We start from the raw sequence: 141,338 nt of genomic DNA, 5'->3' as shown, positions 1-141,338 counted from the left end.
GCTTGTCTTTTGTGTGCTCTAATGCTGCTTTATTTGGGATTTCCTAATGTGCAAGATACTTTGACATTTATCTTCTTTTGGTTTAGTTTGAAGTAGGTTAATGTGTTTAACCAAATAATTCTGCAGGTTTTCTCTTTGAGATAGCATAGCTATGTATAAAACTGAGCCTGATTGCTTAGAAAGTAGAAAAATAATCTTATAAAATCTTTGAGCTTTAAAATAGTGTCTGCTTTAACACTTGTGATGTTAGACAATTGAATTACACTGAGCCTTGCATATTCTGTATTGTCCCTTTCAAAATATTTGCCTAAGTTATTATTAACCATGCTATTATTAACGGATTTTCATAAGCTAATGAAGTAGATATTGAGGGGGAGTATGAGGATAACACCTGACAAATAGATTTCTACAGTTGCTAAACTGCCAAGTCACCTTCCAGCTGAAAGAGTTATTTGCTGCTATTTAGTATCTCTTTGCAGAGCAAAAATTGAGCACAGCATAATCTAAATTTACTGTTACTATTTAAATTTTGGACTCCTGTTACTGCCAGATTTAACCCTTTAACTTCCTGAGCTGTATTGTTAGTTCTGCTCCTGCAGAGCAGTTAGATTTCAACATCCCCTTTGAGCCCACAGGTCTTAATGCTCTTTTCTTGCATGCAAGAAGGATCCTTGCTGGGTTCAGACAGATAAATGTCCTTCACTGCATTACAGAAAATTACAGAAATATTTAGACAGAATATTACAGAATAATACAGAAATATTGCAGAAATAACTACTTGGGGTAGTTTTTGTAAGTTCCAGTGGAGTGTGATACTTTCTGTGAGCTCTCACGGGCAGCCCAGTGATCTCAGAAATTCTGCAATGAATTCAGCACCTCACTGAATCGGACTTAGTGATCATGCAATCATGTAATTCATTGTCATAAAAGACTTTACAAGTGACTTTCAATCAGATCTGCCTGCCCGTCCAACTAACTGCATGGTCTCATGATCACTAAAGCTGATTCAAGGGGAAAAAAAGCAACAGGGGGATAACAGGAAGCTGAAAAGAGTGGAAACTCTTATCAGAGATTCATAGTTAGGTCAAGTTAAGATTATTCTGAAGCTTCTCGTTTTTTCCCCACTTTTAAAATTAAGATAGTCATACATATCTACATAAGAAAGGTCTTAAATGAAACAGAAGTTTTATGAAGTATTTTATCTAACTTATGAAATTATGATTTAATAATCAAGTACTAATTCCTTCTTCAAACATAGATGTTTCCTTGCCAAGTATCTCCTGCATCTTTGTTGTGGAGGTGGTGTGAGTTGTAATTAACATTTTAAATCCTTTTAAGTACTTTGTAGTGTCTATTAATGAGAAATTCTGATGTTTGATACTGACTTCAATTTTTCAAGATACAAAATAGATTCTAACATATTACAATGTATGATCTTCTCCTCACAGCAAACTGTTATCACGAATTTAAACAACACTGACTTCCATGGCAGTGGCTACACGAGGTAATTACACAGATTTTCTTCTTACTTTGCTTCTTGCAGGGTGAACTTAGTTACAGTAGAGAGACACTCTCAAGAGATTGCAGAGTTCTGCTGACTTCATAATTTATTGACACACTTAAAGCAGTTTAAAACAGGCTTCTCACAGTTCTGCTCTGAATTATTTCCAGTTGAACTACATATCTGGTTTGCATGTTTTCTTTGTGGGGTGAAAAACCACTGTCATCACATTCTCAACATTTTACCTTAGGAGGCAGAGAAGGTGGAATTTTAAAAATAAATAAAACTGCTAACTCAGGCCTTGGTTGTTTGCTTTTGTACACTGTGTTTGTGTAGGACAGGTGGTGTGGATCACCTCTCAGGAAATACAACTCAGGTGTGAAAGGAGCAGTCAGAAAGACAAGCAAAGCCACAAAAAACCATTCTCGTTGCACTGGCAGAGTCAAACTTGTCAGGCATGATCAGGGACCTTTTGCATTCCAAATTAATCTGTCCTGTAGGAAAACCTCATTGCTCCTTTGAAGGGTTTACTGTCTTAATTTAAACTAAAAATGCCACTGGCACAAAATATGTCTGTAAAATTTCTGTGGTGTATCTGGCAGAAGATGAAAACCTCACTAACAGATAAACGAGGTTCTAGAACATTCTCCTCTAGACTTAGAGGGTACAAAATCCACTAAGTGCTGTTCAGGCAGTTTGACAAATGCATGCTGTAAATTCCAAGATTTCATTGCCTGCAGTAGTTTGGGACTCTACTCAGCAATCCAGGGAATATTGTTCACTCCTGTATTCCCACGTGGAGTGCCATGGGTGAAGGGAACAGAAAAAAGTAGGGAAATAAACGATTGAAGTTTTGCTGTTAACTTATGTATGTACTTAACTGGATATTTTGAAATCCACTGATCACTCTTAAATCATATTTTGGCCTATATTTTATTTTAGGTATTTAATACTCTTTGTTTTTAATTTTTGTAGCATGTCCATTATTTATGGAGTATTGTCTGCATCAAATCTTATATCACCTTCACTGGTTGCAATAGTGGGACCTCAGTTCTCCATGGTTATTAGTGGTGTGTTTTATAGGTAAGTATTAATTTTGAGGTTTTTCCTGCTTCCTTGGAAATATTTCTGTAATTTTTTCACATCTAAGGCTCCTATGCCATACATGAAATTGTACTGGCTAAGCAAAGCCTCTCACAGAGATACTCCAGGTGGTTAACTGCAGAGTACTTCAGCCTGCTGGAAACAGCACATTTTTTTCCACATAATTTCCAGACTTTGCTGACTGTGGAATTGAGGTTATAGTCTCAGATTAATGACAATATAAAAAAAATTCTATGTGCTTAGAAGGGTAAAAAGATTTTTCACATGCAACCTGTTTTTTAACATTCCTTAGGAGAGAATAGCTGATTTAGAAGCACCTAAGTGCTTTAATCTGATTGTTAAAGAGCATTGTTCACTTTAGGTCAGTATTCAATGAACTGATCTCTTCTGTTCCAGCCTGTACATTGCAGTCTTTATCCAGCCAGCTACCTGGGCTTTCTACACTGCCTCTGTGCTTATTGGCATTGCAGCTGCTGGTAAGCATTGTTCTTACTCTGCTGACTATTTTTTATGAGATTTGAATACACCTTTAAAATATTTTTATTTCCTGAGCAATATATTCTGTCTGTTTCAGTCCTCTGGACAGCCCAGGGAAATTGCTTGACTGAAAATTCTGATGAAAACACCATTGGAAGGAACAGTGGAATATTTTGGGCACTCCTACAGTTCAGGTAAAGTTTATTTGTTAATTCGTTTTTTTTTTGGTTGTGTACACATTCTGCCTTTTACACATTTTGCAGTGAAAATGACTCCCCTGGGACCTTGCAGTCAGTGGGAAGGAGAGGTGGAAGCAATATTTTTATTGGTGCTGTGCATTACAAAACAGAAAATGAAAGAAAGCTGAGTATTGCAATCTCAGCTGCTAAAAAGATATATTTCTGTTAGGGGACCATTTGAGGGATGTAACAGCAATTTTGGTTGTGGAGGGCTGTTCTAATTTGTGTCCTTTATTGAGGGAAAAGCTGGTTCTCACTGCCAAGGTGAAGATACTAAAGTTTGACCTGGCAGTCAGAAGCCAGAAAAGAAACCTTGTTTTTGATGGCTTTCTGATATTAAACTTTGAGTGCTGCTCAACTAAAAAAATCAACAAAAATCTCAGCATCAAGAAGGGCAGTGAGAACAAGGCAGGGAATGCTGTGTTGTGGCCATTAAGTGTTTTGTGCGGAGATAGTTAATGCCTCTCATGGGAGTGTAATACAATTAGGATATAGAGAAAAAAATGAAGTTATACAAGAAGATAGAGCTGGTGGCTTGAGGAGAGACTGAAAAGGCTGGGACTCGTTCCTGTGGAGGAACAGCAGCTGAGGATGATTATACCAAAATGTGGGCAGCAGGGGGCTGAGTGTGGAACTATTGCTCACCAAATGCTGCTGTGCTGAACTGGGGTCACTGGGTGAGAGTAGGGAGGGACTGGTTTGAGACAGATAAAGTGCTTTTTACAGTGGGTGATTAAACTTCTGGAGCTTGCAGCCTTGGGAGTGTGTAGAGTTGGATGCTGTGAGCAGGATTGAAAAGGAATCAAACAAATTCAAGGGAGGTAGGTGCACAAATGGTTCCTGAAGAGAGATCCTTTTACCACCTCTAATGCAGCAGTTCTGAATATTCTCCCAGAATATATATCTAGGGGATAACCAGGGGAATGAATTGCAGAAATGCTTAGGGTGCTGAGCCTGCATTGCTCATTCTGCTGTGGGGATCCAGGGCTGGGAGAGCATCAGCCTGAACCAGCATGCATTTGTCAAAGTTTGTGTTTCTAAAGTTTTCAGTTCCAGAATTAACCCCTCAGTATGTTATCAGAGTAGCAAATTCCACAAACCCACCTGATTGTGGGTTTTACAGTGAGTAAAATACATGGGTTAACAAGAGGAAAATTGGCTTTAAAACTGTTTAAAAACATTTATTCAGAATGTCTGTATTTTGGGAAATGGTAGGTAGGGACACAGAATTTCCTTGAGCTGAACAATCCTTCAGACAAAACACATGACCCTGCAGAGGAAGTATTACAAAATCACCTCCAGAAATATGTCAGCTTTCTAACCTACATGCTTCCAAAATTAGAAGCAGCTTAGATGCAGATTTCTTCATTTTTGCCACCACCTTGTGTCTTGATTGATAAAAATGAATAGCCAGCATTTTGGGGCAGAGTCCTCAGATTTGTTTTTATATAGAAGCAGTTGACATGGAGAGTGACTCATGTCTTTATTTCTTTCACAATTGCACAGCTTGGGGATTTTTTTGTTGTTGTATAAAATAGTACTACTGTGGTGCTACTACCCTAATATTTTCATAGCATGTATTGTTGACCTTTATTCTTTTTGTTTTCAGCTTGATTTTTGGAAATCTGTACATATACTTGGCTTGGCAAGGAAAAACTCACATATCAGGTGGGTACTGCTTGTTTATGTGGCCAACCTTTAAATACAGTGCCATGAATTAATAGATGAAATAATGAACTCCAAAGGGGCAGGAAGCTTATACAAAAGCAGAGTTGTTTTTTTCCTTCCAGTTAATTGTAGGTAGTCTCTTCTTGGAGATTTTCCACAATAGCTGCTCTGGGATTTTCCCTGTGCAGACACATTTGTGCCAAAATACACCTGGGAAAGGTGTTCTGGCTGTATGTGTAATATTGTACACACTATTGCAAAGTAAGCTCCTGATGTGTTCTTTAAATCAAATTGAAGATTGATAAAGCTATAAAATAAAGGAAAATAAAGGAAAACCGTCTCAGTTTTTACTTCATGTCTGCATTAATTGTGCTGGCACAAAGCACTGTTGGGGGCAGAGGCTGAGATGAGGCAGCACTGCTGGGAGACTGCAGAAAGAACTCTCTTCCTTTCTTGGCATAGTTTATGAGATGAACTTCCTGATGGGATTGTAATTAATGCTGTATTTTTTCCATTTGATGTTGTGCTTGACTGGCAAAGAGCAGGAACTGAGTAACAGTAGATTTTATTCATGTTCTTGAGCTAGACAGTGTTGAGATTCTGGTTTTAAACCAAAGATTTGTGTCAACTGTTTAGGCCAAGCAAAGTAGGGGGGTGGAAATTCACTAAGAAAAGTGGTGAAAATAGATTTTCATAACCAAAAATGAGTGCTGCTGGGAAGGCAGTGCTCTGCAAACAGATAAGTTTGATTTTCCTGTTCCATAATTAGTGATAATTTTCCTTATTTAGTCCTTATGTTGAATATCTACTAGAATGGTCAATTCTTTTAACCTTTAACAGATGATTTAATTCTGCTCTGGTCAATCAGAAATAAGATGTTGACTTTTAAATGATAATTATCAGGTTTCAGAAAGAACAGAGAGAACAGTTCACTTCTTGTTTCTATTAGCTCCATCTTTTCAGGTTCTCCACAAATACAGGTTTGGTGATGACACACTGGCTAAATTTAAAGGTCATTTTCTGCATTCTCTCACCTGTAATACAAAGGTTTAAATGTTATTGGAAATACTGGAGACCCTTTGAACCTGGGGGGGGGTCTCAAATTCTGTGCATTCCAAACTTCACTGCTCTGCTAACCACAGAACAGAGCAATTAACTATGAGGCAGTTCTGCTGTTACATTTCCCTCCATCTTAAATATCTTGAGATTCCTCTTTATCAGAAAATTTTATATCAAACCCTAACAGCATTTAAAAATCAAATAGCATTTAAAAATCAAATCTTATTTTACTACCTATATAAAAATAGCAGAATCATTTCAAGCTGTGAAGCAACCCTTCTCTTTTTGGATATGTGATCATACCAAGTTATTTTTAGGACAACTTTGCAAGGGGGAAGTAAATACAAGCATAGGTAATATCTTCAGGGTCATGCATTAGTTCAGTCACAACTGTTTGCTGTTACTGGCTTTTTTCCCTCCTTAATACTGGTAATTGGGGGTGGCTTTAGTATTAGATGTGACTGTGCTGCAGTAACAAACTTTTTAGCAGAGTTGCCTCCTCCAGCTGCTGTGACAGTTACTGAGGTTTTGGTGGTTTTAATGCTTACAGTTTATGATGTCATGGTTCTGATGCTGGTCAAGAGATTCTCTTAGAAATCTGAAGGGGTTTGGGGCAGTTTATGTCCAGTCTGAATTATATAAGTCTTCAAAAATGTACTTTCTTCTGCTAATAATTTATGCGCTTCCTTTAATTGGCTGCTCCTTGGTCATTGCCTTTGCATGGCAGAGAATGCGAGGGACCTCTTTAATTTGCTGATATTTTATTAGCACCATAAAACTGAGACAGGAGTTTGCCAGCAGCTCCATGTGGAAGGTAAGCTAGAAAATTAGTGTGTGTTAAACACTGTAGCATGTGTGTGTTAGTTGTTGGAAGGTAGCTGGATTGGTTTGGATCTCTGCTGCACATCTGCTCATGGCTCTTGTTTGTTTTTCCACAGAGAGTGATCGCAGAACTGTCTTCATTGCTCTGACTGTTATCAGTCTTGTGGGCACAGTTCTGTTCTTTCTGATTAGGAAACAAGAGGACACAAAAGCTCCAGGGGATGATGATTCCACTAATGAAATCCTGGGGGAGAGCTCGTAAGTGTTGATGGCAGTAAATGTTGTCACAGCTCCTGGTTTGTGCTCCTGCTCCGCAGAGGAACGCTGTGCATTCACTTCCCCTCTGTGCTGGGAACAGGAATCTTATCAGCAATCTGGTGGATTCACGGATTTAACAGAAAAGTGTCTGTGTTTTAACAATGAGAATATATGAGAAATAATGTTCTTGATATGGCATATTCTCAAGGGTGAAGTTCAGTACTGCACATGAAGTTTTTCCTTTGATGAGCAAGTGCCCTGCAAAAGATAACCTTCACCTCTTCTCCAGTGATTATTATTTATCTTGCCCTCATCAGCCCATTTGAAAGGCTGGAATAAACAGAAAATACTCCTTTTTTATAGATTGTTTTACAAACTAGAACATGTTTTTTCTTATCTTCTCTAAATATATATTCCATCCTGATAAATACATTAGAAATGCACAGTTACACAGATTCAGTGCAGTTTTGCCTGAGGCATCAGCTTAAATATTTTTGCTTTATTTAAAGAACAATGAAAATGTTAGAAAAACATCAGTGAGCATGCCTGTGGAAAAAATGTTGAAAGCTAAAAATGTTCAAAAGAAAGATTCTATTAAGCAAGCATTCACTAGTGCAGGCAGCAAATAGATTTTGTGGTTACTTTAGATCTCAGAAACTTTTAAAAATACATTGACATATTCCAGTAGAAAATGTACAGAAAGTTTGAAAAACGAAGGTGCCTTCCAGCACAGCAATAAAGTGATTATTCTCTTCCATTTTGACCAAATAATTTGTTTACCCAGGTCTGCACGAAACAAAATGATGAGAGCAGTGGCTGCCTTCAGTAAGTACAATTTCACATAAGAGTTGCTTCAGCAGAACCTGGCATCTCTCTGTGTTTGTGCTGATGATGTGATCATGTACAAACCACTTCAATCACATACCTGAGTGGTCCAGGAGAGATTTGGAGTGTTCCTCCTTTGATGTGATTTCAGATCCAAACTGCTTTACAACAGTGTCCTTGTACAGATGAGCACAAAAGGAGCAGGTTACTCCTTGGGAGAGGCAATGAGACTGAAAAATAAATATGAACAAACATATGAAGATAAAAAGAAGTCAAATAGGTTGTTTGATTTTGTCACCAGTTAACAATTTAGAACTGAAGCATCTGCAGTTCCCTTTGAAGCTTGATATGTTCTGCCTGAGACTGTTAAGTTTGTTGTGAGGATGTGGAGATCTTCACTGCAAATCTATTTATCCTTTCAGGAGACAGTTGCCATGAACTGAGAGTACAAAAGTACAGAGAGCAGAAAATTGTGTGATAATTGAAAACTGTGTGTCTCCTCTTTAAGATTTCCCCCGCTGCATTTCTTACAAAATACAATTTTTGGATGGCACATTTCTTCTAGGTGGGAGATTGGGGTTGGTTTATTTGACACTCTGCTGTAATAAACAGTAAAGAAAACTTTAATACACAGTTTGTATAATAACCAATTTTTGCTTTAAGCAAAGAGCAAAAGTAACTGTAGATTATCTTAGTAGTATCCTCAGAAGTTTTATTAATTTTCTTTATTATTTCCTTACAGAGAAATCTATTACTCTGAGCTTCACCAAAGAGATGCTGCTTCTCAGTGTTACCACAGCCTACACAGGTATGAAGCCAGCAGAGTTTCACCATGGAGCACTGGCAGGCATTGTTTGGAATTTTAACCCCAGACTGGAATTTTAATCCATATCTCTGAACACATTATTTGGATATTTTAATTAATTTTGGGTTACTCATCATGTTTCTGTGTCCTGGGAAGGAGGAGGGGTGCATCCAAACCTGCAGGTGCTGGTTCAGTAAAGTTCTGGGTTCCAAAGTGAGAGGCAAAATTTACAGAGCTGGCTTTTATGGGATTTGATATTGCACTATCAGTAGTTTGGAGGTTGTTTAATGCAGCTGTATTGCATTTGAATTAAAGGATTGTTTGTACATCATCCCTTCATTAAGCCATGGGAGATTCCCAATGCTCTTCATTTTAGTCTTGGTTCTGTTGGGAACCAGTTTAGTAATTTCCAGCTGTTTTTATCAATAGGATTTGCTGTGGCAAGAGGTCTCACTCTTTTTAGCAACTTTTACTTAAATTTGGTCTGCCATCCTTGGACCAATGTATGAGTTATAAAATAAAAATGTATTTTTGCCATATAAGTGATTCTTCCACCAAAAAACCCTATAAAATCCTTGAGGGTTTTTTGGGGGGCATTTCTTGCTCCTTAATTGGCTTCAGATACAGTTTTTTTCATGCTCAAAATAGGTTTTTTTATAAAATAGATGTACTTTCAGAACCTAAGCTCTGAGTAACCATTAGGAAAAATTATTGTGAAAAGAAAAATGTAGATGTGAACAAAATATCAACATTACAGTTTACAGCAGCTCCCGGTAGAGAAACAGGAGGAGTAACTCTGGAGTTGGGTTGCTCCAGCCACTAATCTGAGTTACAAATTACTTCACAGCATCTCCAGTGTTGTGTTAACCTAGATTAATTCACATGAATTCCTCTGGGGATGGGAATGTGGAGCAAGATAACAAGGGAAGGTTTTGCCTGAATATCCTGAAATTTGGGTTTACAGGTGGTGTGAAAATAAATCAGTCCAGACTGGGGAAAAAAATATCTGCTGCCATCTTCTGGATCTGGGTTGGTGTTGCTACTTTCTGTAGGAAAACAGAAAATTCCCTAAGGCCCACAAGGGTTTTTTATTCCAAAATTACTGGGTTTAAGATGCTCCAAGTGCCCCCCTGTTATTGAAGCCATGCAGTTCACTCAGGCAGGGCAGGGTGAGCTGTACCAGCATTTGGCTGTAGCCAAAAAGCAAAGGATATAAATGAGAAAGTTATTTTAAGCTGTTTTTCTTTGTTTAGGAGTAACATTTTGTGTTGTTTTAAATACACTTTTTTATTGAGCTGGTATTGTTATATTAATGGTTGCTCATGGTAATGTTAGCTGGGTCAGTGGTGTCACCTTTCCTTACACTAATGGCAATAGAAAGGAAGAAAGAGGATTTAAAACAAATAGCAGTTGTTCTTTCTCAGCTTAAATTCATTATATATGTATAAAAAAGTTCATTTTAGGATTCTTAGCTCCTTATTGGTATTTGAGGCTGCAGGAACTTTTAGGAATGCCATAACTTGAAGGGGGTGGGAATCCTTAAATGAAATTGTGCCTTATTTCTTCAGTTACTTTGTGTTATTTCACATAGCATTTTGTATTTGATAAAATTACAGAGTTTTTGTAGAAGTAGAAATATAAACTGTAGGTTTATATTTGTTTAATATAACCAAATATAAGCATATATAGAGGTTTATTATAAGCAAATATAAACCTATATTTTATATATTGTTGAATATAAACATTTTAGGTGTTGGGTCAAGAGCAGCAGCACTGAACCTGAGTGCCTGTGACACCAATTAGTGTCACTTTCCTAATGTGGTTTTTAGGAACTGGTGTAGAAGAATATAATAATTACATCGTTTAAAATTCCCTCATTGCTTTTATTACCCACATCTAATTTAAAGATATGATTTGAAATATTCCTGAGGGCAAAACAGCCTTTAGACATAAAGATTTTTTCATGACTTTTATGAGGGTGCATCTATCACTTCTGTTTGGTTTCCTTCCAAGGTTTGGTGTTAACATTCTTTTCTGGAGTGTATGGAACCTGCATTGGTGCTGTGAATAGGTTTGGCAGTGAAGAGAAAAGCCTGATTGGTCTCTCTGGTATTTTTATTGGTGTTGGAGAAATCTTGGGTGAGTCTAAACTTGCTACTTAGGCTGATGCAGTTATTCGAAATGTTTTGGGGTTTTTTTTGTGTTTTACTCAATAGTGTGTTTGGAGCTTCCAGCAATAATTATGTGAGCACAAAATGAAACAGTAGCAATATAATTGGCACTGTGGTTCCTCAGTGCACTGTGAATTATACCTTACACTCTGTAAAGTAGATGTAGACCAATTCTAATATCCTGCATTTCTCTGTGGAGGAATAGACAGACTTCAAATGTGAGAAACACTGGGCTGCAGTGTTATTAGGGAATTGAAACCATTTTGCTATTTTAAATAGTATTATGTTTGCATTTTTATTGCTCCTTGAGTGATATAATTTTAAAATTTTTGAATAAATGCTTACACTAAGGATTTCTTTCTTTAAAAAGTTTGCTTGTGTTAAATGAGATGTGGTATTTGAATAAATCTGGCTACAGGTAATATTCATTAAGTAAATATTTCTTTTTTTCTGTAGACTCAAGCACTGAGGTGTTTAGCAAAAAACCACAGTTCATTAGCAGCTCAGATCCATTGAGTTGCATGTTTTTCAATTAAGAGCTGAGCACAGGCTGTCTATTTTCACTTAGTGATGTTGCAATACTGAGCTGCTGGTTAAATACTTGCCAAAAGGTGAAATACGTTCATCAGCACCCATCTGATCAATCTGCTGCCCCCATTTCCCTGGCAAACTCCTTGGGGCTGTTTGCATGTCAGTCAATCTTTGTTATCCAGTGTGGGAACATTTATAATTTAAATTGTCAGTATTTAAATCTCCACTTCTGATTGAATTCTCTCCTCTTTTCTGCTCCTGCAGGGGGAGGAATCTTTGGCTTGCTGAGCAAGAAGAGTCGCTCTGGCAGGAACCCAGTGGTGATGCTGGGCATCCTTGTCCACTTCATAGCCTTTTATTTAATTTTTTTCAACATGCCAAATGATGCCCCCATTGCTCCTATGGAAGGAACAGATCAAGTTGCTTATATGATTCCAAGGTATGTGGGATTTTTTTTTGCCTTTGGCTGCTGTAACTCAGGATGTGCATAAAACAGCTTGTTTCTCTACAGAAAATTTCTTGTTTTTTTTTTTCTGTGTAGTGACTAACTCCCTGGAAAAAGCTTTCAGGAATTCTGTTTTTGTTAAAGGTAGATATTCCACCAGTGTGCACCCAATTTAGGAACTTGAATGGCATAAGAATAAAAAGCCTGAGGATGAATAATAGCAGTTGTGTCACTTGACAACTGATGTTTCTGACATGTAGCACAATAGCAAGACCAGCATCTATTGTAGTGGGTGTTAAGAATTCAGTTTATTTTAAAACAGTCTTGGGCTCAGTTTTCCATCAGGGAGCACCAGCTTTGCCCTGTTGCACTGGTTTTTAAAGTCTTCCAGTGCTTATTGTCAAATTCCACTTGGTGTGACTGCAGCCTGTCCCTTACAGCACTCAGTGCTTGGGGGAAGAATATAGAGAGCTTTCTTATCTCATCATGACAACTTTCTTTTGGGCTGTATTTTTACCAATTTCTGTGAAAATCCTGTACTGTCAGTTTTGCAGACCCAGCTGCTAACTTGCAATTCTAAGCATTTGTGCCTGTGCAGGTGACTGGTCTTAGCTGGAGTATTTTTCTGCCAAATGAATTGGTATTTCTCTGACATTCCTGCAGATTTTTGAACTCACCATGTGCCTCAGCTTTTAATCACTGCTGTGTGGGTTTTGTGGCTCCAAGCACTGAAACCTTATTTTAGTGGTTCTAATTCAGTGCAGAATTGACTGCAGGTAACAGTAACAGAAGTCTTGGCATTCAAGAAATTAAAGCTGATGAAATTACTCCTTTTGCCAAGTCAGGCATTCCCAGCTCTTTTCTAGGGAAATTAAAAGTGTGATAACTTTCTTCCATTCCCACTTTCCAAATGAGCCTGCCAGAAACACTTTATAGATGTGTGAGCTGTTTGAAGGAATGGCTTTTAAATTGGAATTGCTTTCTCCTGCAGCAAAGAGGTGGCCATGCTCTGCAGCTTCCTGCTGGGGCTGGGGGACAGCTGCTTCAACACCCAGCTCCTCAGCATTTTGGGATTCCTGTATTCAGAGGACAGTGCTCCTGCCTTTGCCATCTTTAAGTTTGTTCAGGTATTGCCTAAAACAGCTTTTTGGAAGTAGGATTATTGGGTTGTTACTGAAATACTGGGTTGGGCTTTTTAATCAGCTGAGAAAAATGTTTCTGCAAATTATTTCATGCTGAATTTTGGTGAAAAATAGGTTTGTGAAGCTGGAAACAGTTTCTTAAAGCTTTGTCTCTGTTGTTTCTAGACAAAGTGATAAGAAATACCAGAGATTTTGGTAGTGGTTTTACCATTTGAAATACCAGCTTGCAATGCTACAAACACTTTGGTGAGCATTTTCTACAGCTGAATGCTGTTTAAATAACAAGTAAAAACTAAATCTGTTGTGGGACATGCTGAGACATATGTTGAGGTATAATGAAGCCTTAAGATTCTCTGTCTATACAAGAGCATTCTGAGAGCTTCATATTAAACTGTCTCTATGTCACTTTGATAATCCTCCTGTAGCAGCACCAGCCTGGAAATCTCCACTGATAATCTTTTTCCCTTTGTTTTTCCTCTCAGTCCATCTGTGCTGCAGTTGCCTATTTCTACAGCAACTATTTCCTGCTGCAGTGGCAGCTCCTGATCATGGTGCTGGTGGGATTCTTTGGAACAATCACCTTCTTCACTGTGGAGTGGGGAGCAGCAGCAGCCCTGGCTGCCCGTGGCTCTGACTACAGCAGCATCTGATCCCTGTGCCAGGAGGAACAGCACATGGGGTTTGGGAAGTGTCAAAAAGGTGAAAAGTTGCCGCAGAGGTTGAGCTGGAGGAAGCTGCTACTTCAGTCCAACTGAATGTGAAACAGGAGGGGAAAAAATGCCACATTTGAAAGGCTTTTATTCCTTGCTTTGGCCATCTGAGCGTGGTATTGTGTTGTTAAAAATCTGGTATTGGGAATGGAAGGAAATGTAGGGACCCATGTATTGAACAATTCTCTTCTGAGATGTCCCTTTCAGAATGTAATTGCCTAATTTCACTCTACCATGCACTACAGAATTAGTTTGGGGTTTTGTCCCTTAAATTATTTTTCCTATATTCTAGTTCTGCAGACATTTGAATTCCTGTATTGAATGAGTGATATTTTTATAAGGTAGATTATATTGCAGATCCTGTGTGCAGAGCTGAGAAATCAATTTGGCATTGAATTTTTCAACAATTAGATGTGAGGAAGTATTTCTATGGGAAATGTTGCCTTATTCTGTATCCCTCAGCTCCTTGTTTCCCAGCCATTTGTTTATTAATCTATTTCATGTGCTTAAGTTGTCAGGTCTGTGGGTTTTTTTTTTGTTTGGTTGGGTTTTTTTCTGTTGTGGGCTTTTTTGGGTTTGGTGTTTTTAATGTTTTTTTGGTCAGGAAGTCAATCAGGTTATAGTGTGACATGATAGATTTTTATAAAAATTTGAAGAAATCACCCTTGGCCATCTTAAGGCTGGGATATCAAGGTGAAATATTGATGGTGGAAAACAGCTTCTGGCTCAGCATCTCAGAATTGAGCTGTGTTGGGAAAGGTGCTGAACCTTCCTCAGGGTATTGCTTTATGAAGGACCATAATCCATGGAGAACCATAATCCAGAGCTTCCCTCCCAGAATCCCAAATAATTCTTTTGAGTTCAGTAGAATTTTCATCAGTGATGGAAATCTGTGATGGGAGCACTAAGACAACTTTAAAAAATAGAAATAGTCTCAGAATGTGAACTGTCAGAACAATATTGCAGTGTTTATTCTACTGCATAACCTGAAACACTTGTCCTAAGTTGTTTTATTCAGTCTGTTTTGGGAAAATTGAAGTGTAATTGAAGTGTAATCTTACTTCACCAAATAGGAAAGCAAGGTTACGGGCACAGTAACTGAATTTTAATCCAGAACTGTTATAGATGATGTAACAGGCAGTGACTGCAGCTCTCCCTGACTTCATCTGCCTACATAAAACTCTGCTGTACTTGCAGTTGTGCTTGTCTGGTGGGCAGAGAGCAGGCATGGAACACTCAGAAGGTGTTTTTAGACACTCCATGGAGTTATTTTTAGAAAAGTACAATTCACCAACCTTCTTTTATGCCCAGTCAGAATGTTAATGCCTTGTCTTTAAAGACAAATTTGAAAAAACTGTTTTACATGTCAGTAGCTCCCACGTGTTGTAACTGTGTAGGAGCTCCCAAGGTTAACCCTGGGGAGGGAGGGTGGCATCTCCTGTGACATTTGCTGTCACTTCTGCTCTCCAGGAGCAGTGTCACAAGTGGAGCACAGCCAAACAGCCGAGGGGCATCTTTTTACAGGGATAGAGAAAGGGATTTTTAAATTCACAGCAGGTTTTTGCTGTGAGATTAGCAAGGTGTAAATGGGGGGATTAGAGGGCACCTGAACATCCAGCAAGCTGAGAAATCTGGGAGGACAAGCAGCAGAGAGAGGTTTGTGTGCATTCCCAGGAGATTTAATGAATGATGTAAAAGAGAATGAGGCAGAACATGGATTTGAGTGAGGGGTTACCAGAGCCATTCCAATCTGTCAGGCAGCCTGAAAAAGCATTCAGTGCTCAATCAATATGTGATTAATGGGACCAGCAGCACTGCAAAGCCTCTCTCTCTCCCACTCCTGTTATCCTGCAATTTGCAGCATATGATTTTTATATACTGAGCACTACAAATGTGTGGATTAAAGGGTGCTGCCACTGATTAAAATTCTCTTGTTGCTACACATTTGCGATTTTCTCCAGAGTACCAAAAGGGATAAAGAGCTTTTTTTTTCCCAAATAGGGAATTACTGATTTTTTTTTTCCCTCCAAACCCTGTTCTCCCCATCACCTTAATGACAGCAAAAAGACTTGAAAGTTCACAAGGAGCAGTTTGGGGAAAAAAATGATTTTTGGATCTTGTGGTGATGAGTAACTTTTAAGTGCTTTTTAAACAATGTCATTTAATTGTAAGTAGGTTATGGCTCTCATGAGGTTGCTTTTTAAATTGACCCCTTTTAATTATGAACTTCTGTGATGTTCATTTGCCATATAAGAATTATATGAACTATTTTATTAGAAATTTAAAGTGCTAAGTTTATGTAGTTTCAAAAAGCATTTTGAAACCAACTCAGAGGGATACTAATGAACAAGGACTTGTGGGTTTTCAGTACCTCTGTGAATCTGATGCTTTGCTTTTTTACTTTTTTTCTTTTTCTCTGTTCTGGTCTGACTCAGTATCAGATAATCTTAGAAAGCTGCTCAGAACTATTTATAGGGTCATTAAAGGGAAATATTATTGCTCTGTGACAAGATGTACAAGAAATCATGGCACTCTCCAAGCTGCATCATGGATAGCTATTCTTTTTTACAATTAACTATAAAAGTATTGCTTTGACATTTGATCTGAAGAGAGAGGCCTCAGTTGTTCAGGCTGCTGATGACATATGATTGCTTTTTACTTATTTATATTTCTTTAATGTGCCAAGAGGTGAAAGATCCTCTCCAATGTATACAGCTGTTCATTTGGTTGAAATTTTTGGTGTAGCAATATAAAGAACAGTAACACTGACATCCATTTATGATTCCATCTCTTAATCTGTTAATCAGCATTTACCAGGCATGAGGCTGCAGCCCCTTCATTTCACCTCAGTGGCCTTTGAACAATTTCATGTTAATCTGAATTGGGAGCTCACTATTAAATAAAGAGGGATTTGAAAAGAAGGATTTTGCTTTATCTGTGAGTTTGTTTTATATTATAGATTTCATCTTTATAAACAAAATTATACATGAAGTTGCTTTGGTTTATTAAAAAATCCTCTTTCATTTTTTCCCCTCAATCTTTTAGGGTGTTACTAAGGTGTAATATCTTGATTTAATATCACATCCTCATGTTTTTCAAACAAATGCTAAACAGGAAATGAAAACTGCTTTTCTTGACAACTGAGTGCCAAATAAACTGCTATAAATTAGCCTTCAATGAATCTCATATAAACATACCTGTATTTTGTCTTGCCAGTTGGTTTTCATTTTGGTACATGGATGCGTGGACTGAGAATTTCCAGAACTGTGGACTTTCTTCCTAATTAATGATGTGGTTTTACTTTGTGTAATTTAATTACTTTTGTGTAAATTTAATTAGATACAATCCACGTTAGCAAGTTGAGATAAATAAGAGAACCATTTATAAACTAATTTTTAAAAAATTATTCAAATCTATAATTTTGTGCAGGTACTGCCAAACTCTTAAGGGGTATAAAAAAATTCCAAACAACCAGAACCCTCAAAAATCCTTGACCAAGGTCCCTATCTTAGCAGAAACCCTTCTGTGGTACAGCTATAAGAAACAAGAAACCTTGTGCTGGTGAGTTCTTTGAATGTTTGTGACCATTTTCAAATATACTGGAGAGACAACTTCCTGGTGGGGTTTGCTGTGATTTATGGAAAAATAATTCAAGCGTACAAGGCCCTAAGTTCAGGACCACTGAGTTAATAGAAGTTCCTCTGGACCTTCTTGGAATTCCACAAGTTTACTGCAGCTGATGAATGTGGTTCCCTGGACTCCAGCCTAAGTGCCAGCAATTAATGCACAGAGGGGTGTGTGAGCAGAGCACGAAATTCTGTATTTCAGGGCACACATGAATTGTTTGCTGGCAGTATAAATAGGAAATGCGATGTTCAACATCGTGCCAGGAGCCACAACACCCACCTTGGACCCAGACTGTGCAGGAGTGTTAGTCAAGGCATGACCTTACAATCACAACCATTAATTTTCCTGGTGAAATGTGTTTGAAGGCTTTATCCACACCTCTGTTTTCCTTGGAGACCCACAAATGTTAATTAAATGGCAGCAGCAGTTAATACCATGTTTTCCTTGATCCCTGTCTAACATGCAGGTAGAAATAATAAAAGATGGGATGATTTAGAGATGGAGCTGAACTGGGAAGTTTGCTGCTTTACAAGCACCTTGCCCTTCTGATATGACCATGCTGGTTCAAAAACAAGATTGAGACTCATGATTATCATGGATAAATTCAGAATGGTGCCTTGATAAATTTATTTTCAGACGTTCAGTTAGCACCACAAAGAAGCACCAATAAGAGTGGGGAAAACTTCCTTAAAATGCAATAAAGAGCAAATCTGGAAGTGAGAATTAGTCTCAGTGGGCGCATGAAGGGGGTGCTTTGTTCAATTCAGTTTTTGTGCATCAGAAATTGAGATTTCTATGTAGTTCATACTGCCTCTGTTAAGTTGGTTATCTCAGCTGCTGAGTCTTCCTCCAAGCTCTCCTTTCTCTTTTATTTACATTTTGACACTGTGCAGAAGTCTAAATGATGGCAACTTTTTTACCTTTAAAAGGTGTCCTTAGGCTGATAATTGGTGATAATTGGGAGCAGGCTCACACAATGATTATCCCTAATGGAACTCTGATTTCCAGTGAGTGTACCGACTCTTCCTTTCATGGTCACAGGCACGCAAATAAAAGCGAATTACAGACATTGTTTTTGTTAATGGGCTCGTTAAGTTGTCGGGATCGCTCTTGTCACTGTTTCAGGAGAGAGACTCAGTCTGAAGGATGGCTCTTGGAAGGGCTTTGTAAGAGCCAGCTCAGGGAAGTGAAGTGGTTGGTTGAGGGCTAAGGAGCCCTTTGGAAATGCTTCATTCTGGTCTGGGCACACATGTGAAGTGTCTCAGGGAAACCAGGGGCTGCTTCACCTTGGCCTGTTCCCTTGTCCTGACTGAGAGCCCATCCTAAGGAAACCCATGCTGTTCTTGAGAAGTGTCTAAATGTTGGTTTGGGGCTATTTTTTTGTCTGTTTCCTCTCCCAGTATCCTCTCCCACGATTTCAGTTCCTTTCCTTTTAACTCGAGTGGTCTGGTCTGAAAGACTCCAGAGAATCAATCATGGAGTGCTTGTGTCCTCTTTATCTAAATTTAAATGTGGCTGTTGAGGGCTTTGTTCAGGCTCAAAGTCAGGATTCAGTGCAGACTCCATCCTGCAATGAGGCGAATGGAGGGAGCAGCAGGGAGCAGCTCTGCTACCTTGTGGTGTTGGTGAGGTCCCCAGGACGAGGGAGAGATGAGAATTTGACTCCATGTTCTCAGAAGGCTGATATGATATGATATGATATGATATGATATGATATGATATTAATTATAATATAATAAATTGTATTATATTATATATATTATATATTATATTATATATTATATAATATATATTATATTACATTACTTTATATTATATTTTATATATAATATAATATAATATAATATAATATAATATAATATAATATAATATAATATAATATAATATAATATAATATAATATAATATAATATAATATAATATAATATAATATAGTATATTATTATATTATATTATATTACATTATATATTACATTATATTATATTTTATTATATTATATTATAGTATATATTATAGGAAATGATATACTAAAACTATACTAAAGAAAGAGAAAAGGATACATCACAGGGCTAGAAAAGAATGAATAATAAAAACCCGCGACTGACTCAGGGAGTCCGACACAGCTGGCTGTGATTGGCCATTAATTAAAAACAATTCACATGTTTGGATAAACAATCTCCAGACCACATTCCAGAGGAGCAAAACTTGGAGAAACTGAGACTTCTCATCTTCCCAGGAGAAGAAATCCTGGCAAAGGGATTTTTCAGAAAATACCGCGGTGGCAGCTGCCTCTCATGTGGCTGGGTAATACGTGAAATAATTCAATTGCAGAGGTGAAGATGCTCAGGGTAACAAGGAGGAGGCCAGGACAGCTGAATTCTGCCTGCTGCAGTTTTCCCTCGAGATTTAGTAATTTGCAGATGGGCCAAAATCCACCGTGGTTTCACCAGTGTGATCTTTGGATGGCCTTGGCATTCTGATTTCTGAGGGGAAGGATCTGTATTCAATACCTGACTATGCAATCCTTTATGTGAACAAATAGAAAAGAACCTTGCAGGTTAACTTTTGCTGTGCACAGCCCTTTGAGTCTTGGATAAAAGGAGATTCAGGAGTTTGCACTTCAAAGTTAATCATGAAGGGAGGAAAAAATAGAAGGTTTGTGCCTTAAATGAAAAAAAAAAATTAGTCATTCTGTCACATGAAAAGGAAATTGCTATTTAAGGTCACTTAGTGAAATTAGCTTCAATTAAGCATCCTTTCTAAATACAGTGCTTGTTGTCAGAGCCACTCATCTTGTGGTAATGCCTGACCTGCTGAGTTTATGATTATTAATCTGTGTAAAAAAAAGCAACCCTAAACCCCCTAAAACCAAACAGGTTATTATCTGTGTAATCAGCTGTTGAAAGGAGCTTGCCACCATACATCACTATTTGTTTTGTGCTCACAAAATTGTGACTGACAGAGCATTGGTTTCACAGCTCCAGAGCTGAGTGATGGTGCTGAGGAGGTGTTTCCTCAGCTGGAAATAACTCTGAGCTGAGTTTTTGGGCTGAAATCAGAGGATTGGAGAGAATCAGAAGCTGCTGGAGTGTCCCTGCTCTGTTCCCAGCGTGTGCCTGATGGAGGAAAGCACAGCAGGGAGTGCTCATCCTTTCCCTCACTGCAATTTCTCCAAATGCTCATTTAAAATTTGCAGGCCAAACTTCTTAAACTGCCTTTCTTCCCATTATACCTATTCCTGTAAAATATCTGTAAAAAAATCCGTCACTGTGCTTAGCCTGACACAGGGCAAACCCAACACATTCAGCTGCTGCTCCCATCTCAGTGCTTTCTCTGTGTGTAGGTGACCCAGCCTTGGAATTGGCTGCTCCTTTTCCCTGCAGGGCTGGGATTCAACAGGCACCTGTGCTGTAATTGGAAGTTTTGGAGAAAATAGGACATGAGTGAGCCTGAAAGATGAGTGTTCCAGTGCTTGCATTCATCTGCCACCCTTACCCTGCTGCAAGTGAAAGAGACCAGCGATCACAGGCACATCTTGATGGCATTTATGAGTAATTATAATAATTATACTTGACAAGAGCCTAATTCTGCTGATTCTCAGATGTGTCAGTGAGACACGAAGCGCTGCCCTTGGCAGGGACAGGGACAGGGCTGAGCACCCGTGGGTGTTCAGTGGGATCAGCTGGGACTGTCCCTGCCCACAGTCCCAGTTCCACAGACACAGGTGTCTTGGTTTGAACAGACAGGTGTCTGCTAAGGAAGGCAGGAGCCTCCCTTGAAATGGAAAATGTAAACCCCCTACCTATAAATTATTATAATTTTGAAATTAAGGGGCTCTCAGGCAAAAATATGGGAATTGGAATAACAGTTCTTTACTAGGAAAATCAAAAATTACAAAGGCAATAGTACAAAAAAGAAAACAAAGAGAGTCAGAGCAGGAGCTGCCCCCCTGTGTGTCAGGGGGTGGCACAGCCCCATCCCATGGGGGCTCAGCCCTCCTGCAGTGCCAGCTGTGCTGCTGCTGGAGCAGGGATCCTGCACAAGGGGGGAGTTTTCCTCTGCAGCTCCAGGGCTGCTGCAGATGGGCCTGGGCTCCCTCTGGCAATGCAGGGCAGCAGAAAGCTGCTCCTCTGGCAATGCAGGGGGCAAAGGCTGCTGTGCTGCTCCAGGCTCAGATTGGATCCAGGTAGGAATGCTTGGCTCCTCCCCTGGGCGCAGCATCTCCCCATGGGATGATGGAATTGGATCAGCCATGCAGGGACACTCACTGGCCATGGACAGAAGATAATTAATAATTAATGGCCCATTAAACAAAGAGATCTCCTGGAGGGAGGGTTGGTTGTGGGAGAGATAAAGAAAACTGCCCAATGAACAGAAGAAAACAGCCCCACCTCCAACACATGGCAAATAGAATACACACATATCTTACAACCCAGGACAACCAGAAGGAAAATGACTGCAAGGGAAGGAGAGGGCATTATGCATGCTGGGCTTTACTTCATGCAGAAAGCAATTGGATTTTAAGTTTGCTAGCTGGTAGAAATGTTTATGATGTTGTGCAGCAAACAAATAAACCACCGGTGGTGGAAATTGCGAGGGGAGGATGGCTTAAAATGCTTCAAGGCTGAAAAGTTCATGTTCAAGACTTCTTTTTTTCCTGGATAAAACAGCTTCCTGCTGAGGCTCATCCTGGTGTGTTTGTATTGCTGTTGGTGAAGGTGCTTGTTTGGGAACCCTGTGCCCTTGCTGGGGGTGGCACTGCCTCAGGTGTTGGGCAGCTCCACCTGCCTTGGCAGCCAGGAGTGCTTGGGGAACCCAGTGGGTCTGCTGAGGATGGAACTCCAGGCTCATGGATGCATTCCTGGGACTGGAACAAGGCCATGGACAACCAGACATTTTTTTTACCCACTCTGAGCTTTTTCTTTCACCAGGCAGGGGAGATTTTGCTTGGCATTGGTGACTGGGCTGGTGGAAGGGCTCTGAGGGCATAAACTGGGCAGTTTTACACACCCCAGTCTGAAGTGTGGGGGAAAAAAATATATGCATGGTTTTTCTTGGCTTTCCAACAGCAGCTCACCCCCACTGTGGGTGTGGATTCACTGCAGGATCAAAGCCAAAGATTTCAGTTTGTGAGAGAGCCCAAGGCTGCAGCAACATGTGGTCAGGAGAGGTTGGTAACAAGGCAGGTGAGAAGCAGAGGGGAGTGCTAAAATATGTAGGAGGAAAACAGGAGGATTATTTTTCATATTCAGGCCACCAGGAGTTCTGAAATGATGATGTGTTGATAGGTAGCAACACTGAGGGACCAGCAAAGCTTGGGTTCTGCCTGTCTGTGAGGATGAACCTTTGAGCTGGCCCTGTGCAGAGCACAGAAAGAGCTCTCTGTGTCTTCACTGCCTTTTGAACTCACAGCATGTCGTGGTGTGGCTTGGTTTCCCTCTGTGGGAACATGTGTCACTTCATTTGGAGGGGAAAGAAAGGTCGCGTTGCTCCATTAAAAATTAAACTTCTTTTCAGCTGGTGGTGAAGCAGTAAGGTGACAGGTGCTCAGGCTGTGGAATAAAGGACTGGGAATGCCCTGGGTAGTTTTAAACAGCTGAAAGTGCAGTTTGATGGTCAATATTTTCCTGAAGGGCTACATTTAGCAAGAATGATAATGTTCCCGACTCATTGACTGAAACTCTCAAATGGGCTTGTTTTGTTTCTGGTGGAATTAAAGGCTTAAGATATTGATAATACTTAGATGTGGAAACTGGTCAATATTTTCTACTGGTAAGTACTGCTGGAGAATATTTGATTTGTTTTTCCTCTATTAATGTATTCCTTCCCGCCCAAAAAACAACTTCATGCAGGAAATAAATATTGCAGAAGAGGAGGAGAGGCAGTGGTTGTGCCTAGGGCAATGAGCAGCCTCAGAGGAGGAGCTGGCGCTAGCAGCTGGCTGCTCCCAGCTAATCCAGTTTGTAAATCCCCAGTCCTGGGAGCTGCCTGGAGCTGTGAACAGCCTGGGGCTCTCCATCCCAACCCCAGAGCAGGTCCAGCTGTGCCTGTGGCTGCAGAGGGTGCTCTCTGCTCGTGTGGAGCTGTTCCCAGCCTCTGCCACCCTCCAGGGAGCCTCCCCAAGGTGCCCTTTGGATCTCGTTCCCACTGGCTCCCAATTAAATCCAGCTCAGGTCAGCTCTTGACAAGCAGCCTCCCTTGTAACTCGGGGAGGTTACCAGCCAGCAGATTCTTGAAATGCATCTTAAAAAGAGAAAGGTTTGGGCTGGGAGCCAAGGTGATTTTCGGTCTTTCTTTATACTTTTTTCCTGTCTCCTGCTTCCTTCTCTCCAGCAAGTCTTTTGGCAGAGCTGTGGCTCAGCTGGGAGGTTGTGGGGACCAAGAGCACGATGTTAATTAGCTGTTGTACCTTCCAGCTTGTAAAACCCTGATAGAGACCCAGCTGTCATAATTAATGACCACAGAAATAGCAGAAGGGCTCTCAGACCTTGTGCTGAGGGATGTGAGCCAATTCCTCAGTACTGGAAACCAGGAAGAGGCTTGAGTGAGGGCAGGTTGTCCTGGGTGTGTGCAAAGGGTGTCCTGCATCCTCCTGAAGTGCCCAGAATGGGATTTTTAATGGGATACAGCTGCTCCCAAACATGAGCTGCTCTGGTGGAGTTTCTGAAGTTACCTCTGTGTCAATAATTATAATTGTTTTCCATTAATGAGTTGTTTGGTGTGGCACAGTGCAGATGGAAGATGGGTTTAGTTTATAATTGAGTTCTCTGTAGTGTGTTTGGTACAGAGCAAAAGGAAAGGAATGAAGTGATGTTGTTTGCTTTGAGGCTCCAAGTGTGAACAGTCCTGTTCTGCTGTGACAGGACACAGAGCAGGTGTCACTGTTGTATTTTCTGGAAAAATCCCTTTGCCCAGGATTCTTCTCTTGGGAAGCTGAGAAGCCTCAGAGAAAAAGGAAAACAATATTATCTCATTTGCTTCTCCTGTGTTTTGCTGCTTTGGAATGTGGTTTGGAGATTGTTTACCCACAGGTGATTGCTTCATTGGTTGAATGTGAATTGTTTTTGCTTAATGACCAATCACAGCCAGCTGTGTCTGGGCTCTGGAGAGAGTCACGAGTTTTTCATTATTATCTTTTAGCCTCTGTCTGTATCCTTTCTCTATTTTTTAGTACAGTTTTAGTGTAGCATTCTTTAATATAATATAGATCATAAAATAATAAATTAGCCTTCTAAGAACATGGAGTCAGATTCATCATCTCCTTCTTATGACGGAGGTCTCTGAAAATACCACAGGCAGGAATTGCTGCTGGGCTGGGAGAGGAGCAAATGCAGCTGCAGCAGCAGCAGCCACGTGTGTGCAGGTAACTCCTTGTTCCACTAAGGCCAGCAGGAGCTGCTGTCCCTGTCTGAATGGTTGTGGAGTCTGCAGGTCCTGGATTTGGGGTCAGCTCGGGTGGGACACCAAGGGAGGAGCTGGAAGAGCTGTGGGGCTGACCTGCTTTCTGCTGGATTTTGGAGCAAATCCTCCTAGCTGTGAGGATGTGTTTGGAGAGGGGAAGTGTAAGAAGAACACAGAAAGGATGGGGAGATGTTGTGGCTTTGGGGAGGAGTTCATGGCCAGCTGGAAGGGGATCAGTGTGCACAGTACTGCTCTGACTGGGCATTTGAGGATGTCTTAGGTTAGAAATGCAAGATGTGCTGGGGGTGTGTGTTCTATCACCATCTGTCAGAGCTGGGGCAGTTCTCTGCTGTCCATGGGGCAGTTTTTTCTTTATCTCTCCCACAGCCAACCCTCCCTCCAGGAGATCTCTGCTGTCCATGGCCAGTGAGTGTCCCTGCAGGGCTGATCCAATTCCAGCATCCCATGGGGAGATGCTGCGCCCAGGGGAGGAGCCAAGCATTCCTACCTGGATCCAATCTGAGCCTGGAGCAGCACAGCAGCCTTTGCCCCCTGCATTGCCAGAGGAGCAGCTTTCTGCTGCCCTGCATTGCCAGAGGGAGCCCAGGCCCATCTGCAGCAGCCCTGGAGCTGCAGAGGAAAACTCCCCCCTTGTGCAGGATCCCTGCTCCAGCAGCAGCACAGCTGGCACTGCAGGAGGGCTGAGCCCCCATGGGATGGGGCTGGGCCACCCCCTGACACACAGGGGGGCAGCTCCTGCTCTGACTCTGGCAGTGGTTTGTTTTCTTTTTTGTACTATTGCATTTGTAATTTTTAATTTTCCTAGTACAGAACTGTTATTCCAATTCCCATGTCTTTGCCTGAGAGCCCCTTAATTTCAAAATTATAATAATTTATAGGTAGGGGGTTTACATTTTCCATTTTAAGGGAGGCTTCTGCGTTCCTTAGCAGACACCTGTCTGTTCAAACCAAGACAGAAGCCTCTTCTCACTGGCTACTCCTGGCAGTTAAACCCAAGGAATTGTGTTCCACCCAAGCCAGACCCCAGGCTGGCTGGCTGAGCACAGCACTGGTGTCATCCCAGCAAGGCTGGCTTTAGCAGCACTTGCTGGCAGAGTTCATTCCCCTCTTGGGCACACACAGCTCCTGAAGCAGCATTTGGTTCTCCCTTATCTACAGGAAAGACAATTCCAGCCTCTGTAATTAATGGCTCTGTCCTGCCAGGGTCTGGGGTGAAGCATCAGCACAGGGAATTGGCTGGGCTGAGTGGTGCCTGTGCCTGGGTCTGGGCTGCAGAGGCAGCCCTCAGCCAGCTGAGATGAATTGTGGCTGAGTTGCTGAGTTCATTTTTCATCCTTGGGTCTGACAGGGACACAGAAGAGCTCCTGTGCAGCCTGGTGTAACTCCTCCATCTGCAGCCTCATTTGTTGCAGATATCCCATGAGCTGCTGGAGATCCAGGGCTTGGTGGGCTCTGCCCCTGTGCTGGGTTTTTGCAATGGCATTCGGGGACCAGACAGTCCAACACCTCTCCCCAGGGAGATCAGGGTACAGGACAAGGGGTTAATTCTCATGGAGCTGCTAAAAGGCAGCACAACTGCTCTGATCTGACCTGGCACTCTGTGAATCTCTCAGAATATGGGTTCTGAGGCGCTGTCAGGCACCACACATGGTGTGCTCCGTATCCTTTCTCTCAGAAAAAGTTCATTTATTTCACTTGTAGTGAAGCATAACCATGCACCAGGAGGTTCCTGTTCCTGTACCCCTGTGCTCACCTGTTCTTCTCTCTCTCCTTTATTTTCCTTGCTTCTTGTTTGCCTCCTCCTTCAGTTTATCTCTCCTTCTCTCACCCTTCCTTCCCTGGTAGCTCCTGCTTGGCAGGGAGCTGTGGTCACCTCTGTCCCAAAGGTCCAGCAGTGTCACCTTGGGCTGTGTCCCTGGGTGAATCAGTCTGGTGAGCTGAGCTTTGGATTTCTAACCCTGGCTCCTCTCCTGGCCTTAGGACAGGTTTTGGCTTCCTCACCTGCATGGTGGGACTGCTGCTAAAACAGCCCATGTCTGGGGAGGGCAGTGTGAGGTGGATCAGTGCTTGGAGGATCAGATTCAGGGGAAAATAGGTAAAAATGGTGTGAAAATGCATATTATATGGCTCTATGCAGATATTTACCATATGTATTTTGATGTATTGATTAATAGTGCTGTATTAACATTTTAATAATATGATAATTGTAGTCTTGTAATTAAAAGGTAACTTTTGTAGTTAAAATAAGAACTATGTTAGTGGGATATTTTTAAGAAGGGAATGAGGCACTTGCACCAAATAGCAGCCCCGGGACACCTAAATCTTTCAGAGATAAAGAATTTATTGCTCTCTTATCAGAAGAAACGAACTTCTTCCCGCCTCAAAGGCGCTGTCAGGATTCAGAGGAAGAAGTTGATGATGACCACACAGAATCCTGTGTTTGAATGGAATTTATGCATCATGTATGAAGTGTATGAATATGCAACAGGTTGTTGCTTTTAAGGGTTAATCCTGTGTTAACGTGGGTCCTTTTTTAGGCTTCTGCTGCCCAGAAAAGGTACCCAGAGTCCGTAACTCTTTGTCTTTATTGTCTCATATTGTCCTAATTCAAATTGTCCAAATTATTATTACTCTAATTGTATCACTATTTTTATAACCATTTTATCACTATTAAACTTTTAAAATTTTAAAAACAAGTGATTGGCGTTTTTCACAAACGGGTTATTCAGACTTGCTGGCCAGCATCCTGTTCTTCAGTTTCAGCACCTTCCCTGGGCTGGGAGTGATCCCTGCAGGAACAGCCCAGCCTCAGGCTGCAGATGGGTGCACTGGGGACCAGGTAGGGCTTCCAGATGTGACCCCTGGCTCCAGGCAGCCCAGATAATCTGCCTTGCACGCAGGAGGGGACTGTGTGTCCGTGCCCTGAAGCACAGCTGGGAGCAGGTGATGCTGCTGGAAGCTCTCAGTGATTTTTGGAGGCTGTAGGTGAGTGGGGAGCATCCAGCTCCTCTCCAGCAGCTGAGCCAAAGGCTGGCCTGCCAGTCAGACCCAGCTGCAGCACCTCCCTGGGGGGGTTAACCCAGTCTGTCCCCTCACACAGACACCTTTGGAGCTCCTGTTGGAGAAGAGCTGGGAGCCTGAGCCTGTTGCCAACAGCAGCCAGGAGGAGTTTGGCCCTGGGGAAATGTGGGGGTGTTCACAGGGGTCTGAGGATGAGGGAAGAGATGAGAATCTCACTCCGTGTTTCAGAAGGCTGATTTATTATTTTATGATATATATTATATTAAAACTATACTAAAAGAATAGAAGAAAGGATTTCATCAGAAGGCCAGCTAAGAATAGAAAAAGAAGGAATGATAACACAAGCTTCTGTCTCGGACAGAGAGTCCGAGCCAGCCAGACTGTGATTGGCCATTAATTAGAAACAACCACATGAGACCAATCACAGATGCACCTGTTGCATTCCACAGCAGCAGATAACCATTGTTTACATTTAGTTCCTGAGGCCTCTCAGCTTCTCAGGAGAAAAAAGTCCTAAGGAAAGGATTTTTGAGAAAATGTGTCTGTGACAGGGAAAGGCTGTGGCAGTGCTGGGGACAAGCTGCACCTCCCCAGGTTCTTTTTCCTGCCTTTTAAGGCACTGATATTTGCTGTTGTTGGCACATAAGGGCTTTTTGGAGGCTGCTGGGTGTCTGAGGAAGGACAGCAGCATTTTCCCATTGCTGTGGTGAAAGAGCAGCTGGGAGGGAAGGAGCAGAGCTGCTGGAGGGGGAAGGATGCTGAGTGCTCTCACATGGGGTGGCTTTCAGCCTGTGCACATGAGAGGGGAAGTGCATTTTGCAGGAGCAGCTTTTCCTGGCACTGCACTTGGTAATAAATCTCTTGTAACGCCTCCCTGCAGAGCCCCTCGAGGAACTGGCTAACCAGGAGAAAGTGGAGATCCAAGAAAAGCCTCCTAATCCATTATCAGCAAATGCAATCAGCCTCTCCATCTGCAATCCCAGGCCCCTGCAGCCCCACAGCTGGGAGCCAGCCCCTGCTGCCTCCTGCACAGATGTTTGGTCACTGATGCCTTCTCTGCCTCTCTCTGTGTCCAGCCTGGTGTCACCTCAGATCAGTGCCTGGTGCTCAGAGCCTGTGCCTGCCCTCGGGAGGAGCCAGGTGAAGCTGACAGGCTGAGGCAAGCACACCTTGGCTGGAAAAGAAGTGTACCAGTTAGAGGTTTGCACAAATGAGGCAGGACTGCCTGGGTACATTCCTTGAGCTTGAGAGGAACAGTGGATTTGTCTTTCTGAACAAGCTGTGGGTCTGCTGGTGGATAAAACCAGCACTGGGACATAAAACAAACAATGGGAAAGGATTCCACTGATTGATGAATGGAAAAAGATATTTGCTTTTACAAATAAACTTTGGATTTGCTGATAAATGAAATTAGGCATTGAAAGATGAAAGAAACAGTGGGGAAGAAAAACCCCTAAATTCTGTAAGAATTAAAAATGAAAAGGGAGGGTTGTACATTAGAGGGGAATCTCTGGTATCAGGCATTTCAGGAAGTCTGTACCTCTCAAATACCTCAGCCAATGGGGAAAGAGAAAAGGGAAATGTGGGAAATTTGGGTAAAAAGGAGGCTGCATCCTCCTTTTGAGAGATCCCAGGGGAATGCCAAGGATGGCAAACACCACCTGTGTCCCCTCAGGGGACGGGTTCACTCCATGCACAGCAGTGGGGCTCAGGGGGCTGGGCCACCTTTGTCCCCGAGCTGGTGGCCCTGGTTTGCCCTGGTGGCAGTGCTGGGGAGCAGAGGGTGGTGGGATGGAGATCTGCCAGCAGAGCACCACGAGGACACATTTCAGTCTGTGCCAACCAAGCCATGCTTTGTCCACCAGCCCCATATTAACATTTGGGCACCTGCTAGCATTTCCTACTTTTCCTCTTTTTTCCTGTGTCCTTTGAAATATTCATTATCCAGGATAAAAATCTGTCCCAGGTAATTTCAGGATTCAACTGCACGAAAATGAGAAAAGGAGCCAAAGTAACAGCAGGTAAAGAATGGTTTAATTTAGTAACTAATTTTCTATAAAGTAATTATTTCTTTAAAAACCTGGGATTTGCTCAAAGTATCCCAATTACTTTTTTCATTATGGCTACAGAATTAAGTGCTTGTTTAATTAGTAAACATTTGGCATGCCTTTAAATAGGTTTTTAATTACATTAAAGGGACACTGTCAAGGTGTCTTTCATAATTTTTAATAGACCTGGATTTCTTTTTTCCCCTCGCAGTTGGATGCAACTCCTTGGGTTTCATTGGCTGTTCCAGACAAAACCTGGAGAAGCCATTTCCCTGGAAAAGATTAAAAAGAGAGGCTCATTTGTGGGTTTGGAGCTGAGCTGTGGTCTCCCCACCTCCTGTTTTTTTAACTTGATGCCAGCAGGGCTTGTAGCCTCCTTTGCAGTCCTGAGGGTGACCCTGTGCTGAGCACCCAGAGCTAAACCAGCAGCTTTTCCCCCAAAATCTCCCTGTGCTGCTCCTGGTGCAGCAGATGCCTGTTCTGCAACCTCACAGCTGCTCCCAGGAGTAGGTCTGCTAATAAATCCCCAGTGCTCTGACTGAGCTTGATGTGAGCTCCTGGAGGAATCTGGGCTCTGGGTGAGCCCCCAGGCTCCTGCTTGCCTTTGGATCCACAGCCTGCTCCTTCCCTGGGCTGGGAGGTGCTGCTGGCAGAGCCCAACCCTGAAGGAGCTGTTGTAAATTCACAGTGAGCCCTGTGGCAGGGAGGAAGGGTGAATCTGACTCCATGTTCTCAGAAGGCTTTTTATTTTATTATTTAATCTATTATTTTATTAATTTATTGTTCATTAATTATTATTTATTAATTATTAATTATTTTTATTAATATTGTTTATTGTTTAATTTATTATTTTATTATACTATGTTATATTAAAGAATACTATACTAAAGAATACAGAAAGGATACTTACTGAATGCTAAAAAGATAATAATGAAAACTCGTGACTCTCTCCAGAGTCCTGACACAGCTTGGCCCTGATTGGCCAATGAGTGAAAACAACTCACACCAGAATCCAATGGAACAATCTCCTGTGGGTAAACAATCTCCAAACACATTCCACATGAGCAAAACACAGGAGAAGCGAATGAGATAAGAATTGTTTTCCTTTTCTCTGAGGCCTCTCTCGCTGCCTTTCAGCTTCCCAGGAGAAAAGCCCTGGGGGAAGGAATCATAGAATGAGAATTTGAATAGAATGTGAATTTGAATCATAGAATGTGAATGCCCCAGTGGAGCTGCTGGTGCTGCTCGTGCCCTGCCCAGTGTGGGGCAGCTGGATGTGCCCATGGTCAGTGTGAGATGGGTCAGGCTCAGAGCAGCCCCCCCCAGTATGGCAGGGGACATTTGTCTGTGTCACCCCTCTCTGCTCACAGGAGCTGGGGCCCCTGGTGCATTTTTGGGGAAGGTTCATTAGTTGAGATGGATGGGGGTTGCTGCAGGCAGAGGCAGCTGGGACTGAGCAAAGGCTCCCTGGCTGTGCCCAAAGGGAGAGCAAACAGAACCAATGTGGGGTGTGTGACACAGGGGCCGCCTGGGGACACGTGCCAGTCCTTCCTGTCCCCTCTGAGCCTGTCCCTGCTCTGCTTCCCTGTGTTTTACAGGCTGAACAAGCAGACTGAAGTGCCTCTGGCTGAATTTCTGCCTGCATTTCAGACATCCTCGCTCTCCTCTGAGGAGCAGGAGCTGCAGGGAATGAAAATATCCAGTGTCTTTGCTTTAGGATCACTGACTTTCTGCTCTGCTGGCTCCTGGCAGGCTTCCCTGAGGCCACATCCCCCTCCAGCACTCTCTGAGCACCTCTTCTTGGTTTCCTCAAATTTTCCCCTTACTCCCTACTCTGTTCTCCTCCTCCTTGTCCACCTCCTGCTCCTTCTTCCTCCTGCTCTCCACAAAGTCCTTTGCTTTTCCTGCAGTGACTGTCAGCCTCCCATGTGGCCTTGAATGCAGGCACTGATCCCTCCTGACTACCAAAGCAGATGGAGATGTGTGTCAGAAACCAGAACATCCCTCTGGCTGTCCTGATCAGCCAAGAGCCCTGCCAGGGGGCTCAGACACCCTGGCACAGAGCCCAGAATGCCTGTGGTTTTGATTGTGACCCGTGGAGCAAATTACCAACCTTAGATGAAGATCTGCAGGCCATGAAAGTGTAAGTAGCATGATAGTGAATTTATCACAAGGTGAAAAAGTAGATTTGGAGGTTTTAGAATGGGGGTTCAGGGGGCAAGATGGAGGGAACTGGGCATGTCCAGCCTTTCTCCTTCTTCTTCTTGGCCTCCATCTTCTGCTGTGATGTTGGCACTTTTGGATTGGTTTAGAGTAGAAGCTCACTGTCTGACATAGGTGATAGGTATTGGGAAGTAATTGTAAACATTGTACACGTAGTTTTTAGTATAAAGACATAACACTGCCCCGGGGAGGTGTGGGAATGGCTCCTGTCCCTCCACAGCCTGGAGGATCCCTGGGAAGGAAAGGTCCTGCCTGACACACCTGGAGCTGGGCAGCAGAGGAGCCACAGCCTCTCATCCATCCCCTTTCCTGGAAGGAATTGCTGCACAGCTTGTCCACCCACCTTTCCCAAAGGGAAGTGATGCCCTTTCCTGCTTCCAGTTTCCAGGGAGACAGCTGCTGGGGAGGCACTGGGAGTGCTGCAGCTGGCAGGGATGCCCAGCCCACCATCAGGCAGTGGCAGCCCAGGAGGCCCCTCTGCCCCAGGCTGTCCCACCCATTAGGGGACAGAGGGACCCTGGGAGCAGCTCCAGCCCATTTGTCCTGCTCAGCATCACTGAGAGGCTTCCAGGATGGTGCTGTGGGTGCTGACTCTTCCCCAAGTCCCTCCCTGGGACCACAGAGCCTCTTTGCTTTGGGGAATCAGGGCTGGGGAGGGCTGTGAGGAGTGGGGTCATGGGGGAGCCCTGCTGCTGTGCCAGTGTCCCCTGTCCCCAGGAGGTGCTGGGGGTGCATGCTGGGGTGGAGGGGCACAGCCCAGCCCTGGGAATGTGGCTGCCCTGATCAGCTCCGTGCCCTGTCCCCAGTGCCACAGGGAGCTGAGGTCCCTGAGCTGTAATTTCCACTCCAGCTCCAGCACCCCTCACTGATGGAGATTTCTGGGAGGGAGCAAATGGTTGTGAACGTCCAAGGCCTTGCAAGACTTCCATAAAATATGAATGCATGACAGCATCTGCATAAATTATTCAAGATAATCAGGATGGAGGATATTTCCCTGGCAATTGCATGGAGGCTCCTGGAGCTTGATTGTCCCACCCGTGGGGTGTGTGCCAAGCCCCCCTAAGGCAGAAAGGGAAAGTCCTGAGCATCCCAGGCCTCCCTGCTCCTCCCCTCCCTCTCCTCACATTGCCAACTGCTCTCCCTCATGCCTCCTGTGCTTTCCCCCAGCTCCCAGTGCTATTAACACCTCTAATTAGAGGTGCTTATTGATGTACTGCTGTTTATCTAAGTGCAGCTGATCAAGGCAGAGGAGCTGTGGAGCCGAAGTGAATCACAGCCTGCACAGCCAGCACAGCCAACACAGCCTTCCTGGGGCTGGGGAGAGAAAAATCCAGACAGGAACAGGGGTGTGGTGCCACCCTGCTTGGCTGGGCCTGCTCCCTCTGCAAGTTACTCCAGGGAATGCTGGCATTTTCCCACAGGAGCATCCCTCAGGAGAAGGGTGTCCCTTGTGTCCCTGCCTGCAGTCAGTGCTGTGCCATGCAGACTGCCCTGTGCCCGGAAAACCCCACTGGAACTGGGGGTTCTCCAAGGAGGAGGCGTTTTCTTCTTCCTGAGGAGTCAACCAGAGCAGATCCTGGGTGGGTGGGTGGATGGATGGATGGATGGATGGATGGATGGATGGATGGATGGATGGATGGATGGATGTGATGGATGGATGGATGGATGGATGGATGGATGGATGGATGGATGGATGGATGGATGGATGGATGGATGGATGATGGGTGGGGGATGGATGGATGGATGGATGGATGATGGGTGGGGGATGGATGGATGGATGGATGGATGGATGGATGGATGGGTGGATGGATGGATGGATGGATGGATGGATGGATGGATGGATGGATGGATGGATGGATGGATGGATGGATGATGGGTGGGGGATGGATGATGGATGGATGGATGATGGATGGATGGATGGATGGATGATGGGTGGATGGATGATGGATGGATGATGGGTGGATGGATGGATGGATGGATGATGGGTGGATGGATGGATGGATGGATGGATGGATGGATGGATGGATGGATGGATGGATGGATGGATGATGGGTGGATGGATGATGGATGGATGATGGGTGGATGGATGGATGGATGGATGGATGGGGGATGGATGGATGGATGGATGGATGAGGGATGGATGGGTGGATGGATGGATGGATGGATGGATGGATGGATGGATGATGGGTGGGGGATGGATGGATGGATGGATGGATGGATGGATGGATGGATGATGGATGGATGGATGATGGATGGATGGATGGATGGATGGATGGATGGATGGATGGATGGATGGATTGATGATGGGTGGGGGATGGATGGATGGATGGATGGATGGATGGATGGATGATGGATGGATGGATGATGGATGGATGGATGGATGGATGGATGGATGGATGGATGGATGGATGGATTGATGATGGGTGGGGGATGGATGGATGGATGGATGGATGATGGATGGATGGATGGGTGGATGGATGGATGGATGGATGGATGGATGATGGATGGATGGATGGATGGATGGATGGATGGATGATGGATGGATGGATGGATGGATGGATGGATGGATGGATGGATGGATTGATGATGGGTGGGGGATGGATGGATGGATGGATGGATGATGGATGGATGGATGGGTGGATGGATGGATGGATGGATGGATGGATGGATGGGTGGATGGATGGATGGATGGATGGATGATGGATGGATGGATGGATGGATGGATGGATGGATGGATGGATGGATGAGGGATGGATGGGTGGATGGATCATTTATGGATGGGTGGATGGATGGGTGGATGGATCATTTACGGATGGATGTTCACCACAGGACACTCACGAACACACGCACCATGTGGGTTTGAGCATTGAGGCAGGATCCAAACCCCCAGAACCAGCTGGACACAGGGTCTCACCCCACACTGGAGTGCTGGGGGGCACAATCCTGCTCTCTCCTCCCAGGGCAGGGACTTGGGGGGGCTGTGTGTGTGCACCCCACAAACCCACCCCTAGGTGAGAGCAATTCCTGGTGCTGAGGCAGCGCTCCAGGCACCAGCTGCTCCTGCTGTGAGCAGAGAGAGGAAGGATTAGCACAGCTCTGTGAAAACACACCCCTGCACTGTGCCAGGGGCTGTGCAGTGACCTGTGTGTGCTGAGCCAGCTTTCCTGACTCCCTCGCTTGGTTTGAACTCGGCATCTCCTCCTGGGCACTGACAGAGGGTGGTGGCACTGGGCTGCAGGAGGCAGATTTGGCTGTTCCTAAGGCATGGCAGCCCCCTGGCACCTCTAACAGCCATCCCAGGGACAAGAGGAGAGGCTGATGTGCGCCAGGAGTGCTTCCCTTCCCCCTTGCCATCAGGGCTTATTAATTCCTCACTCGGTGAAGTCTCTATTAATAATGGCTGCAGGATCTGGCTGGGAAGCTGCGTAATGAGATCCTCTGCTGGCTGTTCCTGGGCTGCTGTGATTGTGTTTGGAGGACAAAATTCTATGTGGATTAATTAAAATGAAAAACAAAAGGGGAAAGGAAAAAAAAAAAAGAAGCAGGGTTGTTTGAATTATTTACTAGTTTCCAGGAGACAAAGCAGTAATTGCAAGTGTCTTATTGCAGGTGTTTGGAGAAGGGATGCTCCCACCTCTGGGTAAGGAGCAAAGTCTGGTTATTTACTGGTGTGGAGGAGACTTATCAATCCTCTTTAAGCCCAAGCGCAGCTCCAACTGCTCCTCAGTTTGCTGATTCTGATTTTCTCCTCTTCCTTTTGGAAATCCAGAAGACAGAGGCTCTGAGAGAGCTCTGATGTGGGTAAATGTGGGAACAAGCTCTGCCAGCAGTGTGCTCTTCCCTCCTGAGCTAGGAAATGGAGAGGGAAAACCTCAAACCATCCTTCCCTGAGGAACTGCCTGGCCTCTGTTGGCTTTTCCCCCTGCCAGGGCCCCTCTGGGTCACAGAGATGCCACCGTGTGCTCCTTGTGGTGCCCCTTTCTGGATGCCTGTTGTGCCAGGGGGATGCTGAAGGAGTGGAGCCACCCCATTTTGGGGCCAAATGCCCTTTGGGAATGAGGTCTTGTCCCTGATGGACACATCTGGGCTAGATCCAAGCCCAGGGAGAAGCCACCACGTGCTGTGTCCCAGCTGTGCCACGGCACTGGGGTGGCTTTGGCCGTGCCCTGGGAAGGAGGGCTGGTACAGAACCAGCTGTTCAAATCTTCAAACCTTCACAGAGCCTCTCAGCTGATGGATCAGCAGCATTTTAGGGAATTGCTCTGCGCTTTTACTGCTCTTTTACTCAAGTGCTGCTCCCCTTGATTGCCTCCGTCCGTCTCTTTTCAACCCAGGGCCTCGGGAGCCGCCTAATTGATTTCAAAGGGATCAGGACTTGCTGGAAATTGAGTTTTGCATTCCTCCCTGCCTCTGTGACAGAGCACCTGGCAGCTCCAGCCTCGGCTCCTGCTGCAGTTCACCTTCACTGCCTTGTCTGCAGGAGAAGAAATATAGAAAAGAAAGAAAAATGAAGCAAAGAGGTACAAAAAATTCCATTTAGCAATATAGGGCGTGATCAATATTCCTTTGTCTCCATATTCAAATTGTGATCCTGCTGAGCAGAAACAAGTGGAGCTGCCTTGCTGGAGAGGAGAAGTTAATCTTTAAAGCCAATAAAGATTTAGGGCAGTGTAATTGCTTTAAGATTTGATGCTTAAGACTATTCAAACTTTAAGTTTTTAACCAAAGGACCTGGATCCTTGGCAATGGAGATGAGATGAGGAAGGAACCCATGGTGCTGCTGTGTGGCCTGGGATGGGGACCCTCAGGAGGGGACAGCTGGATGCTGCCTGTCCCCAAAAGCACCAGCAGTGAGTGGAGAAGGTGAAGAGGAATGGGATGGGAAGAGGAGACGCTCTGTAGGAGAAGGGGACCAACCCTAATAGGGGATCCAAAGCACAGCACACATTCCCTCCCCTGCTGGATGGAGGGCAGAATTAAACTCCAATCTTTTCCACTGTTGTGATTTTACAGTGTTGTTACAGGAAGGGAGCACAGAAGGGATGAGGTAGATCATTATGTGCTTATATTATCAGCAGTGAAGCAAAATCTCTTAATTCCTAATTCCACCATTGTCTGACACATTTCTTTGTGAGTTTCCTATTCATCCATATTTTTCCCCTTGGTCTCCACTAATAGAAATTGCTTTGTTGTTCAACTCAATTTCACTCTTGACTGGATTGAAATATGCTTATTTCCTTTCTAAAATAATAATAATAGTAATAATAAAAACCTAAAATTATTTCCACTCATTGTATGTGAAAAGCGAACATTTTTCTTCATGAAGTCTCTCAGGTTTGAATGTCTGAGGGTTTCAGAGGTTTATTTTCTAACAGCCTAATTGCATGATCTCAGCCCATAGCTGGGGGCTTTCCATTTGTTTCACCATGAATTTGAATAACTCAGGACAGTTTAGGATTTCCTGGATTAATTTTGAAGTCTTGTGGCAGAGAGGGGGCTGCAAAATGAGACTTCTCCCACTCCCAGCCTCCTGACACAGCAACAGAGCTGTGAATGCTGTGCAGCAGCCTCGACCCTCCTGCAGTAATTAAAAGGCTGGAGGCTTCTTCTCACCCCTGACTTGATTTTCTTTAATTACAGCTGAAGCTTCATGTATCTTGTCCCTCTTAATTTGGCTGAACTTTCCTCCTGCTCCAGCACCCACTGCTCACTGCAGGGACTCAGCTCTGGCACCTTGAAGGGTTGTGAGTGCCCTGCTGGGCTCATTTGGGGCTGTTGAAGTGAGCCCTGGGTGGCTGGGGAAATCCTTGTGGATACAGAAGCCTCTTGGGGGGGTTACAGCTCTCTCTTCTCCCCTTCTTCAGCCCTGTGTGAAGCATTTTCCACCTTGAGCTCCACCACGTCTCCACGCTGTGCAGGGTGATGCCCTCACGTTGGTGGGCTTGTTCCCCAGGGGAAAAAATCCATCCCATGGGATGGCTGGGGGAGCTCCTGGACCCTGCTGGGCTTGTTTCCCAGGGGATAAAATCCATCCTCATCCTGTGGAGTGGCTGGGAGAGCTCCTGGACTCTCCCAGGCTTGTTCTGCAGGGGACAAAATCCATCCTCATCCCATGGGATGGCTGGGGAAGCTCCTGGACTCTCCCAGGCTTGTTCTGCAGGGGATAATTCATTCTTAATCCCATGGGATGGCTGGGGGAGTTCCAGGACTCTCCTGGATTTGTTCTGCAGGGGACAAAATCCACCCTCATCCCGTGGGGTGGCTGGGGGAGCTCCTGGACTCTCCGGGCAGGCAGCACTTGCTGCAGGAGCTCAGGATAACGTGCTAACAAGCCTGGGAGGCTCCTCCAGAGGGTTTTTCTTGTCCTTTCGATGCTAATCCAATGGCTGAGCAATGTATTGTCCTCCTGGGACCGCAGCGGGCTGGGAAATGCGCTCAGCTGAGTGTGACAGAGAGGCAGAGGGGGGAGACAAACCTGAGCTGGCAGCTCTGAGGATCTGCCTGGCAAAGGGGCACATCCAGCCCTCGGGGCTGACTGTCCCTGCTCCCCTCCCCGGTTCTCGGGGGTGTTTAGCCTCAAATAACCCCACCCGAAGGGAGGAAGGATGCTCTGTCCTCTTCAGGAGCAATGGTTCAGCATTTCCCACCCTGCTTTACTGCTCTCCTTTACTCTAGGCTGTCCCTCCTCCTCTCCCCTGGGCTCTGTCCCTTTGTCGCCTCCTCCCTGCCTGGATGGAGCCGGGCAGAGCTGCCCAGTGAGGGAATTGTGCTCCCCAGCGGAATCAGGAGCTGCCCCTTAATGCGATCCCACCGCACCTCCCTTCTCTGCTGCTCACATCTTCCTCTCTCTTTAATTTTTAATCGCTGCTCGTGTTTCCTCGGAGCGTCTCCCTTTGCAGCCGGGGAGCCAGGAGCCCTTTGTGACCGATAAAGCCGCTTCAGGTTTTCCTTTCACCTTTTGTGTTTGCTTCTCCGTGAAGCCGGGGTCGTTGCCGGGTTTAATTAACATAGTGAGAAAAATGCATGAGTTTATTTAAGCAGGAGGAGAAAGGGAAATTCAGCTTCCCCGCTGCTCTCAGAACACATAATCCTATTGGGAGCTGAGGAGTGATCCCTACATCGATTATTCTCCTCTGCTGAATTAGCGAATTAGCAGCTAATGGAAGTGAAGCATTCACAGTGCTGACAGGCTGGAGGAGCAGGAGCTGCCCAAATTCCCCTGCCAGGCAGCGCTGACAGCCCTGAGCTGTCGGGAGCTGCAGAATCTCGTGTTTTACACCTGTGAAAAATGCATGTATTTTATGATTGGCTTTTTGCAAATATGAAAATGAATATTATATGCGTTGTGTTAGAAAGTGATGCTGTATTAATTCTCTTAAGTACTGTGTTAAATATAGTTTTAGGTTATAAAGAATGTTAAAATAGAAACGATGCTATGTAGGATACTTTTTTAAAGAAGGGATTCACACTGAGATAGCAGCCCCAGGACACCTAAATCTTTCAGAGAAAAAGAATTTATTGCCCTCTTATCAGAAGAAAAAACTTCTGAACTTCCTTCTGCCTCGAAGGGGCTGTTAGGATTCAGAGGAAGAAGTTGACACTGACCAGACAGAATCCTGTGTTTGAATGGAATTTATGCATCATGTATGAGATGTATGAATATGCAACAGGCTGTTGTTTTTAAGGGTTAATCCTTTGTTAATGAGTGTCCTTTTTCGGGCTTGTGCTGCCCAGAAAAAGGTACCCGGACATCTGTAACTCTTTGTATTTATTGTCTCATATTGTCCTAATTCAATTTGTCCAAATGGTTATTACTCTAATTGTATTACTATTTTTATAACCATTTTATTACTATTAAACTTTTAAAATTTTAAAAACAAGTGATTGGTGTTTTTCACACACCTGACCTGGCTCTGCTCCTCCAGCAGTACCTGAGCACAGGATGGGTCCTGGGCTGTGCCACCAGCGCTGAGGCTGCAGCATCCCTGGGGATCCCGGGGCTGGGATGCTCCTCCTGCTCCCCACTGATGCTGAGAGCCCATCTTGGGGAAGATGAAACAGGAAAGCCTTATCAATATGATTGTCTGGCAAAAGATTTTGAGAATATAGAAACTATACGCGAGATTGAAATGGAAGCAAGCTTTGAGATACCTCAGTTACTGAACAACTGGAAAACAAGAACTGGTGTGGCCAGCTGAAGGTGATTCCCTGTTGATGGAACAACACCCTCTGCTTGCAGACAGCTCCAAGGGTCAGAGCAGACCCTACAGCTTGGCAGAAGGGGCCCAAAGAGGAGTTTTTAGGGTTTAAAATGTAACACAGTATGGTAATGTAATGATTCTTATAGGCTGTATGTAAATGCTGTAGGATTTGTATCTTGTACTAGATTGGTTAGTGAGAATTAGAATAGTCAACACAGAAGAAGATTTATTGTATTGGAATGGGAACCTCGCTCTCTTACCCCTTCATGCTCTTACCCTCTCATCCTCTCTCCCCCTCTCTTCTCTCAGCCTGCTCTGAGCTGTGGCTGGCAGCTCCCAGCAGGGCCCTGCACCCAGGCCCTTTGCAATAAACCCCAAGTTCCAGACCTGGCTGCAGAGATCTCTGTCTCTGTCCGTCCCCACCATCCCACCCCCCGATGCTCCTGCACCCATGCTGAGTGCTGGGGGCTGCAGCACTCCTGGGATCCAGGGGCTGGAATGCTCCTCCTGCTCCCCTCTGGATGCTCCCATGGGCTGGGGGCTGCAGGCAGCCTCAGCCCTGCTGGATCTGCCCCCAGGGATGCCTTCAGGCAGTGCAGAAGTGCTGAACATCACCAACATCACCCCTGGGCTCCCAGCTGCTGTCCCAGGGCAGGAGGGGACAGAGATCGGTGCCTGGCGGTGCAGCCCTCTGGGACCTCAGCCATGCAGCTCCAGGGAACAGAGAACAACAAGGAACAGAGAACAACCCCAGAAAACAGCTCCAGGATCAGATGACAGCCCCAGGGACATGAAAACATTGAGAACAGCTTCAGGGATCAGAGAACAACCTCAGTGAACAGCTGAGAAACCAGAGAACAGCTCCAGGGAGCACCAGGGAACAGAGAACATCTCCAAGGAATAGAGAGCAACTCCAGAGAACAGCTCCAGGGACCAGAGAACATCCCTGGGGATATGAAAACATGGAGAACAGCTCCAGGGATCAGAGAACAGCCCCAGTGACAGCTCCAGGGAACAGAGAACATCTCCAGAAAACAGCCCCAGGGAGCAGAGAACAGCCCCAGGGAACAGCTCTGGGGACCAGAGAACATCCCCAGGGACAAGAAAACATGGTGAACAGCTCCAGTGATGAAAAAACAGATCAAGAGACCAGGGAACAGCTCTAGAGAACAGCTCCAGGGACCTAAGAGCAATTCCAGGGGTCAGAGAACAGCTCCGGTGATGAAAGAACAGATCAAGAGACCAGAGAACAGCTCTGGGGACCTGAGAACATCCCCAGGGACAAGAAAACATTGACAACAGCTCCAGGGACCAGAGAACAACTCCAGGGAGTAGAGAACAGATTCAGAGACCAGAGAACATCCCCAGGGACGAGAATACATTGAGAACAGCTCCAGGGACCAAAGAGCAGCTCCAGGGGTCAGAGAGCAGCCCTGTGAACTGGAGAACTGCCCCACAGAATGGCTCTGGGGAACAGAGAGCAGCCCCGTGGAGCAGAGGACAGGTTCTGGGACCCTCATGGTTGGTGAATCTCCCCAGGGCAGTGTCAGGTGCCCTCTCTCTGCTGCCTGCTAGCTGAGCAGTGTTCCTGCATTTCAGGTGTTGAGGGAAATGTTGCATCTTCTGCAGGCTGCAGTCACAGGGACTTTAGGCTGCTGGATGGATCCTGAGCACCCACATTTCCTGCTCTGGCAGCAGCAAGGCCACCCATGCCCGGGGGTTTTTCTGGCTCCTCTTGGTCCCTTTCAGCAGTCTCAGGGAGCTCCTGAGCATCCCATGTGTGAGGATGCAAAGGTGGCTTCAGGACACTGCCACCCCCTCCCTGCTCTTTGCCCAGTGCTCTGAGGAGCAAATTCAGGGTTTTTTTTTGCTGCTCCGGGCTGGTGATGCTCAGTGGCACAGGAGATCCCCCGGAGCCTCTCTGCCCTGTTGAGCAGAGCTGGGCAGAGGCGTGAATGCAGCCATTGAGGCTGAGCCAGCGGTGGAGCCGAGTTGTTTGTGTCAATAACAGAGCTCCCTGTCCCCAGCAGGGTCGCCTGGGGGGACACAGAGGATTACGGTGACTAAGTGATCCTAATGCCCAAAGCACTTGGGCACGGCAGCTCCTGCAATCAAATTATCTCTCTTATCTCAAGGGCAAGGCTGTGTGCGGGGAGAACTTAAGGAAGTGCCTTGTCACAGCACATTACAGCTCCGCTGCCTGCTGTCATTGTCCCCCTCTGGGATCGCCGTTTGTCCATGAACACCCAGCAGCTTGGGGCTGGAGAGGATGAACCACGGGCAGATCCAGCCCCAGGCTTTGGGAAGCACTGAGGAGAGTCTGGGCTGGAGTGGGGAGGCTCTGGAGGGTCCTGGGCTGCTTTTGGACCCCCAGCACATGGGCACTGCTCAGCAAAAGCCCGGATAAATCCGTCACTGTGGCTTGTGTGGAGGTGCCCCAGCTCCAGAGCAACTCCAGAGAACAGCTCCAGGGAACAGAGAGCAACTCCAGGGGGCAGAGAACATCCCCAGGGATGGCCCCTTCTCCCCTCAGTGTCACTCAGCATCACTGAGCAGTGATGTGTGTGCGTCTGTGACCTTTGCAATAATGTATTTTAAGCTTTATTTCTGGTGGGTTACAGCCCTCCTGCATTCATAACCCCTTTCCTGCAGCTGTGGCGACCCAAACCATGACATTCTGTGCAGCCTTGGCTGCTGAGGGAGCTTTGAGGGGCTGCACGGTTACCAAGGATCAGCTGAAGATCCCCAAGGTCTTTTGCTGGGCGTCCTAGGGTGACTTTATGATGCTTGTATCCCCAGTTGTCTGTTCTGTTTGTGCTGGATATTCAATTTTGCACCTTTAAGATTGATTCTGAGAGCAAAGGGGGTGAGAAGAAGTGTGGAGTTTGTTAACAAAGCTAATAACAAAGAGTGGTTCAACAATTTTTGTTAAGCACAGTTATTTTTTAATAACAGAGTTAATAACAAAGTGTGCTTTTCAGAAGCTGCACTTGCTCCTCCACATTCCTTCTCCCGGACTGTGTTGTCTGCAGCATGGACAGACAGCAGGACAGAGCTCTCCTCTGCTTTTAGTTATTTTTTAGCTGGCTGAGGCAGAGAAGTTCCCTGGACTGTGGCTTTTCTTTTTCTTGGAACTGATCATGCCTGCTCTGGACTGAACACCCAGAAAAACACCAGGAGCTCACACCTGTGGCCCTCTGGGGCCTGGATGTGGCATTTCCAGTGCCAGAGGGACTGATGGAGACTGAGCAAGCAGAGCCACAGCCCACCACAAGGACTTTCTGAGTTTGCCATCTACTCAGAACAGCGAGAGGCTCCATTGTTTAATATTATTCATTTTCCATGTCTGTGAATACTCTGCTTGTTAAATAAACAATTTTAATTGCTAAATAAACAGTTTCCCCCACTTTTTTCAAAGGAGGTTTATGTCTCCCAAACCAGTAGAGGGGAGGGGCCACTTGAATTTGCTTTCTACAGGGACCCCATTTGGAGGTTTCCTCCCAAATCTGCCCTAAACCAGAGCACTGGGGCAGTGGTGCAGGTGAGCCCCATCTTGCAGAGGATGCTCTGGTGCTGGATCTGGAGCTTTGGCCCTGCCCCAGTTACAGGCAGGACCCTGTACCAGGGATGCTCCCTCTGGTTGGGCAGGGGCTCTAACTGGTGCCAAACTGGTTTCTTTTGGGCCAGCTGGCTGCTGAGTTGGTTCTCTCCATTCCCTGCTGCTGCTGAATTCAGGACAACAAACAAATGTGTGTGTGTGTGTGTGTGTGTGTGTGTGTGTGTGCAGTATAACTTCAGCACATTGATTTTTGGGGCTATTGCTTCTCAGCTGCCGAAGAAGATAATTCAGTGCTTTATTACCATCCTTGGATTGTAGATTTATCCCTCTAAACAGACAGCGAGCTGGTAGTTAATTAAGCTTTTGTTTCAAGCAGCAGCACAGGGAAAGGATTGGCTGCTGCAGAGCTTCTCCTTGGGGATGAGGGCCCTGGAGGTGGGGAATGCCACATTCCCATCCCTGGGGGGATGGATCCTGCATGGCTGATTCTGGTAGGAACTGGGAGCTGCAGAAGTAACTCTGGCTGTTGCTCCCTTCTGATCCCAGCACCCTGCCAGGATGTGCATGGAGACTGACAAGAGCAGATTTCTATTTCTATTTTATTTATATTTTATTTTAATTATTTTATTTTATATTTATTTTCAAAATAATTTTATTTTATATTATATTTTATTTTTTATTTGAATTATTTTATTTTATTCTTTTTTATTTTAATGATTTTATTTTTATTTTATTTATTTTATTTTTTATTTTAATTATTTTATTTTATTTTATTTTTTAATTATTTGATTTGATTTTATTTTTATTTTTATTATTTTTAATTTTTTTACTATTTTATTTTATATTTTAATTATTTGATTTTTAATTTTAATGATTTGATTTGATTTTAAAAATTATTTTAATTTTAAAAATTCTATTATTTTATTTTATTTTATTTTATTTTATTTTATTTTATTTTATTTTATTTTATTTTATTTTATTTTATTTTATTTTATTTTCCTGGTCAGTGCTGCAGGAAGCACCTGGAGGAAGCCAAGGTGGCTGAGCTGCCTTCTGCCTGCCCAAGAAACATCCAAACCCTTTGGGGGTGTTTTCCAGTCCCGGATCAGCTCTGAAAGGAGGAATGGGAGAACACCACCTCCTCCCTGGTCCCTTCTCCCCTCAGTGTCCCTCACCCCTAATCCTTAAATAATTAATGTGTGGTGCTTCACCACACCCCAGACTTTTCCTGCTGGGAAACTGCTGCCACTGGGAAGAGCTGGATTGGCACAATCCAGAGCTGTGGGATGTACAGAAGGACTTTGGGGTTATCCTTATGGACGTCAGAGGGTCCCACCCCACAGAATTCCCCCCTCACTGAGCCCTGGTCCCCTCTGCTCTGCACTCCTGGCTGGGATGTTCCCTGTCCCTCCCAGGCTCTCGGGAAGGCACAGCTGGATCCTGGCACACACCAGGCACTGCCCAGGTTGCCCCACCACCCACTCCATGCAGTGTTTATGTGCACTAGGGAGGTTTCCAGCCCCATGGAGCTGAGCTGATCTTGGAAAGAAGTTTTGGAATGAAGGGCTCTGCCTCCTGCTGCCGGCTGGAGCCGGGCTCTGGAGGGCAGCAGCAGATTTTGAGGTGGTTAGCTCAGATGAGCACCAAGAACTCCTGTCAGGAGCTGGAATGGAGTGAGCAGGCAGGAAATCCTGGGTAGCAGGATCCCCACAGCACCTTCACCAGGCTGCTGCTCCCTCCTTGCCCACTGGCCAGGTGAGGAACACCAGGTGGCTTCTCCAGAGAAGCCCAGGTGCTGCCAGCTGCACCCAAAAGAGCAAATGAGCACCCAGCTGGTGTTTGGGGGCTGCCTGGTTGTGTCCATGAGGTCCCCACATAAGGGTGGGCTCCAGGGAACGGTGTCCTTGCCAAGGTGACCTGAGGGCTTGGCTTGGCAGTGCTGCCTGCTGCTGCTGAGCCACACGTGCTGCAAATCCTCAGCCTGTGCATCCATCCTCTGCATCCTGCTGGGATCCCACCCAGACCTGCTGTGGCAATGGCTCCTTCCCTGGCACCTGCCCACAAAAGTGTGGATGAACACAAAAATCCTCCTGCATTTAAGAAGTCCTGGATAATATGGTTTTGCCTCTCATTTCTGGTTGGAAAAAAGTGCTGCTTTATGAGGAAAAATTCTGGTTTGGGGTAAATTTCCAGCTGCTGTCCCTGAGCTCACTCATGGCTGGTGCTGTTGCAGCTTTATGCTCCCTGGAGCTTTGCTGACCCTGGTTTCCACTGGGGAGAAGGAAGCAGTGTGAGCATCTGGGGTGCCTATGGAAATGCAGCACCACAGCAGCATTTCCTCCTCCTCAGCCCCACGGGAAAACCCTGGGATTTTCACAACCAGGGTTGGTTTGTAGAGGAGTGGGTGGCTGGTGCTGGAATTCAGCACCTGAGGTGCAGATCACTAAGCCAGGCCAGGCAGGTGGGGCTGCAGGGAGGTTTCTCTCTCTGGAGGAAATTGGGATGGAGAAAGGCTGAGGAAGACCATGGGAGGAGAGCATCCCACCGTGGGGAAGGCAAAGGGACAGCTGTCCCCAGTGTCACCCTGTGCTTTATGGTACCCGTGGTGGTGTTCAGGGCAAAGAGGGACAGCCATGGGGCCAGCGTGGCATGAGGGGCCCTGTTGGCCCCACAGCCCCCCAGCCCATGGCCTGGCCCTGTCCTGTAGCTTGGTCAAGGGGGGACAGCATTGTCCTTCCAGCCATTCTGTGTTCACCTCAGGGTGCTGCATCCCTTCCCTCATCCCCCATCCCGGCTAGGGTTGGAAATGGGGCTCTGTGCACACTTGGCTCCTTTAAGCCCCAACTTTTGTGAGGTTTTTGTGCTTGTCACCTTCCACAGGAGAGGTGGAAACACCTCTGCTGAGCTCAGCACTGCTTCTCCTGCCTCAGCTCTTTGTCCTCCCAAGGACACTGCCCTGGTCCCCTTGGCAGCAGCCAGGAGCACCCGGGGACTTTGGGGAGCCACGTTGTGGCTGTGACTGTGCCCTCCAGAGACAGAGAACAGTGATGGGGCTGCAGAGCTGCAGCCTGGTGCTGTCAGAGACTCAGACCCGCCTTTCCCCACAAGGGAGGTTTGCCTTGCTCCTAACCACCCCACAAATCAAACATCACCCGGCCACGGTGCTGGGTGGCATTTCTGGTCATCCCTGCCTCCCGAGGTCCCCACACCGGGGGCTGTCACCTGCGCGGGGATGCTGCCGCCCTCTCCGCCCACACCCGGTTATCCCCCCAACAAAACGCCATCTCCTCACCTCAGGGGGGTGCCCACCCCCAGCTCCCCTTGCCCGCTGCCCCGACCCCCCCTCCGCGGGCCCGGTAGCCGCTAGATGGCACGCGGAGCGCGGCGGAGGCTCCGCGGGGCGGCGCGGGGCGGAGCGGAGCCGCAGCGCGGGGTGCGCGGAGCGGAGCGGAGCCCGGGGGCCCGGCCATGGGCTCGGCCGGCAGCGGGCAGGGGCAAGGCTAGGGCGGGGGGGGTCCCCGCAGCGCCCCCCGCCCCGCACAGCCCCGCTCGCCGCTGCTGGGGGGGCGCGGGGCCGCCCCCTGCCCGCAACTCCGAACGATGATCACTGTCAACGCGGATGGCAAGATAATGGTCAGGAGATGCCTCGTCACCTTGAGACCCTTTAGGTAAAGTTGGGGTTTCCTCCCGGCGCCGCCGCCTCGCCCGGATCCTGCGGGCGGGGAGCGAACGGTGCAGGGGCTGCGGCTGCGGGGCTCGGGCTCCGTGCGGGGATGGAGCCCGGCTGGGGATGGCAGGGATCGGGGCAGGGCTGGGGATGGCAGGGACCGGGCAGGGATCGGGCAGGGATCGGGGCAGGGCTGGGGATGGCAGGGACCGGGCAGGGATCGGGCAGGGATCGGGGCAGGGCTGGGGATGGCAGGGATCGGGCAGGGATCCGGGTGGGGATGGAGCCAGGCTGGGGATGGCAGGGATCCGGGCAGGGATCGGGGCAGGGATCCGTATGGGGCGTGAGGATGGAGCCCAGCTGGAGATGGCGGGGATCAGGCAGGGATCGGGACAGGGATCGGGGCAGGGATCCGGGCAGGGATCCATGCAGGGATCCGGGCAGGGTCCGGCCAGGGCTGCCCGCGGGGCAGCGTGCGGCTCCCGCAGCTCCCGCTGGCCGCCGGTCCCGGCTCGCCCCGCCGCCGGAGTCTCCGGGGTTATCGCGGGGCTGCTGCCGCTGGCTCTTTTGGGAACGGCTCTCGGAGATGTTGGTACTCGGGGGGATTCGGTTCCTCTGCTTTGAGCGGGCTGGTGCAGCTGGGGATTCCGAATCCCTCCCTGAGCTGGCAGTGGGGCTGGGGTGGATGTCCACACCTGAACCCCTCCGGCTCCAGCACACCCGTACCCACCCATTGCTTTTCCCCCTTGCTGTAACTCCCCATTTTTGCTTCCATACATTCGCTTCCCCTCTCCAGTCCTTGCTCTCCGGCTTCTTTTCCTCACTGGAGACGTGCTTGGGTTGGTCCCGAGCTTGAGATGTTGGGAGATGTTGGCACTTGGGTGGTTTTCCGATGGGGAGAGGGACCAAAACGCCTTAGAGATAGAGGGGAACGTGCCGGGGGACGAAGCTCAAGGTGGGGCCAGCCCAGCCCAGCGGCTTCCAGCGCTCCCCGTTGTGTTCGGAGCTCTGGGGTCACCGGAGGGATCTGCTCGCTGCCGTTTATCTTAGCCCGGGTACCGCCTGTCGGGAAGGAGGACAGGCTGGGCTTGCACTCGGGTGTGGAGAGGTTTCCTGCCTCTCCTCGGGAGCTGCCTGGCTCTGCTTGCCTGGAGCGATTTCTGCTGCTGGATGCCGCGGCACTGCCCTGGGACTGGGGAACTTGGCCAAGGGGATGGCACAAAGCGCTGGCAGAGGTGTGAGGGCTCCCAGAGCTCAGGGTGGAGCAGGGAGTGACTGTGAGAAGGGCACACTGACCCCGGGGGATGCTCTTTGCCTGGCTGCTTGCTCTCTTAACTGGGTTTGAGTTCCACAGTGAGGAGGTGATTGGCTGAAACATCCCCATGCCCTGGACATCACCCCTGAGGCAGGGGAACCCCATCTCCAGGAGCGACCTGGGGTCAGGGTGGGAGAGCACAGGGAGTGCATGGCAGGGTGATCACAAACTCCTGTTAGGGATGAGGATGAGTGTGGGTGAGGGGTTTGTGACGGCTGGATGGTCTCTGGCGCCCAGGTGGAGAACTTGCACTGTCCTGGCCGTGTGCCCTGGGCTGGCTTCTGCTCTCCAACCAGTACAGACCAGTGTCGGTGCCACTGGAACAGCAGGGTTACCTTGATTTAACAGCCAGGGAGGAGGAATTCCCAAGCCCCTCTCCTTACTGTCCCACAGAGTCCAGGACCTCTGCACCTCCTCCCTGCTGCTGTCATGCTGGGTGTCACCCCCCAAGCCACAGTCCTGTGCCACCTTGCTCCCAGCCCAGCGTGGGTGAGTGTTGGCACTGCCCAGCTCCAGCCTGGTGCAAATCAGCTCTGCTCCCTTAACATCAGCACCCCCATCCTCAACTGCGGGTCAGGGATGACCCCCAGCAGTGGGAGAAGATCCTGGCAGCCAGGATGGGTCCTGTAAATGCACAGGTTCCCTGCTTCTGGCTGGGCAAAGCCTCCCTGCTCCGGGAATCCCCTGGTGCCATCCCCTGCCTGATGGGGATCGGTGCCATCGGCAAACAGTACGCAGGAAACCTGATCCTGTGCACCAAAACATTTCATTAACCTCCCTCCAGACACGCTTAGCAAAGCAATGCAGAGCCCTGAGCTGGGAGAGCACCTGCAGAGAGTCTGGAAAACCACAGGAATGGCCAAGGGTGGCTCTGACTTCATCTCAGCAGCAAAGGGGTCTCACTTGGGAGGGTGAGAGGCAAGAGAGCTGGATCCAGGCAGGAGATCTGGATCCAGGCAAGAAAGCTGGATCCAGGCAAGAACTCACCAAGGAGCCCTGGCCCAGCTCGCCCAGCTCTTGGCTCTGTAGTTCTGTTCACCAGCTGGGAATCAAAGCCAGGCTTTCAGTGGGATGTGACAGTGGTCAGTGAGAGCTCACCCTGGTCCCTGCATGGATCCCATGGCTGAGCATCAGTCTGACAGCACCACAACCCTCTTGGGCTCCAAGCAAAAGGGGTTTGAGGGAGAGGAGTCATTCATTAGCCTGACTTCTGCTGGTGGGAATGGTGGCTCAGCTTTTGGGAGTTGAAATCTTGTCTAATAAAAGGTGTTACCTGACCCTGCAGCCCTTGGTTTCCCCCTGCACCTGGGCAGGATTCTCCTGTGGGTCCCAGCTGGGTGATGTGGCACCATGGGCACAGTCCCAGTGTCACATCCCCAGTGCCACAGCCCCACCCTGCTGGGTGCTGCTGCCCTTCCTCCCCTCACCACATCCCAGCTCAGCACTCAGACCCTCCTGGTCACATCCAGCCTTCAGTTCCATGGGCCAAAATCCTCCATGACTGGGGCATCCCTTCCAATTTTCATTTAACACTTGAGGAATTTCACCTTTTTTTCTTTTGGGCACCAAGCCAGAGCCCAGAACTGTGAGCATTTTAGTTTGGGGAGGATGTGGAGAGTGACTTGGCACCAAACTGTGCCAAAGTGATGAATTAAAAGTGACATGGATGACAGGCAAAGCCAGCATGCAGGATAGATGTTATTTGGTCCTTGGAGCTCCAGAGTCTTCAGGGAGTTAGTTTTGATTTTGGGGGAGAGGACCCAGTGCATTTGGACCATCTGGGATCTGGTATGTTTTACATACTTTGTGGTAAATTTGTTTTCTGTATAGGGAATTTCCACTCAGCTGAGTCTGGGCCAGGCGTTTTTATTCACCTGGAGAACAGGAGCAAAAGTAAAGGAGTTGGGGTTCTCAGGCTGAAAGCCCAGCCCTGCACCATCCCTGCTCCCTGGAGCACTGCTCTGGGCTGGATCCACTGATCTCCCAAGGACAGCAATTCCAGTAAAGCTCTAATTCCCCTTTTTTTTTTTTTTTTTTTTTTTTTTTAGGAAAAAAAAGCATCTCGCATCTCCCCTACTCTCTCTGTAATCCAGTCAAAATGAAAAAGGTTTAGTTTTAGTTTCCTAGGGAGATGGTAGAGCACAGGTCACCTTTGTATCTTTTTCTTCCCTTCCCCTTTTTCTTTCTGCTCAGTGTTTAAGGATCCCTCCTTGCCAGACTATAATTATGAAGATTAAAAAGCATCAACAAGGTCTTGCATAATGATGAAGATATTGTCAATAGGAGGTGTGAGAGCAGGATCAGGGCTGAGTATTTATTCAGGTGATGCTTTGTTAAAATGCCCCTTGTGGGAGGGGATACCAGGACAGGGCCATGGGTGGGTTTTGGACCAGGATGGACCCTGGGGTGCAGGACCTGCCTGGGCTTTGACCCCTTTCAGCTTGTTTCTTCTCCAGCCTGCTGTTGTCCTCTCCAGACAGCATTCCCTGAGGGCAAATTCAGCCCTCCAAAGCCAAGCTGGGTGCAGCAATCCCCTCCAGAGTGCTCCTGAGAGCCTTTCCCTGTGCCGGGCTCAGGCTGTGACAATGGCAGATCATGCACTGACGTCCCCAGATCACCCCCTCTCCAAGCTATTTATGGGACACCACGTTACTCTGCAGCACCAGGGACGCTCTGCTGCCTCCACAATCACCTCCCTGCTGGAGCTGGACCACAGCTCTCTGCAAAGCCTCCTCCCAGCCAGCTCTGGAGGGGCTGAGGTCTGTGTGGTGCCTGTGTGCACATCCCACAGCTCCATGGTTCATCAGCATCTGCTGGGGAGGGGGTGGCTCTGCTCCACTGCTCACTGCTTGTGTGGGGCTGTGCCTGCAGCCAGGCCCTTGGGGATGGGAGCCTGGATCACTGAGTGCACAGTGGTTTAGGTACCTTGTAGAAACTGCTTTCCACCCCTCCAGGGAGGGCTCATTCAGAAATAAAGGGACTTGAGCTGGTCCAGGCTGCACGGGGATGTCAGGCAGTGCTAGGGATGCACTTGAGCATCCCCTGGCATCGTGGGTCAGCTCTCCCAGGCTCAGCTCTCCCAGCTGGGTCAGCTCTCCCAGGTTCAGCTCTCCCAGGTGGTTCAGCTCTGCCAGGCCAGCTCTGGCCAGGCTGTCAGGGAGGGTCTGTGCTGGTGCTGAGCGTGCTGCTGGCACAGCTCACTGGTGCTGACAAGCCCAGGGTGTTGCTTTTCCCCTTGGTTAGGTGGGAGGTGAGAAGGGGATGGGGAGCTGGGCTGTGCTGCTTGCCCAGGCCCAGGTGCCCCTGATCCACTGGGATGGGGCAGGGCTGATCCATGGGGATGGGCAGGAGTTAGGGCTCTGTCTGCTGTGAGCAAGGCTGATCCTCCTCGGAGCAGGCAAAGAAACCCTTTGCTCCTGAGCTGGCTGCTGCTGAGAGTGAGGCTGCCCTGGATCTGGGGCTCAGGTGTGTGCTGTTTGTGTGACAGCAGCATCAGAGCTGCCTGCATGGAGGGGGGGAGCTCAGGGGATCCTCTGTCAGTGCCCAGGAGTCTCTCCAGGCAAGGAAAGCCTGGCTGTGCTGTGCAGGGACAGCAGGGAGCTGCCCTGGGAGCTCCTCCACCAGATCTCCCTGGGGAAGCCCAGCACTTCTTGAGCTGCTTGACCTGGTACTTGAGCTCTGCACAACATCTCCAGTCACTAACAAGGGCTTTGAAGCAGGTCACTTTATTTGTTAGCCCTTTCCAGCAGCAGATAATTGCAGTGCTGGCGTGCTGCAGCCCAGAGCTGAAGGCTGTTCCTGCTCCTCTGCCTTTCAGCTCTGCAGGGATGCTTAGGTGGAGGGCTGGGGGCTCCTCTGCCCCTGGAAAAGCCCGGGTGGCTGTGCTGTGGCAGCTCCTGAGCCCTGTGGAGGATGCTGTGAGCTTGTAGGAGAGCTGCAGCCTGCTGTGCTCTGTGCTTTGCTTCCCTTTGGCTGAAAGGCAGTAATGCCAGGGCACCCCTGGGGGCTTCCTGCCCCACACAGGATTGATTTACCTCTTACAAACCTGTTGTTTCTCCAGGCTGGCTGGGGTTGTCTTTTCTCTTTCTCCTCCTGGAGATTTCCCCTGGGTTTGAATCATGCTGCTGCTCTGGGAGTGTCACACTGACACCTGGCAGTGGCTCTGCCAGGGCTTTTCCCTTTTATTTTTTTTTTTTGTGTCTGCTGGAGGCTGCTGCACCTCCAAGGAGTCCCAGGGATGATGGCAGCATCCCTGAGCAGAGGAAGGAGGCCAGACATGCATCCCTTGGCACAGAGCACTCTGCTGTTCCAGCCAGGCTGGCACAGAGCTCTCAGGGCCTTCAGCCCTTCCACCCCCAAAAGAGGGACTGGCTGAATTGGGGCAGAGCAGGAGCAGTGCTGGGAGCTCCTGTCCCTCCTGGAGGTGACATCCTGCCCTGTGTGTCCCCTGTGTGCCCCTCCTGGAGGTGACATCTGCCCTGTGTGTCCCCTGGGAGCCACCTCCCTGCCAGCCCTGTGAACAAAGCAGGCATGGGGTGGCCCCAGGCCACACGAGTGCAGGTCCCTCCTTGTCCCCTTGTGCACAGGGGACGCAGTGACAATGCTGCTGGCCTAGTTACAGGGGAACAAAAGGCTTTGTATAAAAAACTAAAAGGGGTTTTTTTTTAGATCCTTTGGGAGGAAGGGAAGGTAAAGGTCTCTCTTTACTCCTCTCTCCCAGAGGAGCACAGGAACTGTTTATTGTGGTGGTTCCTGTGGCCTGGGCTGCTGGGCTGGCCCTGGTGGAGCATCACAGGGCAGTTGTGGTCTGGCTCAGCCTCCCTGCTGAAGAGGCAGATCCTCCTCTCCCCCTGAGTGCAGTGGGGGATTCCTCAAGGCTTCCATTCCTCAATTCCTCAAGGCTTCAATTCCTCAATTCCTCAAGGCCTCAAGGACTCAATTCCTCAAGGCCTCAATTCCTCAAATTCCTCAACTGGAGAGGCTGCAGGGATTTCAGAGGGGGCTCTCAGGCAAAACCCCCCAGCTCAGGGTTTGTGTCCTGGCTTTTTGTGAAGCACACAAGGGTCTGGGGTGAGGAGTTGCTGGGGCTGGGGCTGCACAGATGCTGCTCCCTCCCATGGCTGGGTGGGGTGAGCCACAGGGATGGAGCTGGGATTGTTCCAGACACCCAAAGCCTCTCCTGCTGCTGTGCAGAGGGATTTCCCCAGGGGCATGGGGTGCTGGGGCCGGCTCCTCATCACACCTTGCTCCAGCTCTGCTTTCTCTCCTGCAGGATTTTCGTGCTGGGCATTGGATTTTTCACGCTGTGCTTCCTGATGACATCCCTGGGAGGGCAGTTCTCAGCCAAGCGCCTGGGGGACTCCCCCTTCACCATCCGCACCGAAGGTGAGCGCGGTGAGCCTGGCCCACTGTGAACACACAGGTGTCTGCTAGGGAGGCAGGAGCCTCCCCTGGAATGGAAAATGCAAACCCCCACCCTCCAAATTGCTATTAATTTGAAACTAAGGGGCTCTCAGGCAAAAATATGGGAGCAGGAATAACAGTTCTTTATTAGGGAAGAAAATAAAAAGATAAAATAAACAATGCAGTAAACCAAAACAACGCTGACAGAGTCAGAACACAACCTGACACCTGACACATTATTATAATTTTGAAATTAAGGGGCTCTCAGGCAAAGATATGGGAATAGGAATAACAGCTCTGTACTAGGAAAATTAAAAATACAAATATAATAGTACAAACAGAACAAACCAGTGGCAGAGTGAGAGCAGGAGCTGCCCCCCTGTGTGTCAGGGGGTGGCACAGCCCCATCCCATGGGGGCTCAGCCCTCCTGCAGTGCCAGCTGTGCTGCTGCTGCAGCAGGGATCCTGCACAAGGGGGGAGTTTTCCTCTGCAGCTCCAGGGCTGCTGCAGATGGGCCTGGGCTCCCTCTGGCAGTGCAGGGCAGCAGAAAGCTGCTCCTCTGGCAATGCAGTGGGCAAAGGCTGCTGTGCTGCTCCAGGCTCAGATTGGATCCAGGTAGGAATGCTTGGCTCCTCCCCTGGGCGGAGCATCTCCCCATGGGATGATGGAATTGGATCAGCCATGCAGGGACACTCACTGGCCATGGACAGAAGATAATTAATAGTTAATGGCCCATTAAACGAAGAGATCTCCTGGAGGGAGGGTTGGATGTGGGAGAGATAAAGAAAACTCCCAAAGAACAGCAGAGAACTGCCCCAGCTCTGACAGATGGGGATAGAACACACACCCCCATTTCCAACCTAAGATCCTCATGTGGTGCCCCCACGTGCATAGTCCAGCTGAGCTGATGAGTGCCAGGGATGCAGGAGGATGGTGCTTGGATCTTCCATTCCCATGGGTGTAGCCATGATATTTTCTGAAAAATCCTTTCCTTAGGATTTTTTCTCCTGAGAAGCTGAGAGGCCTCAGGAACAAAATGTAAACAATGGTTATCTGCTGCTGTGGAATGCAACAGGTGCATCTGTGATTGGTCTCATGTGGTTGTTTCTAATTAATGGCCAATCACAGTCCAGCTGTCCAGACTGTCTCGGTCAGCCACAAGCCTTTGTTTTCATTCTTTTTCTATTCTTAGCTAGCCTTCTGATGAAATAGTTTCTTCTATTCTTTTAGTATAGTTTTAATATAATATATATCATAAAATAATAAATCAGCCTTCTGAAACATGGAGTCAACATTCTTGTCTCTTCCCTCATCCTCAGACCCCTGTGAACACCGTCACACATGGGTCCTTCCTGGCCCTTTTTGGGATTATCAGGATGGCTCAGAGCCCTGTTGGCCTCTCTTGCCATGTGTGTTTTTGCCCCTGTGGCTCCAACCTGGCTGTGCCCACGCCCAGAGCTGTGGCAGGTGGGGCTGAGTGCTGGGCTGGGGATGCTGAGCCTGGCTCGCAGCAGAAAATGGGGAAGCAGCAGGATCAGAGCCTCAGCTGGCAGCAGTGTGGTTCTGTGGGCTGCCCCTGGTCTGACCCTGAGGATCTGGCTCAGGTACTTGGAGACCTTGGTGGGTTTGAGCACTGCAGGGAGTGGGAATTGCTCCTTAGGGAAGGGGAAATAAAAGGCCTTTGTGGTTTTATGCAGGTACTGAAATATAGCAGAGAAATAATCTAATTTTTAGTACGTTTTATGTTGTATTTAGCATTTCTTTTGGCGAGACACAAAGAGGTCAGGAGACACTTCTGTGGTGGGACAGTCACTGCCCCTGCTCTGGGAGGACACTGCTGCCATGGACTGAGCTTCCCCTGGCTTCTTCTCTGAGATTCCAGTCAGGTGAAATGCACAGAGGGAACTGCCCAGGTTGGGCTGCCCTGAGCAGGGTGAGATGGGCTTGGTCAGGGCACCGTGGTCTTCTCCTCCTCTGTACTAAAACCATGGAAAGATCTGAGCTCCACAGCCTCACCCAGGATGTGATTTTGGAGCATTAAATCCCTTCCTTGAGGTGCTGGAAGAAGTGCCAGCCACTTCCCTATAAGAGGAGAGGGATAAAATGGTGTTTTCCAGAAGTTGGATGGCGTTAAACCTCTTAGTTGACTTTCCAAGAGCTGGATTGGCAGCCTGTGGCAGCTGGATCTGTGTTCTCCCTGTGGATGGAGGACATGGTGGCTGATGTTCCTCCCCCTCTGCTCCCCTAGCTGTTCCCATCACCAGCTCCAATAAACCCCTTTCTGAGCTCTGGTGTTTTCCTGGTGACCCCAGCCTGGAGCAGGTGGCAGGGTCGGTGCTTTTCAGTGCTCCTGCCCTTGCTCAGGGTAGGTGTCCCCGTGGGGAAGGTGGGTTTGTGTTCCTGTCCCCAAGCCAAGCACGTACCTGGTGAATGAAGTCTGGTTTGAGGAGATTTCTTCCTTCCTGGGATAAGAACCAGCACAAGGAGAGTGGGAATGAGCCCCCAGACCAGCACCTTCTCCAGAGCTGGCTTTTGAGGAGATGGGCTCTAAAAAGATTGCTGAGTTTGAAATGAAAGGTGTCACTGTTACAGCTGCCCGGTGGTCCAGAGGAGCCCCAGTGTCCCTGAAAGGTTTGTAGAGAACTGAAGGAAAGGCAGAGACCCTGATGAGCTGTGGGGCCAGCTGAGGTGTGGCACAGGTTGTGGCACAAAGAGCAGCAGAGGTTTCCACAAACCTGCAGAAGCACCTGGGGTCAACCCAGAGAGCTCTAAATTTGGGGTGAAATAGTGGCAAAAATATCATTACTCAGCTCTTCACCCCCTTTCTGGATGCCTTAGAGTGGCTTTTCCCATCTTTAGCCTTAATTTATGCCAGACCTTTGAATCCACTGGCTGCACCCTCGCCTATCCCTTATTTCCTGGGAGCAGTGTCAGCACTGCCCTGGAGCTGGGTCAATCCAAATCTCCCTTTTCAGGCCTTACACCTCAAATCCTCCACATTCAGGGGTTCAGGTGATTAAATCAAGATGTGTAAATGAGTTCACCCTCCTGCCTGAGCCTCTCTGGCTCTGCTGAGGGCTGTGAGCACCAGCCTTGCTGGCTAGGAGAGATGCTGCTTTGCTCCAAGGTGGTGCAGGTTGAATGTTGCTTCTGGTAATGCCTGACTGGTCTCATTTAAAGAAGAAAAAAAGTAAATTATATCCTAGGTCCTCTAATTTTTCAAGGTTTTGGTCTCTTAGCTTTCTAACTGGGTAAGGCAAATCCTGCTTTGTTAGAAAGCTCAAAAATTCGATGCAAATCCAATTTTTTTTCTCCTATATTCAGCGGCTTTGCCAAACAAACTATTGCTTCCAGATGAATTGCTGCACATTTGGCTGTTGTTGTGCTGCTTATTGGGGAAGATGAGCTTCATTCATGGCCTCACACACTGGTTTTAAACACAAAGCATCCTCTCTGCTGTCTCTGGAGGAAGATGCTGCAGGAAGGTTGTGTTCTTTGTCCCCAGAGCTTGGCAGGCACAACCTGAGAGGCTTTTTCTCACTCTTTACCACCTGGTTCAGGTTTTTGGGGTTCAGCTTTTCCTGTCACACTGTCACAGCTTTAAGAGGCTGCTGTGGTTCCCACTGTACCAGTGTTATTTTCTGAAGTACCTGCTGCCTCCCAGGCTCAGGATGAATTTTGATTTAGGAGTGAAAAGGGGAAATAAAGGCATAAAGAGCCTTTAACATTCCCCCTGGCTGTGGTGGGGTGTTTGTAGGGACTGGCTGTGGGTGATGAAGCTGTTCCCTGGGTGAGTAACCCCCAAAGCAGAGTGGGACCAAGGCTCAGGGAATGTCCTGGCCAGGAGCTGGCCAGTGTCACCAGAGACCTCCCTCTGTCCCCTGGGAAAGGCTGTGGCTGTTGGGGGGAGGATCTGATGGCTGGGAGAACCAGGAATCCACCCATGGCCAAGGCAGGAAGGGTGATGAAACCTAGGCAGCCTCCCTGGAAATGGGGAATGGGGAATCACAGCCTCTGGGGAGATGGGAAAACCCATCCCTGCAGACTCTGAGAGCACAATGAGGTGAGGTGAGGGCAGGGCTGACCCCTCTGTTTGGAGCAGGAGCTGAGGAGGAGCTCAGGGGGCTCTCATGGCTGAGGGGAGGTGCAGCTCACGTGGAGTGAACATCCACGTGCTGCTTATTAGCACTGTGGAGTCTCCAAAGGTCTGTCTGAATAACAAACTGGCATTTAATTAACACGTGTTCTGGATCCTAGGGAAGGCCAGGAAATATTCCTGGCAGTGGTGGTGGCTGTTCAGCACACAGTGCAGGGCTGGAGGCGAGATCAGAGGAGCAGCTTAACTGTGCTGGGCTGGTGATGAGCCCTTGGTGGGATGAGGAATGGGAATCTGCACAAACCAGTGACCAGGGGACAGGTCCTGGGTGTGGCCTCAGCTCTGCCATGCCCAGGCCTGAGTGTTTCCCAGGAATGGGCTCCTGGTGGGGAAGGAGCCTGCTCCCTGCTGCTGCTCCCTGCTGCCCCTGGACTCCTGGAAGGGCCCTTTGGAGCATCATTCATGAACTGGTGGCTGTTGCAGGGCAGCTGCCAACATCCCCCTCCACGTGCTGTGGGGTGTGCAGCTCTGTGCTGGACCTGGGGTATAAATGGGGTGGGCTTGTGGTGAGTGAGTGTCAGCTCCTTCCTGGGGCTGAGCCCAGCTTTTGTGGCTGTTTGTGCTGCTCCTTGTTCCCAGGGTCCTGCCAGACCCAGCTGTGCAGGGGAAGCTGCCTGTGCCCTTCAGTGCCTGCAGGGCTGGGGTGTGGGAACCCAGGACATCCCTCTGGCTGTCCAGGACACCAGGACCCTGCCAGGGGGCTCAGGGACCCTGGCACAGAGCCCAAAACACCTGTGGGTTTGATTATGACCCGTGGAGCAAATTACCAACCTTGTATGAAGACCAGCAAGCCACAACAGCTTAGGTAGAATAATAGTGAATTTATCATGGGGTGGAAAAGTAGATTTTGGGGTTTCTAGAATGGCGGTTCAGGGGGCAAGATGGAGGGATCTGGGCATGTCCAGCCTTTCTCCTTCTTCTTCTTGGCCTCCATCTTCTGCTGTGATGTTGGCACTTTTGGATTGGTTTAGAGTAGAAGATCACTATCTAACATAGGTGATAGGTATTGGGAAGTAATTGTAAACATTGTATATGTAGTTTTTAGTATAAAGACATAACACTGCCCCGGGGGCAGGCAGAGTGCCTGGAACTGTCCTGCTGGACGGATCTCGGCAGGGCAGGAGAAAGAATTTTATAGATAAGATGCAATAAACAACCTTGAGACTGAGAACTGAAGAGCCCTGACTCCTTCTTCAAGCGCCGGGCTGGGAAAAGAGACTTTTAACATTCTCGGGGTCACAGCGACCTAGAAAGACCCTGAGACTGGGGGATGTCAAAAAATTATTTGCTTTAAAATCATCCCAAAAATCTTTTGGGTTGTGGATGAATGCTGAAGTTCATGGTCCCTGGTCCAATTTAGGCTGAGGCTGTTCCTGTTTCTCCCTGAGTGACCTGCCCAGCCCAGCTTTGAGCCTCAACTATTGCAATTCAATGGGAGGGAGACATGGAAATGCCCCAGCCTTGCCCAGAGCTTTCCTGGCTCCTGAACTGTGCGAGCAGCCAGTCATAACCAAAATAAACATAGATGTGAGGCAGGAGCATGAACAGGAGAAATGGAGAATGTCACAGTCCAGAAGTTAATCCCATTTAAAATTTGATTTTTGTATGTGAATACCTTTCTCGGAGGTTCTCTCCAAAAGCCAAGTTTCTTGGTGTGTGCCAGAAATCATTCCTCAGATGGATTCTCCGCTTGGTGATTCACTGCAGCAGAGGCTTTGCATCTTTACAATAAATAAAAAAACCCTTCTGAAATGCAAGTTATTTTATCCTAATCCTCTGCTGTCAAGTAAACACAGACAGAGGTTCCTTTGTTTTGAAATGGCCACTGAGAGAATTTATTCTGCAAACAAAGATGTAGATAAAAAAAGGGCAACAGAGAAGTCTATAAATTTTGAATGTGGGAGATGCTTTGGAAGGGCTCTAGACTCAGGAGATTGAGTCTTCCGTGCCCTCTTCTCTCCTCTCATTTAGAATTTAATATGTTTGATGATCCTTTATTTTCCCCCAAGCATCTTCCTTGCAGTTGTTTTACTGCCAGAGTCAGGGGGCAGGAGGCTGCTGCTGAAAAAGCACCATATTCTGTAATCATGGTGCCGGGAGGGATTTGGCTGTGGTCCCTGAGCCCGTGGCTGTGCCCCAGGCTGGATTTGGTGGGATGTGCATCCCGCTGGTGGAGCTTGCTGCTGCAGGGGATTAGCCAGGGAAAATCGGTTATTAAGTGTTAAAACGTGATTAGATGTGGCTGGAATGGTGCCTGCAACTGCTGTGGCTTCTTCAAAGAATCAAAAGCCTTTGGATTCCTCTCGCTGTTGGTTCCTGCAGGGTTGGGTGTGAGGTGCTGGAGGAATTTGCTGCAAACCCAGGGGAGGTGTGGGACAGGTCCTGAAACAGCTGGAGCAGAGCTCTGCCCTCGTGCTGGGCTCCTTCCTGCAGAGGGGTCTGATTCCAGGTGACCTTGCTGGGACTCTGACAGGAGCATCTGAGGTGGCTCCCAGGTATCTCTGTGCTTGGGGTCACTGCTGCAGCAGAGGTTCTGGTGCTGAGGTCCTGCAATCTGCTGCCTTTGGGAAGTGGGGCTTTGCTGAGCTGCTGGGGTTTGTGTTTGCTGTTCCCATAACTGTTTTTACAACCTGTATTTAAGTGTTTCCTGCTGCTCAGCTGCAGAGCTCAACACCTGCCTTTTCCCACCCCAGCATCTCCAGCTGGTTTCCTGTGGCTGACCACAGCTGGGCTCCTGTGCTGTGTTTCCTCCACCACTCTGGGAGCAGGATTGGTGGGAATGGGATGAAGGAAGGACAGGGGTGGGGGAGAGCTGATTTTAGAGCACAAGCTGGAAAACAGAAGCAAGGAGAGGTGAAGCTCAGCCTCTACAAGGCCGTTGCACCTTGTGCTAGGTTGCTGAGATGTGTTTTGGCGTCTGATCTCAGGGCTGCAGGATATGGACCCTGATGGGGTGATAAGCAGCTTGTGGGCTAGAAAAGAGGTTTTTCCAGTCCTGCAGCTGGGCAATGGTAACTCAACCTGGAATCTGTGTGGGGGTGGGCAGTGCAGTGCAGCAGCCCCTGCAGTGACTTCCCATGGTCTGTGATCCAGCAGGTCACCAAAGAACAGCCTCTGCTGCAAAAAGATTTGGTTAATTACGTTCATTTTGGAGGGAATAAAAATGTAATGTATGTATGAATATAAATTTTAGATAATATAAATATAAATATAAATATAAATATAAATATAAATATAAATATAAATATAAATATAAATATAAATATAAATAATGGGGAAGCCTGCCCTTGCTGGCTTGGGGTGTCTTGTCCCACATGCAGACCATGGGGAGGGCTGAGCACTGGGACTTCCTTGTGGTGTCACAATGGCTCTGGTTTGCCACGTTGGGCCACAGGACTCAGGAGAGGTCCAGAGCCACCAGCCAAGGCACGTTGTGCTGGAGATGGTGTGTAATGTCACCTGGCAGGAATCCTGTCCTGCTCTCCTCAAACCCTCTCAGTATTCCAGCTCTGCCTCTCCTGCTTGCTCCAGTTCCTGGAGTCTCACCTGCTTAAAGCGATTTCTTCCATCAGTGAACACAGAAGAGGAGAGAGGGAGATGTTCAGGGCTGTGCAGCACAGCTGTAAGCTTTGGTGTTTGTGGTTTCTGTTTCTCTCCAGAGCAGGGGTGTTGTGGAGGGGTGGGAATTGTGCTGCAGATGGTGATGCTGAAGGTTGCTCGGGGTTTTGTAGGGCATTTTCACCATTTCAGAGCCACAGCACCGTGAAGCAACGGGATCTCATGTTATTTCAATGCCTTGGATTGCTCCCTCAGGAGAGGAGCAGAGAGGCCAAATAGAAATGTGAGAACCTACATCATCTCCTCAGAGGGGTCCTTTGCTCCTGCTCCCGGCTCTGCTGCTTTTCCTTCTGCTCCAGCAGCATCCCAGCTGGGTTAGCATGGCCAGGTAACATCACCATTTGTTCTCACAGAGGAGGCAGAAAGGTCAGGCTCGGATTTGCTGATGATCAGAGTGAGCTTGAGTAACTCTGTCATCCCCCTCGCAGTCAGCTGTGCTGGGAGGGAGCAGGAGCAGGAGGAGGAGGATGAAGAGGTCTGTCCATGATCCTGACCCCCTGTGTACCCTCTCATTGTGAGGGCTGACAGCAGAGGAGGGCACAGCTCAGTTCAGCTCCATCCTGGCTGCACTGAGATGCTGCTGAGCCCAAGAGAGCTTTAAAATAAAACACAGGTGTGTTCACCCTCCCTTATTGCTGTGCTGTGAGGGCCCCAAAGAAGGAGAAACGATGAGGAGGACTCCATCTTATCAGAAGGCTAATTAATTATTTTATTATACTATATTATTCTATACATCTAAACTGAACCTGCCAAGCACTCAACCCTGCACAGAATCTTGTGAATGTCACCCAACAGTCCCCACAGACACACACACTTGGCCCTGACAGGCCAAGGAAACAAAACACCATCACTGTGGGTAAACAATCTCCACATTGCATCCTACTTTTGCACAAACACAGGCACAGCAAATGATGAGAACTGTTTTTTCTTTCTCTGATGTTCAGAGAAATGTGAGACCCAGAAATATTCTTGGGAAAAATTATCCCTTGCTTTTCTCTGTGAAGAGAAATGTGGGGCTACACTCCCTCTCTCTCAAGAAAAGTAATTTTCAGGAGCCATTTGCAGATTTGGGTCACTACTGCTCATGACAGATCCCAGTCAGCTTCTGGGCAGAGCACACAGTTCTTCTGACAGGAGCTTGGGTTGGGCAGAACACCCAAAAGTTGCTTTGTGGCTTTGGGAATCCCTTTTCTTCCCTGCTCTGGCTGGGGAGAGCACCTGGGAGCGAGGGCTTGGGCTGCTGCCTCCTTGAGACACGGCCCACAGACCTGTGGTTCCAGGGATGCTCCTGTTCCCTTTGCTTTCAAGTGTGGCACTCACATCCTCTGAAAATATCCCTTTGCCCAGGATTTTTCTCCTGGGAAGCTGAGAAGCCTCAGAGAAAAAGGAAAACAATTCTCATCTCATTCGCTTCTCCTGTGTTGTGCTCATGTGGAATGTATTTGGAGATTGTTTACCCACAGGTTTCATTGGATTCTGGTGTGAGTTGTTTTCACTCTTTGGCCAATCAGGACCAAGCTGTGTCAGGACTCTGGAAAGAGTCACGAGTTTTCATTATTATCTTTTTAGTATTCTGTAAGTATCCTTTCTGTATTCTTTAGTTAGTATAGTATTCTTTAATATAATATAGTATCATAAAATAATAAATTAGCCTTCTGAGAACATGGAGTCAGATGCATCATTCCTGCCTTCCTTGGGACATTCCCTGCAAATACAATATTCAAGAAATCATGTGAGTTATAAATTTATCTTGCTGCCTTTAACGCTCAGCGGAGGCGACAGGAGAACCAGCTCTGAAGGCTCGTGTGAACAAGTGACAGTGACAGGGGAGGGAGGGAGGGAGCTGGGCAGGCTCTGCTCAGCAAAGGGGGCACTAATTATCCCCAGTTTCTTCCTGAGTGAGTTATGAACCTCTCCTGGGCTGCTGGTGTCATGTTTTGATGTTGTTTGCTGAGCAGCCCTGGATGACTGCAGCGTTTGTGAGCAGCTTGTCAGGATCAGGGGATGCTGCAGTGTGTCTCGCTGGCAGAGCCCAGGATGCTGCTCCAGGAGGAGGGATCAGACTCTTCTCAGGGTCTGAATCCAAAGTTTGCTCGGGTAAAACTCCCTCAAAAGACAGGAGGTTCCCCTCTTGTGGGAAATGAATTTGTGGAAAATTTTTAAACCTTGATAGAAGGTTTATATAGTGTGTATTTGGATGTAAATTTTAAGATAAGAAATGTTGACTTAGAAATGTTATGGAATGGGATAAATATTGTTAAGAGTACTAAGAGTAACACTGTTGTTAGTGTTTTTAAAACACCTCTCAGTTACCCCATCTCTAATTAAAAAAACCTTAATCCAACACCCTCTCCCATCCCCTTTTCCTGCACTGCCTGGGGGTTGTTGTCCAGGCTGCTTTCCCAGGTGCCAGGTGTGGGTCTGAGTGTGGTGTCACCTCCGCAGCACCAGCTGGGATCTGCAGATCCTGCACGTCCCCAGTGCTTCCTCTTCCTGCTGCTGCATGCAGAGCTGGATTAGACTCTCCTGGAGCCTGTGGGTGCCAGCCAGGGGGAAGCCACGTGGAGGAGCAGGCTGGGCAGCTCCTCAGTGCTTGGGGCTCACTTCCAGCCTCTCTGCTCCATCCCTTCCAAAGCCACTCCATGGATCCTCGGAGGCTGGAGCAGCCAGCTGATGTTGGAAGAAGTTGCGTGGTTGGTGCCAAGTGGAGCTGGCTGGCTCTGGGAGCATCTCCTTGGTGAGGAGCTGTGCTGGGAGCTGATGGGTTTTTGATTTCTCCTGGAGCAGCAGGGTTGGCTCTGGGGCTCCCCTGGAAATGCTGAGCTTGGCACCGTTCTGTAAGAGCCTAAATGAGAGATGCAGGACTCCAGGCAGCTCTTCAAAATGCAGTTTATTGTATCCAAGATGTCACAGCAGTCCAGGGTCATGGGTGACAGAGCTGTGCCCACAGCTGTGAGCTCCAGCTTCAGGCAGGCCTGGAGTCCTGCATCCCTCATTCAGGATCTTACTAATGGTGCCACACGTTGGCCACCACTGTAAGAGCTGAAATGAGAGATGTGGGACTCCAGGGGCTCTCCAAAATGCAGTTTATTGTATCCAGGATGTCACAGCAGTCCAGGTCGTGGGTGACAGAGCTGTGCCCACAGCTGTCAGCTCCAGCTGCAGGCAGCCCTGGAGACCCTTTGGTTTTGGTTACAATGCATTAGATACTTTTCTTTGCTGATCATCTTAACATAGAAGAACCAATCTATACCTTAACTATTACCTATAGCCTATCATAACTACTGTAATTACCAGATTCATGTTACTGTTCTCCAATCACTAAAAGTCAGTACATTACAGTTGAAGCTAGAAATTGTTTTTCAGTTTTCTTGCAGTGGAAAATTCTGAGACCTTTTTTCTACTTGCAACATTTGATGACTTGTTTGCCTGTGCTCTCTTTCTGCTTGGTAAAAACATCTTCTTGTTTGGGGTGGGTTTATCCTTTGCTCTAAGTCATAAAACCCCTTCTAACTAACACACCCTTTGCCTCCTTGGTTATCCAGTGAGACTGGCTCAGCAATTCTTTTCTTCTATATCAAAACTTGCTTCCATCTTTATTCCTTCATCAGACTCTACATTCAAAAATCTTTCTGCTAAGCATCCATATCTGTGAGACTTTCTTGTCAAACTTTCATCCTTCCCAACACCGTTCTCTTCCTCCCTTGTCCAAGCATTGGTGGGGACAAAGGAGTTAAGGGAGACACCAAAGCCAGGCAGAGCCCAGCTGCAGGGTGAGGGCTTTCTGCCCCAAACTTTGCCTTTTGCCAGCTCCTGCTGGATGCTCAGCTGCCCCAAGGGCTCTTTGAGCAGGTGACACAACATCCATTTGTGCCAGCAGCATCACCATGCTGGGGTGTCACCCCATGGCCAACACAGGGGTGTCCTAAATCTGCATTTTTTTTTGGAGCAGACCATTGTTTTGTCTGGATTGATTAAAAGCATGTGGCCTCTTCTTATTCTGCTAGTGTCCCCACTTCAGCCCCAAGCTCTGCATCCATCATTAGGTGCACTGTGCTCCCATCCTTGACCGACTCGTGGAGAGGGAGTTTAAAGTGGAGGTGTAAAACTTTACTGCCCTTATTAAATTGATGTTGCAGGCAGGGAAATGAGAGCTGTTGAAATAATGAAAATAAAGGCATCCCTGGGGCTCCACGTGACACTGGATGTTCCTGCCCACTTCTGTGGGGATGTGCAAAATGCAAAATGCAGGGCACAGAGGGGTAAAGAGGAGTGTCAGGGCTGCTGTTGTAGTGGTTAAGGCTTAATCCAGCCTGGGAAAATGTCTCTTCCTGAAGAAGTGCCTGTTTCATGCAATCACTGCTCAGAATTGAATGCCTGCAGGCTTCAAGAGAAGAAAAAAAATTATGCCACCAAACCTATTGGAAAATGGAAGTGTGAATTCACACACCTTGAAGTGGGGCAGCAGGGATGAGGACCTGAGGGACGTGTGCTGGCCCCTTCCCTGCTGGCCCTGTGTCAGAGGAGGCTGGAGCAGCTTCCTGCTGCCCTGGCACTCTGTTATCTCCATAAGCAGGGACACCCAGGGAATGATTAAATCAATTAATTGATTTTCTATAGCTCATAAGGAAGTCAAATGGCATTTCCATCAACTTGTGATGAGCCAACACCCCGCCATGGCCAGGAGGAATGTTAATGGCTCTTTATGCTTTTATTACCCCTTTCCACTCCTAAATCAAAATTCATCCTGAGCCCGGGAGGCAGCAGGTACTTCAGAAAATAAAACTAGCACAGTGGGAACCATAGCAGCCTCTGTAAAAGCTGGGTTTTCCCATTGATTTATTTGTTTCTCTGGCTTAAACGAGAGAGCAGGGCTCAGTTCAGCTTGAGAAGAGATTAGCTGGGGCTCATCCTGCAGCTCTGCCAATGACCCCCAGCTCTGGCCCTGCTGCTGCTTGGAGGATCTGGCCCCTGGGCTCGCTGGAGACTGATGGGTTTGGAGGAAGGGATGATTTATTTGCCTCTGGAAGCAAAGTGGCAGGATGCCCAGCACTGTTTGGCCAATCTTTTTGGCTGAAGGAGAAAGGGTGATCATTTTAGAAGTGTTAAATGAGTTCTGAAGAAATCACCTTTTGGGGCAGCCGTGAGTGTGGCTGTGGGCTGGAGCACTGGGTGTGCAGGGCTGGAGGATTGATGGGGTCCTGAACCTCTGGAGCCTTCCCTGGCTGGTTTTGGGCTGTGCAGGTGCTGGGTGCAATCCTTCCTTCCCTGCAATCCATGGGGCACTGGCTGCTGGCAGTTCAATTGTCCCTGGATGGGCAATGGGGACCAGCAAGTGGAGAACCTAAAATGCTGCTGCTGTTGGAGACACTCCTCCTGTAAACACCAAGAACCCACACAAAGGTTGGTCCCTGGCTTGGGGGTCTGTGGAGTCACCCTGGGGCTGTCCCTGTCCTGTGGGACCTGTTTGTGCTGCTTTTCACCTCAAACTGGGGGTCTCAGCTGCAAATCCAGGTTCCAGTTTGGCCCCAGTCCCAAGAGCATCCACCCCAGGGTGGGGTGCAGCCATGCCCCAGGAGCTCTGCTGTCCTTTGGGCTTTGCTACAGCACCTGCCCTTCATCCATCCCTGTGCTGGAGCCCTTGTGTTTCAGGAAGCAATTTAAAATCAATGTTAATCTTGTAATTTGGAAGCCTGTCCTGCAGTGTGAGGTGTTTGAAGTGCTGCAGAACAGCTTAAAATGCAATTTAAAATAGTGCTGGCTGGCAATAGAGAAGCAACTAAAAGCTCCCTGCTGCTGCTCTTTTAAAAGAAAAAGTGAAAGGGGATGAGAAAGAGGTAGAAAGATGTGTTAAAAATATATATTAAAACAAATAAAAGCTGAACTGCAGCTTGTGTTGGGGTTGTGTGTATTCATCCCTCCTTCCCCAGCTTCCCAACCCCCCAGCCCATCTCTAGGGGCTGTGGGGGAGAGGAGGGGATCCAGCTCCCTTTACCTGCACTGATGGCTCATGGCAGGACTCCTGGACTGTCCCCACGTCCCAGAGGGGACATCAGGTCTCTGGTATGTGTATGGTGGGGTAAGAAGCAATAAATTTGGGGGGAACAGCCCTGGGCTCTCCTTGCAGCAGTGAAACGCTCCTGACTGGGAGTGTGAGTGTTTGTATTGTTCATTTTCCTGCCTTTTCTTATTTGTATGGGAATTGGGAGCAGACATGTTTGGGTGGAGCTGCAGGCTGTTCCTGCAGGGTTTCCTTTGGGATGGGAGGGAGCCGGAGGAGTGGAAAAGCATCAGGACCCTCTTGTGCAGGCTCAACTCGGGGTCCTGCAGCTGAGGGAGGGAGGAACGAGACCCCAGAGCAGAGGGGATGGGACAGGGACACCTTGGGGTGGTTTCCTCCTCCAGGAAGCCTCTGGGGCATCATGCCAGCAGGAGAACCCACAGTGTGAGGGGCAGGGGCTGCAGGAGGGGAGCATAGATGCAGTTCATTGCTCCTGAAGCTGTTGACCGTGGATCCCAAGTGAGAGGAATGATGGATTGGTCTTTACAAACAAGCTGTGGGTCTGCTGGTGGATAAAACCAGCACTGGGAGATCAAACAAACAATGGGAAGGATTCCACTTATGGATGAATGGAAAATGATATTTGCTTTTACAAATAAACTGTAGGTTTGCTGATAAATGAAATTAGGCATTGAAAGATGAAAGAATCAATGGGGAAGGAAAAACCCCTAAATTCTGTAAGAATTAAAAATTAAAAGGGAGGGTTGTACATTAGAGGGGAATCTCTGGTATCAGGAGTTTCAGGAAGTCTGAACCTTTCAAGTACCTCACCAGCAGCCCCTGAGCTCCTTCATGGGCACCTCCAGCTGTGTGGCAGCTCCCTGTGTGCCTCCTGGTGCTCTCTTCCTTTGGGGCCCTGGCTAAGCAGGTCTGTGTTTTCTCTGTATAACTTAAATTAGTAAATCTGGAGCAATTTAATGGCAGATGTGGGTGGATTTGCTGGCAGCAATAACTGGCTGGGAGCCCATGCTGGGGAATGGGTACCCTTAAGGGGTGCAGCCACCCTGAGGAACCTTCTCCATCCCTGGAGCAGCTTCCCCAAAGGGATGGAGACAGGAGGGGCCATTGCTGCCAACCTGAGCCTGGCCATGGGCTCTCTTGTTTGCAGTTAGAGCTGGGTCTCTGGGCTGTGATTGCAATGGATTATGTGTCAGAGTTAGTCCTTGGCTAGTTGGCTCTTTGGTCTTTTAATCTGCTTGAATCAAAATCGATAGTGAAAGTAAATAGAGGAGCATCAGAGGGGCAGGCAGTCAGAGGGCTGGGGCTTTGCTCCCTGGGGACATGCCAGGGTGGATGGGATCCCAGGACAGCCCTGGGTACCACCCCAGGGAGCTGGGCATGAGGTCTGGGTGTGCCTCAGCCCCACTGGAGATCCTCTGCTTTCCTCTGCAATAAATCTTTCAAGATTGTGCTGCCCTTTTGAGGGGTTTAAGTAGCCTGGAGTTGTCCTTTAAAGGAGAAAACCACAGCAAATGATGCTTTAGATTGAAATTAATTCAGCTGGTATTTTCAATGGACATAGGTAATATCTCACTGTGTCTGAGCTCCAGCACCAGCAGGGGATTTGCTGTTGTGGGATGGCCAGGCAGGGCTGTGACACATCTGAGAAGGGAGGGGACCAACAGCCAACCAGCCAGCTTATGGATATTGGGAATACAGTGTGGGGCTGCATTTTAAAGGAGACTCAAGGATGACCTTATCGCTCTCTACAACTCCCTGAAAGGTGTCTGTGCTCAGCTGGGGCTGGGCTCTTTCTCCAGGCAGCACTGACAGAATCAGAGCACACAGCCTCAAGCTGTGCCAAGGGGAATACAGGTTGGATATTAGGAAAAAGTTTTTTACAGAAGGAGTGATAAAGTTCTGTTGTGGCAAGGGTCCCCCAGCCAGGGAATAAAGAGCTTTGACTCCATGATTTCGGAAGGCTGAATAAAAGCTTTATTAACCTATACTATACTCCATACTACACTAGAGGAAGTTTTTCACTGTGAAAGTGATGAGACACAGGAACAGAAAAGGCATGGGTGCACCATCCCTGGAAGTGCTCAAGGCCAGGCTGAATGGGGCTTTGAGCAACCTGATCTAGTGGAATTGTCCTGGCCCATGGCAGGAGGATTGGAACTGGGTGATCTTCAGTGTCCCCTCCAACCCAAACCATTCTGATAACACGAAGGGGGGGCCAAGGAGGAAAGGAGATGCTCCTTTCTCAGCTGCTCTCCGCTCCTGCATGGTCAGAGAACTGCAGAAACACAGAATATCCTGAGCTGGGAGGGATCCACAAGGATCACTGAGTTCCACTGAGCTTCACCTTTGAGTTCAGGTTGGCACATGCAGCAGAACTGCCCTGACTGCTCATCCTGCCCCTGTTCTGCAGGTCCCAGTGGCAGGCACTGGCAGGGGGTGACTCCTGCTCATGGCTGCTTTCACTCCAGGCAGGTATTTTAAAGACAAGTGCATCATTAGTGAATTCCCCAGGGTTTCAGCCCATCCAAATTTGAGCATATTGGCTGTTGACTATTCCGCTGGTTTCACAGAGAAGCTATTCCTTCTTCCACAAGACATCACCCTTAGGGGCTGCTTTCCTTTTTTCCCCTGATTTCATCCAATTACTTAGCTGTGTGCTCTTCAGAAGCCCCATAAATAATTCTCCTCCCTCTGCTGTGTTTACCAGCGTGTCTCATGAAATCCAGTAAGATATGATTGATTGCAATCATTATTTCCTAGTGCTGCTATGAAAACCTCTGTCAGTTCAGTGATTGCCTGGAAAGCGTGCCTGCCACTCAGGAAAACTGTCAAAACCCTGTCATACTTTAACAAACTCCAATTAATCTATTGGTTGGGTTTTCTTGTATTGGCTGTCCCATCATAGCTGATTAGCAGGGGAAATTAGAATATTTCTCCTTTCTAATTAGCAGCTTGGTGGCTTTGTTTTTTAAAAGAAAGTGGTTTTCAGCACTGATTAATTTTTCAGAACTGGAGTTTTGTGCTTTTAAGGTGGGTTTGGGTTTATCCTGGCTGCCTGCAGTGCTGTGGGTAAAATCTCCTTGGGGATCTTCATCCCTGGCTTTAGGGAGAAGCCTGAGCTCCTGGCCAGGATCTTCTCCATCCTCTGGATCCCCGTGCCTGGCTCAGGCAGCTGAGCAGCCCTGGGTGGGAGTCTGAGTCTCTGTTCCAGGTTAACAAATTAATCCTGGCTCTTGCATTTTTAAAAGAGTCGCTTCAGCACTTTTCCTCCTTTCTTCTGGTTTTAATGAGACACACTTTCCAAGAGATGTAATAATCATTGCCAAAAATGTCAAGTCGTTGTTAGCTTCCTTAAGCTGCTGGAAAAATAACAACAACAACAAAACCCAGGAACAGAAAGAGAGAGGTGTTGATGCGGAAGAGCTTCGACTTCATCTCCAAGTGCCAAGGGAGGGATGGGGGAGATGTGTCCTGCCTCAGCTCTGCCTTCTGGCAGGCTGCCCCAAAAGATAATGCAGGGAAAGCTGGGATTTTTTTTTTTTTATTACTATTTCTACTTAGTATTTGGGATTTTTTTATTATTTCTTTATTTGAGAAGGAATATCTCGGCTCACTGTTGACAGCAAAGCTCAGAGCTCTGCTCTCAGAGCATCCTGCAGTGGCTCAAAACCAGCTGGGGATGGGATGGTGGCAGTGACAGGAGGGGAGATCTCAGGGAAATTCAGGGAAGCCACCTGGAACGTCAGGGGCCAGGCTGGTGGTGGGTGCAGGGCTGGAGTTGTGGCTCTCTGGGATCCACAGGGAAATGGATTTGTGCCCTGGTGGGAATATCCTCGTCCCTCATTAGTGATTTGGGAGCAGAGCTGTCTTGTCAGCTGTGCTTCGGTGATGAAGCCTTGGAGCAGCACCCTTGCCTGGACTGCCAGGAAATCTCCATCTCCACTGCCTTCCCAGGCACAATCTCTGTGTGTTCCCAGCAAACTGTCACAACCTGACCCCCCAAACAAGCTGGGATCCAAATCCCCAGGCCAGGATGGACTCACCCATGGGAATCTGGGGGTTTCAGCCTCTCTGGCCAGCTGTAGGGTTTGGGCCAGGTTTTTTCCTGACCTCCAGCCTCACCCACTGCAGCACAAGAGGGATCAGTAATCACTGTCTCATGCAAAAACTGAGTTTAAGGTCTAAGCTCTGACCTGCTGGCCATGCTGGGATGTCAGAGCAGGAGCAAATTCTGAGTAGAAATGCCCATTTTGGGGGATGGTCAGTCCTGGGATGGACAGAGGCTGCTGGGGGCTGCAACCCATGAACACAGCCCAGCTGTAGGAGGGATGTCACTGGAATGGGCTCAGTCTATGGACAAATAACTAAAGTGGATTTTCTGATTTAAGCCCATGTCAGAGCTCTTCCATTTCCCTTGGCTTTGCCTTTCCTGATTTGCTCAGCTGTGTTTGGGGCACCCCTTGTCAAAACAGACCTCCAGGTTCCAAAATTCCACTTTTTTACCTCCTCTAGCATCTTTTAATTACAGGCTCATTAGTGCTGCTGCTCTTCGGTGGGACAGGCTGTGACTTTGGTATCACCCAGGGGACAGGGTGACCTTCCTGGTGGGTTGGCAAGGTGGCTCCTGCCTTCCCAAACCCACCCAGGAGGGTCTGGGGCTGCACAGGACCTTGAGCACCCCCTGACTGAAGCAGAAGTCACTGATCCTTGCCATGGAGCTGAGGGAATGTCTGGGGAAGAGCCCAATTTCACTCTCCATGAATGGTGGTTTGTCCTCTTTTTTTTGAGGAATTGCTTTTGCTCTCAATGTTTCTTCTGTTTTGTTAGATAGAGTCAGGAAAAAATAATGTGCTGCTGATAATCTCAGCCAAGCGTGGAAGGCAGCCTTTGGCAAGGTCTGGCTGGCCCAGTGTCATCTTCTTGGAGGGGTTAAGGGTTGGCTCACAACCCCGTGTTCGTGTGCCGTGCCGCAGTGACCCGATGTCATCCCAGAGCCGGCTGGGGTGAGAGCCTGGCAGAGGAGGGGGGGGGCTGGAGCTGCAGTGCCAGTGCTGCCTTCCCTGGGAAGCTGCCTGGTGGGGAAGATGGAACAGGAAAGCCTTATAAATATGATTGTCTAGCAAAAGATTTTGAGAATATAGAAACTATAAGTGAGATTGAAATGAAAGCAAGCTTTGAGATCCCTCAGTTACTGAGCAACTGGAAAACAATGGTGTGGCTGGCTGAATGTGATCCCCTTTTGATGGAACAACACCCTCTGCTTGCAGACAGCTCCAAGGGTCAGAGCAGACCCTACAGCTTGGCAGAAGGGGCCCAAAGAGGAGTTTTTAGGGTTTAAAATGTAACACAGTATGGGAATGTAGTGATTCTTATAGGCTGTATGTAAATGCTGTACGATTTGTATCTTGTACTAGATTGGTTAGTGAGAATTAGAATATTCAACACAGAAGAAGATTTATTGTATGGTAACGAAACCTCACTCTCTCGCCCTTTTACTCTCTTACCCTTTTATGCTCTCACCCTCTCATCCTCTCTCCCCCTCTCTTCTCTCAGCCTGCTCTGAGCTGTGGCTGGCAGCTCCCAGCAGGGCCCTGCACCCAGGCCCTCTGCAATAAACCCGAGTTCCAGACCCGGCTTCAAAAATCTCTTGGCTCTGTCCGTCCCGACCATCCTCCCCCCCGATGCTCCTACACTGCCCTCCCTGGGAATCAGCCTCCCCAGCCCCTGGGAGCTCTGGCTGAAGAGCGGGTGAATTCCTGGGGGAGCAGGGATGGAGCTGGGGCTGCAGCTCTGCAGCAGCAGGAGCTGTCACGGTGCCTCTGATCCCACCATGGCCACACCCTGCTCTCACCTGAACACCCAAACACCCACACCAAGGCCTCTGTGCTGTTTCACATGCTCAGCCAGTCCTATGGGGAGGAGAAGCCCGTGCCAGGGCTGTCCCTGGCACACAATGCCATTGGGATGCCCTGATCCATCCTGCCACCCTGGCTGTGCCAGAACAGGGAATCCCAAACTCCCTCTGCCTTTGCAAGACTGGTTGTGCATCTGTTTGGAGGTGCATGAGGTGTCCCTAAGTCCTGATGGCCACCCAGGACATCCAGCAGCTGCTGTCCTTCCCAGTGCCACTCCCCTGGCTCCTGCTGCTCCCTAAATTAAATATGTGCTGCCTCTTGGAAAGCACATGAGAGTGGAACGGCAGAGATAAGCTAAACGGGAGAGGTTCAGAGGATTATGCACTGATTAAGTTATTACCAACGTGAAATGAGCCGAGCTGGGATGAAACAGGAGCTTTATTTCTGTTTCTTGGCTCTGGGCTCGCTGCCTGTCACTAGATGGCAAATCAAGCTGGGAGCCAGGAGCTCCTGGATCCCCCTGTGCTTTCCAGCAGGTCAGTGCCATGCAAACCCATGGGAAGCAGTGTTAAACAGGGCTGGGAACTGGGGGCCTTCCCTGCTGGGGGCGTTTCTGAGATGCAGCACTTGAGCTATTTCCAGTGCTGGGTCACCCACCCCATTGCAGATTTGGGCAGAAAATGTCTTCTTTTCTGTAACAGGAAAATCCGGTGCTGCTGGGAGGATGTGTTGGGGGAGCACCACCCCTTTGATTAGTTTCCCATGTTTTTCCTTAAGCATCCTCTGCAGGCTGCTGTCAAAGGCAGGATGCTGGGTGTCACCCTGGTTTTTTAAGATTTTCTAGGCCTTCTGATATGGACATTCTTGTGGTGAACTTTTTCAGACACTTTCTGTAAATAACTGATTGTTTTGTCTTCTTTTACGGAGGAGGAGAAAGTTGATGGACTGTTGGTTTGACCAGTGTCATTGGAGAGGTGTCCCTATCACCCTCCAATCCGCTGTCACTTTTGGAAAACTATAAATGTTGGAGTCAGGGAAATAAACCTCCTCTTCCCTCCTTCACCTGAAGAACAGTGGTGTGCTTGCATTCTTTCGTGTCCAATAGTGACAGCTGGGCTAGGTGGAGAGTGAAAAACAGAAGTGCCAAATGAAAGGCTGTTTGGTTGGTGCTTGGCAATAAAGTCAGTTTGCCATAAGCCCTCGGGACTGTGACGGTGTTCACAGGGGTCTGAGGATGAGGGAAGAGATGAGGATCTGACTCCATGTTTCAGAAGGCTTGATTTATTATTTTATGATATATATTATATTCAAACTATACTAAAAGAATAGAAGAAAGGATTTCATCAGAAGGCTAGCTAAGAATAGAAAAAGGAAGAATGATAACAAAAGCTTGTGTCTTGGACAGAGAGTCTGAGCCAGCTGGGCTGTGATTGGCCATTAATTAGAAACAACCACATGAGACCAATCACAGATCCACCTGTTGCATTCCACAACAGCAGATAATCATTGTTTCCATTTTGTTCCTGAGGCCTCTCAGCTTCTCATGAGAAAAAATCCTAAGGAAAGGATTTTTGAGAAAATGTGTCTGTGACAGGGACAGGCTGGATCAGGTGGATAAGTCAGGAGTTCATGCCTGGTGAGGGGATCCAGGCTGAGATAACCACTGGCTATCCTGTATTTTCTGTCCCATCGTTGATGGGACTGCAGGAGCCCAGCTGGATTTGGGCAGGGCTTACCCTGCTCGGGCAGGATGATGGGGCTGTGGGGCAGAGCCAGCGAGGGGACACAGGCACAGCAGGGCACTGAGATGCTCCAGACACCCCCGAGCCCACCCGTGGGGGTGGGGAGGAGCAGGGGCAGCTGTGGGGCTGGAGCAGGGGCTCCCTGGGTGGGGTGTGTCGTGCCAGGCTGGCCGTGTCTCAGCTCTCTGTGTGTGCTGCAGTGATGGGCGCGCTGGAGTCCCGAGGGGTGCTGCGCAGGATGAGCGACATGCTGGAGATGCTGATGAAGAGGATGGACATCCTGGCCAGGCTGGAGAACAGCACTGACTTCCACAAAGGGGATGAAGCACGGTTCCCTCTGGACAGGTCAGTCAGACCCTGTGGAGCAGTGCTGGGTGTGGGAACACCCCAGTGTGCTGAGCTGCTCTGAGGGTGGTGGGACCCAACGGAACTTGGGCCTCGGGGAGATCTTTTTCAGTCTCATTTGCCATGTCTGGAACCTTTTCTTTGGGGATTAATGAACTGACTGTGATTTTTAGGATTAGAGGTCACACCCCCAAGCTTGTCAGAGTCCAAGAAGCATTTGCACTATGCTCTCAGGCACACTGTGTGATTTTTGGGGGTGTCCAGTGCAGGGCCAGGAGCTGGACTCAGTGATCCTTGTGGGTGTTGTCTAACTTGGGATATTCTATGATTCCAAGATGTCCTGAAGCAGCTGTCCCAGCTGCAGGTGTGGCAGTGTCTGCACTGCTGTGGTGCAGCTGGAGGTGGGAATTGCTGAGCATCACCTGGCATGTGGGATGTGCTCCCTGAGCTCAGGACACTTGCTCTGTGCCTGCACTCCATGGGTAGCTGTGGGAGCTGGTGGTTGTTGGAATCCAGGGCTGATGTGCTCAGCCTTGGAGTTGAGCAAGGTTTAGAACGTGCAGAAGGGCTTAAAATGATGCCCTGGCTCCCTGTGATGCACATCGCAGCTGGCAGTGTGAGAGGTGCCATCAGACCTCCCTGTCGTGGCACAGTGATTCACTAAAAAGACATTCCCCTGTGCTCTGGGAGCCTTTAAACATTCATTGATACTAATTGGAGTGTCAGTGCACAAATAGTAACTGGTGGTGGGGGAGCAGAGATGAAAAACCACAGGGGCAGCACTTGGGACAAACCTGGCAGTGTGGAAAAGATGCCAGTGTGGATTTTGCTCAGGTGGAGCCTCAGGTGACACAGGAGAGGTGGATGGCAGGGATGTGACATGCAGGGGTCACCCCTGCCCTGCTCTGTGCTGACAGCACAGGAGCTGTGCTGCATCCTGCTGGATCCCTCATAACATTCCCACCTCCACCTCCTGCCATCACTGTGCTTTTCCCTGCTCCCATCAGCATTTCCATCCCTCTCCCCCACTTTCCTCACGAGCCTCTTTTGTGCCTATAACAGAAAACAAAGTCAGTGAGCCTGTAATTAAAGGCTGAGCTCTGCCACAGTGCCTGCACACCCGAGCTAGAGCTGCAGGGCAGCCGTGGAATGCGTGGTCCTGCCTTTTATGTAGCATCATTTCCAGCAATGAGAAAATTAAATTTGCCTCAGCCACGGTAGGTGCTGGGATTTTGTTGTTCTGAGGCTGGCTAGTACCCAAGTGAGTGAGATCACCAATAATCCCAGAGAGGAGTGGACAGGACTATTACAGCCAGCCACTGGAAGGTGCTTGCTCACACTGAACGATTTTCTTGGCCAGTCTTGTGTTAAAAGAACCACTAATTTCAGGTGATGGTTGTTTCTCTACACCAGCAGCCAAGAGAGAAACTTAAAAGCGTTTCTGTGGGCTGGCAGCAGTGGCTGCAGATGGGGATTTGGTGCTTCAGATCTGCTGTGGGAGTGATGGCTCTGGGGCCATCACCTGGAGAGAGGATGGCAGCTGGTGGACCCACATCAGAAGAGCCTCAGGTGTTGTGTGTGTGCTCAGATGGGCCTGAGTGGCTGAGATCACAGATGTCTCAATTTGCAGGAACGGAAAGTCAGGGGCAACGAGTTTATCACCTTTTGCTCCTTACAGTGCACCCCTAAAGAAAAATCAATTCTCTTCACCTGATTCTGCATCCAAACCCATCTGTCTCCTCTCCTTGTTGTCACCTGGCCTCTGAAGGTCTCATTCTGGGGACAGAGCATCTCCAGGTGGAGCAGCCACCACGGGGGAGTTTCTTGTGGCTGGGATTTTGCTGTGGCAGTCCCTAATGAAGCACTGGCAGCATTTGCCAACACTTGGGAAGCATTTCCTGAGCTCCCTTCCTTCCCTGCAGCCCTAGGTGTGGCTGAGGGCTGTGCCCAGAGGGGATGGGATGTGTTGGAGGTGTCACAGCTGTCCTGGGTCTCAGCAGGTTTGAGTGGCTCCACCTCTGCTGCCACACGTGCTGCCTCATGCAGGGTGACCTCTCTTGGCTTGTCCTGGTCCCTGCTGCCCCCTGAGGGGTGCATGAGGCAGCTGGAAGGGTTCAGAACCATCCTGCTCTGAGCAGAGCCTGGCTCTGTGCTGGTCCCACAGCTCTGGGTGCTCTCTGGAGCTGAGCAGAGCATCCCAGGGGGAATCCAAAAGCAGCTGCTGTGAAACCCTGTGGAGTCAGGGGGCTGAGCTCCCTGTCCCTTTGAGGGTAACCAGCTGCAGTCCTGGGAACCCCTGTGCTGAGGTGGATTGGGCACCTCCAGCTGCCCCAGGACCCAGCAATGACTCCTGGACCTGGATCAGCCCCACGGAGACACCCAGGTGCTGTTCCTCGTTAGGATCCCGGGATTTCACCAAGGCCTTGTCTCCTTCCCTCTTCTCTGTCTCTTTGATCACCAGTGACCGACTTGAGGCTGTCAGGGAAAGATAATACAATTAAAGGGTGGTAATTTCAAAGGGATTTTACTCTTCAAAGCGTCCCTGCTTGGCACTGCTGCCTTCGTCTCCTTCCCGCTCTGCACAGCTGCCAGCGTGGGCTTTGTGCTTCCAGTTGCCCAAAAGTGGATTAATTCTTGTTTTTACAAAGTGCTCTCCTGCTTAAGGCTGGATCTCCAGTGGAATCAGGAGGGCTGGGCTTTGCAGAGCTCCAGCTGAGAGGAAGGAGGTGAAGGCTTTGCTGAGCTTTATGGAATAACCTGTGAGCACTGTACCACTCCAGCAGAGGCTTGGGGTGGCTTTACCCCTTGGAAAGTGCAAGGAAAAGTCTGTATATGCAGGGTGGCATTAATGGCCTGCCTTGGAAAGCCTCCCAGCTTTCCAAGCTGCAAAATCTTTCTTCCTCCATTGGGGCTGTCTGATAAAATATTCCACAGGTGCTTCCATTTCCAGCTGATAAAACTCTTGGAAAACCCAAATGTCCCACTCCAGTTTTCTTCCTGCCCAAAGGTTTTGTGGGATGGCACACAGGCTGCACCTGTGAACCCATGGGGTTGCTGGATCCCTTCTCCAGCCCTGCCTGGGCTCCCTGCTGCCTGCATCCTGCCCTGCTGGGATGGGAAGGGAAGGATGGATTCCCTAACGAGGGCCAGCAGGCTGCCAGTCAGCTGCAGGAAAATCAATACTGCTGTTAATAGAATGCAACCCTCGTAAATCATCAGAGGGGAAGGAAATTAGGAGTACTTATGGAAGCCTCCTGGAGAGATGTTTACTGGGCAAGGGAAATATTAGTTTGCAGGGGAGGTGTTGATCTCTTGCTGAAAAGTGCTTAGGAGGGAGGGAGGGAGGAAGGAGGGGTCGGAAGTGGCTGACCCAAGCTGGCACTGTAACCCAGCAGTGTTGGGGCTTGGAAAAGCCCTTTTCCAGGAGCTGGGCTGCCCCTGCCCACCCCACCCCCCAGGGACATGGCAGAGGGGAAGGCTGGGGTCTGCAGCACTGGCATTCCTGGTTATCCCTGTCCCCACGTGGTGGTTAGCCTGCAAAGGGTGTTATTTGCTAACGACTGATTAATCTTCAAGCTTAATTACTGCCAAGGCTCAGTTAATTTCCACACCCTTTAAGTATTTGTTCTTGTAATCATTACATGGCTCCATATTCCCCCAGTAATTAAAAGTCTCGCAATATGACACTAAATGGATGATGTTTCTGCATCCTGCCAGCCTGGCTCTATTAATTCCTGAATTGTTGCTGGTGGTGAGCTGGCTGCAGAGAAATCACTGCCAAGGCTGTGGTGTCCTGCAGCCCAGGTGAGCCTGGAGCAGTCCTGGACCCCTCTGAGCATTGGCTCCCATCTCCTGAGGGGCTCAGAGGGGGCAAAGCTGCTCAGAGCAGCCCAGGGAAGGTGAGACCCACCCTGTGGTCCAGCCTGGCTTTGCTGGGTGTTGGTTCTGCTGAGCTGAGCTCTGCTGCAGGAGCCGGGGTGCATCAGGAGACAGGAGCCTTCCTCCCCAGCACTCACTTTCCTCACAGGCCCCACAGCCCGTTCCATCCTGGCAGAGGGGATGAGTTTTTCCTTGCTAGCTCCTGAGGATGTCTGCATCTGTGGATGATTTCACAGAATTCACAGGATCACTGGGTTGGAAGAGACCTCCAAGATCATCGAGTCCAACCCAGCCCCAACACCTCAACCAAACCCTGGCACCCAGTGCCACATCCAGGCTTTGTTAAACACCCCCAGGGATGGTGGCTCCACCACCTCCCCGGGCAGCCATTCCAGAACTTTATCACCCTTTCTGTGAAAAAAACTTTTCCCTGCTATCCAACCTGTACTTCCCTTGGTGCAGCTTGAGGCTGTGTGCTCTGGTTGTGTCAGTGCTGCTGGAGAAAGAGCCCAGCCCCAGGTGAGCACAGGCACCTTTCAGGAGCTGTGCAGAGTGATGGGGGCAGCCCTGAGTCTCCTTTTCTCCAGGATACACAACTCCATTTCAGTGTTACCTGGAGAGGATGGGCACAGTGTAGGGACTCACTGCTGGTCTGGAGTCCCCATCAGGATCAGGAGAGAACATAAATGGGGGAACTCAGGCCTGCGCAGCTGAGATAAATTGCTTTTCTCTCTAAAGCAGAGCAGGGAGGTGGCTGTGTGCTGTCAGCAGGGTCCATCCATGCACCCACATTTCCACAAGGGCTGTGGCACCATGGAAGAGCCCCACAGCACAAACGGTGCTGGGCATCACCAGCATGGTGATAGGACAGGTGCCAAGGTATGCCCACGTCACTCACACCCTCCCCTCCTGCCCCCAGGCTTGCACCTCCCCCAGCACCTCCTGCTCAATTTGCTGAAATTAATTATACAATTGGCTTTGCTTTCTATTTATTTTTAAAATTTATTTGTATTTTAAATATTTATATTTATATATTATATTTATATTTATATTTATATTTATATTTATATTTATATTTATATTTATATTTATATTTAATGTTTAATAATTAATTTTATTCCCATGCCAAAGCACTGACACACTGGAAACTGCTTTATCACAGGGCTGGCAAATGAGGCTTCTTGAATGGGCACCTGAGGCCAAGTGCAATCACTGGTGGTTTTGTGCTGTGGTTGTTTTTGGTGGCTGCACAGGGGCAGGCCTGGGCAGTGGTGATGTGCAGCTGCCTTTACCCAGCCTCTGTGTCTGCTTTACCCCAAAAGGAAAATCAGAACCTGCTAACCTCCAGCAGATCCCCTGATTTTGGAGCAAACAGAGGGCCAAAATACCCCTGCTAAAATTAAACAGAGCATGAGCACCAAACACACACCTGGCAAAGGAAATGGGGGGCCGAGGAATGTATCTTGCCCGTGGGGATCCTCCACCCCAAGGATTCTGATGAAAACTGGTGGTTTTGGGCTCACTTTTAGGCAGATCCCTCTTATTTAAGCCTGTGAGGCTGGCAATGCCTTCCCAGCTCACTGAAGGGGTTTCTCCCAGCCTGTAAATAAATATATCTGATTTATGCCCCAACAAAGTGGTGATCCCAAACCCCTCCTTTTCACATTCCCCTGTGATCCCATAAATAAACCCACAGCTGCCCAGGCCTGTGGCTCAGCCCAGTTCTGCTCCGAGGGTCAGAAGGAAAATGAGGGTTTGGGCTTGTGGCTTCAGCTTTGTGTTCTGCTTGGGGAAGGTCTCAAAGCACTTTGAGAGTATTGATAAAATATATAGAATTGATAAAATATTTGAATTAATGGTGTTGGTTATACTTTGCTGGCTGTGCTGGTGAGCTACAGGGTTTGGTTGGAAAGCTGGTTTTCATCATTTTTTTCATGAAGTTTATTGCCAGCTCACTGAAATGTCAGTGTCCCCCCCCTGGGGTGTGCAGCCATGGACTTTGGGTTGGCTCACGGACTCTTAGAGAAGTATTTGTGTGAGAAATATCACTCACAATCAACTGAAATGAAAATAAATGGAAGTGCTTTAGTGACTTAAATGCTCCTGTATTTATTATGTGATTGATTATGTAACTTGCTGTTGGAGCAGTTCAGTCAGGGCTCTGCCCATGCATCATCTGGTATTTGCTTCAAAGGAGTTTCCAAGGAATGCTCCCATCCCAAGTCGTGTTCTCTGGGGTATTTCCCCAGGGTGAATTCCCAGTGAGCACAAACATGGCCAGAGTAAGCTCAGGTTTTTTCTCAGGTGTTCGTGGAGGGGAGACGGAGCTGTTTGTGTCACCTGGAGGTAGAAAACCTTGGGATGTAGAGAGACCCCAGAAAGTACACTGGGAACAAATGCTGTCCTCTGTATTTTTAAAAAATATTTTTATTTCATTTGACTGGCAGGAGGAGCCTGTGAAGAATCAACCCACTTCACAGTGGCATGGACCTTCTCACATGTGCAAAGCCAGGTGCCACATCCCTGTCCTTGTCCAAGGAAAGGCACTGAGGGGGAGACAGAGCCCCCTCCAGGGGGGAGCAAAGCAGCTGTGCCTCAGCCTCTGCACTTTTTTCCCCCAGCATGACTCTAAATTTCTACCATGCTGATCATAAGCAGAGCTTTGGGCTTTTGCTCTGCTCTCTGGGGGTTTGAGCCATTCCCAGGTGGGGCAGGATGTGGAATCCTCCCTGCACATCCCATCCCAGCACAGGGTGTGCTGCCCTCCCACCACAAGGACCAGCACTCAGTCCAAGGCCTGGCTGCTCATCCAAGCCCAGGGGAACAGCACTGCAGAGATGAGGATTAAATCCAGGGTTAAAAGGCCAATAAATAGAAACTGCACAGCTGAGCCTCCTGAGCCACTGCTGCCTCTCGTGCTACACCTCCTCTGTTGGGGTTGTTGGTGTCAGGGGACTATGACACAAATTTTAGAACATCAGCCCCCCAGTAATCCCCCTGGTTTTGTGTCCTGCCCTCTCCCACATGGGCAGCCCTGGCTTCTGGATTTTTGGATACAAACCATCTCAGAGAGGATGTGGAGATACACACCAGGGCATGGATCTCCCAAAAATGTTTTTCCTCCAGCATGGATGAGTTTTACTTGTATTCTCTTATGTTAGTGCAGCAAAGCTTTTCATTTCTCCATCTTCTTGGACATTTTAATGACTTTTTTTTTTTGTTATCCAGCACTCAGATGAGTGTGGGCTTTTCCCCACATCCCTGGGACCCCTCAGCTTTCCAGCCACCGAGTTGGTGACTTCCCAGAGTTGGGTGACTCTGGGTGTTTTCCATTGGAGGGGGTTGGGGATGAAGGGACAGATGGATGGATGGGAAGAGCATCCTGAGCCCTCAGGGTGACCTGATGGAGCTGCCCTTGGGGCTCATTTCTCCTGGAGATGTCCCCCCTGTTTGAACAGGCAACACCTCACAAGCTGCAGCAGGAACCAGGAGGACCGGAAAGTTCCTTTTCCCTTGGCATTCCCTTTCCCTTCCCTGTGGGATTTCAGCTCCCTGTCCTGAAGACTGAGGCTGCTGTGGAGCTGGTTGTGATTTGTGTCCCCAGAGCAGTGAAACAGCAGCACCAGCCCTGCTGCTTTCTGCTCTGCTTTGGGTCTTTGGGCAAAAAACTTAAAAAAATATTTAGAGAGGCAAATGGAAGCACAGACATTGGATGTGAGCAAGTGGAAATCCTTTGGTAAACTGCTCTGTGCAAATGCTGAATTTGTTGATGTATTATCTTCAGAACATCTGCTTTTCTCCATCTGTATTGGTCTTCCCAAAGCCATGGCTTTCGCAAGTTAATAGCAAGAAATATCGGATGAGCAAGCAAATATGTTTAGGGCTTGTATTATGAAGACAACACACAGAGAGAAAGAGATTCATCTTTTCATAATGCCACTTTTATAAAAGGCAATAAAAACACAGTGGCTTGTAAAGGGATAAACAGGCTGAATCCGAGCTGGTGCTGTGGAGTTGGGGACAAGAGCAAAGTGAAGGGAACCAAATTAATGCATAAAAAAGTGACAGAAAACCCAACCTCCGGCTATATTCTATGGCAAATGATCTGTCAGTGGGGAAAGATACATCTTAATAGCAGTTTTTGAAAGGAGATGAATACTGTATACAGAGCATTATAAGGCACAGTGTGATCTGAATCTTAATCAATGGGGGGAAATATAAATCTGAAAATAATAAAGACGAAATCTATATTGATGGTTAGGAGTTAAAATACTGTATTTGCTGTAGTAAACGGTTTTAAGGTCCCAGGGAAAAAATTGTTCTAGGAAAGCTGTGGTAATTTAGTGTAGTTTCAATAGCTGGCATAGTGCCAGCACATTTTGGTGGCACTTAGCATGTCAGTATGGAAAAATTTAAAAAGCAGGAAGGGAAAAGGCACAAAACTGCTCCCTGGGCAGTGGTGGTGCTGGAAGAAGGGAGATTCTTTTTCTGCTGGGCTGGCAAGGGCTGTGCTGGCATCCTGGCTTGGATCAACCATGTGGTGGGATATTCCTGCTCTGCTGAGCTATTGTTGAGCAGAACAAACCACTTACCTTGTCCTTCCTGGTGTCTCCAGTTATGAACAACAAGGCATCAAACTCCTACGAGGCACACAGAACCTTTTCACGTTGGAGATACACCTTTAAATGCCTTATTTTCTTGTTCCCTGCCTGGGTGACAAATCGCTGTGCTGATGGTTGATGTAACTTATGCTTAACCTGCTTGTCATCTCCTGAATGCTTCACATGAAATTTGCTGCTCCTGTGACGGCCTTGTTACCCAGCAGACACAAACACTGGGACCTGTCAGTGCTCCCAGCTGGGAGCGTGGCTCTTCTCCCCAGGCTTGAAATCCCTCCCTCAGAAAAACCCCAGGAGGATTTGGTGGCATCCAGTTTGACATGCAAGGGTGAGTAGCATGGGAGATTTGAGCCTGGTTCTGTGTTTCAAAGGGACTTTTCTACTTTTCTCCCTCTCCTTTTGATGCCTCAGGTTTTGGCTTTTATATCTTTCAGATTCTGTGCTGCTTGGTGTGTGAGTCTGAGCTTCCTATGAGGGGATGGTGAGCTCTGTGCACAGAGCAGGGAGACAAAACAATTCCTGGTCTAGCTGGGGACCAAGGACAAATGATCCAAATCTCAGGCCTAAGAGCACAAACTACGTTGAATGAAGAGAGAGAAACAAGGATGGGACTTGATGGGCTAAAGCTGGAATTGGACAATGAACTGCAAGATGCAAATGGAGCAGAACTGATCAAAGTGACTGACCCCGTGCCTGGTCGTGCATTTTGTAACCATTTTGGTTCATCTTGGGTGCAACCCTGGCTGGGCGCTTGTGCTGCCCAAGGTGGATCCATGGAGGCCTTTAATAAATCCCTGCTTTATTCTTTAGCTCTGTCCAGTCTCTGCTCTAGGTCAGCCTTCACAAGGCATCACTTTCATATGTTCCAGGAGTCATGGTGGACATTTTTAATGTCCCTTTCCAGTAATCCTCTGTGTTTTGGGGAAAGCCTTGTGGTGGTCATGCGATGCCTGCCTTGTTTGGAGGACTGGAGTGTGATGCTCAGAAATACATTTTGCATCTAAGGGTTTTGAGGTGAAGTCTTTGTGTTTGGGGAGCAGCTGTAGCTTCACAAGAGCTGGGCAAGCTGGCACAGAGCCTGGGCCAGCTCCATCACCCAGCACTGTTGCTGCCTGGCAGGACAAGGCTGAGCTGGAAGAAAGTGATTTATTTAGGATAATGACCCCAACTTTTGTTTGAGCATTTTTAAGGCTGCCCAGTGCTCAGCCCTGGCTGAGCTGAGGTCTGGAGGTCATCAGTGAGGAGGTGAGGACTGAGGTTGCTGTTGATTTTTGAGGCTCACCTGGTTCCTTGGGTGTTTGGGAGGAAGTGAGGATTGGGATAGGTTCTGGGAAGAGGCAGAAGCTGGACTGTGAGCTGATCTAACTGCTCTGAAGGGTGAGAACAGTGCTGCTGTGGCTGTGGTCATCCTCTCTCCTTGCCATGAGTGATGGAGAAAACCGGGGAGCATCTTCACCAAGCCCACATCCTTTCCCTGTTGAAAACAGGAGTTGGGCTCACTGGCTCTAAATTCACAGCATCTATTTGATGTTTCCTCCTAAACTGCCCATCCCAGGTGTTTACTGAGTGCCTCTGCATCACCTGTAGGGTCTGAGGCTGCTTGCTGGTGGAAAAAGGGTTGCAGAAATGGGGGTTTGCGAGCTTTCAGACCAGGACAATTTTATCTCCTTGGAGCCATGCTGACAAGCAGAGCTTATCTCAGGTTATTTTTGTGCCCATATTTTCCCAGGGCCTCACGAGCAGCCTCCCTGCTGCACTGGTTACAGCAGGATACCTGGGGTTTATTCTCTGCAAAGGTTGGAAGTGACTTGGGGGCAATGGTGTCCTCTGCATTTAATTATTATTTCTTAAAAGCCCAAGATCAGTGGCTCCCTGTGGAGATATGCAGCCTGAATATTGATGGTCGTAAACCATGCCAGAAGGAAAAATGTGGGCTGCTCGCTGCTGGCAAATGGACTTTAAATCAACAAGCGAAGCAGTGTCGGTTCATAAAACCAGGATTTTTTTAGCCTTGAGGACAGAGGTACTTTAAATCCCAGCCTTTGGGTTCACTGATCTGCCGGAGAACAAACATAAAACTTCACCGTGAAGGACCTGACATCAGCACATATTTTTTGTGCCACGAGTATTCAAGGTAGCCCTTTTGGTTTTGCTCACTGCGTGTGACATTCCCTTGTATTGTAACGACCTCAGCGGCAGCAGGACGGAAAACTTATAACCCAAACACTGCAGAAGGGAAAATTATTTACTGGGATAACTCGTGGAGATGTGGTGGCTGTTTGTGGTGGAAGTGGCAGGTATCCTAGGTTAGAAATGCAAGATGTGCTGGGGGTGTGTGTTCTATCTCCATCTATCAGAGCTGGGGCAGTTCTCTGCTGTCCATGGGGCAGTTTTTTCTTTATCTCTCCCACAACCAACCCTCCCCTCCAGGAGATCTCTGCTGTCCATGGCCAGTGAGTGTCCCTGCAGGGCTGATCCAATTCCAGCATCCCATGGGGAGATGCTGCGCCCAGGGGAGGAGCCAAGCATTCCTACCTGGATCCAATCTGAGCCTGGAGCAGCACAGCAGCCTTTGCCCCCTGCATTGCCCGAGGAGCAGCTTTCTGCTGCCCTGCATTGCCAGAGGGAGCCCAGGCCCATCTGCAGCAGCCCTGGAGCTGCAGAGGAAAACTCCCCCCTTGTGCAGGATCCCTGCTCCAGCAGCAGCACAGCTGGCACTGCAGGAGGGCTGAGCCCCCATGGGATGGGGCTGTGCCACCCCCTGACACACAGGGGATCAGGGCATGTTCTGACTCTGGCAGTGCTGTTTTGCATTACTGTGTTTTTATTTTTATATATTTTTAAATGTTTTATTTTTTCCTAATAAAGAATTGTTATTTCTACTCCTATATCCTTGCCTGAGAGGCCCTTAATTTCAAAATTATAATAATTCAGAGGGAGTGGGTTTGCATTTTCTGTTTCAAGGCAGGCTCCTGCCTTCCTTAGCAGACACCTGTCTGTTCAAACCAAGACACGGGAGAGGTGTTGGAGTGGGAGGGCTCCCTCCTTGTCAGGCCTGGCAGGCTCCACTGCTGATGGATGGAGTTCTCTGCCTTTTTCCAGCTTACACCAGGTTTTAATTGACACCTGGCCCCTTTCAGGGCTCTGTTTTCCTGTCCACACAACGTGTTCCTTAGATCAGTTCAGTGGGGCTGTTCACCCAGGACGGTGTTGATTCCAGGTTTGATTCCATGGAAGCACGTGCAGCAATCCAGGCTGGTGGGATCTGACCTCAAGCCTTGATGGAAGGTGCCTGTGGGCTTTCCTGGGGCTGCAGTGCCCAGCTCAGCCCCAGTTCCCTGTCCTTGCACAGCTCTGGCTGCTGCTCCTTGCTGGAAATCCACTCACCTGAATCTCAGAATCACTGAGGTTGGAAAACACCTCTGATATCATCGAGTCCAACCATTAACCCAGCACTGCCAAGCCCATCACTAAACCCTGTCCCAAAAATACCCACATCTGGGTATTCCAGGGATGATGATTCCCCTGCTTCCCTGGGCAGGCTGTTCCAATGTCTGGCCTCACTTTCAGCGAAGAAATTTTTTCTGTTATCCAATCTAAACTTCCCCAGGTGCAACTTGAGGCTGTTTTGTCTTGTCCTATCTATCACTTGTTCCTTGGGAGGAAAAACTGATCCCCACCTTCTTGGATAGGCTGGCTCAGGACATCCACGTATCCTGTGTGTTTTTCACCACTCTGCTCCAAGCCCATGAAATTCCTTAGCCATCCTCAGTTTTACCTTTTTTTCTCTGTATTTGTATTCTTTTTTCTTTTTTTTTTTTTTTCAGCACAGCTTTCTACTGCAGGACCAATTATCACAGCAGAGGATTTTCAAACACAGCACATCTAAAATAAAAAAAAAACATTTTTTTGCCAGTCTATTTAATATTTTCCCTGCATAAAATGCACAGGTGGATCCATGTTTAACAGCACACTTCAAAAAATGGCAGAATATGTATAAAACACTGATTTAAATAGGTTTTCAATCAAACCTCCTGGAAGGCAGTGACTTCTGTGCCTGTTAAATGCTGTATCAGGCATTCCTGTGTTTCATCCTGGAGCTAAGTTCAATCTGCTGGGTATGGATTTCTCTTTGAGCACCTCTGTCACCACTGGGAGACTGTGGTATTTTCTGAGACCTCTGTTGAAGGGAGGAATGAATCTGATTCCATGTTTTTAGAAGGCTAATTTATTATTTTATGATATTTTTACATTAAAGAATACTATACTAAACTATACTAAAGAATACAGAAAGGATCTAGACAGAAGGCTGAAAGATACTAATGAAAAACACAGCTTGGCCATGATTGGCCATTAAATAAAAACAATTCACATGCTGGATAAACAATCCCCAACCACATTCCAAAGCAGCAAAACACAGGAGAAGCAAATGAGATCATATTGTTTTCCTTTTTCTCTGAGGCTTCTCAGCTTCCCAGGAGAGAAATCCTAGGCAAAGAGATTTTTCAGAAAATATGACAGTAACAGGAGACATCAAGTTCTCAGGGTTAATTTGGTTTCTTTCCCAGGTTCCAGCCAGCAGCTGGGTTGATGGAGAGGATCCAGGCCATAGCTCAGAACGTGTCGGATATTGCAGTAAAGGTGGATCAGATTCTCCGGAACAGCCTCCTGAATGGGAAAGGTCAGTGCCCCAAATCCCCTGTGTGTTGTGCTGTGCCCATGGGAAGGTCCAACCATGACAAATTTGGTAAAAGTCCCAGAAATGGAGGCTGATCTTGAGGCTGCCTTCCTTGGGAAGCTCATGCCTGGCAGGGGGATGAGTGGTGACAATTTGAATGGCTGTGAGGAATACATTTTGGGGAATTAAATGCAAAATTAAAGGTGAGGAGCAGTGCCAGCACAAGCGCCTGGATAGAAAAATTTGGTGGTTTGGATCTAAATTCACAGGGTCTGGGATTCAGCACCAGGAGAGACATTCCCATCCCTCTGTGGCACTGCTGGGAGGGCAGCTGGGCTCTGCAGATGCTTCCTCACATGCCTGCATGGTTATTGCGGTTTAGGCTGAAGATCCTTCCACTGCCTCTTGCACCTCATGCTTTTCAATTATGGGCAAAGGAGGGCTTAGAGGGGGGCTGGTGGCTTTTATTGACCCAGACATGGAGGCAGAAAAGATTCTGATGCCATTTTAACCACTTTATGGCTTATTCAGGAACTCACCCTGGGGGCTGAGTCTTCTTCCAGCAGCTCAGCAGGACAGCTTTTATTGCAAGTTTACAGTATAAAGGATGTCAAGTGCTTCCCTCGATCCTGCAGCCTGCTTACAAGAGTGGGGATAGGTGGAATTCGGGGTCTGGACCAGGCAGAGGGTACAGGGAAGTGCTGGAAATGCACCTGCTGAGATTTAGGGAAAGAGAACATTCCCTGCATTGAATGGTTGTGGTTTCCTCTGTTTCCTCCCTGTTTTGGGAAGGGTGCTGAAGATGCTTCACATCTTGATGTCCTGCTCCATCCAGTGGGATGGGGCTGTCTGCCAGCCCAGCTGTGGCACCAATGAACAAGCCTGGGGGCTGCCAGCCCTGTCCCATCCCATCCCATCCCATCCCATCCCATCCCATCCCATCCCATCCCATCCTCCCATCCCATCCCTTCCCCTTCTGCATTTCTAGCTGCTCCTCTGTCACACCCCAGCTCTCCCCATGCCCAAATTGTCTCTCTGCAGGGATGGAAGGCAGGAGGGATCAGTGTGAGGTGCCCAGAGACCCCAAGTACCCCGACTGTGCTGGGAAGGTGGAGGTGAGTTGGGGTCCCCTGTCTGGGAGAGGGTCTCCAGCTGGGATGGAAGGGCGCAAAGCAGTGACCCTGGGGGTTAAACTGGGAAGGGCAATGCGGAATGGGATGATTTCCAGGATAAAATGTTTGTTATTATTGGAAAGATGCAGCCCACTGAAGGAGGAGCAGCAGAGCCAAAGGTGTGGAAAGCAAAGCAGGGCTGTGCTTTGAAGAGAAAACACAAGGGAGGTGTCCAACCTTCTCTGGCAGCTTTGCTACAGAAATGGGATTGTTTTCCCCCAGTAATGCCTTCCCCAAATGTACCTTTAGCTGGAGGGGTACAAAGCCCTGAAGCCACAGGCTGCAGCAGAATCAGCTGTGGGACCACCTCTGCCTGCAGTCCTCCCTGCTTGCAGTCTGTGTGTTCAATGCCAGAAGCGAGGAGGAAGCTCTGGCACATCACCTCTGAATATCTGGAGCATTCCCTGGTGTCTGGGGAATATGCCCAGCACTGCCCAGAGCAGCACCTCGTTCAGGTGGCCAGAACCTCCATGTCAATCAGTCCTGCCTGACCCAGCCTGCTCTTCATACCGGAATGCAGCCTGGCACTTGGCCCAGAGCATGATGGCTTTGTCAGAGAGCATATTTACATCAACTAATTAAAAGCATTGCCCTTTTCCCTGCTCTTGCCAACGTGCTTCAAGCTCAGGCTTCTGCAGGGCCCAGTCTCCCTGGAAAGATGTTAAAGGGTACAAGAAAATGATTTGGGGGGTACAAGAAAATGATGTGGATTTTTCACTTCCAGGGGTGTTAGCCATCCTTTCTTTCCATGATTTGAGTAAATTCAGGATGTAATGCAATTGTGGAAGGCTGTAATCCCATCTCCCCTCCTGGTGATTGCTGTGCTTTACAGATTGGGCACAGCAACCTGTCCCTGAGCAGATTTGTTTTTGTAGTTGAATTAGGAAGAGGCTGGCAAGAGCTGTTGTGGGGGATGATAAATCGCTGCTCTGGTCCCTGGTTATTCTCCTCTGTGTGAAATCATCCCTGGGGACTGCTGGCAGATCTGTCTCCTGCCCTGCTGCTCCAGGGGCGATGAGATCAGCAGCTCCCCAGCAAAGCCAGCCAGAAGAAATCCCTGTGGTGCATCATTTCCTGGGGATTAATGGCTGTGCCCCCGGGGAAGGCTGGAACCAGTGCTAGGAACCCAGGGAGCCCCAGCAAACCTCCCTGGCTCTCCCTCTGCCCCGCATTCCCTGGAGGCCCCGAGTGGGTGAACACCAGCCCCGTGGCACTGGGGCTGGGTTTGCAGCCCTTTTCCACCCTCTGCCTTTCATTTTTATCTCCCAGACAGAGAAGGGGGATGGAGAGCAGAGGTTTTCCATAGCAGGGGCAGCTGGCAGGGCTGGCAGACCTCTTCCATGAGCCTCATGTGTTTCTTTGCCCCTTGCAGTGGATGAGGGCCCGCTGGACCTCTGACCCCTGCTATGCTTTCTTTGGTGTGGATGGCACCGAGTGCTCTTTCCTCATCTACCTCAGCGAGGTCGAGTGGTTCTGTCCCCCCCTGCCCTGGCGGAACCACACGGCGGCCGTGCCCTCGCCGCCGCCGCCGCCACGCGCGCAGGTAAGGTGGGCCCAGCCTGGCTTCTGCTGGGCCAGGGGCTTTGTGGGGAGGCATCAGTGGAAGTAAACACTCAGGTTCAGCAGGGCCATGGTGCCTGACGTGGGTTTTCACAGAATCACAGGGTGGTTGGGGTTGGAAGGGGTCTTTGTGGGCAGGGAACCTTGCAGTACAACAGGTTGTTCCAAGGCCTGCCCGACATGGCCTTGAGTGTTTCAAGGGATGGAGCATCCGTCACCTCTCTTTGCAACCTGTGCCAGTGTTTTATCACCCTTATCATGAAAAGTTTCCTCCTTATATCTATTCTAAGTCAGCTGTCTCAGTTTAAAGCCATCACTCCTTGTCCTGTTGCAACAGGCCCTTGTTGGGAAGGATGAAAGTTTGACAAGAAAGTCTCACAGATATGTGTGCTTAGCAGAAAGATTTTTAATGTAGAGTCTGATGAAGGAATAGAGATGGAAGCAAGTTTCGATATAGAAGAAAAGAATTGCTGAGCCAGTCTTGCTGGATAACCAAGGAGGCAAAGGGTTGTGTTAGTTAGAAGGGGTTTTTATGGTTTAGAGCAAAGGATAAACCCACCTCAAACAAGAAGATGTTTTTACCAAGCAGAAAGATAGCACAGGCAAACAAGTCATCAAATGTTGCAAGTAGAAAAAAGGCCTCAGAATTTTCCACTGCAAGAAAACTGAAAAACAACTTCGAGCTTAAACTGTAATGTACTAACTTTTAGTGATCGGAGAACGGTAACATGAATCTGGTAATTATAGTAGTTATGATAGGCTATAGATAACAGTTAAGGTATAGACTGGATCTACTGTATTAAGACGCTCAGCAAAGAGAAGTATATAATGCAATATAACCAAAACCAAAGGGTCCCCAGGGCTGCCTGCAGCTGGAGCTGACAGCTGTAGGCACAGGCTCTGTCACCCATGACCCTGGACTGCTGTGACATCTTGGGTGTAATAAACTGCATTTTGGAGAGCAGCCTGGAGTCCTGCATCCCTCATTTCAGCTCTTACAGGCCCTGCTAAAAATTCTGTCCCTGTCTTTTTATAAGTTCCTATAAGTATGGAAAGGTTGCAAGAAGATCTCCCTGGAGCCTTCTCTTGTCCAGGCTGAACACCCCCAGCTCCCTCCGAGCAGAGATGCTTCATCCCTCTGATCATTTTTGTGGCCTCATCTCCTCCATGCCTTTCCTCTCCTGAGCCATCTGTGTTCTCATGAGGAGCCCTGAGTGCAGTGGGATCCCTCTTGGATTTGGGGCATGAAGTGGAGGAGCTGCCACGGCTCCAGGGGAGCAGGAAGGGCTCAGATCTCCTCTGCTGAGATGGATAAACCTCCCCCAGGCCGCGGGGCAGCCCAGGGACTCCACTAGCTCCTCTTTCCCTACACTCACCGTGCAGAGCATGCTCCTTCCCTAGGCAGCGTTCCGGAGGGACCTGGCTCGCCTGCTGGAGCTCATTGGCACAGGCAAGGAGTCCCTGAGCTTCATGAAGAAGAGGATCCGGCACCTGGCCCAGCAGTGGCTGCGGGCGGCGCGGCGCCTCGAGCAGAGGCTGGCGGGACGGCAGCGGGACCAGAAACACGTACGGGGACACTCGGGACGGCTGAGCCTGGGGACACTCGGGGCGGCTGAGCCCGGGGACAGCTGGGAGGGAAATTCATTTATGGGAGCACGTGGGTATTGTATTTACAGGGTGCCCCGATGAAGGGAGGAATGATGAATCTGATTCCATGTTCTCAAAAGGCTAATTTATTATTTTACCATACTATATTGTATCAAAGAATACTAAACTATAGTATACTAAAGAATACAGAAAGGATACTTACAGAAGGTGAAAAAGATAATAATGAAAACTCGTGACTCTCTCCAGAGTCTTGACACAGCTTGGCCCTGATTGGCCAAAGAGCCAAAACAACTCACACGAGAATCCAATGAAACAATCACCTGTGGGTAAACAATCTCCAAACACGTTCCAAGTAAACACTATATACTATCCTATACTAAAGAATACAGAAAAGACACTTTTATAAGTATAAAGATATAGTATATCTTTTTAGTATAATATATACTAAAAAATTAATAATGAAAACTTGTGACTCTTTCCAAAGTCCCAACACAGCTTGGCCCTGACTGGCCAAAGAGTCAAAACAACTCACAGCAGAAACCAATGAAACAATCACCTGTGGGTAAACAATCTCCCAACACATTCCACATGAGCAAAACAGAGGAGAAGCAAATGAGAAAAGAATTGTTTTCCTTTTTCTGAGGCTTCTCAGCTTCCCACGAGAAAAATCCTGGGCAAAAGGATTTTTCCAGAGAATTTGAATGCCACGTGTGGGTCTGTAGGGTTGGTCTGTTGGGTTGGTCTCTTGTCCATAGACATGATTCCACAGGCATTTGGGATGTGGCAGGACTGGTGTTGCTGAGCAGTGGGGTGGATTTTGGAAACGGGTCCTGGTGGGTGGAGATGGTGTGTGGCTGCCATTGGAGTGTGACAGGTCTCCTCTGAGGATAGCTGAGGTTCCTGGCCCTCCTGTTGGTGTTTCTGTTGTGCCTTTGGCCCCTGTGTGCTGGGAAATCCAGCTCCAGCCCGTGGATGTACATGGAGAGCACAAGCCAGGCCCCGGGACACCGAGTGGCAGTCAAAGGGTCAAGCTCTGGCCATTGGGTCTGTGCTAATTGGACATGGCTCATTTGTCTGCACACCTGACTGAGCTCCCTGAGTAATTACAGCCTGCAAAGGAGCTAGAGGGAATCAGGGACCATAAGTCATTCTGGGCTGGAAAACCCAGATTGTCCCTTTCCCCAGTGCTGACTCCTCTCCTTGTCTCTGCAGATCCTTGTCCATATTGGCTTCCTGACAGAGGAGTCAGGGGACGTTTTCAGCCCACGGGTGCTGAAGGGAGGCCCTCTGGGTGAGATGGTGCAGTGGGCTGACATCCTGGCTGCCCTCTTCATGCTGGGACACAGCCTGAGGGTCACAGTCTCCCTGAAGGAGCTGCAGAGGTGAGTGCTGGGTTGCATGAGGGCTTGGGTGGAAGCAGCAGGTTTGAGAAGGCTGGGGAGGCTCTTTGCCCTCCTGCATCTCAGTGCTGGTGCTGTACTGCACCACCAGTGTCATGGCTAGGAGAGATCCCATCCTTCTGCATCCCAGGAAAGTGGGAGGGACTGATGGTGATGCTTTGCATGGAGCTGATGTGGATATATCTGGAGCAGGGCTCTGCCCTGTGGCTTCAGTGCTGGATCTGGGCAGAAAGGTTCCCTGCTGCCAGCACACAGCATCACCTGTGTCCACTGACACCTGCCTGGAGCTGGCCATGGGAAAGCTCCCTTTGCCAGCCAATTCCCCAGGGATGCTCCCTGCTGGGCTGGTGGCCAGGTGGCTGCAAGGTGCAGGTGTCCTGCAGGTCACTGGCTCTTCCCACAATGCATGGCTGCACAAAACCCCTGGGGCTTTGCTGGTGGCTGAGAAGTTAGTGTCTTTCCTTTCCTTTTTCCTTTCCTTTTCCTTTCCTTTTCCTTTCCTTTTCCTTTCCTTTCCCTTTCCTTTCCCTTTCCCTTCCCTTCCCTTCCCTTTTCCCTTTCCTTCTTCCTTTCCTTTCCTTCCCTTCCCTTCCCTTCCCTTCCCTTCCCTTCCCTTCCCTTCCCTTCCCTTCCCTTCCCTTCCCTCCCTTCTGTGCATCCCTTGAAGGGGGTGGTGGTCCCCAGGTTGTCCCACCTCAGGAGATGCTGAGGGTGACTTGGGGACCTCTGGGGGGATTTGCTGCTGCTGGAGGCACTTCCCACAGAGGGATTGTCTCTTTCTGCCATGGGGCAACACAGGATGAGTCTCCAAGAGAGACCAATATTAGATGGAAAAAGAGGTAGAAGCTAACAGTAGGCCCTGTTCCTCTCTGCTGATGCTGTTCTGTTATTACTGGGCTGACACTGCTGCCTTCTGTCACCTCATAAGGTTTGTTCTCCTCCTGATCAGAGGGCAAGAACCAAGGAAATTGCAAATTAGATGGGTTATAAATCAAGAAGAGCCTGGAGCTGCCTCGGGGACTGGGCAGGCTTTGGGAGATGTCTAAGCCAGCATCGGCCACGTAATGAGCCATGCTGAAAAGGGAGTGAAAAAAACCCAACAATCCTGGAGAAAAACAACAAAACCCCCAACCCAGCCCTTGCAGCATTCAGAATTAATGGATAGAATTAGCTCCTAACTAATTAACTTTAAAAAAATCCCAGTCCTAATGCAAGAGGCAGCATCTCCTCAAAGAGGTGGGAGTGACATGCTAAATAATACCCGTGTAGTCAAGGATGAAAGGAGTTAATGGCTGGGAGGGTTGTGTTGTTGTCGTTGTGTGGTTCTTGTTTGTGTTTTATAATGACAAACCTCATGGTGGCTGTTTAGGGAGGCGGGGAGCTTTTGCAGCACCCGTTTCCCTCTGTGAGTGACTCTGGCTGTGAGAGCTGCCCTGCTGCCTGGAGTATTTTACCTTTGCCAGAAACCTGAGGTCACTTCTCATTGATGACAGCTCCTCTGATGCAGATTTGGATGTGTCCCTTGGGACTCCTGGGACCAGCAGCTCCATCTCTTCCCCTGGGTAGCTGAGATGGGAAGTGAGTGAGCCAGGCTGGGGCTGCACATCTTGCCCTTCTCAGTGTCCCAGAAACTGTCCCCACCTCCCCAAACACGTGTCCTGTGCCTGCCTTTGGTGATGTTTTAAATGTTGGACACCCACATCAAGTGCTCACTTTCATGTTGATGGTGTTAGAAAAATTAATCCACAAATACCAGAAGTTTATGTCCAAAAAGGAGACAGAGGAGTCCTTTTACTTTATTCGAATAAAGGGAGAGGCCATGGGGCATTCCCCTGGGGCCTCAGATTTTTGGAGGACGCAGCCTCCTTTTTATCCCAATTTCCCACATTTCCCTTCTCTCTTGCCCCATTTCTGAGGTACTTGGAAGGTACAGACTCCCTGATACACCTGATACCAGAGATTCCCCTCTAACGTACAACCCTCCCTTTTAGTTTTTAATTCTGATAGAATTTAGGGGTTTTTCTTCCTCATTGTTTCTTTCCTCTTTCATGTCCAATTTCATTTATCAGCAAACCTAAAGTTTATTTGTAAAAGCAAATATCTTTTTCCATTCATCAATCAGTGGAATCCTTCCCATTGTTTCTTTGATCTCCCAGTGCTGGTTTTATCTACCAGCAGACCCACAGCTTGTTTGGAAAGACAAATCCACTGTTCCTCTCAATGGGCTGGGGTGAGTGGAGGCAGGAGCTGGGGATGTAACCGTGTCCCCTCTGTCCCTGTGGAGACCAAGCCCAGTGCTTGGAGGGTCACCACTGGCACCTTCATGCAGCCCATCAGGAGATGGGTTAACGTGGGTGTCACACAGAGGGGCAGAGGAATGAGTGGTGCCAGCAATCCTGCTGCTGGATCCTGCAGATCTGTCAGTGACATCCCTGCTGCTGGGCTGCTGCCTCTGAGCAGTGCTGGGAAGAGCTTTTGTGACCAGGAGCGAGTGGGAGGCTTAGCAGAACATGAGTAATTAGTCCTGAGGTGTGCTAAGAGTTAATCTTGGCCTCTTCCTTAAAGCCTGGAGGCGTTTTACCTGTAGCCACAGCTTTGGGCAGGGGTTGCAGAGAGCCAGGGATGCACAAAGGGCTGGAGCTGGGCTGGGGGATGCAGCAAAGCTAAATCCCTGTCCCTTGGGGAAGTGGTGACCCAGGCACTCTGCTTCCTTGTCCCTCCTGTTCCCTGCACCCCCCTGAAGCAGCAAAGCTTTGCACCTCTGTAGAGTGAGCCTGAATTTGTCCTCTCCCATCCTGGCTGTCTCTTGCTGACCTTGAGCAGTGTTGGGGTGGGTTTGGGGATATTTTGCTCCAGCAGTGTGAAACATTGACTCCATCCTTGTGTATTTTTCTTTGGCAACCCCTGCTCTTTTCATGGCTGGGAGCTGTAGCTGCTCCAGCCCAGCAGAGCCTTCACTGGAGCCCATAAATTATTCAGCACAGATTAACCTCTCTCCTGGTTTGGATTATTTTTATTTTTGGCTCTTCAAATTTCTGAGCTGATTTTTCTGCGTGTATTGATCATTGGCAAGGGATCACTGGAAGATTTGCCTGCATACACTTCAGCCAGTGGTTATCAGAGCTGTTCATGATTAGCATCTGTATTGATTGCAATGCAGCAGTGCCTGGAGGTGGTCTGGAGTGGGTCAGAATGCTGAGGATCAAGAAAATGAAGGAGTAGAAGTAAGGCCCTGGTCAAAAAAGCTGGTGATGGAGGGCTGGGGGTGAAAACATGTTGGGAGTGTGACACCCATGTGTGTGCTGGGCACCTCTCCCTGCCCAGCAGTGAGGGACAGGGGTGTCAAATGCTTCTTCCTCTGGTTTAGGGACTGATGTTAATCTGGAACAAAGATAAGGAGCTCAGGGAATCTGCAGGCTTCATCCCCAGCTCAGCTTGGCACTGTCGAAATGTCCCTGTGGGGTCTGAGATCACAGATTGGTTTTTCAGGGCCAGTTTATTTGGGTTATCTTTTACCCACTGCAGACTTTCAAGATCTGTGAATTCCACTGTTGATTCCTACCCAGGGGCTATTTTTTTCTCCTGTAGTTGAGCTAAGTGCAGGTGTTTATTCTCCTTTGAACTCCCAGTGAATTTGTGAGCTGCTTCTGGTGCCTCTGGAGAGGTAAGGGGTGAATCACAGGGTTATCTGTTCCCTCCCAACCCAAACCATTCTGTGTTTCTGCGTGCATCTTCCCAGAAGGAAAATGAACTGCCGAGCTGGAGCAGGGAGCCAGGAGCTGTTTTCTCTCTGAGATTTGTGCTGGGTGGGCAGCCAGCAGCATTTTGAGCCTTGTCTTGAAGCAGGGAGAGAAGAAGCTGAACCCCAAATCTGAACAGCAACACTTGATTCATGCTGAAGATCCCTGGTGCTGTGTTGGTAGCCCAAAAGTGCTTTCAGGGAGGTGAGAATCCAGGCCAGTGTTGGTGTTGTTGCTTGCTAGGGGAGGAGTGGGAAGTGCCTGAAAGCTCTGAGCTGGGTTGTTAATGAGGCAGCTCATGAGTAGATGCTGGAAAATTACAAGCAGCACTTTGGAGCAATGGCTGTGCCCACAAAAAAAGCTTTAATAAACCCGTGCCCTGGGGTCAGGCAGGAAGGATCCTCTCAGCTTTTTTCCCTGGGAGGAGCAGCACAAGGGGCACTCCTGGATGCTCCAGCTCCTACCTTCATCCTTGAGCCATGGGAGTGGTCATCTTGGCACGTCCAGCCGCTTTTCTGGGGCTAAGGGAGAGGCTGGGGGAGAAGGGGCTGCAGAGCTGTGAGCTGCTGGGGAGTTCAGAAAAGCACTGACAGGTGATTTTCTCAATGGTCCCCTCGAAATTAACTGCTCATAAAGCAGGACAGAAAGTCGAAGAAAATGGGATTTGATGCCTCTTGGGGTCAGGGCTTTACAAAGCGTTCCTGGAGCTTAATTGCTCCTGTGTCAAGTTCTGGACTCTTAATTCTAGTCCTGGCAAAGCACTGGATTTGCAGCACGTGCCTGTGTCCTGTGCTGGCAGCCCTTTCCTGCTGTGGCCAGCAGGTTGGGTGCTGAGCCACCCTCCCTGTGCTGTGCTGGGTTGGGGAGGATGGAGCCTTGGAGCTGTGGTGGGACTTGGCTGTGCTCCCACTGCCCCATCTCCTCTCAGTGCCTGGCACACAGCGAGAGCTGCGATTTTCCTGCTCTTTCTGTGCTCACTGAGGTGTGCTCAGGCTGCAAAAAGGGCTGTTCAGATGGAAACACCATGTCCAGAAAGCACATTTCTGATTGTCTCCTGGCAGATGAAAGCCATCTTTCTGTCTCACATCTGTTCACATGAAAACCTGCGCCATGCCCAGGCTCTGGCTTCACTCCCTTCGCCAGCTGGCAAAACCAGTCCTGCTGTTGTGTGGGAGAGAAAGGAACTGCTTGTGGAAACAGCCAGAAGTGGCTGGTTCTGTGTGATCCTGATGGAGCTGCAGGGAAAAGCTGTGGATTGCTCAGCTCTGCACCATGGGGAAGAACTTTCAGCCTTTAGCAGGTGCTCCTGGTGCTCGAGTCCAACCTGGCTTTGGGCACTCCCATGGATGGGGCAGCCACAGCTGCTCTGGGCAGCCTCTGCCAGGGCCTCACCACCCTCACAGAGCAGAGATCTTGTCCTCCAAAAAAAGGATTTCTTCCTTTCTTTTGGAGCTGCTGGAGCAGCTGGGACAGCAGGAGAACAGCTCATCTGTCCCAGGGTCTGCCCAGGCACTACCAGCACGTGAGTGCTCAGTTTCTGCTGCTCCCTGCAGGAATCCAAGTATTGATTTCTCCTTTCCTGGGAAGTTCCTTCATATTTGCTGAGTTTCCGAGCAGAAAGAAGTGTTTGTTCTGGCACCGTCCTGTGCATCTCCAGGTGTTGTAAATAAATAAAAGGATTACTGAACTTCCTCCCTCGATGGGTAGGGCTGTGTCATACAAGATCAATGATGGACCAGAGAAACAGTCCTGGTGCACCTTGCAAAAGTGAAACCATTGCAGATGCTGAAATTGGTTGGAAATCCTCATTTCCAGTGAGGGTTCATTCCAGCAGGGGAAGAGCTGGGGCAGAAGGCAGGCAGTAGGATATTCATTTTGTGGCTTAGATTTGCACTTGTTGGTTGTCATGGGGTTGTCACAGACCCCTGGGAGCTGCTCAGACCTGGCTCTGGCACCTTTAATCCCTGGATAACATCCCTGTGCCTGCTGGGCTCTTGCAGCTGAGGGAGCAGGGAGAACAGCATCCCTGCTCTGTTCTCAGCCTTGCTGATAGCAGCAGATGTGGGCAGAGAAGATGCAATTAAACATAATACAAAATATTGGCCAGGCTGCCAGGAGATGCCCACGAGATCCATTTAGTGCTGGACTTCTCAGCACCAGGAGTGATAACGCAGAAAGAAACGTTGGGTTAATTTGAAAATAGGTCAATGGGATGTAAAGATAACCCTGCAGTCATCTGACTCCAGAGCGCCTGCACCATGCCCAGGGAGGGGACGGTCCCCTGGCTGATTAAAGTACCTCTGAGAGGAAAATAGCAGGACAAGAAGCTGCTGGAGATTTATTCTGGAGTAGGCACAGCTGGTGGAGGCAGCTGGCAGAGACGCGAGCTCGGCATCCGCTTGGATCGGAGCCGCTCCGGCTGCTCCCTCCCAGAGAGGAGCCAGGGCTCAACTGATCCAGAGTTTGGGATGGGAGAAACCCCTGGATCACCAGCCAGAGGTGCTGATCTGGTCACCATCCATGGCTGGTCTGGGAGGGGAGGTTTCCCCAGCAGATCCCTGGGCTGTGCTGGCGGCGAAGGCGGCGTTTGCGCTCATCAATTTTATTTGCGTAATTTCAAGCGCCATTAATAGTACATGGCACGAGGAAAAATCAGGGAAATTGCACTCCAACCATGAGTGAAATTGGGTTTAGTAGAAAATTAGTTGACTTAACTGGCAAATGATGAAAGCCTGACTAAAGAATGTTTAAATAAGGAGGAATAAAAAAAAAAAAATTCTCCCCCCCGCCCCCATCTCAGAGGTGCAGGCTGGATTTGCATGAGTGGAATATTAAAATCAGTGGTTATAAAGTGTTTAGGGAGGATAAGGGGGATAAATGGAGAGATGTTCTGCTCAAAGCACTGCTCCTGCTCTCAGAGCTATTCCAGCCACGCAGCCATGGCACAGGGAGTATAAATGGATGTGGCAATCCTGAGCACCTGGAGAGGGGATGTGTGGCAGATTGTGGTGCTGATGGGAGCTGGGAGAGTCAGACCTGCTCTTCCCAACTGGTGGGAACTTTTTTGGAGGCTTCAGTATGAGTTACACTAATTGCTGCCTCCTGCAGCCCCTCGTCAAGCTTGGTTAGGGCTTCCTTAAATTACAGATTATTTTGTAGCGCATTGGCTTGTGTGACATGTACCAGCTAGAGGATGGTGTGTGCTGCAAGCACAGTGTAATGGTTTGGGGATTTTTAGTTAAATACAAGGTTTATGGATTGGTTCCACCACAGTGCAGGTTGGTGTAAATCACTGTTTGATGACTGAAGAAAAAGCAGCACTGTGTGAGCAAATGTGTTGTTTAGAATTCCATCTCTACAAAATCCTGGCTTAAAAATTCCCCTTCAGCCTTCCCGGGAGACTGAGTCTCCTTGGTGCCCTATTTATTGTACCGAGGTGACTGTGGGAGGTGAGAGCCTTTCTATTCCTGCCATCTTCCCAATCAGTCCTGTCATGTAAAATTGTGCATAAAAGTGACAAAACTGCAACCTGTTCCCCCTGCGGCATCCCCGGCCAGGCTGCCCTGAGCTGATGCTGAGATTCCTTGTGACAAGAGCAATGAAGCATCTGCAAAAGCAGCTCTTTGTCTTAAATTGAAATTCTCTGTTTTTCCTGGCTTTGGCCTGCGAGGTTGTCCCACATTTACACATTTTCTGGAGTCCCTGTCATGGTCAGGAGTTTGGGGTGACCCTGCACTGGTGTCAGGTTGGGATGGGGCTGGAAGAAGGATCTTAGTGCTCAGTGCTCAAGGACTTGGAGCCACATCAGAGTCATAGAAAAGTCTGAGTTCAGAGGGACCTTTTAAAGCTCTTCTGGTCCAAACCCCTGCAATGAGCAGAGGCATCTTCCTCCAGGTCAGGTTCAGAAGAAGAGGGAGGTGTGGCCAGGAGCCAACCAAGAACCCTTTATCATATTTCTTATGGCCAACAAATTTCTGGCTCTGTGTGGCCCCTTCTGATGTTAGTGAGAGACTGGAGAGCAAATATTTGTGACAGTTGTGTCCCTTGGCTTTCCCTGGATGGGAAAGCCATTGATTCCCTCTGGAAGCAGCCATGGGATTGAAAAGTGAAATGTTGAAAGGCTTGGCAAGGCCTGAGGACCTTATGGAAGTGTTCCTCAGAGGATGGACCCTGGGACCATGGGTCCATTTGAGCTTCAGCTGAGGAACAGATTAAATCCCAGGCAGGGCTGGAAAGGGAATTCTCAGGTTCAGAAGGGAAAATGCTGAGAAATTGAGAGAACCAGTAAGAGAAGTCACAGAGAAGGAAAGATTCAAAACCTGGTAGTGTAAAGCCTGACCAGAACTTTTATTCCTTAGAGAAGAGAAAATACCTACAGGCATGCCTGGGATAAATTCCCATCTCCAAATAGAGGTTTGGAGTAAGTGAAGAACCCAGAAGAAAACAAAGACAGACGTCCTGGCAGGCAGGAGCTAAGGGTGAGATTTCACAGTGTCTGAGCTCAGACTTGTGAAATAAACCAGGAATTCCTCAGCCTTGTTGGAAGGACTGAGAACGGAATAGGACAACTGCGTGGTGGGAGTGAGACAGCCTGGGTGGACCAAAGCAGCTCAGCAGTTTGGTTTTCCATGAGGATGCTGTTGCTTTTTGGGTGTGAATGAAGCTAGGAGGATGAGGAATTATCATCTTTAGGAGGAAAAACAAAATACAGGAGCATTAAAACTGCGGAGTGAATCAGCCTCTGAGCAAACTGGCACTGGGAAATCACAAGTACAAGCAACATGGATTTTTGAGAAACCTGCTGAAGCTGGAAGGTGTCACAGGGTTGTTTTTTTTTCTGAGAAGGAGGAAATATGGTCCAGACAAGCAGATGGGCTGTCAGGCTGACATCAGTGGTACACTTGGTGGAACAGCTTTGGAGAGAGGGATTCATCAGTTCACAGAGGTAATTGGAAATGGAAAGAGACACACCACAGGTTTAGCAGCCCTGTATCTTGCTGGATTAATCACATCTCACTCTGGCAGCGAGGTAACTGATGGTCTTGATAAAGAGATTACTGTCAGTTGAGTTTATCTGGATTTTCATAGCGCATTTTATCCACTGGAGGAGGGCAGAGGGGCTGAGTGTGGCTGTTTGTAAGGAACTGGCTGGAAACCCCCTGAGTGAGACCCCGGGCCCAGCTGCCCCCTGTTTTATGGAATTATTTCATAAATGGGACCAAAAGTGAGAATTATGAATGAAATGTGCCCAGCATCCAAGGACAGGCATTGCCAGCAGAGTCAAGGAGAAGCTGAGAATGCTCTGGGATGTTGTGGGTAAGGAGTGGAATAAGAGAGACATTCCAGGGTGTGCTGGGAGGGATGTGGAGCTGGGAACAGGGAGCTTTAGGCTCAGCTGGGAACCTTGCAGGCAGAGAGGAGAGGAAAGATGTGGCTTTACAAGTCTGTCACTGGTGTGACTGCAATGAAAGTAAATGAAATCTGGTGTCTTCAACAAGAGAGGTCCAAGGGAGGGTGTGTGGGGACTGGGACTCTGGTGAGCCCTGGCTGGGGATGCTGTGCCTCACAGTCCATCTGGGAGGAGCAGGAGCTCAGCTGGAGCAGCTGCAAAGATGGGGAGGGACCAGGACTCTCCAGATCTTTGGCCTGGGAAATAAAAACTGGGGCAAGGAGAACCATCTGCCTCCCCCTCCATCAAAGAGGAGCTGTTTGATGGCTCCTGCAGGGAAAGGAGTGTTTGTGCTGGGGGCTGATCCCTCCTGCTTCTCCCCAGTCACTTAGGGGTGCCTCCAGGACGGGGGAACTGCCCCCTGACCAGTCCTCTGCCTTTCGACCTGATTTACACCGACTACCACGGCCTCCAGCAGATGAAGCAGCACATGGGGCTCTCCTTTAAGAAATACAGGTAAGCAAAGCCTACTCTTGATCTCGATTTCATTAATTAGCAAACAAGGACTAATGACCAACCCAAGGAGCCAGACCCTTTGATTTTACCTTTGATTTTTGCCTGCCTGGTGCCTTGCTGTGTCCCCTGCTGCCACAGCATGAGGCATTCTGAGCCTCAGGTATTTAGGATAAAACCTTAATAAAAGAGAGAGAGTTGGGGGAAAGACCAAACCCTGCATGTGCCTGCAGTGTGTTGATGAGTGCTTCCATTCCATTCCTGCAGCCAGGGGAGAGTGAGCCTTGGGAATTTATAAGGAGCCCTATCCCTGGCTCCTTGAGCATCAAGACAAATGTCATCATCCCCTGGTACATCACCAGCCTGGAAAATCTGCAATTTAATTTAGTGCTGATAGACCAGCTATTTATTACATTTTTTTCCCATCTCTTCCACTATCCTACACAATTTTATTAGAGAGAAAAATGACAAGCTCTGTTATTGCTTTTATTATAAATGCATTTGCTTTTGAATTCAGCTAGTTTTGCTCTTCTCTTGCTTGTTTTTCCTCTTCTGTCCTCAGCCTTGTGCTGGTAGTGCCTGCCTCAGCATTCCCAGGATATTGGGAAAGGCATTAATAATGAACTTTTGGGAGGTTCATCATTCTCACAGCTGCTGGGGAGCTGAGGGTCCTGCAAAGGGAAATTGTCCTGCAAGGAGGGAGCAGTGCTGGGAAGGGCTCCTTGGGCTGCTGCTGCACCCTCTTGTCAGGAAAATTAATCCACAAACACGTTTTATGTCCAAAAAGGAGACAGAGGAGTCCTTTGACTTTATTCAAATAAAGGGAGAGGCCATGGGGCATTCCCCTGGGGTCTCTCAAATTTTTGGAGGGCACAGCCTCCTTTTTACCCCAATTTCCTGGCCACATTTCCCTTCTCTTTTTCCCCATTGGCTGAGGTACTTGAGAGGTACAGACTTCCTGAAATGCTTGGTACCAAAGATTCCCCTCTAATGTACAACACTCCCTTTTAGTTTTTAATTCTTATGGAATTTATGGGTTTTTTTAAAATTCTTATGGAATTATGGTTATGTTTCTTTTGTTTTTCAATATCCAATTTCATCTATCAGCAAACCTGCAGTTTATTTGTAAAAGCAAGTATCTTTTTTCCATTCATCAATCAGTGCAATCCTCCCCATTGTTTTTTTTATCTCCCAGTGCTGGTTTTATCCACCAGCAGACCCACAGCTTGTTTGGAAAGGCAAACCCCTCATTCCTCTCCCTCTGCTTGGGGTGAGACGAGGGTTCCTGGGGACAGCAGGTGTCCTCAGTGGGTGTGTGCCCCGCAGGTGCCGTGTCCGGGTCATCGACACCTTTGGGACAGAGCCAGCCTACAACCACGAGGAGTACGCCACGCTGCGCGGCTACCGCACCAACTGGGGCTACTGGAACCTGCAGCCCAGCCAGTTCATGACCATGTTCCGTGAGTGCTGGTGCCTGGCATGGCTGCCTGGAACAGGGGCTTGACACGATCCACTTGTAAAACCACGGGTCCTTATTGAGAACTTTTGCTGGAGTTCAGGCTGTCCCCAGTGTTGTGGATATGAACAAGGCCAAACTTTCTCTGGGGAAAGAGGTTCTCATTTATTAAAATAGCTGCAAGGAACGGAGTACCTAGGATAAGCCCAAGCACCCACACAGTGAGCCAAAACCAGAACAGTGCGCTACCCCCACGTGCACAGTGTTTTCCCCACAAAGTCAGTATCCAACAAGAAACACCCTGACCCAACCAAACTCCCCCCATTTATAGCCCCCTTCAAGTCCGGGATTGGTCCATTTTGGCTCTGCATGATGACTGGTCCATTTCCAGGCTTCCCATTGGTCTTTAACACCATTCATTCTGGACCAATCGTTTCTGCAGGGCTTCGCATGATTGGTCAGATCTTCCATCCAATCCCTCTTTGACCTCGCCTTGCCCTGCCAGACCACCCTTCTACCAAACCCTGGACCCTTCTAGAACATTCGAATAACCCCCCTTAACATAATTCAATTAATATAACATAATTAATACAATATAATTGAAATATACCCTAATTTAACATAATTTTTACTTATAACACCAGCAGGCTGCACACAGGTCCCAGATAGCACAGTCCTGTTCGGAGCTCCCAAGCAGTTCTTAGCCACAGACAACCTTAGCAAGCTTAGGTGAGATCAGCTCTTTAGTGATATCAGCTCATTGTGATTTCAGCTGTTCAGCTTGCTAGGTGCCTAGGCAGGGAGACGCAGGCAGAGAGAGGAGAAGTCTGTGTGGGGTTCCACAGGAGCGTCTTTATTGATTCTTCCGTGAAGGTTCTCAGTGACAGCTCTTGTGACGATGTTCGCAGGGATCTGAGGATGAGGGAAGAGATGAGGATCTGACTCCATGTTTCAGAAGGCTTGATTTATTATTTTATGATATGTATTATATTAAAACTATACTGGAAGAATAGAAGAAAGGATTTCATCAGAAGGCTAGCTAAGAATAGAAAAAGAAAGAAAGAACAACAAAGACTTGTGTCTCGGACAGAGTCCGAGCCAGCTGACTGTGATTGGCCATTAATTAATCTATGAGGCCAATCACAGATGCACCTGTTGCATTCCACAGCAGCAGATAATCATTGTTTACATTTTGTTTCTGAGGCCTCTCGGCGTCTCGGGAGAAAAAATCCTAAGGAAAAGATTTTTCATGAAAGATGTCTGTGACAAGTTCTTCTGCCTGAGCTGGGCAAAAGCAGCTCTTTATGTAGGATTCAGGGGTTTTGGAAATTGTCCAGTAGGAAGGGTTAAAGGAAAGCGACCTATAGTCTTAGAGAGAGATAAGCAGGGGTCCAAAGGCGGAATAGGGATTTTAGCCCAGTCACCATGACTTGGCATTCCCTATCTTAGGCTTCTGACCACCAGGGAGCCCTTGCTGGCTGTAGGCCTGCTACAGGTCGTGATGGTTTGTTCACTGATCTCACCGTGCAAAAACAACACAGAGGGGATTTCAGTGTTAATCAAAATGAATGCACCTTTATTGAGTGCCCACAGCAAATGTGATAGAAGGGTTGGAAAGGAGATACAGGAGAGAGAGAGAGAAAGAAAGAGGGGGGGTGCTGGGAGACTCAAGCATTCCATTTTCCTGGCTGTGTGAAGCCCCTCTGGCAGCCTAAAAACACCTCACTGTGTGAAGAGCTGCTTGAGTCGGTTCTGAAGCCTGCATTTCATGAGCTGCCTGGATAGGGATTCAAGCTCCATTTTCCTCCATCAAGGCTCTGGAGCCAGGCTCATCTCAGGCTGTATCCCCACCCCTGGGGACATCCCGAAAAAACATCTGTCCAGCCACTTGTCTCCTCCCCTTGGTGCCCACAGCTCACACCCCTGACAACTCCTTCATGGGCTTCGTGTCGGAGGAGCTCAACCAGACTGAGAAGCAGCTCATCAAGGCCAACAAAGTCAGCAGCATGGCCGTGGTGTATGGCAAGGAGGCCAGCATCTGGAAGGTGGGTGTCCTAGGGCTGCTGGGGACAAGCCAGGCGGGCAGGGGTAGGCACAGGCAGGGCTGGGAGGCAGCCCCAGCCTCTGGATCTCACCCTGAGCTGTGGAGGTGCAGATCTGGGTGTGTTTGTGGAGAACTATCCTTGTCCTGGTCCTGGGGGAATGATGGGACCACATCCAGAGCCTCCAACAAACAGGGAGAGGCTGGTGGGACACCATTCCCTGCTCCTTGCTCTGGGTGGTGCTTCCTCCCAGCAGGCTCTGAGGCTGAGGATTTCATATCGATGATTTTATGTAATCAATTATAATGATTGCCACTAATTAATTGCAGTGATTGCTGCATTATGATGGGGATAGTTTGAGTCTGCTTTCAAGCACTCTGTGAAAAGGGGTTGTGCTCCCTGAGCCCGAAACACCTGGGGAAGAGGGGTGGGTCGCTGCATGGGGACAGCCCCCCAAAACACCCCCCAAAACACGCCCCTGCATCTCCAGAGGGGCTGTGCACGCTCCCCTCGCCTTATCCAGAGCTAGCAAGCTGCTTTTCCTTCCAGGGCTGTAAAAAGGAGCTAATTCTCATTGTCTGTTGATTTATTTCTATTTTTCCCTCTGTGCACCGCCTGGGGCTGCTCCAGTTGCAGGTACTGTACCACACCAGCTGCTGCTGGGCTTTGCCTCTGCTCCTCTTCTCGAGAGAGAAAAGGTTTTTGTCAGACTCGACTTTGCCTTGACGTGGGCTGGGTCCTCTGGAGCTGCTGGGATTGATGTGGGTTGATGCAGTGGGGGCTGTACCTCCTCCCCTTCCCAGCTTTCCTGATTAGCAGCTGCTAATTAGCAGGGATGCTTGTGGTGAGCCAGGATCCAGCCAGGCTGTCTCCTCTTTTCTGGTGTTTGTGGGGTTTCCATCCCTGCCCAGGTCTGACAGCAAATCCCCTCTGCCTGGCTTGGGGGCTCCCTAAAATCCCTACTGAAACCCACTGAATCTCATTTTAGGAGAACTGCAACATCTTGTCTTATTTTTCTACCATTCCCATGACCTTTCTTATCTAGAAGTTTCCTTGGAGCTTAGTTAAGGTAATTTGGGAAGGCACTAAAGAGAGTTCAAACCCCAGAATGGACATTTCCCTCCACCCAGGGTGCTACAGGCATTTGCTGTTTTCAGTCGGAACTCACAAACAACATCAGTTTTCCCCAGACTGCATATTTGGGGCCATTTATTGCTGGGTGAAGAGGCTGGGGCTCCTTGAGGCCAGGCTGCCTGGCCTTTGCTTCCCATCTTGTACACTCCGTGGAATAAAAAAGGAAATAGAGGAGTTTTTCCTTATTTTGAGTGATTTTGAGGTCTAGAAAGGCACAGACCACCTCCATCTTCTGGAGCCAGGTGCTCATTTACCAGCCTTGGACTAAACACCCTCTCCAGAGCAGGATGTTTTTGACATTTAGAAACATTTCATTAAACCTCCCTTCCCTTTATTTCTCATTTCCTATCCCTCTGAACTTCTTGCCTCTGGCTCACGATAGGAGCTGAAGTTTTAATAAGCTGGGAAAGCCTTAGAGCCTTGGAGGATTCCAGGGATCCATGGCTGAGGGCAGAAATTCAGCATTTGAGGAGGCTTTAAGGCAACATACACAGAGTTTTCTCAAATTCCCCATTTAGAGCTCCTTATTCCCCCTGGTCTTCGCTCTTTTGGGGCTCTTGCAGCACTGGAAAATCCCGCATCCAAAGGATGGGCCCTTTGTGGTTTTTTCAAGCAAAAAAATTCTCCAGTAAAGAAATTGTTAATAAGAAAGTATGCTTTGGAGCAAAAATAGGGAAGCCTCCAAGAGAAGAAAATTGATGACCCCTTTCATTTTCCAAGTAGTGAAACAGGATTAAATCTGAATGAGAAAATCCTTGGAACTTGTTACTTGGAATAAGAGGCTATTAGCAAGCTCAGGTTCCTTCTGAACCCTCTGAAGCCTTTAATTCAGCAGCTCCAGAGTGGAAGCTGCCCTTGGAGGGGACAGGGGAGGCAGGAACCTGATGATCAGAGTGATGGACCCTGCAGCCATTGGGGCTCTCCAGGAGCCTGGGGCAGTCCAGGATGTGTTTCCAAGGCATGAGAAGGGACAGGTGGGGATTTTGCAAGCATGGAAGGTGCTCTGGGACAGCAGTTTGAGAGTTAAACCCCCCCCTGTAACAACGGGGAGGAGGTCAGACCCATTGCTTCGTGTAGTTCACATGTCTGCCTTCCTCCCCAGGGCAAGGAGAAGTTCCTGGCCATCCTCAACAAGTACATGGAGATCCATGGCACTGTTTATTATGAGACACAGAGGCCACCCGAGGTGCCAGCATTCGTCAAGAACCACGGGCTGCTGCCCCAGCACGAGTTCCAGCAGCTGCTGAGGAAGGCAAAGGTGGGTGAGGCCATCCCAGGACCCTGTCCCCGGTTACCTGTGCTCCTCCCAGGCCTGCAGGCACTCCCAGCTGGGACAATTAACCACGAGGGATAATTAGGCAGGAACCAAGCAGAGCACATTTCAGATCAAGATGTGTCTGAAGAGTTTCTCCTTGCAGACTGTCCACAGGCAGAGTGCAAAGTTGCCTCATTAATTCATGTATTGCTGAATGAGGTGGGTTTTGGTTTTTTTTTCCACCTCATAGCTGTGATAAAAATAAACCAGATTCTTGGAGTGTGTGGGTGTGGGCACATCCCTGTTGCCTTCAGCTGCTGCCTGGGGGAAATATTTCTGATTTACCAGCCCAAACAGCTGTGGCAAAACAATGTAGCTCCATGCAGGGCCAAAGTGATGGTGGTGATCACCATGGGGGATCTTGCAGCTCCTGGACACTCCATGGCTGTGCAAAGTGGGCTGTGGTTGATGGGCTGGGGTTGTGCATCCTGGAGAAAAGGAGACTTGGGGGTGCCCTCATCACTCTCTACAACTCCCTGAAAGGTGCCTGTGCTCAGCTGGGGCTGGGCTCTTTCTCCAGCAGCACTGACAGAGCCAGAGCACACAGCCTCCAGCTGCGCCAAGGGAAATACAGGCTGGATATCAGGGGAAAAGTGTTTCACAGAAAGGGTGATAAAGTTCTGGAATGGCTGCCCGGGGAGGTGGTGGAGTCCCCATCCCTGGGGGTGTTTAACAAAGCCTGGATGTGGCACTGGATGCCAGGGTTGAGTTGAGGTGTTGGGGCTGGGTTGGACTCGATGATCTTGGAGGTCTCTTCCAGCCCAGTGATTCTGTGAACTCTGTGAAAAGGGGGAATATTCAGCGTAACTTGTTGAGCCCCACTAGAGGCTTGGTGTGCAGGAGCTGAGCAGCAGAGAGGGGATGCTGGTGGGTTTATCTGGGAGGTTTCCCTGTGGGGAAAATCACTCAGTCTCAGGGCCTCTCGCTGCTCAGAGTGACCCTGAGATATGTTAGAAAGTCTCTTTTCCCAGCCCGGCGCTTGAATACGGAGTCAGAGCTCTTCAGTTCTCAGTCTCAAGGTTCCTTATCTATAAAATTCTTTCTCCTGCCCTGCCGAGATCCGTCCAGCAGGACAGTTCCAGGCACTCTGCCTGCCCCCGGGGCAGTGTTATGTCTTTATACTAAAAACTACGTGTACAATATTTATAATTACTTCCCAATACCTATCACCTATGTTAGACAGTGAGCTTCTACTCTAATCCAATCTAAAAGTGCCAACATCACAGCAGAAGATGGAGGCCAAGAAGAAGAAGGCGAAAGGCTGGACATGCCCAGATCCCTCCATCTTGCCCCCTGAACCCCCATTCTAGAAAACCCCAAAGTCTACCTTTTCACCCCATGATAAATTCACTATTATTCTACTTAACTGTCATGGCCTGCAGATCTTCATCTAAGGTTGGTAACTTGCTCCATGGGTCATAATCAAAACCACAGGCATTCTGGGCTCTGTGCCAGGGTGTCTGAGCCCCCTGGCAGGGGCTCTTGGCTGCTCAGGACAGCCAGAGGGATGTCCTGGGTTCCCACAACTCACAGCGCTGTGTTTGTGCCTTGCAGCTCTTCATTGGCTTTGGGTTCCCCTACGAGGGCCCGGCCCCGCTGGAGGCCATCGCCAACGGCTGCGTGTTCCTGCAGGCGCGCTTCAACCCTCCCCACAGCTCCCTCAACCACGAGTTCTTCCGTGGGAAGCCCACGTCCCGAGAGGCAAGTGTGGAAAACACTGTTCACTACTGGAATATTATCAATATAGCTGGATGGGACGTGCCTGAGCTTGTCTGACCCTTGACGCTGAACCAAATCGCGGCAACTGTGGTGATTTCACCCCAGAGACACTTTTGGCTGGCTGGGTGTGTGGTGTTTCACCCCACAGACACTTTGGGCTGGCTGGTGTGTGGTGTTTCACCCACAGACACTTTTGGCTGGCTGGGTGTGTGGTGTTTCACCCCACAGACACTTTGGGCTGGCTGGTGTGTGGTGTTTCACCCCACAGACACTTTTGGCTGGCTGGATGCTGCAGTTGGGCACTGGAGACAAGTCCAGGCCTGCAGGAGCTCTGGTGGTGCTGGGATGGAGCTTCCCCCATAACAGGGGCTGCTCCTCAGGTTTCCCTCTGGTGGAGAAGCTTTAAGGCAATGGTGAAGGAAAGGAGTCGGTTCTGATGGAGGGTTTGGATCCAGAGCTTTATTCTGGCCCACAGGCCTCTGAATGCAGCACCAGCTCCAACAGAACTCCCTGAGCCCGTGGTTGCTGCTCCTTTGAACCCCGGGGAGAGGGGCAGGGAAGGGGTAGGGAGCCACCAAGCAGGGACAGGAGGGGAGGGACAAAGGGACAAAGGACACCTGGATGGCCCAATGTCCCCTCAGGGGGTAGAGGGCATCCTTTGGATCTGCCCAATCACCCAACGCCCTTCTGGAATGCCAGGACTGACAGACAGAGCTAGGTGGGGAAAGGAGAGGTGACTGACACACCTGGGAGGGAATTATCAGGGGAGGGACCCAGGTTCTGAGGTAAACCCTGAAATCACAACGCAACAGTTCACTCTGCTGTAAGAATCTAGGAAGTTTAATAAAGGACAATAGAAGACAAAGACAATAAAGCAAGGATTTACAGCCAGGTGCCTCGTTGCATTCAGGCAAGAGCACACCTGCCAATTTGGAAACACCCTTTATAGACCATTTCTATTGCATCAGCTTGTGACATATTCATAAATAATATAAATACAATATATTTATATTGTTTTATATTTACTATTTTATTTATATTGTTTATGAATATGTCACAGGCTGATGCAATAGAAATGGTCTATAAAGGGTGTTTCCAAATTATTTATATTTATTATATTTATATTTATATTTATATTATTTAATATTTACTGTTATATTTATATTGTTTTATATTTACTAATAGTAAATATTAAAAATTACAAATACAAATACAGATATAATAGTAAACTTTCCCCCAAACTAGTTTACATATTCCAAGAACTGTTTAGGATGGCTCCACCTCAGATCCACCTTTTTAGAGCATGCATACTCTTTGGCTGTGGTTTTAGTCCATTCTCATCATCACCTTCAGTTTTGGGCCTTACTTTTTACCAATGGTAAGTGTTGGTAGTTGGCGTATCAATAGCAGGGTCCTCATCATATGTTCCTTGGATATTATCCCATCCAAGCAAGCATTTTCACACAAGCATATCTATATCAGCTATTTCTAAGTTTCAATTAACAACAGAAATAAATCTGTATCTTTATAGCAAACTTACTTTGACACTACACATATAGAATCCATTTTAATATTTGCCCCAGCCCCTTCTCCAGCAGCCCAAACCCACAGATCCCCACACCCTGCTCCCAGCCCAGGGCAATGTCCCCTGCTCATCCCTCTGTCCCCCCAGAGGGACATCAGGACCTGCACAGTGTGCCGGGGCTATGAAATCCCTCCCAGGCTTGCCCAGCGCTGGGAATTCAATCTAAGTAGAGCAGGAACTCTTTAAAAGTTAAAGGCTTGGGAAAATTGCCTCTTTTATTATTAATAAAGTGGATAATGCAGTGCAAGGCTCCCTCACCGAGCAGGGAGTGAGCTGGGGGCTGTGCAGCAGGGCTGGGCTGGGCTGTCCTGCCCCTCCTGATCGCCCCCTGCACCCCCAAATTTGTTGTTAATTGTGCAGCTGGGGTGGGCTGTCCTGCACCCCCTGATTGCCCCATGCACCCCCAAATTTGGTGTTAGCACCCATTTGGGCAGGGCTGGGGCTGTACCTCAGCCTGGAGCTGGGTGAGGGCTGTGAAATGCCTCGGGGTGTTTCTGTGCTGGAGGGGAAAGAGGTGATCAGTCTGCCAGGAGAGAGATGAGGAAGGACAGCAATGAGGGGGATGAACCACACAGCTCCTCTCTTCCAGCTGGCAGGGGCTCAGGCCCTTCTGAGATGTTTTGTGGTGCCCCCAAAACACGTCCTCTGCTCTGCAACCTCTCTCTTCCCTTCCCAGGGGAGATCAGGGCTGAAAAGGCACCTCAGGGCTGAAACAAAAGAGGTAGATCCCCAAAAATCTCCTATGTGGGCAGCCCAGGGAAAAGCAAGGATGTCAGTACCTGTGGAGCACCAGTGTGTGGGCTGCCCGTGGCGTCAGGGTGATGCAGCTCCCAGCACTGCTCTCTCCCAGTGCCAGCCTTTCCCATCCTTCAGTGGCAATGGATTTTCTCCCTGCCTTGTTTCTAGAGCTGGCAAACCTGGGAGATGTGGTGCCTTCACACACCTTTCCTGCTTTGGGGGGTTTTTACCATCCAGACCCACAGAATGGCTCAGGTGAAGGGTACATTGTTCCTGTGGTATAGAGTGAAGATATTCCAGGCTGCCAAAGGAATTCAGTGTTGTTGGGAATGGGGCATCCCAACCCAGTGGGAATTACAGCACATCATCCTGAGGCTGGGGAGCAGCTGGATTCAGAGGAATCCATTTCCCAGCACTCCCTATTGCAGTAGGTCAAACCCCACTGTGTCTGTGGGGCTGCTGCTCCTGTCTGCCAGCCAGCTCTGAGCAGGAAGCAGCAGCCATTCCAGCAGGGATTGCAAAATCCAGCTGGCACCTCTCTGTTTCAGGTGTCCTCCCAACACCCATATGCTGAGGACTTCATTGGGAAACCCCACGTGTGGACTGTTGACTACAACAACTCTGAGGAGTTCGAAGCTGCCATCAAAACCATCATGAGGACACAGGTAGGGCTCAGAGCAGTTTTGGGGTGACCTCCCTGCTGCTGGGTTTGGACAAGCGTCTTGGTTTGACAAGACAGGTGTCTGCTAAGGAAGGCAGGAGCCTCCCTTGAAATGGAAAATGTAAACTCCTTCCCTCTGAATTGTTATACTTTTGAAATTATATAATAATAATATTATATATTATATAATAATTATTGTTATAATTTTGACATTTTGCTCTCAGGCAAAGACATGGGAATAGGGATAACTTTCTTTATTAGGGAAAAAAAATAAAATAAACAATACAGTAATACAAAACAACACTGCCAGAGTCAGAGCAGTCCCTGCCCCCCTGTGTGTCAGGGGGTGGCACAGCCCCATCCCATGGGGGCTCAGCCCTCCTGCAGTGCCAGCTGTGCTGCTGCTGGAGCAGGGATCCTGCACAAGGGGGGAGTTTTCCTCTGCAGCTCCAGGGCTGCTGGAGATGGGCCTGGGCTCCCTCTGGCAATGCAGGGCAGCAGAAAGCTGCTCCTCTGGGAATGCAGTGGGCAAAGGCTGCTGTGCTGCTCCAGGCTCAGATTGGATCCAGGTAGGAATGCTTGGCTCCTCCCCTGGGCGCAGCATCTCCCCATGGGATGCTGGAATTGGATCAGCCCTGCAGGGACACTCAGTGGCCATGGACAGCAGAGATCTCCTGGAGGGAGGGTTGGTTGTGGAGGAGATAAAGAAAAAACTGCCCAATGAACAGCAGAGAACTGCCCCAGCTCTGACAGATGGTGATAGAACACACACCCCCATTTCCAACCTAAGACAACAAGCAGCAGCAGATGTTGGAGCCTGGCTCTTCTTTTCCTTTCCTTTCTCCTTTGGATGTTTTGGTCCCTTCCTGCAGCCCCAGGGGCACAGGTGCTCCCACCTTCCTTTGGCATTGTAGGTGTTTCCCCAGGATCCCCCGGGAATCCTGTGGGCAAGCCTGGAGCAAGGGAAGGCTGAGATAAGGTTTGGGAGCAGCAGGCTGAGGTTGCTGCAGATTGAGAGCAGTTCTGGGAGCTGGTGTGATAACAAAGATAACCCCAGAGAGCTGCAGCCCTCTGCACCTGCCTTCCCCCCACTTCACTGATTGTTTCCTTTGGATGAAGAAGATCAATGGGAATAACTTCAGGAGTTGCCTCTGTGAGGGATGTAAGGAAGGGGAGAGCCCCAGGGAAGGCTGTGCCTGCTCTGGAAACACTCCTCATGAATATTTAGCTCCCACCCTGTGGCAGGAGCCTTTCAAGTTGTCCAAATTATTAAAGTCAGTTTTTCTGGAGGGGAGGAAAGTGCTGATAGCCATTTTGCTGGCCATTTGCCTCACCTGGGATGAGCCATCCTCTCTGGAGGACAGGGATGTGCTGTGGAACCCAGACTGGGTGGGCTCAGGGTTGGTGCTGGGTGGGATTTGGGGGGACAGGGGTGTGATGCTGCTCAGAGAAAGGTCATCCTTGCTTTTCCCTGCATTAGAAGCTGCAGAGGGGGGTGCCTGTGGCAGTCTGGGGACCTGATTCAGGTAATGTGGCCATGCCAACACTGTCTCACCTCCTCCAGGATGATTACTGCGGCTCTTCACCTCATGTTCATTTTCTCTGTGAGTTTGTAAAGACTCATGAAACCCAACTTAGGAAAACAGTTGTTGTTCTGCACATTCATTCCCGTATCTCGATTAGAATTAAATTAAAAATAATGACATCCCTGCTGCTGTGCTGCCAGGCCAGCTGTCAGAGCATGACCCTCCACCATCTGGGCTGGAGACAGCCCTGAAGTGAAGGAATTGCTGTGAGTGGGAGGCTGGGAGCTGTTTTGGGAGAGAGAAGGAAATTTTCACTTTTTCCAGAAGAGAAGAAAGAAAATAGTGAAGCCTGGTGCTGCTGTGCTGTTAAAATGATTAAAGAATGGTGAGATTGAGGAGGGAGGAAAGGGCTGTGCTGGTTCCTGGGCAGCTGAGTTGTGCTGCTGCTGTGTTGACTGGATGGGCACCGGGTCATTTAGGTGCTTAATGGTCTGGTTAAAAATTAAAGAACTAAAAAGGATTTCAGGGAAGGGTTTTGTGGCATAATGGGCACTGGGCAGGAGGAGCTGGTGTCCAGAACTGGGCACTCACTGGAGTGAGCAGCTGCTGTGCCCATCCCTGGTGTGCCCCAAATCAAGCTCCTGTCTCAGCTCTTCTCATTCCCACTGTCAGGAAAATTAATCCACAAACATCAGAGGTTTATGTCCAAAAAGGAGACAGAGGAGTCCTTTGACTTTATTGGAATAAAGGGAGAGGCCATGGGGCATTCTCCTAGGGTCTCTCAAATTTTGGAGGACACAATTGGGCTCCTTTTGATCCCAATTTCCACCATTTCCTTTCTCTTTCCCCATTGGCTGAGGTACTTGAGAGGTTCAGACTTCCCAGAACGCCTGATACCAAAGATTTCCCTCTAATGTACAACCCTCCCTTTTAATTTTTAATTCTTATGGAATTTATGGTTTTTCCCCATTGTTTCTTTCATCTTTCAATACCCAATTTCATTTATCAGCAAACCTGCAGTTTATTTGTAAAGGCAAATATCATTTTCCATCCATCACTCAGTGGAATCCTTCCCATTGTTTCTTTTACCTCTCAGTGCTGGTTTTATCCACCAGCAGACCCACAGCTTGTTTGTAAAGACAAATTCCTCTCACCACTCTGGATCAGGACCCCTACTCTGCAGTGCTCTCCCACAAAGCACCCCAGCCTCTGGAATTACCCTCAGCTGCTGGAAGTCCTAAATTTGCCTCGGATGAGCAGCTCCAGTCACTGAGGCCCCATTTGCGTTGTGACACAAAGTCACTCTGGAGAGGGTGACTGAAGGGTGACCCTTTCCTTCCCACCAAGGAGTTAATCCCCAACTCACCTCTCTGGGGTTTTGAAGAAATTGCAGAAATCCTCCCAGAGCAGAGCAGGGAGTGAGTGTGAATAACTTACAGCAGCCTCTTTTTCCCCCCCACCTTTTTATCTTTTAAATAGAAAGGTCTGCTTTATTAGAGATGCTGTCAAGGCAATTAAGCCTAAAAATTGACCTACCTTACAGGTTTAAAAGCCTTATTATGGGCTTTGGCTCCAGGAGTCCATGGGTATCTTGTCTTTAAAATACTGTTTGTTACAGCAGGAATTGAAAACAAGGGCATGAGCAGGAGGAGCAGCAGAAAGATGGTAGCTGGGCAATTTAGTGTTCCTGTTCCCAGCCAGTTACTGGAGTTCAGAGAAATTATTTTACTGGCTCCTTTTTATTTTTTTCCCAAAGGCAAAATGGGGTGTTCTGTTATTGGAATATCTAATAAATTTGTCTGTTTTTCAGAATAACCACCATCAATTTATTTTTTTTTCTGTCAAAACATTTCATTTCAAAATTACTGGAATGAAATACTATGGTTTTGTTTCCCATCTGCCTGCCTTTGTTTGGAAATACCCTGCCAATTTATTGAAAGGAGTGCTGGATCTGAAATGTTGCATTTCCATTTGCTTCACTAACTCAGACAGATTGAACCTGAAACACAACATTTTCCCCCTCCCTGATGGGTGAAAACATTGAAAATTGAAAACTGACCTAAAATTGAATTTATTTAGGGATTTTTTTGTTGTCGTATGACCGAAAAATCACACATCCCACAGATGTTTTGCATCTTCTAGGCCAGAACTCAGTAAGACATTTTTGGGGATATGACATCTTGTGGGAAAACTGGCTCTGCCATCAGGTGGAAGCTGTGCTGGGAGCCTGTCTGGGAGTTTGGGAGCTGATTGATGAACCTGGCAGTAATCCTGCTGTGGTCGAGCTGACAGCAAGCTTCGGTCCCAGGGGGATTTGCTGATTTCTCAGCAATATTTTAATGTCACTGCAGCACCCCAGTTTCTCCTGCTGCAGCTTGGGGCAGGCTGTGCCATCCCAGAGCTGCTGCTGGGCTGGCAGAGCTCCCCAGGCTGCTGGCTGTGTGCAAACAGAGCAGTTGGGATGCAGCCGGCGTCCCTCCCAACCCAGTTCTGCCTGAAAGAAACTTCTTCCTTCTGGAGGCAGAGCTGAATCATGCCTGGGACGTGGCTTGGGTTTGCAATCTGTGTTTTTTCCCCCCAAGAACAGCCCTTGTGCTGCCCTCTCTCATCCTTTTGGAGGTGGCACCCGTTCCAGGTCACCCTCCAGCTGCTGGGCAAGGTTTTTGGCAGGCTGTGACTCTGCCATTCATCTCTCTGGGAGCACTTCTGGGTTTCCCTGATGGTTTGCATCCCTGAACTATTTATAAGGAAGATTAAAACCAGGGAAGCATCAAACCCCTCTACCCCAGAGATCAAATCAGCACAGGGACAGGGGGCAGAGAGACAAGTGGTGTCCCCTTGGGACAGGGGATGCTGGAGGTTTGTCCCAGTGATGGATTCTGTCTGTTATCCTGGGGTGAGAGGCTGGAGAAGGAGAGAGGTTTGCAAGCACCACCATTTTCTGGGCCTTCAGCTTTTCCCATTGTCAAAACCAGTCCTCACACAAGCAATTTAATAGACCCAATATTCTGGTGTAGTGAAGGGAGAAGGCTTCATTATATTAAAGTCAAACATACAGGACTATAATGGAAAATTATACATTTCAGACTATGCCTGAAAGAGCGGCACATTAAACATCCCAGTGAAAATAGCTGGTTAAAATGTTCCAGCCTGCTGTTACGTGCCAGCGCTGAATTGCATTATTTTTCTACTTATTTGTCTGATGACGCTCAGATTTTTTCCACCCTGCTTTATTTTCCTTTTGAATGAAGGAGACTTCATCCTCCCAGCTGGAAATGCAGGGCTCTTGCGGTGGCATTCCCATGGGACACCAGTGACTCCCTGCCTGGCTGATGGAGAGAGCACTGGGGCTGGGAAGCTCTCCCAGCTGAGCAAAGGATGGCAAAATCCATCTTACCAACACCTCCATTCCCTCCATGCCATCCTGTGCATCATTTTGCAGTGGGATGCAGTGATCCCCACCTCAGAACCCCCCTCCTCCTCCTCCTCCTCCCTCCCAGGACTCTGGGGACATCCTGAGCTCAGGAGTGCCATTAACAACGTGGCTGTTGAGAAGAGGCTGAGCCTGTCAGATTTTAATTAAACAATTATCTTCTCGAAATTGGCATTTTCTCAGTCCTGAGTGCACGAGCTGAATCCTAACAAAACCTGGAGAGGAGAGCAAAGGGAAGGAGAGCCTTTGGGGTTCCCCCTGAGAGGGAGAGGAGCAGGGGCTGCAGTGGGCTCCTGATACCCAGGGGTCCGCCTGGGAGCCTGTGGAGAGGTGGGATTGCACCTGGAGCATCACCTCTGGATGCATGTGCAGGCACGAGGAGGGTTTGTGTGATGTGCTGCAGCATTTTGGGGGATGAGGATGTTTCTGGAATTATATCTGCACTATGCCTGGCAAAAGGTCCTGGGAAAAGCCCCCCATGAAGGCAGTGGTGAGATGAGGCTGAGCACTGGTGATGCTGAGCAAGGGGGGGTTTGTCTCCTCCAAACTGATCCCAGGCAGCCCCAGTCTGGCTCTGAAACTGAGACAGGCAATTTTGCTTTCAGAGGGCTCTGCCCCAGTTAACTGAGAGCCCATCAGGAATTCAGAAGGAGGATTGGTGCCTGTCACTGTGTCAGCCCTGATTAGCGTGCACATCTGTAATTAGATGAAGCAGCTGTGATTTCCAGCCTGCCTGAGATCTCAGGTGGGATATTTATGGCAGGGAGATGCTTAGGGGGTTCTCAGCAGACTGAGCCTTTGAGCTTGGTTTTGACAGGTACTTCAAAAGGAAATAGCTATTTTGGAGGTGCAGAGCTCAGAAAATAGAAGCAGCAGTGTTTTCTGGATTAATTATCTCTGAGTAGTTTTGCTTATAATCCTCCTGAATAAAGCTCTGCAGAGATACACAAGGGGAAGGGAGGTCCCAGGACTGGCACCAACCTCCTGCACCTCATGTAACATCTCTCTGGAGAATAAGAGAGTGTGGAAAAATATGTCTTCTCAGGGCAGAAAGTTCCTTAAAAATATTATTTTAAAGATTGCTCTTCCCTTGCCCACAGCTGCAGAGTGTTTTGTGAGCTGGAACAGTTCATGCTTTAGTTTGAAGTGACCTATTGGATGAAAACTGATTTGATTGTATAACTTACTAAAAGTGGAGAAAAGGGAGATTAAAGTGGAACAGGGATGATTTCATTTTCACCAATAGGTTGAACCCGAAGTACTCCTCTCTCTCTATCGCTTTATGGCTGGTGAGGTTTCTCCAGCCCTAGGATTCTTCCCTGCTTGCTTTGGTGGACAGACATGAGTCATTGGCTTTGGTGGGTGGGAGAGCCATGCCCAAGGTTCTGCTGTCTCAGGGACAGGGCAAGGCTGTCCCCAGCTGCTGCCTGTGCTCTGCTCTTGCCCTTCACAGGTGGACCCTTACCTGCCTTACGAGTACACCTGCGAGGGGATGCTGGAGCGGATCCACGCCTACATTCAGCACCAGGTTGGGGAGAATCCCTGTCCTCCCTGGGGAGCCATCTCTGTCCTCATGGCCAGCTCTCCCTCTTCTCCCTGGGGAGCATCCCTGTTCACCCATTGTGCAGTCAGTGCCCTGATTGCAGAGAGCACCAGGAGATGGGGCTGGGGGAAGTTTGTCATGGGCCAGAGGTGCTGGGGGTTGGTGGAGGACACCTGGGGATGCTGGGGCTGGGCCTTTCTGCTGCAGGGAATAAGGCAGCATTGGGAGAAGAAGAGGTGAGAGAAGCAGAGGTTTATCACCCACACCCATAGCATCTATGCATGCAGGTGACCTCAACCTGATGAGCAAAGTCATCATCCCAAGTGTCCTCCTGTCCCACCAGCAGCCTCCCTTCCCCACTATTAACATCTCAGAGCACTGACCCATTATCTTCTCTTCCACCAGGATTTCTGCACCACATCATCTCTTCCTCCGTCTCCCAAGACCAAGACTCCTGCTATGCAAAGCCCTCCAAGCCCGCTGGCCCTGTCCCCCAACTCCACACACCTGGTGTGGTCCCCCAGGGCAGGGTGGGCGCCACAGGCGTGGCCCCCGGTGGCCTCTCTGCAGGTGTGGGTGTCGGAGCCCCAGCACACATGCACGGAGACGTGCCGGCGCCACGGGCTGGTCTGCGAGCCCACCTTCTTCAGGTTCCTCAACAAGGAGGAGGTGTTTCTCCAGTGAGTTGGGGCCTTCTCAGGGAGCTTGTGGGGGGGTCACCAGCCAGACCACGTTCCCTTTGTTCCCCCCATCCCCTGCACCCATTTTCTTCCCAAAAATCCCAGTGATGAGCCCTCATGCCCACATGCTCCCTGTTAGCTGGGATTAGCCAGAAAACTGAGGTGGGCATCAGCAAAAGCCCCAAGGAGCAGCAGAAATGCCCAGTGTGGATTTTAACACCCCTCCCCTCCCCTCCCGATGGAGCAGCAGCACTGGCATTGCCCTCCCACCAACCCTTCTCAGCTGATGAGTCCCTCATCAGGAACTGTCCTCGTTACAGCATAAGAGTTCCATTGTCATTGCATTGCAAGGGTTCCATATTGCTAGAGTTTTGTTCCTCCTTGATGTTTTCTCATAGGCATCTCCTCTAGGCACCAACTCTTCCTTGTCCTCACAGTAGCCAGCTGACTCCAGTTCCCCTCAATCAACCAATCTACTCTTTTATAACACTCTTCTTATTGGCTACAGCTGTGGCCTGTTAAAATCAGGCCTGTTCCCAATCTCTAATAATTGGTTCAGCTACAACTCCTTAATGGGGTAAGATTACTTTCTATACTACCTTTATTTTCTTACATTGTATCGCCCTACAAGGAACCTCCCCAAGAAGGACAAAAACCCTTCAATGACCCCTTAATGGCTGCTCACCTGACCTGCCCACCTTGCCTTGGCCCCCAGGCTCAGCATTGAGTACGAGATGAAGGCAGTGCAGGCAGGGCCCACCTTCACTCTTCAGCATGCAACAACAGCGTTTCCAGGCATGGTTCCGCCTCTTTCCAACCCCATTCCTCTCCACCTCCCGCATGCTCTCTCCTTTTTAATGTCTCTCTCTATAAAACTGCATTTTGAACACACAGTGGTGAAGTTTTAATAGAGTATAAATCTGCCACTGGGCTCTGTGCTGCTCCCTGGGCAATTTAAATGCGAGCGTTGCCGGAGCTGTCACGCTGGTCAGGCAGGTGCCGCGTGTCCTGCTGACATTTTTATGTGATAAATTACAGCTGGGGCCTGCCTTTCACTCTTTCCCCCTGCACGTCCTCCTCCAGACCTTAAAACGAGCTGGCTCAGGGACTCGTCAGCTGAGAAGGGTTGGTGGGAGGGCAATGCCAGTGCTGCTGCTCCGTCTGAGAGGGGAGGGGTGTTAAAATCCACACTGGGCATTTCTGCTGCTCCTCAGGGCTTTTGCTGATGCTCACCTCAGTTTTCTGGCTAATCCCAACTAACAGGGAGCATGTGGGCATTCCCTGATCCCCTGTCCCTTCCAGGGAATGTATCTACAGTAACATACAATAACAGAATGTTATCTACATCCATGGAGCTCTGTCCATGGAGCTCTGTCCATGGACAGAGCTGTTCATCAGCAAGGGGCTGTAAGAGGCCTATTAAATTTCATGAGCTGGAAGGAACCCACAAGGACCAATGAGTCCAACTCCTAAGATTCGGGTGGGGTTTTGTGGGTGCTCTGTCCACGGACAGAGCTGTTGGTCAGCAAGGGGCTCTAAGAGACCCATTGAACTTCATGAGCTGGAAGGGACCCACAAGGACCAACGACTCCAACTCCTAAGATTTGGGTGGGTTTTTTGGGTGATTCTGAGCCATCTGTGGGTCGGGGCAATCTCTGGGCTGCAGGGTTGAGTTGCCAGGGTCTCCCCTTCTTGCATAGCATGTTGGGCTGGTGACAAGCCCTCACATGTAGCCAAGGGGGGGCAAACACAGATCAGCAAAGGAACCTCCCCAGGAAGGACAAAACCCCTTCAATGACCCCCTCAATGGGCACTCACCTGACCTGCCCACCTTGCCTTGGCCCCCAGGCTCAGCATCGTGTGCGACAGCACCGAGTACGAGATGAACCACCTGTACCCTGCGGTGGCCGAGAACGTCCGCGAGTGCTACCTCCAGAAGGAGCCCCTGCTCTTCAGCTGCGCCGGCCACCACGCCAAGTACCGGCGCCTCTGCCCCTGCCGTGACTTCCGCCAAGGACAGGTGGCTCTGTGCAGGGACTGCTTGTGACATGGCGTCCCCACCGCCCCGGGGACACCGGCACCGGGTGGCTTCTCCTCAGAACTCCGCGGCGGCTGAGGAGCTGGGACGGGTCCCTCGCGGTGGGTGAGCCGGGGCTGTCAGACTCACTCTGGGGCTGTTCCATGTCAGACTCTGGGGCTGTTTGATCCACCAGCCAGCTGTGAATGACCCTGTCCTGAACTTTGGAGTCATTTTCTTCCCGAGGAGCATCGTCCGAGCGCATCCTGGACCGAACCCACCTGGACCTGGTGGCGCTGGCATGGGGTGGTGGGGAGAGAGGGGCTGGGGACACCCTTCCCCTCCTCTGGCGATGGGACAAGCCACCAGCAGACCGCAGTTTCAGGGTTTTCATCTTCTTCAAGCATCCTAAGTTGTTTTATTTATTGATTTTTTTAACCCTCCCCCTGACAAGTGGTAAATTAAAGGGGAATCCACACCCAGCCCTTCTATGGGAGTTCTTGGGCTGAGCTGCATTGAGGGGGGACAGGGGTGATGCTGGTGGCTGTTGTGGGTGTGTGGAGCTGGGGGAGGACAAAGCACAAGGAGAGTGGCTGGATTGGATGGGCACATTGGGGACTGCACCCCTGGTAGCCCCAGGAGGAGGCAGTGGTGGGATGGGGCTGGAGTGGGCTCCTGGGAAAGCTGCTGGTCCCTGGGCAGGGCAGAGGTGCCCAAAATGATCCCCCCAGCCTCCAGGCTGCTCTTCACCCTGCTGAGCCATGCACAGAGCTGAACATCCCCCCAGGGATGGTTGGAGGTGGAGGTGAGGGCACAGGGGCTGCTTGGGGCTCAGCTGAGTGGGCAGAGGGCAGGATGTCCTGCAGCACATGGAGGGAATTCCTAGTGGGCACTGACCAAGGGCAGAGCACCTGAAGAGCAACATCCTGACTCTGTGTGCCCCAGATGTTGCCAGCACAGCAAGAGGTGAGCTCCAAGCAACCATGTTCCATAGAACTCTTCGCTTCTTCAACTTTCCTTAGTGCTGTTCCTCTTGCTTTGGGGGTGGTTTCCCCTCCACTGCCCATGTGTCCCCTCCTGGCACATCCCCTGGCTGGGCTGGTGCTGGCTGGGGTGACCTGGTTTGTTCTTGAAGGGTTGCTCACCAGGGCAAGGGGTTGCTGTAAGGTTGGTGCTGAGCCCTGGTGGTGTTTGCCAGGTTGAATGGGGAGATTCCTGCATGCCATAAAACATGTAGCTGGAAAATCAGGGGCTGGAAACTCCTTCTCAGCCCTTCCCTGCATAGAATTACTCCTGACCTGGCTGGTGGGGTGGCAGCCTGACCTGGCACTGTCACTGCAGGATCCTGGCGGAATTGTCCCCTCTGGCTTTCAGTCACTGATGGAGAGTGGTGGCAGGATGAGTGCAGGAGGTTGCCCTGGAGCTGTGCCACACCCGTGGCACCTCCAGCCTGTCCTCCCTGTGCCAGCCTTTGGGAGAAACTCCCATTCCTTCAGCTGAGCTGCAGCTTTGGGCAGAGCCCAGCCACCCTCACCGTGTCCCTGCTGTGTCACCCCAGGGTGCTGTGTCACCCCAGGGTGCTGTGTCACCACAGGGTGCTGTGTCCTCTGGGCACCCCCATGTGAGCCTGGCCACACCCTGCCCTGGATGAGCTGGACACACTGCTGTTATCCCAGAGCAATTTATCATCTTCAGCTCCCAGCTGCGTGGGCAGCCTCCATCCTGCCTGTGACGCCAGCCCAGGGGAAGGATTGATTAAGTAATTTTTGTGTCTTGCAGCCAGTGTGTGTCTAAATAAAAGCAGCAACACCTCTCCACAGCACCTTTCATCTCAGCCTCAAAGCATCCCCTGGCACAGAGTGCTGCCAGAGCTGGGTGGGCAGGAGCTGGCCTGGGAGAGGCACGGGGGGTCTGCCAGCAGGAACCACCAGCAGTTCATTTCCCAGGGTTGTAAAAACCAAATAAAACCGGATTTTATAGGAGATCTAAGCAAGTTTTAAAGACCAAGGGGCTCAGGATGCCTCGTGAGGCAGCGCTTGTTACACATCAGCTCCCTGGGCAGCTTTTTTCCACAGTTTCTGCTCAGCTGCTTTTAAAATAGCCTTCACCTTTCAGCAGCGCAGCGCTGCCTCCCACTGCAGAGAGCCCCAATTATCCCCTGGCAGGAGAATTTTTCTCCAGGCTGAAATAAAAGGTGGCTGGCTCACCTTCGCTGCTGTCATGGGAAATAATGATCTGTCTGGAACCTGGCTGGATCTCAAACCAGCCTGGAAATGTGGGTGATGGGGCTGAGTGAGGCTCTGCTATTGCCTGGCACGTCTCTGCCCCATTAGTGGGCACCAGGTCCTGCTCAGGGGCTGTCTGGGGAAAAAGCTTCTCCTTCGCCCTGTTGGTGATGGAGCATCACTCATGGATGTAGCAGGGACCAGAGTGTGGCTGCTGGGGCAGCCCCTCCTGCCCCATCCCACATGCCTTGGTCTGTAAAATCCCATGGTGGGGCAAGCTGGGGGCTGGGCTGCTTTGGGAATGCCAGTGCTGGGTGTTAACATCACTTTTGGGTGCAGAATTGGCATCAAAATATTTGTTATGTGGGGTGTGTGTGTGCCAGGGGCATAGTGGCACCAAGGGATGGAGCTGCTGGTGTGGGACAGAAGGGACTTTGTCACCTGGAAATGCTTTTCTCTGCCCTGGCTGTGCCTGGTGATCACTGGGACATCCCATCCCTTCCCAAGCCCTTTCCTGAGCAGGTCTCCAGCCTGGTCTCCCTGGCCAGGACACATTTCCATTTGGAAGGGAGAGCTGAGGATGCAAACATCAAATTCACAATTTATTAAGCAGGAGCATGAAAGAGTTTTGAAGGGAAGCAGAGCCGCTGCCATGTGAAAGAGGTTCTGATTCCCACAGCTAATTGCAAAGAATAAATCCCCAGTGGGGAGGGGGAAATGGTGTCAAAACTGTGAATAAACCCAAACAAAATGGAATGAGGAGTTGTCAGCTGCACTCTGTGATGCTGCTGGCTGGGACAGTTTGTTTAACAGCCAGAGTGGGTTCATGGGGAGCCCCTGGGGTCCCCTCAGGGTGGGGTTGGACCTTTTGATTTCCAGATTTCAGGTGGCATCCACCCAGCAGAGCCTCCAGGAATGTCTCGGATTTTTTTCCTAACCTGTTTTCTGGCAGCTGTGAAACCAGGACAGGCGTGTCAAAAGAATGATATTGTTCTGGAAATCCATTTTCCTTACCTAGAAATGAAGCCAGGGGCGATTTATGTTTCTGAGCCTCACTCTTCTTCTAAATAATTCCACCCAGAACTTTCTTTATGGAGTTGATTTGTTTTTTTTTTTTTTCTCCCTATTTTTAATGTCACTGGCACCAAACCCTTTCCCTGCCAGTGCAGTGGGGAGGATGAGTGGTCCCTGCCCCGTGTCCCCTCTCATCATCCTGGGCACCTCTGTTGTAAATGCAGGGCTACTCACGAGGGGAGAGAATGATGAATCTGACTCCATGTTCTCAGAAGGCTAATTTATTACTTTATGATACTATATTATATTAAAGAATACTATACTATACTAAAGAATACAGAAAGGATACTTACTGAATGCTAAAAAGATAATAATGAAAACTCCTGACTCTTTCCAGAATCCCAGCACAGCTTGGGATTGATTGGCCAAAGAGTCAAAACAACTCACGCCAGAATCCAATAGAACAATCTCCTGTGGGTAAACAATCTCCAAACACATTCCAAATAAACACAATGTACTATACTATACTAATACAGAATACAGAAAAGATACTTTTATAGTTATAAAAGATATAGTATATCTTTTTAGTATACTAGAAAGATAATAATGAAAACTTGTGACTCTTTCCAGAGTCCCAGCACAGCTTGGCCCTGATTGGCCAAAGAGTGAAAACAACTCACAGCAGAAACCAATCAAGCAATCACCTGTGGGTAAACAACCTCCAACCACATTCCACATGAGCACAACACAGGAGAAGCGAATTACATAAGAATTGTTTTCCTTTTCTCTGAGGCCTCTCTCGCTGCCTTTCAGCTTCCCAGGAGAAAAACCCTGGGTGAAGGAATTTTTTCAGAATTTTTTCATTTTTTTCAATGTGAATGCCACATCCCTGTCCTGCAGCAGCTCCTGCCCTGCAGAGCCAGCATGGAGCAGCGATCAGGGCTCGAAATCACAGCCAGGGGACCTCTCAGGGCTGCTCTGCTCTTATCTCAGCCTTTATTAGCAAATGGTTCAAGCAGCTTTTCCCTCCTGATCCTGCACTTATCAGCTCCCGGTAAAACAGCAAATCGCATCCCTGATGTGGCCTGTCCGGGCAGCAGAAACCCATTTATTTCCCCTAACGGGTTTATCAGCAGATCAAGGAGCTGCTGAAGATGTAAGCACCGTGGTTATTTCCCCAGGTGATGGATCTCGCTGCCACACAGCCTCCGGGAGCCTGACAGGGATGGCTGATGGACCCTGCTGGTGCTGCTGCCTCATGGAACTCAAGGTCTTGCTTTAATTGAGTCCTGTCTCCCTGATGGCAGGGTTTTTCCTACTTTTTTTTCCCTTTTTTTTAAATATTATTTTCCCCCTTTAGGATGACTTTCCCGAAATAAACGAATGCATTTCATCTCCTGTCCCCTTCCCTCATCTCTCCCTGCCTGTGGCAAATCCAGAGCTGTGAAGAAAGTGAACAAATTGAAAATTCTCCTCAGACTTACTGGGTGAAAAGAGCAGCAAAATCTTCTGTCTTTTTTTTTATTTCTCTTTCTTTTTCATTCTTTATTTTACTGTATCTTGTAGAAGGGATGTGGGTTGGGGGTGAAAGTGCTTTTCAGAGCCGTGGGGCTGAGCATTCCCGTTTTTATCAGCTCCAGCAGTGGTGCCCAGCCACACTCATTGTGGCTCGTTAGTGGAAAGCCATTAAAACCCGGGATCGATATTTTCTCGGCAGAGATAAGGCCCGTTCAGTGTTATCCCCCGAGGCAGGCACAGAAATACCAAGAGCCATCCCCAGAGCAGAGCAGAAATGCTGAGGGAGCAGCTTCTCCGGCCAGTGCCTCAGGAGGGGACAGGAGGGGACATCCCCCAGCCCAGGGAGGGTGGCAGCTGAGCCAGGACCCAGCCCTGAGCATCCAGCTCCTCTGGAGAGGGGGGAAATTGAATTTGGGGAGGATGGGGAGAGAGGGGAATGCTTGGGGGGATTGGGTGGCTCTGTGAGGTTTGGCCTCCAGCCAGGGTTCCTTGGCACAGGTGCCACTGCTGCCTGCAAAGGGCATCAGGAGGGCAAAAATAAACAAATGAATGAAGTGTCCACTCCGAGGTCCTGGCAGCTGGCTCTGGAATGCCAGAGGAAAGGGGCTGGGGGGTGTTCCCATCTCCTCTCCATCTCTCAGAGGGCTCCCACCAGCCTTCACCCTCTGGAACTGAGGTTCCAGCAGAGCCCAGTTAGAAACAGGAGAGAAGTTTGTTTTTAGTGTTACAGAGAGCTGCCAGAGGTATCAGCTTCTCTCTAAATATAAACCAGAAAACAGGAAATAACGATCTGTCCTAATTTAGTGCCTTTCATCTAAGGACTCAAAGCATCTGACAGCATCACTAAGAAATAAGGGAAGACTTTGCAACCTGCATGGAAATGCAGCCACTCCAGAGCTTTGTGTGCAAAGCATTTCATTTTCATTTCTTGCTGAATGTTGCATTGCAACCCCTCACTTCCAGCCCCAATTCCTTCCCAAATCCCCCCAGTTTGCCATCACTGGGACTTGGAAGTTCAGCCTGGCAACGAGTGATGTTCTTGCAGCTTGGCACCGTGCACAGCTGGCTCAGAGTGTAGAGGAGTGTTTATTTAATGAATTGATTGAATTAATTAATTTTCAGGAGAGTGCTGAGAAAAATAATAGGGATCTCCAGCAGCTCTGCCAGCTGTCTGGCTGTGTGCAGCAGTGGGAGCAGGGCAGGGTCTGTGCATGGAACAGGGAGCACAGCAGGCCTGGACAGTGCTGGGACAGATGGGAATCACAGAATTATGGGATGGTTTGGCTTGGAAGCTTTAAAACTCATCTCATTCCAACCTCTGCCATGGGCAGGACACCTTCCACTGTCCCAGGTTGCTCCAAACCCTGTCCAACGTGGCCTTGGACACTTCCAGGAATGGGGCAGCCACAGCATCTCTGGGCACCCTCTGTCAGGGCCTCCCCATCCTCACTATAAATATTTTTTCCTTGTATTCAGTCAGAAATGACCCTGTTTTAGTTTAAAACCATCACCCCTTGTCTTATCACGACAGCCCCTGCTAAAAAGTCTGTCCCCATCTTTGTTATCAGCTCCCTTCAGGCCCTGGAAGTGCTCTGAGTTCTCCCTGGAGCCTTCTCCTCTCCAGGTGAGCACCCCCAGCTCTCCCAGCCTGGCCAAAGCAGAGGGGCTCCAGCCCTTGGAGCATCTCCAGGGTCTCCTCTGGACCTCCTTGTCCTTCTACAGAAGCTGTAGCTGGGGAGATGCTGTCTGCACTTCCAGCAAAGCTTTCCTCAGGGAAAGGCTGCCCTGGCTGCTGCACAGAGCCTGGGCACTGGAGCTGCTGCTTCTGCCTTCCCTGGCATTCCCATCCTGACACCTTTGCTGCCCACAGAGCCCCTGGGTGGGGTTTGCCCCATGTTCCTCACTCCCACCAAGTCTGGCACACCAGGATTTCCTTTCCTGGTTTGCTCTGGAAACAAAGGAGGAGCCAGGCAGGTGTGGGGGATTTACCCGTGGCTCTGGAAGCAAATTCCCCAAGGAACAGCAAAGGTGTGCTGGAATGCTCCCATAAGAGCTTCATGAGCAGGAGAGGGGTGCAGGGAAGAGGCTCCAGCAGATTCACCTGCAAGGTTCCTCAGCCAGGTTCCTCAGCAAGGATGCTGCAAGGTTCCTGAGCCACCAAACCCTCAGGACATCAACAAGAAGACATTCCTTGGCTGTCCTCAGGCTCCTGTGACATTCCTGTCCCTCTGCTCATTCAGGTTTGGCACTGAGGTCTGAGCCCTCTTGGTTCCTGTCCCCACCCTTTGCTATCTCTGCTTCTGGCTCAGACAGTGGCAGTGCTGGGTGCTAAAGTGGAGCCCCTCTGGCTGTCACCAGTGCCACCACAATCTCTGTGTCACCACACAGCAGTGACAGTGACAGCAGTGACAGTTCTCTGCTCTTCCAGGTGTGGCCAGGCTGGGACTGGGCTTGGGAGCAAGAAGTTCATAAAAGAAAAGTGGGAGGTAACAGATTTCCACACGTAATTAACTCACCAAATTAATCCCAATTAGGAGCTGTAATTGGGGTTACAATGGTTAATCATCTTTCCCCCAAGCCACAGCTGCACTATCTCCCTTGAGTACATCACAAAGGGGAGGAGGTGCAGTGATGAGACCATGACACCAGAGCTGCCACGCAGGCGTCCCCTGGGGGAGGAGATTGGGTCTGATCCCTCGACCTGCTGCTCCCCAGGGTGGGGGACAGGTGAGGGGACACCCCTGTGTGACCCAGTGTCCACTGACTGAATTTCAGCAGCAGCACTTTTTCAGGAACACTGTGAATTCGGCTGCTCGAGCTCCTGTTTGAGCAGGTTCCTAGCAGACAACCAAAGTGCAGGGACGTTTCAGGGACTCCCCCACTGCTGCTTTGTGCTGCAAAGAGCCTGGCTGAGAACATCTGCTTGTCCTCCTTTTTCTGGGCATGTTAACCAAGCAGTGCCAAGTGGCAGGGATATGGAGCAGCCCTTTCCTCCTGCTTTGTTCTGGATCACACGAGGAGCTCTGGACCCCTCTGATCCCAGGGGCAGCTCAGGATTGTGCCCAGCCCTGCCTCCAAACCCTCCTTGTTTCACTCCTGCTCCCTAAATCCCACCAGCAAAACCCCTAAACCCCTTCCCAGCACCCCTCTCCTGTGGGAGCATCCCAGCACACCTTTGCTGTTCCCTTGGGGATTTTGCTTCCAGAGCCATGGGATGTAAAATCCCCACACCTGCCTGGCTCCTCCCCAGGCACTGGGAAGGATTCTGCCAATGCTCTCCTGAAAATTGGCCAGGAGGCTGAAAGAGGAACTCCTGGAGAGGCTTCTCCCCAAAGGCTGGCTGCCAGCATGGCCACAAGGGAATCTTGGATGCCCAGGGTCCTGGATGCATCCAAGCAGCCAGACAAAGCTCCATTAAATACACCAGAAAGGACAAATTCACTGACAAAACCACACTGCCAACATTCAGCAGCACAGAAAATAGAGGATTATGCTCCTTACATTTGGCTCAGCATCATCCAAAGCTGCAGAGAATTGTGCGCCACAGATCTGGGGGTTATCTTCCTTGGAAGCCTGCTCTGCTGCAGAGGAATGCTGCTTCTATTCCTCCTCCTCCTCCTCCTCTGGCCGCCCCAGCACAGGCAGAGCCTTCTCACCTGCCCACCCCCAGCTCCTCCATCGCCCACCAGGGGCTCAGGCGGTTTTGTAGCTGCTATTTTGGCTGGGTGTTTTTGTTGTAAGTGTTGTTGAACAGGAAAAATAAAAACTCGAGGCCCCTGGTGGTATTTTTAGTCCCGTGTTGGTGACTGGCTGAAAAGCCTCAGCAGGACTGTAAAATAAAATTAATCTGCATCTGCTGTGCGTCACTTTTACAAAGCTTGTCTCTCCTTCTGCTGCCACGGGGATGGTTTGCAACCCTCAGCTTGGGAGAGAGCCAAGTACCTGCCAGGCAGCCCCAGAACACAGACAGCACCGGGGAGCCAGCAGGGATGGGGTGAGGGGCGGGCAGAGGGAAGGAATTTGGATTTTCCTGCTCAGGTACCCCACGGGCTCTGTCCCTGCAGGTGCAGGGAGCTGCACTGGCTGTACTGGTTTGCTGGCAGGGCAGAGTGCTGGGGGAAACTGGGGGATTGTTGTAAATGCAGGTCCACCAGTGAGGGGAGAGAATGATGCATCAGAAGGCTAATTGATTACTTTATGATACTATATTATATTAATATACTATATTATATTAAAGAATACTATACTATACTAAAGAATACAGAAAGGATACTTACTGAATGCTAAAAAGATAATAATGAAAACTCGTGACTCTTTACAGACAGCTTGGCCCTGATTGGCCAAAGAGTGAAAACAACTCACAGCAGAATCCAATGGAACAATCACCTGTGGGTAAACAATCCCCAACCACATTCCACATGAGCAAAACACAGGAGAAGCAAATGAGATAAGAATTGTTTTCCTTTTCTGAGGCTTCTCTCGCTGCCTTTCATCTTCCCAGGAGAAAAACCCTGGGTGAAGGGATTTTTTCAGAGAATGTGAATGGCACAAGGGATGTGCTGGGTGCTCTGGGAAGCTCTGGCAGTGCCCCACCACCCTGGAGGGGGAGCAAGAAGATTTATTGCCATGGAGAGTGATGAGAGGGTTGGAAACTGACTGCCATGGAAACCAGTCTGGAGTTCATGGGGCCATCCCACTGATCATGGGTGGTGGTGTGGTGATCCATGTGGCATGGGGTGGCTGGGGGGGTCTGAGGCTTCAGAGCAGGTCTGAGCCCCACTGTATCCCCCCGTGGGTTATCAGGGGCCAAACTGGAGTAAGAAGTGCCCAAAGTGGGGACCAGAGCAGCCGAGGCTGGAGTAACGTGGTGGGGCTCTCTCCTCAGGGAGGCAGCCTGGGCTGGGCAGGGCTTGTGGGCCAGACCCCCAGGTTTTGGGGGGTAGATTGAGGGGCTGTGCCCCCCCCCAGGGCTGGGCTGGTGCCCAAGAGCTCAGCTTGCCCTTGCTGGGGCTGAACACAGCTCTCATGTTCACTGTAACCTCAGGATGCCCTTTAATTTTTAATGCTTCAATAAAACAGTAATTACAAACACTGGAATTGGTGTTTTTTAAGCAGAAAGTATTCACTTCCCAGGGTTTAATTATTCAACAGAAATTAAGGAGAGTGGGGCTGGATCCTGCTGGCACTCTTGGCTTTTCCTGCTCCCCATCTGTTTTGCAGGGAGGAGGCCTGGGGGCAGGATGGAGCCCATCTCTGGTGTGTCAGGGCTCCCCAGTGCCTGAAAAATCCAGGGCAGAGCTGTAGGGGGGCACCAATGGGCTGGGCTGGGTCAGGCTGAGGAGAGCTCTGGGGAGGAGAAGGAATCCCCCCCTAAATGGTTCTGTTCCCTGCAGGGTTTCCAGCCAAGGCAGGGCAGGATCAGAGCTCTCTGGGAGGTTGGTGCCTGCTGGGATCTGAATTGATGCCATTGGGGTCTGTGCATTGACCCCAGTGGGGATCCTGGGCAGGTGGCACCTCAGGAGGTGACACCATCACCCAGTGGCTGCCCCCCTCCCCTGACCAGGGGGGGACTCAGGAGCTCCCAGTCTTTGTTTTCTGGAGTTTTCCACAGCCTGGGCTTTGCTCTGAGTGAGTTCCCTGGGAAGGTTTCAGGCTTGTTTTTAATCAGTGTGCTCCAGCATGGTGGAGTTTAGAACACCCGTGATGGGAATGGCCTGGGGAGAGCTCCAAGAGAGCTCCCAGGGATGCTGGAACACAGCAAAGCAGGGCCTTGGCAGGGGCCTTGGCAGGGCCTTGGCAGGGCCTTGGCAGGGCCTGTGGATTTGGGCTGGCTGATTTTGGACCCCACCCTGCACGGGGTAGCAGTGGGGTTGGGAAAGCCTCGATGGAGGAAGGCAAAGGGGGGAAAACAGGGATAAAATATTCCCTGTGAGGAGTGGAGGGGATCTGGGGGGGGTCCTTGTGTCACAGACATCTTTTCTGAAAAATCCTTTCCTTAGGATTTTTCCTCCTGAGAAGCTGAGAGGCCTCAGGAACAAAATGTAAACAATGATTATCTGCTGCTGTGGAATGCAACAGGTGCATCTGTGATTGGCCCATGTTGGTTGTTTATAATTAATAGCCAATCACAGCCCAGCTGGCTCGGACAGGGAGCCTGAGCCACAAACCTTTGTTATCATTCTTTCTTTTTCTATTCTTAGCTAGCCTTCTGATGAAATCCTTTCTTCTATTCTTTTAGTACAGTTTTAATATAATATATATCGTAAAATAATAAATCAAGCCTTCTGAAACATGGAGTCAGATCCTCTTCCCTCATCCTCAGACCCCTGTGAACACTGACACATCCTTGTGCTGGGATGGGACCTGTTGGGGTTTTTCAGTTTCTTGCACCCACATCTCACACCTCAGCCCTGTTCCCACATCCACAAAGCCCCTTTTCTGTATAAGGCACCCTCTGCATTGTCCCACCCCAAGCCACAGGAGAAGGGCTGCAGGAGCTGGTGCAGGATGGTGGTTTAGGGACCCACATCTGCTGGAAAAGCAAGTTCTTCTTGTTCATATCAGCACTTAACGGTGATAACTTCGCTGGTGATCAAACCTGTCTGCAGGGAGATGGAGAGGTGGGAACGGCTTTGTCAGGGCTGGGGGATGAGCTGGAGTGAGTGGGGTGGGGATGATGGCTCTGCTGATGAGGTGCTGGGGATGGGGAAGGAACGTGGGCTCATTTGCAAGGCAAATGAAATTATCACCTGCTCTGTCTGCTGTCCTCACAGCCAGAGCCTGATGAGCTGTGCCTGGAGGGGGCTGGAGGTGGGTGACCATGAGAGCAGCCTGGGGAGGGGGCCCTCTCACAGACGGGGCAGCTGCAGCCCCCCGAGGGGTCTGGGGTGATGCCCTGCCCTCCCTGAGGTATTGGGGTGATCCCCTGCCCTCCCTGAGCAGTCTGGGGTGATCCCCTGCCCTCCCTGAGGTATTGGGGTGATCCCCTGCCCATGGGGTGGCTCTGCTGTCCCCTTGGGCACTGCTCTGCTCCCCTGGCTCTGCTCTGTTGCATTCAGGGCAGGTCCCAGCAGTGGATGGGGTCAGTCCCTCCTGGCAGAGGGGTGGAGATGGTGCTGATCCAGGGGATCCCCGGTGGAGCAGGGGATCCTGGCGATGCCCAGGGCTCTCGCACTGTGCTGTCACACCGATTCGTGTCCCCAGGTGGGTCCCATCACGTGGGGTGGTGGCTTTGCCATGTGCTGGGGATGGGCAGGGGGGTTTCTGCCCCCGGTGGGGCAGCAGGACCTTCCCTTGGTGGCCCTGCCAGGGACAGGCTGGAACCAGCTCCACCCCCCCCGAGCTGGGGGTGCTGCAATGCAAATATTTTCTCACTCCCATCCCATAAAGAGCCCATCAGTGGTTCCCAGATGGGAGCACAGCTCCCAGCTCTCCTGAAAATTTCAAGAAAATACCTGCCAAATCCAGTTTGTCACATCCCTGGTACTTTAAACATACAGGGCACAACTGCAATATTTCACAGTATCACCATGGTAAACTTTGCCAACCTTTTGTGAATTTCCTTAGTTAATTAAAAAAAAAAAGGCAAATCAAAGAAAACTCTGAAATATAGTTAGGAATATTTAAACAAATACAGCCCCCTGAGCCACCTGAGAGTTTCTCAGGGTGGGTGGTGTCTGCTGGCCTGGAAAGGGAAGGGAATTGGGTTTGAAGGGGCAGCAGGGAGAGGGGAGGGGTGGCTGAACTGCCTCACTTGATGAACTGTGGCAGCGTGGCCTGGTGAGAGACCCAGCTGCTGCTCAGAGAGAGTTCACAGCTCTGTCACCAATCATTTGGGGCATTTATTCGGCTCTAACTTTGATTTAACTTCACTAGATTATAAAGAACTAAAAGTCATTCCAAGGCACTTCACTCAGAGGAAAAAAAAAAAATAAAAAAAGCCCAAACGGGGTAGTTTGATGTTGTCAGAATGATTTTCCACTCCTTCAAAATAATCTCACAAAACTGACCCAGATTTTACAAGGCACTGCAACTTTCAAAGTCCTGCCTGCCTGTGCAGGAGATGAGTCTCTAAAATATATATTTTTTTTCTTTCTCTCTCAGTAATTTCACAGAACCTGTGCCTTGCCTCATTCCTGGGGGATCCCTGAGGCTGTGATTCTTTGTGGGAAACAGGATCCAGCCTCGTGGCTCATCCCAGAGCTGAAAGCTGCTGTGGTGCTCCCAGGAATGAGGTGAGATGCTCTGGGGAGAGGCTGCAGAGTGGGAAGAATGGAAAACCCCAGGTCACAGCAGGTGTGACAGCAATGCCCTGCCCCAGCTGCCTTGTGGAAGAGCCTGTCCTTGGTTTTTGGGCAGCTCAGGCTGACTCAGGTGTGGGTGGAGATGAGCAGAGGGTGAACAATAACTGGTGACCTTGTGTTCTTGTGCCTGGAGCAGCAGGGAGAGCTGTGAGCTTCCATTTGGGAGAGGCTGGGCGGCAGGCTGATGGAGAGGCTGGGTTAATTGCTGCTTCCTTGGTTATTCAGTTGATTGGTTGGGTGCTGGAGAAGGGGGAAAAGGCAGCCCAGGGCTGAGAACCCAGAGAACCAGCAGGGCTGGCTGGCTCTGTGCCCCAGCCATGGGCTGAGGGACCCGTGCTGCCCACTGCCCTGGCTGGCCACTGTTAATGTTAATAGCTCATTTTCATGAGCTGTCCCAGTTTCATGTCCCAATTTTCTTGAGTGAATGATGGTTATGAGTAGACCTGGCTGATCCTCCCAGGGTCCTGCAGCTGTGGGCCTGGCTGGATGTCCTGGATTGCCAAGTAAATTGTATTCTGTTTGCCATCTGTATGGCAGCTCTTCTGTTCAGTGAGCAGTTTTCCTTATCTCTTCCACACCCAATCCTCTCTCAGGGCAGACATCTGCTGATAACAGCTATTGAATGTCACTGCATGGCTGATAAGAACTACAGCATCCCATTGGGAGAGGTGAGCCCAGAGGGAGGAGCCAAGCATTCCTACCCAGATATAATCTGGAGATTCTGGAACACCAGCACGGCTTCTGCACTGGATTTCCCAGAGGAGCAGCAGCTGCCTCTTCCCCTGGATCTCCAGAGGCAGAGACTGCACCTTTCTGCAGGATCCCTGCTCCAGCAGAACCACCCCTGACACTGCAGGAGGGCTGAGCCACAATTCCAATGGGACTGCTGCCAGCACCCTGACCCACAGGGTGTCAGGTTGGGTTCTGACTCTGTCAGTGTTGGTTTGGTTACTGCATTGTTTATTTTATCTTTTTTATTTTCTTCCCTATTAAAGAACTGTTATTCCTGCTCCCGTATTTTTGCCTGAGAGCCCCTTAATTTAACATTTATAGCAGTGTGGAGGGAGGGGGTTTACATTTTCCCTTTCAGGGGAGGGTCCTGCCTTCCTTAGCAGACACCTGTCTTTCCAAACCAAGACAGTGGAGGAGGGCAGAGGGAATGATTCCCACAGCTCCCAGCTGAACAGCCCAGCTCATCCCAGGGTCACCAATCTGTGGGTGCAGAGTGGCAAAAGGCACAGCTGTGGGGAGGGGTGAGTGGGCAGGGTGAAGGTTTGAGGGCAGTCCCAGGCTGCTCCGTGCCCCACTCCCATCCCCACCTGGGCTGTCCTGCTCATGGGAACCCAAGCACTGCGTTCCCTGATGGAGATGGAGCCCAGGAGCACCAAGGGGACTTTGGGCAATGACAGGAGTGACAGGACAAGGGGGGATGGCTTCACTGCCAGAGGGCAGGGATGGATGGGATGTTGGGCAGGAATTGTTCCCAGGGAGGGTGGTGGGGCACAGGATGCCCAGAGAAGCTGTGGAAGTGTCCAAGGCCAGGCTGGACAGGGCTTGGAGCACCTGGGACAGTGGGAGGTGTCCCAGCCATGGCAGGGGGTGGGATGAGATGAGCTTTAGGCTCCCTTCCAACCCAAAGCACTCTGTGATTCTCTGACAGCATTCTGCCTTTAAAGATGCATGGATGTTTCCAAAGGAGATTGCTGTAGGCAGGTGCAAAGTAGGCAGCTACCTTCCAAAAATGGGGAAGTGGAGAGAGAGAGGAAGATAAAGAGGAGCCAGATGAAAGCAGGGGCTGTGCCAAAAGTGCCTTCTATTTATGATCACACAAGGTCAACAATAATCCCCACAGCTACGAGCACATAAAAATTGATTCTTTCCTGAAGAGATTGATGGATTCGTGGCCAGGACACATTCTCTGATCCTGCTGCCCTTGACACAGCTGGAATTTATGGAGATGGCGTGTGTTCCTCTGCAGAGGTCTGAATAGCTTCTCAAAAAGCAACCACTTTCAGTTCTGACCTGGGGTCCTGGGAAGTTGCTGTAAATAAGGGAAATGCCTCCTCCAGCTGCTGGGCTGTGTGTCCACAGCTGCCTGCTGGGGCTGGGGCTCTTCATCCTGCCCCAAATCCCAGCCTGAGGTGAGCAGGGTGATGCTCACCCCACACCCCCAAAATCTTCCCAAAATCTTTTCTGCTCCTGCACAAAACCTGGGCACCTGGGAGAGGTGACATTCACAGGGGTCACTCCCACTCTGTGTGGTGCAGACCCTGTGAGGCTGAAGGCTCTTTCACTCTCTCCCAATGCTGCTGTGGCAGGAAAGAAGGGCTGAGCATTTCCAAATCCTCCATCTCCTTCCCCAGCTCTTCCCAAGCTCATCTTGCTGCTCAGATGTCAGCTGGAAATCTCCCTCACTTCTTTATTTTAAAAATACCCAGCTTTGAAAGCCGTGGTGTTTGAAACCACTTTGTTTCCCACAAGTGGCAGGAAGCTACCAAACAAAGCCCATTTATTTTTCACAGCCTCATCCCTGCAGCCATTAAATCCTCAGCACTCCTGAATTCCTGGGAAGTTTGCTGGGTAGTGCCAGGACCTGAGAGCAAAGAGCACAGGCTGTAATATCCCTGTGAGTAGTTTGTGCCCTGTATCTCCCATCTGGTGAACAAGCAGCTCTAGGTGTGCTCAGAAGGCCTTTCTGCAGGTGCCTCTGCAGAGTTTTGATGCATTTTGAGTGTGTTACATAAACTGCTGCCACACAAAGGGATCCCAGTGCTGGGGGCTCGGGAGGTCGGGGAGGGATGGGCTTATGGGGATGTGCAAAGAGAATCGATGCCAGGCTTTTTAACAACCACCCAGGTATTGAACAAAGCTTTTTAAGGGCCTTTCAGGCAGCAGTGTGCTCCCTGTGTGTGATGTGCTGGGAACAGGGACCATGGGAGGGCTGGCTGCCATGCCCACAGCCTGTTTGGGGTTTGTCCTCACCGTGTCCAGGGTGGTTCTCCAAAGTGCAGGGTGAGCTTGGATTGTGGTGGGATAGATGAGCAATGAAATGGTTCACTGTCACAATGAAAGGGCAAATATTATGTACATGTTAGGAGAAGTTTTGTACATGTATAGTTATGTTCCCTCCCTTTTGTTATCAGGGGGTGGCCTGGGTTTGGGATATTTGGGAGGTTCAGCTTGTTACTATGGCAACAGCTGACCTCCAAAAAGGATGTAAAAAAGTAAAACTCCACCACTGGACAGTGAAGAAGGAGTTGATGGACAGAACTTTGGGAGGGGCTAAAGGATTAAAAGGCAAAACCTTCATTGTGTGGATGTGCACATGGTGGGAAAAATCCTCTGCTCCCAAAATATTTCCTCTATTCAATCTTCTGCTGTATTTTTGATAAGGTTTAAATAAACCTTTTACATTTGGAAGTGAGCAGCATCTCTCACAGCGGCACTGGTGGAGCTGCTCTGCTCTGGGCTGTGCTCCTGCCCTGCCTCCCCTGCCCAGGGCTCTGCCAGGAGGATCCTGAGGGGTTTCCTTCACCTCTGGTGTCTGTGCTGCCTCCAGCCATCCCCTCGTGCTGCTGGAGAGAGAGCACCCCAATGTAAGAGCTGTAATGAGGGATGTGGGACTCCAGGCAGCTCTTCAAAATGCAGTTTATTGTACCCAGGATGTCACAGCAGTCCAGGGTCGTGGGTGACAGAGCTGTGCCCACAGCTGTCAGCTCCAGCTGCAGGCAGGCCTGGAGACCCTTTGGTTTTGGTTACAATGCATTAGATACTTTTCTTTGCTGAGCATCTTCATACAGCAGAACCAATCTGTACCTTAACTTTTATCTATAGCTTCTCATAACTACTGTAATTACCAGATTCATGTTACTGTTGTCCAATCACTAAA

At 49.1% G+C, this 141,338-nt stretch overlaps 2 protein-coding genes across 4 annotated transcripts in view; both read left to right on the top strand.

Moving 5' to 3' along the window:
- The window catches only part of MFSD11 (major facilitator superfamily domain containing 11), a 17,124-nt gene extending 596 nt beyond the window's left edge, over window positions 1-16,528 (top strand). The window contains exons 3-14 of the mRNA XM_030962299.1: window positions 1,449-1,504; window positions 2,477-2,584; window positions 3,002-3,081; window positions 3,180-3,276; window positions 4,931-4,989; window positions 6,987-7,128; window positions 7,913-7,953; window positions 8,696-8,761; window positions 10,772-10,897; window positions 11,725-11,899; window positions 12,897-13,032; window positions 13,530-16,528. Coding sequence (XP_030818159.1) covers window positions 1,449-1,504; window positions 2,477-2,584; window positions 3,002-3,081; window positions 3,180-3,276; window positions 4,931-4,989; window positions 6,987-7,128; window positions 7,913-7,953; window positions 8,696-8,761; window positions 10,772-10,897; window positions 11,725-11,899; window positions 12,897-13,032; window positions 13,530-13,697 — 1,254 coding nt within the window. The 3' untranslated portion in view covers window positions 13,698-16,528. The remainder of the gene's footprint in view (window positions 1-1,448; window positions 1,505-2,476; window positions 2,585-3,001; window positions 3,082-3,179; window positions 3,277-4,930; window positions 4,990-6,986; window positions 7,129-7,912; window positions 7,954-8,695; window positions 8,762-10,771; window positions 10,898-11,724; window positions 11,900-12,896; window positions 13,033-13,529) is intronic.
- Window positions 16,529-47,396: 30,868 nt separating this feature from the next.
- On the top strand, window positions 47,397-125,339 carry MGAT5B (alpha-1,6-mannosylglycoprotein 6-beta-N-acetylglucosaminyltransferase B). 3 transcript variants are annotated; one of them, XM_030962019.1, is made up of 18 exons: window positions 47,397-47,526; window positions 54,113-54,225; window positions 75,838-75,982; window positions 89,049-89,161; window positions 90,200-90,273; window positions 91,703-91,873; window positions 93,292-93,456; window positions 94,711-94,880; window positions 104,412-104,543; window positions 105,867-106,000; window positions 107,911-108,041; window positions 108,669-108,674; window positions 110,275-110,430; window positions 112,042-112,188; window positions 115,078-115,194; window positions 121,603-121,677; window positions 122,098-122,372; window positions 124,221-125,339. In XM_030962019.1, exons 1-18 carry the CDS (start codon window positions 47,459-47,461, stop codon window positions 124,417-124,419), a joined length of 2,391 nt encoding a protein of 796 aa, XP_030817879.1. In that variant the 5' UTR covers window positions 47,397-47,458; the 3' UTR covers window positions 124,420-125,339. The 3 variants fall into 3 exon arrangements, with proteins under 3 accessions (XP_030817879.1, XP_030817878.1, XP_030817880.1); XM_030962018.1 differs by having other exon boundaries at window positions 54,113-54,234; XM_030962020.1 differs by lacking the exon at window positions 108,669-108,674.
- Window positions 125,340-141,338: the final 15,999 nt, after the last annotated feature.

The sequence above is a fragment of the Camarhynchus parvulus genome, chromosome 18 (assembly GCF_901933205.1).
Source record: "Camarhynchus parvulus chromosome 18, STF_HiC, whole genome shotgun sequence".
NCBI classification, from domain to species: Eukaryota; Metazoa; Chordata; class Aves; order Passeriformes; family Thraupidae; genus Camarhynchus; species Camarhynchus parvulus.
Note: the sequence above shows the minus strand (reverse complement) of the source record. Positions and strands in the feature narration are given on the sequence as shown.

Bases quoted from the DNA above. Each gene is read 5' to 3' on its own strand.
- MGAT5B (XM_030962018.1), top strand. From the start codon at position 47,459: ATGATCACTGTCAACGCGGATGGCAAGATAATGGTCAGGAGATGCCTC. The intron at 112,189-115,077 runs GCAAGTGTGGAA...TCTCTGTTTCAG, and splicing joins GGAAGCCCACGTCCCGAGAG to GTGTCCTCCCAACACCCATA. The intron at 122,373-124,220 runs GTGAGTTGGGGC...CTTGGCCCCCAG, and splicing joins AAGGAGGAGGTGTTTCTCCA to GCTCAGCATCGTGTGCGACA.